Below are 141,681 nucleotides of genomic sequence, written 5' to 3' on the forward strand. Positions count from 1 at the left end.
GATGGATGGATTGTCAATTCGAGGGGAATCTGATTGATTCTCTTGTTTGGAAACTAGTAAAAAAAAATATACTGTGGATTTGAAAAAATTTAAAAAAATAAAAAATAAAATAGGTGTGATCCAGGCAAATTTTTGTGACAAAATCGCTTAGTTCTCCAAGTGACTCGCCCGTTTCTTTAGTTGCACCCGTAGTGTAGACCGTAATGAACTGTTACCATCCATTCTGAATTTCTGATCCAATGATGATTTCCGATCCGGACGAGCCAACTTTTAAGTATTTACAGCGATGAACGCGCCGCTATTTGCCAACCGCTTTTACGAATGGCAAGGTATAAAAGAACCACTTCGTTAGTAGTTTACATGGGATGGGGAAAAAACCTCATGTAGCGTTACAAAAATGTGAAGGGATGGGAAGAAACCTCATGCAGCGTTACAAAAATAGGAAAAGAGTGATTCATGCACGGATCTTAAAATTTTAGGTCAAATGCAAAATGTTTCGCTTATAGGCGAAAAGTACAAAAGAATGTCGATCAACACATTTTTATTTTTATTTTTTCTAAACTTGCCTTGAGATCAACTCAAATTTTGTTTTTTTTTATATTTTTTAGTTTTTTCATTAGTAGGGCAGTGCCGCAAGATTGAATGCACTACCCTACTAAAAAAAAACTAAAAACAAAAATCAAAATTCAGATTGATCGAGGAGCAATTTTGAAAAAACTAAAAAAAAAGAGAGTCGATATTTTTTTTTGTAATTTTCGCCTATAAATGGAGTATTTGATATTTTATCTAAAATTTTAAGGTCCTTACGTAAATCACTCAAAAGGAAAGAAACATGATGAGACATTTTATTTTATATTGTATTATTTAAAATGAGAAAGTAATGGGAAATCGAAGCCAATTAAACATGTGTAACACATTATTTGGACAATTTATTTTCAAGATTTTCACGTATTTATCGATCTACTTGATTTGAGCCATTTTTAAACTTTAAAATATTCTAATTAGAGATGAGAATAGATTAAGGGACCATCCTAAAAACCTTGGACACCAAAATTACATCTTATGACAAAGTTTGGAGGTGCACCTTACTTTGATTGTTTAGAGTTGCTGCAAACCTCACCCATGAGGAATAAATACACTGTACCGGGCCAGAGAAGAAGAGAGAGAAAGGATGATTGGAATTCTGCATGCATATATTCATCCACGTACAACGTACATGATTGATCCGAAGAGTATGCTCAGATCCATGCAATTAATCCATTTTCCCTCAGAAAAAAGACCCACATTTTATTATCAAGCATAAATTGCCTTAATCAGACAAGAACACCACAACACCTAAAATCATTTCTAAAAGAACCAACTCAAGGAACTAATACCATTTCTAAAAGAACCAACTCTAGGAACTAAAATCATTTCTAAAAGAACAAACTCTAGGAATTTATTTTACTGCATATCTTCCTAATCTCTCCTACATTTCCTGTGAGCACACCAATGTCCCCCATCTTCTTCATCGACTTCTTGAACTCAGTAAAGAAGTCATTCGAATTTTGCAATTCATTCACCAATTTTCGCGTTACTCTCGACGTCAAAAGTGCAGCATCGGATGTGAAGAGGCCCTTATTTTGCTTGAGGATTTTGAAGTAATCGTTGTCAAAGGAGAGAGAGCTCTTTGGGTCCATTTCAACCGTGATGTTTGGGTTGGGTGGCGATGGGCACTTCGTTTTGAGGAAGGCGACGTATGTGGAGTTCATTGAAGGGTCCGAGTCGCCCTTTCCTGTGAAGTTGTAGAGCCTGTTGTTGATGATGGCACAGTGTCCAACTCCTATAGTGTGGCCTCCTGTGTTTAATGATAAAGGGGATTTAAATTTAACAGATTATGTATGAGAATGAATAATTTAATATTTTATCTATGTTTTTACTTAATTTCAAATTATCCATTAAAAATACATGGTCTTGAGTTGGAATAGTTGCAAACGGGCAAAATGTTAAATGCTTAATCTCCAATTGTTGTTTGGATAAATTTCACAAAAGCAAGGGCTAAAAGTAGAATGTATAATGTACTCTCGTAGAATGTATAATGTACTCTCGTAGTAGTGCAACATACATTATTCCCTTTAAGTAGAGAAACAATAGCGTAATAATAATCAAAATTTAAAATATAAAATCAGTTTACCATTGGTACAAAGATGTCATAATTATCTTTGACCATCAAATGTAAAATTAGGGATCTAGGATTATGTTTCATCTCCAGATTTTTTTTTTTTTTTTTTAAGCTATGTGATATAACTCGGGGTATGTCCAATCTCTCATCTTTAGCTTGTTATAGGTGATTGCGACATTCATGTATCCAAACCAGTGTTCTAAATATAACCAATCTAGATCTGCAATTGATACTCCCTCGAGAACTAGGAGAGTTTGCCAAGGAACCAGGTGATCTTGATAAGCTAAATCGTCTGGTTCCCACCATTTCATTTTTTTATTAATTTTTTTTTATTTTTTAATTATTTCAAATATAGGATTTTATTTAAATTTTTTGTTCCAATTATCATATTAAAGAATGGCCCGACCTGGCTTGAATTTGCAATCCGGATCACTCTAACAGGTGATTGACCCACCCAATCCGGGTTTTAAAAAACTGATGAAGAATAAACAGTCCTATAATACAAATCACCATAAAACTTACCTGATAAGACAACGAGGTCCTTTTCTGTGAGTTTTTTGTTTGCAAAGTTTTGGCGAAGAACAGTTAAGTTTGAGGCTGGTGAAGGTATATTTGGACCCACTTCAGATGCTAGGGATACATTCCCATCCCTCCTTCCCGTCAAAACTTCCCACAGTGACTGCTTATACTGCATTTGCAATTCACACGACTCTGTGATCCAGTTATCCATTGAAGAAAAACAAATAAAGATAAAATGCAACATACACACACAATGTGTGCGCTATGTGATACACTAGTGGTCAGTCCACCACCAATTCTAGTGATGGATGGTGGAGATGAATCGCAGGTGTAGTGGGTGGGTTGTGAATTGCATTAGATCATGCATCTCATGTGCATGAACCTTGCTGTCCCATCATGTTTTGATTGGATAATTTTAAGGTGAAGACTACTCACTGTTATTACAATATATATCATGTTAGAGCTTGTTATATAGGCATGACCTATTTTCTAGTGATGCCTCGGCTGATCTCCACCGTTCATCTTGAAGATAGATGATGGACAAGCTTTCTAGGTATTTCATATGCTTATGCGTAGTGTATCCCCTATAAACATGTGTATCATACTCAAGGACAATAGTGATGTAGGGCAGTGTTTTGTTTAGATCGGTTCCGGATCCACTTAGATCTAGATCCAAAAAGTATACATAGTAACTAGATCTAGATTTGATTGAATCCATAATGTTTGGATCCGGATTCAATTAGTTCTAGCTTTGGTGTTAAACTATATACATTATATGAATAAATTAATAAATACATGACATATATGTATTTATATAACATAATATATTATTTTAATATTTGGGTCAAATCTAGATCGGATCCACCTGTACATAGATTTGATCTAAATTGCTATTCAAATCCAAATTTTAAATCCAAACCCGGTAAATTCTCAGCCCTACGGAGATGAACCACAAGTATGTTGTTAGAAAACAACCAAGATTCATTTGAAGTTCTGCTCTACTGTCCATCGTATGGATGCTATGGCTGGTGCACAATTGTGGATTGTACATGATGCATGTGTACCTGGAAGGAGACTGCATCACGGGCGGCCAGAGCGAGAATGTCGGCGCATGAGACTGTATTCAAGCATTGGGACTCGATGAGGGCCTTGAGTCGGTCCAAGATGTCAAACCCGGTCAGGCTTTGGTTGGGAACCGCGTCCTTCTCTGCTGTGCTATTGCTCGTCGAGTTCAACAAGATGGAGGCATCGCATCCCTGCAATAATTCGATGTTAGACGGCATCTTAAAAAAGGGTGCGGTTTGTATAGAGCCGAGGCTCTAAATAATCAAAGTAAAACGCACCTTCAAATAGTATCGAGAAATGTGGTTTCAATATTTGATCTTTGTGATAGCCTTAAAATATATTTTTATCTTTAATAATAAAATTTAAAGTTTAAAAAATAATATAGATCGAGTAGATCAATGACAGTTTGAAAATCTTGAAAATTACGGTCCAAAAATATATTACAAGATGCACTATTTGCAAACTTGAAATCCATTTTATTCTCATGTCCATGCATATTGATGTTGAAATGCTCAAATTGAGGATATTTGGGCATCAAAACGATATCTTCTAGTGAAATTTTTGAGGTCGGCTCTAATTTGATTGTTTAGAGCCTCAGCTCTATATAAGCCGCTCTTTTAAAAAATGGGTGCAAGTTACTTAAATTTTGGCAGCAACCAAAAAAAAGAAGAAAAAAAGAAAAAAAGAAAGAAAGAAAGATATACAATGAGATTTTTACTTTTGGTACAAGGTGGTCATGATTAATTTTGATCATTGGATGTGAAATTGGGTGGCTACATTTATTCCATTGACCAGGCTAAAAGTTCAAAAGAAATTTTCACAAACTTTAAGACATACCTAAGCTATCAGATTTCAAATTAGATGGTCCTTGTACCAAAGGTAAATGGTCTCATGGTATATAATCAAATTACTTTAAATTTGACATTGTGTTAAGTTTGAAATTCATGGGCCTCTATTATCCACTTCTCTATGTCTCTAGATTTTCTTTCCCTCATTTTCTTTGGAAGCCTTTTCTAAATTAACTTCAAGTACAAATAATAAGTTAGTAGGAGTTGTGTCACAAAGATAAAAGCATTTTTTTTGAGAATGTGAGCCCCGTTAAATACTTTTAGCCTTTTCAATTTACATCCAACAACTAGGATTGATTACAATCATAACGATTCGGAAGGAGGAATTAGTGAAATTATCCCAAATAGTATAACTTTAGTGATGGGTAGGAATTGGTAGAATACTTGAAACATATGCGATTATGTGTATAAGGAAAGTGTAATAAGTATATAAATTACTCAACAACTCGTAAACCCTTTTGAAATAGGAAAATTTTCTAGGAATGTGGAATAGACCCAACATCCACCATCCACTTTTTATCTAAAGGTGGTGGCTGATGGTTTTTTGTTACAAAGCGTTATATTTGGCATAAGCATGGTATTCATGTATGGGTGGGCTTGGCAATAAATATTTTTTACATATAATTTGATTTTAATTTTTAGAGAATGATCAGAAAAAATAAAAAAAATGTAAAAATCAGAAATAATATTTACATTAAAAAATATTTAGACCGTTGGTTACAATTGTTTTTAAAACAACCACCTATTTGCATCCATCTTTTATACCTCCATATTGTACAAATGCAATCCGGCCTGCATGAAACAATATTTCTCCATGTATTATTACCCCAAAGCCACCTTCCATGCATTCATGGGTGTTTTCTTGCTAAAATCCAGCGGTTATAGAAGTGGGGTATACCTCATCACCTAGAGTAGGATAAAATGAAAATTTACCTTTGGATCTGAAACACGAATTTCGGACCCTATCTGGATATGGGTTGAAATCCAACGCGTCGGATCCAGATCCAAAATTTTGATCCAAAAAATAATTTGGATCAGATTTGGGTACAATTGGATCTGATCCGGATCCGACCCAATTATTAAAAGGGTGTGAATCCCATTAAGGTGCACCTCCAAAATTTTATCATAACATGTAATTTGGTGTAAAAATACTTCGGATCATATGAAAGTTTACTTTCATATCTAATTATAAAAGTTCAAACTTCAAAAATGGTTAAAATCAAGTAGTGTTTTAAATGTATAAAAATCTTAAAAATGGACGGTCTAGATAATGTGTTGCATGATGCAATATTTCTGGGACTCCAAATATTTATTTTTTTCATATTCATACATCTCAATATCGAGATGATCAATTCGAAGGTTTTTCAACATTAAAACAACTTTTTCCGATGGATGTTTGAGGTGCATATGTAATTCTACATTTGAAGATTGCAACCATATATAAACGTATTCCTTATTAAAATACTATAAATTATTTTATAATTTACCTATATGTTATATAGTATTTTTTATTATGTATTATTTTATATTATTATTTAGATATAAAATGATATATAAAATAATTTTTTGGATCTGATTGGGTCTAAATCTAGATCCCATGTATACTTTTTGAATCTGAATCTGGACCTAAATAATCTGAATCCAAATGGATCTGGATCTCATGTATACTTTTCGAATCCAAATCCGAATCCCATGGATCCGGACACGAATCGACCCACTCTACGCTTTCAATAGGAACAGTTACTCAACTCCGTTTCCATAAGAACCTGAATACTATAAGGGCCCGTTTTGAATGCACTTGTTATCTAGCCAGTCTATACCCGGGCTCGTTTTATGAAACACTTTTATTTTATTCAAAGTAATTTGCTAAAGATTACATGGTTTTATCAATAAATATTAAAAAATAGCTGAAAATCATAAAAAATTAAATAGTTAAATAACATTTTATATAATGAAGAGTACATATTAAAGTCCTAATAAAATAATATTATGAGAAATACATTAATTTTTTATAAGATAGTCTATTCCAGAGAGAGAGAGGATTTCTTTGAGAGACTAAGGCTTGAGAAGCTAACTAGAAGAAAAGGTGCCTACCCTCACAAAGCAATCGTGAAAATGCATCCTGAGCAACTTTGCAGGCAATGCAGAGTTATTGCCATTAGAGAGCTGCTCCCATATGAAATTTCTCACCGTCTCCTCTGCCTTTGGACAAGTTTTCTTATAGAAATTCTTCCTCAAACTCCCTCCACTGCACACAGCAACCTCAAAAACAATCAGGCAAGAAAACAATAACACTACTACGTTCCTCATCTTGCTTCCTCTTTGGTGCAATTGCCTCTCCCCTGTCTCCTTTATATAGCTTTATGCATAAAGAGAGATAAATGCAAGATTACATGGAGGTTCATTAAATATATACGTGACATACAGGGGGAGGGGGAGGGGGAGAGAGATGATTGGTTACTAATATCACGGTTGATTGAATCTGTTATTTTTTTATGTGAGTCAGTGGTTAGAGAGTCGCTATCTTTAATAGGAATTGAACCTAGGACGTAGCGTTGTAAATCGTCAATGAACCCAAGCTCTTTGAATATTTTCCTAATCGAATATGTATTTGTCGGCTTCGCATATGGTGCCCGCCCTTCCTTTTGTATATTATATCACCACTTTCTTAGCACAATGACAGTAGATTAAGATAATTTGACCATTGCTAATTCATAATTGTTTCCTTGCATAATAATATTATAATAAGAGAGAGTTTTGTAGTGAGGCAGGCTTTTCCTTCATATGAACAAGGAATCTTCGAGTCCACTTAGCACATGTCTTAATCATGTGAAGAAGTATCTTAGAATCTAGTATTTAATGTTTCTCAATATAAAGTATGGGAAAAAAAACATCATTTTGGCTTTGTAGAGAACTCATGCTCTTGAAAACATATTCTTTGATCTTTAATAGGGACGGGGTTTAGTGAGCCCCCGGATTCACTTAGTGCGGTGCATCTACCATTTCACTACGATAATGAATTTGTGCATCCACCATTTCACTACGATAATGAATTCTCGAAAACAAATGCAATTGAATTTCAAGCTTTAAAAATGGGCTTGTTCAGTTTAATTCTTCAATGATCATCAGATTTAACACTATTTTTGGGGCTCCAAATTCATGGATTTGAGATGGAAATGGATTTGCACTGATTTGAAATTTAGGTCCTCAAATCCAATAGCATAATTTACTGAGAGTCACCGTGGCTTAACCGTTATTGTACCAGATGGATGGTTGATATAATCCTAAATTAATTAGCAAGGCAATTTTAGTATCATTCAAATCAAAACTAATTTAGGATCAAAACTAGGCTATGGTGAAGAACAATTTCAAGGTTTAAAGCCACTCCCAAGACTTATTTTACTTGCCTTCCTACCTGCCTCAGGGCATACCATAGAATTGGAAAGTAAAAAAATTAAAATATAAAAAATAAGGAAGAAAAACAACCACATTTCCTATATACTATTTATGGTTTAAATTTGAATCATGAAAATTTATAGGAAACTTGGATTATTTGGTGAATTAGAGAGATCAAGGTCGATTATTGATGTAGATCACATACATAGGAATGTGAACTTTACATAGGTAAAGTATAGAACGAGACTATGTATATTTGATACAAGAAAGTCATAATCACTGGTGACTATTGGATACAGAATCAGGCAATCTAAAAAAAAAAAAATCTGTTTTATGACTCCCCCACAAATTATCAAATTTTGCATTCAACCGCCAATAATGGTTATGACCTCTTTCGACTTGTATTATTGACCAATTAGTATGCAATCTTTTTATATATACATATATACAATTTGCAAACAACTTCATGTATGTTACTTTGACTTGTGAACTATTAATTTCTTCATATTGACATAGGTATCGATTGATATATACATGGCTATAGTTCCTATGAAATTGTTTAATAAAGTAGGACCATGTGGCTAGGGACCTTAATAAGAAAAAGCAAACAGGATAAAATTGATAAATAGGGGAGGTTGTCAACGCGCTGAAAATGATATATAAAGTTGATCTTCTCTTTGTTTAATTTGTATTGAAATATGTTTTAGTTTTTTTCACCTTCAAATGGTATTGAAATATGTTATTTTAGTTTTTTTTCTAGTAATAAAGCTGGTAACATTTGTCAAAAAAAGAAGAAAGACGTTGTTTTAGTAGTAAAAATCTTTACGATGATCCGAAAATTTATTTCCATCTCTAATTATAAAATTTAAAGCTTCAAAAGTAGTGTAGATCAAACATATCTATTATCACTTGGAAAACTTGAAAATTGACGGTCTAGATAATATATTACAAGATGTACTGTTTTCAAAACTTGAAGCCCATTTTTTTTTATGTCCATGTATCTCAAGGTTGAGATCATTGGATTTGAATGTTTTCTAACATCGAAACAACTCCTTCTAGTGAATTTTTGAGACGCGCTTTATTTTGATTGTTTAGGACCTCAATCTTATAGAAATGGTTTCCTATATACTCTCTCAAATATTGCATGACAATTATTTTTGGAATACCTATTAAATATCATGAAAGATGTCAACATGTCGCAAAATTACTGAGGGTCAAAAGATATCAAATAACATTAAAAGATTTATATTTTTGTTTTCATTTAGCTGTAGTACCTCCTAAAAATCATATCCTCAAACATGTTGAAAACTGACCTTATTTAGGGTTGGAGAGAGATTGTTGGAGAGATTTAAGGAGGTAAGAGAGAGATTGTTGGAGAGATTTAAGGAGGTAAAACCTTTGGCTTTGAAACTTTTGAAAAGAGGGACAATAGCTGAACTGTCGTTTAGAAAAAAAAAAAGGGAAAGGGAGACGTGTCCTAAAAATAGGGCGGGTTGCCGTCTTGCTTAATAAATAATAGATATATATTAGAAATATACATTAATAAAATAAATATAAATATATTATATTATATATTTTATTTTATATATATATATATATATATATATATATATATATATATATATATATATATATATATATTGAATATAATACATTTATACAATATTTATTTCATTATATTTATCTATTTTTGAGAGAAAAATAATTTCAAATGAAAATACTTTTTGGTTCCAAAAATATTGGAGTTCCCTTCATCTAGTGACCTCATTGCACCACCAACGGTTGCGACCTCATTGCACCACCAACGGTTGCGAGACGTATGTCATCATACCCCTTATGCCTTGGGCGACACACATGCTACAATGGCCTAGACAAAGGGTCGCGATCACGCGAGGGTGAGCTAACTTCAAAACTCGTCCTTAGTTCGGATGGCAAGCGACCAGGGCGACACACGTGCTACAATGGCCTGGACAAAGGGTCGCGATCTCGCGAGGGTAAGCTAACTTCAAAACCTGTCCTCAGTTTGGATTGTAGGCAGGAACTCGCCTGCATGAAGCCGAAATCGCTAGTAATCGCCGGTCAGCCATATGGCGGTGAATTCGTTCCCCGGCCTTGTACATACCACCCGTCACACTATGGGAGCTGGCCATGTCCGAAGTCGTTACCTTAACAGTAAGGAGCGAAGGCGGGGCTAGTGACCGGAGTGAAGTCGTAACAAGATAGCTGTACTGGAAGGTGCGGCTGGATCACCTCCTTTTCAAGAAAGTCAAAATCGCTAGTAATCGCCGATCAGCCATACGGCGGTGAATTCGTTCCCGGGCGTTGTACATACCGCCCGTCACACTATAGGAGCTGGCAAAATTACTTGTTTAAAAATTTGTTATGATAAATTAGAACATTTTGTAGAGATCATTGGCAATGTGCTGACAGCTCGAGATCCTTAAAATGAAAGATAAATATTTAAAGGAGGTCAAGCGAGAGGTGATCTTGAACAAGAGGGCCCATGAGGAGGAATCCTCATAGTTATTCATGCATATCTGTTAATATATGTATTGTTATCCATGTCTACAGGTATTATAGAACCTATATAAAGCTCAGGAAGACATTGACGCTGAGGACGAAGATGAGGGGTTTTGGATAGGAGGCTCAGAAAGATATTGATGCTGAGGACGAAGATGGGGGGGTTTTGGATCGGGAGGCATTTGATGCCGCTCTTTATTTGACAATATAGCCGAGCGGAGTGGTACCTTCCAGATCGGGTGCTAAGACAGTTTGGCTTAAGGCAGCCCATTTTAGCAAATCTTGATAGATGGGATAGAGCAAAGAGGTGGGGTAAAAATGAAGAAAATTATGAGCAACCGTTCGCACCCCAAATCAGAGCATGGTGCAACCGGCTTGACTACTGCCATATGGGCAAGCTATATTGTCATATGAGCAAGCCAGACGAGAGTCATGGTTTGCCTTCAAAGGAGTATGAAACATGGTACATGCAGGTTTCCATCCCTATAACTCAGATAACCCTTGGACGGATGGGTATACACCTCAAGGTTATGGCGATATCATGGTAACTTGATTTCAGTTCAAATTTGTAATCTATAATTTTCTTTTACCTTCTTTGTCATGTCAATACCCTGAGTATTGTAATTGCGGAGATACAGGGACCAAAGCAAACCATTTTGTAGAGATTATTGACAATGCGCTGGCGGCTCGAGACCTTAAAAGGAAAGATCGATATTTAAAGGAGTTCAAGCGAGAGGTGATCTTGTCTTGAGGAAGAACAAGAGGCATATGAGGAGCAATCCAGTGAAGAAGAGCTCGTATCAACTGCTGAGCGGCAGCTCTAGATGGACAGAGGACGAGTTCCAAGACGACGATCTGCACGGTATCAGGGTCCCAGTGCGCCACCCACCCACTGATGTCAAGAAGCATAGTAAAAGCATTGCCCGCAAAAGACGAACTTGATTTTTTGTTGCAAAACTTTTCATATGGTGAACTTTTGATGTAAATTTGAATCGTTTTGTAATTTTTTTTTCTTAGATTGGATTTTAGTCGGTTTTAGTTGTGGGTATTGTAGTTCCATTTCAAGATTTTGGCGTTTAGATTTTGTAGTGAAACTTTGCAGAATTTCGTGTGTTGACAACATTTTTGTGTAGGGTTTGAGCTTCTTGAGTTTTCGGTGAATAAAGTACTACGATGTTGGCTTATGTGACTTTGCACCAAATTATAAATGACATCATATTTTACAAGGTTGAGGTTTGTATAAGGTGCCACCTTATATTATGTAGGTAAGGTGCACCTCTAAATTTTGTTGAAAGATATAATTTTGGTGTCAAAAACCTCACAATGGCGTAAAAAACTATATTCACCCCCAATTATGAAATTTAAATTCCTCAAAAATAGTTTAGATTGGGTTGTTCTATAAAATATTGAAAATAGAAAGTTTGAGTAACTTATTAGGATATGTAATGGTTTTAAGATTTAAAATTCTTTTTCTTCTTTATATTTATACATCTCGAGGTTGAGATGATCAATTGAAAGGTTTTCAAACTTTAGAATACTCTTTTCTACTGGATTTTTGACATGCACCTTACTTCTATAATATAAACTTGCAGCCCTATATAAGCTTTTCCCCTTGTACAATCCGATTAGCAATTTCTTAGCATGATTAATGCAGAAACTAAAATCTCATATTATATACAATCTCAATAAGTACCAATTTCATTCACCGGTAATTCGAGAAGGATATCTCATATAGAGGTGGCAATTGGATGTGAAAATCCATTTGTGAAATGGAATGGGGCAAATTCATATAATATAAGCGATCAAATGAAATATGTCGATTAAGAAAACCCTGTAATTGATCATCTCAACCTTGAGATGCATGGATAATTTAAAAAAAAACAGATTTCAAATTCAAAGAAAAGAAATCTTTTAATGCATTATTTAGACCATCTAGTTTCAAAATTTTCAAGTATATATATATTTGCTTGATCGGGATCATTTCTGGAGCTTTAAATTTAACAATTAGGACTGGAAATATATTTATTGGCCATTTTACGATTTTTTGGGACTACAATTGCATCTTTCAACATGGTTGACACGTGTGACTTTGATTGTTTTCATGGTTTTACTACTTCACATGAGATTCCAATGTGATTATATAGAGAGAACTGTAACATGTAATGTTTTACTTACTGATATTAGGTCAACAGTTTTAGTGTGTGTAAGAGAGAGAGAATGCACGTATATTGAAAAGACTACGTTGTGGCACAAGCAAAATCAATTTTCCCTCCAAAAAATAAAGTAAAAAAAGGCCCATATTTTATTCCTACAAAGGTGACTTTTAAAACAAAAAAAAAACCAAAATAACAATTAAAATCATTTCCAAAAGAACCAACTCTATGAATTTGTTTTACTGCATATCTTCCTGATCTCTCCTGCCTTTCCTGCTAGCACACCAATGTCCCCCATCCTCTTCATTGAAGCTGCGAACTCTGTGAAAAAGTTCCGAGAATTCTGCATTTGATCGACAAAAAATCGCGAGTTTGCGTTGGTCAAGAGCGTGGCATCAGATATGAAGAAGCCTTTGTGTTCCTTGAGGATTTCGAAGTAATGGTTATCGAAGGACAGGGAGCTGTTGGGGTCCATTCCGACGGTGATGGTGAAGTTTGGTGGATTAGGGCACTTGGTTTTGAGGAACGCAACATAGGTTGAGTTTAGAGAAGGGTCGGAATCTCCCTTGCCTGTGAAGTTGTAGAGCCTGTTGGTTATGATGCCACAATGTCCCACTCCTATGGTATGAGCCCCTGGGTTTTGAGGAAAATCAACTAGGATCAGTTTGTATTCATCAGTCTTTCTCCTTGTCAGTGGTTCAGATGAGTTTGAGTTGGAGGTCAAATTTTTTAAAAAGGGGTTGTATATGTAAAATATCAAGGATCGTCACACTTACGAGGAGGTCGCAATTATTTACAACTACTATATGTAAAATATTATAGTTTAGATGTCCCACTGAGTTTGAGAAATTTTTTTTGAAATTTGAAGTTGATCAATGAAATAAATGCACCATCCAATTTCACATCCAGCAGTTAAGATTAATTGTGACGATCCTGTACCCAAGGTAAATAGTCTCATTGTATACTTTTTCTTTTTAAAATACTGGTTTTAGATTAAGAGCCTATAAAATGTTACTTAATAAAGCATTATTCAAATAAACAAGGAAAATTTAACAACGGTGAGGGCAAGTGAGACCATAGTTTTCAAGACTAAACCAAATCATCAAGTCTGATTGGTAGGACCTCTGCTAGTGCCTTAATCAGTTTGGTCCAAAACAAAAATCAAATTGGATTGAAAATCAGTTAAAATAATGTTTGATTAGGTAGACCAGTAAATTTTGAACGGTTCAACGTCAACGAATTATATAAAATTAAACAATTATGTCTGATTATTTTATATTTTTAAACAATCGTTTCTATTTTTTTTTCATTAGTTTGAATTTCAACCCAACCAATATGATCGATGGGCGCATTGGTGTTGACTGGACTTGACTCTTCATTGGTGCTAGACATGATCCATGACTAGTGCGGTGCCGAGGGCCAATCTTGATAACATTGGGTGAAATTATTCTTAATTATTGATAAATTACCTGACAAAACAACCAGGTCCTTGAGTGCGAGTCCTTTGTTGGCAAAGTTTTGGCGAAGAAGGGTCACATTTGAGGAAGGGGATGGTAAGTTTGGTCCCACCTCTGAAGCCAAGGACACATTCCCATCTCTCCTCCCCGTTAGCACTTCCCACAATGGCCTCTTATACTGCACATGCAATTCACACGTGTGAAATAAGATGCATGACAATTTTGGTGAGTCCGCTAGCCCACTAAAATATGTGCATCTCCTCATGCATCGGATGTCGAGAAGGGGAGTGGTTTCTCATAATTTTGTAAAAAAAAAAAAAACTCATACGATAATAAACATGCACAAAAGGTGTCCGAACATTTATTTTCTCAAAACCCTGAAACGATATGCAAGTGCTTCCATCGACTGTTCAACCATTTTCAAAAAGGGTGATGGAGGTGAACCATGGTTCGGCTTGGCAAACATTTAATTAAAATGAGCTTCATCTTTGCCGTACATTGCACTAGACAAATGGCCGAGGCCTGACTGTTGATCGTATAACTTACATACTGAAGCTACAGAAGAGTACCATAAAAACCGCACCTGGAAGGAGACGGCATCCCGTGCTGCCAAAGCCAGAATATCAGCACAAGAGACTTGACCCTGGCATTTTGACTCGAGGAGGGCCTTAAGTCGGTCCAAGATGTCGAATCCAGCTAGGGTTAGGTTAGGGACCGCGTCCTTCTCGGCAGTGCTGTTGCTCGTCGAGTTCAACAATATAGAGGCATCGCAACCCTGCAATATAGTTCATTACAAGATTACAACATGAAATTTGATCAAACTTTAGTGAAATTTTGTCTCATTGAAGAATCTCAAAACATCACGTTGTGTTGCCTACCACCCCAACCAATTGTACTGGTGTTTACAGACATCTTGGTCTTGTCGAAGATGAGAGAATGTGTGTTAATGTGTGAAAAAATTAGAATGAGTAAAAGGAACCCACCCTCACAAAGCAATCGTGAAAATGCAGCCTGAGCAGCTTTGCAGGCAATGCAGAGTTGTTGCCATTAGAGAGCTGCCCCCATATGAAATTTCTCACCGTCTCCTCTGCCTTTGGACAAGTTTTCTTATAGAAATTCTTCCTCAAACTCCCTCCACTGCACACACCAACCCCAAAAACAAGCATGCAAGAAAACAATAACACTACTACGTTCTTCATCTTGCTTCCTCTTTGGTGCACTTGCCTCTTCCCTGTCTCCTTTATATAGCTTCTTGGCACCGGATTATTAATGTTAAAAAGAACTGATTGGTTGTCGATTGACAGAGAGAGTGTGTGAGTGAGATACGCGTTTAACAACATGGGGTTCGATTAAATATGTACGAGTCATTTACATACAGACCCTAAAATATTTTCTAAAATATGAAGTGCTTTATATATAGGTAGAAATTTAGGCAACCCATTTTTTTCAAAATTGACCCTTTGTATGAGGACATCTTCAGACTGAATATTAATTTTCTTTTAAATTTTGATCATTAGGAGAGCACTGCCCTAAAGCTTGGGGCAGTTCCCTACTAATGAGAATCTAAAAAAAAAAAACTAAAAAAAATTGAAATTCAGATCGAGAAGTCCATCCTTAGACCTAAGGGCAATCGTGAAAAAAATAATAATACAGGTTGACCAACCTTTAAAAAGAGATGATTGGCTGTCGATTGAGAGAGAGAGTTGAATGTTTGATAACATGGGGGTTGATTAAATATGTATTTGAGACTTAGGCTTAACATACACCCTGTCGTTTCAATATTATATCAATATCATCTTAGCACGACATGAATAGATTAAGATAGTGTTTGACATTGATCATTGAATATTATATTAGAAGAGAGTTTATGCTATTCCTGCACAGCAGTCAGGAATCTACTCGCCCATCAACACATGCCTCCAATCCTAAAAGGTCAAGCTTTCTAAAGGTTATATCCCTGTGTGTCTCCAAGCTTCTAGCAAGAACTAAATAGCCTTTGGCCATCGCGGATTGCTCATGCTTTTAAATATTCTAATTTCGGTTTAAGAGAATTAGCTCTGACTTGGTGGCTTATATCTCTCTCTTACAATTAAATTGAGGGGACACACATATAATAAGTAGGAGATTGAGAGATTATGCTCTCTAGGAAGTCCACCCTAAAACGAGCCTCTTCGTGAGTCTCTAAAAGGCTAAATTTTTTTGTATTGTATTTTATTGTTCAACTTACGTATATATATATATATATATATATATATATATATATATATGTAAATAAAGCAAAATTATGTATGGAGCTAAAATATGAAATGATTTGATTATAGGTGAAAATTACAAGGAAGGTCAGTCAACTCACGTTTATTTACTTCTTCTTTTTTTCAAAATTGACCCTCTGTCCGAGGATGCCGTAAAAGAAAAGCATCGGCTCCACTGGGATTTTTCTTTCCATATCTATGCCCACACTACATCAGCATTAGTGAAAATAAAGAGGTCGGTTTTACCGAAGAAGAGGGGTAGGTCAGGTGCTTGAGGGCCCCCTTCTGCAACAAGTGCTTGTTGGACCCCCACCCATGTTTCCCAAGAGGGGGCCGACGTGTGTTTCCCCTGCGGCTGGCTAGTGGTGGTAGAAAACGACGTGGAATCCTCGAACCACATTTAATTTTATTTTTTTGGTTTTTTTCATTAAATGCCCCAAGCTTTAAGGGAAGTGCCCGGGTGGTCCGAGTTTAGAATCCTCGGACCGCCTAGTGAACACAACAAAACCCTAGTAGAGCAGTCTGAGGTCCTCATCCTCAAACCGCTATTTTCTCAAAAAATAAGAAATAAAGCGTGGTCCAAGGATGGGGATCTCAGACCGCCCTAGAATTGAGTTTTGTTATGTCCAGAGAGCGGTCCGAGGTCCCCATCCTCAGACCTCTATTTTTCTCAAAAAATTAGAAATAAAGAATTATCCATATAGAGATCTCAGACCACTGTTTTTCTCAAACAATAAGAAAGAAAGAGCAGTATGAGGATGGGCACCTTGGACCGCGTAGGAACTGAGGTCAGCTCAGTCCAAAGGGTGGACCGAGGATTCTAAACTCGGATTGTCTTGGCACTGCCCCTAAAGCTTGGGGCACTGCCCTACTAGTCAAAAAAAGTAAAAATAAAATAAAATTAAATGCGGTCTTAAGATGCCATCCTCAGACCGAGGAACAATTTTGAAAAAAATAAAAAAAGTGGGTTGACTGACTTTCCTTGTAATTTCAGCATATAATCGAATCATTTTGTATTTTAGGTAAAGTTTTCGAGTCCGTACGTAAATCACTCTAAAAAAAAATACCAAAATTCTGATTTGCTCCTAAGAACCTTAATCACAATTAAATCCTAGCCCTTTGTCTTTTTGAAAATAAAGTTCCAACTCTTTTACTTGATTCACTATAACAACAAAAAAGCATTCATATCTAAGATAATATGAAGAGAAAAAAGAAAGACAAAATAACCCTTATTTTCTATCTCAAAAAGAAATTAAAAAAATAATGTCATTCTCACGGGATCTAACAATTAAATCAAAGACTGTATCTTTTGGGAAAGGTTTCTATGCTTCTCTAATAACATAGAAAACATGTACTTCCTCTCCCATCAAGCTTTTCAATTTAGATCAAGTGAGCCACGGACCGTTTGATTTTAGATCCGATGCTTCAGAGTATTTTAGTTTTAGTTTTTTATACGAATTGTATGAATATAAAATTTGGTACGTACCATATTCTCATTGGGGGTGCACCTAAAAATATATTAAAAGAATTTCTCGATAAAATATAATGATGCTTTCAGGGGTATTTTAATCTTTTCATTTTATTGAGAAGATTTTTATTTTTATTTTTTACAAGTGCAAGTTTAAGAGGAGAGTGGATGCCCAAAATTCGCTGTCAAAATATTTTTTAAGAGGAGAGTGGACGCCCAAAATTAGGTGTCAAAATATTTTTTACATTGTGATTGGGTGATTGGGGCCAAAATTCGGTGTCAAATTTCGGTGATCGGGGCCATCTCAGCCGTCCATTCCAAATGAACGGTTAAATAGATGGAAGTATATAAGTTTTATGCAGTAGTATAAACATATAAAACTTGCCAATATCTTTTTGTCATCCTTCAAGTGTATTTCTAGATGCTCGTTTCTTTATCAAATCATCAGTTTCTCTAACCAAATGAGTTCTACCCTCTTCATGCGTTCATAAGCGTGGTATCCTATTTCACTCCACTTACAACATTGGAGGAAGCCACTTGATCTTGTTCCCTCTTGCCTTCACAAAATTTTAGGTGGTGGCAAGCCTTCATCTCTGTAAGGAGTCATTTACCAATGACCCACTATAACTTGGCCTGCGTGCTAGTGCAATTTGAAAAGCCACACTTGATGTCCATGGCTGGTGTTGAAAAACATTATCCCTAATGGCTGGTTGAAGCCCTAAAAGTCTATTAAAGTTCCATATATAATCCTCTACTCTCTTACAAATATGTCAACGATTTTTGAGGTCTTTGAGAAAAAGAAAAAGAAAATTTAATATGGAGCTTACTATGAAACTCAGGTAAATCCACTTTGATGTCGAGATCTCTCTACAAGCCATGATTCTTATCTCGAAATATGCTCAATCAATCAGTAGAGTAAGTTATGAGTTTGATTGATCTTTTAGTTGAGACTTGGTACCTGTAGGGATCTTGAGAACCCCTTAGCTTACGGAATCGGGAATCTCAAATACCGAGATCCCACCCAAAATCGTATACATGATTGGCTAGTAGGGTTCTCGGGAATCCCTAGGCTTGCGAAACCAGGAATCCCAATTTCCGAGATCCCACCCAAGATTGTGTATATGATTAGCTAAACACGAAGTAGATGAATACAACTATAAATCAAGTGCGAGAAATAAAGCAAACATAAAAAAACACACCACAACAACACATGATTTATGTGGTTCACCTTGTTGGGCTACATCTACGGCCTCGACAACTAAAAATCCATTATCACAATGAAGATTACAGTTTTGGGTTGCAATAGATAATACCTATATCGAAAGATTGTCAAAAGACCATCACCGATCTTTCCTTCTAAACCCGCTCTCCAGATTGAGCCACACCGTCGATCAATATCATCTTTCCCATCGCAATACCTTTACCGGAAAGATAACATCAAGTGCAACATAGGGATTTTCTCTCTCTAGAAGTGAAAGTTAACCAACTCATAACTTATGGGAATACCACCTCTCTTTCGGAGGTCATGTCTCTTTCTTGGAGACCCATCTCCATATTGGAGATCCATTCCCATAACCCCCAAAAGGGGTGACCCTCAAAGGATATAGGTATTATGTCCTCCTTAACCCTCTTATAAAGATATATAACTTTCTTGTTTCCTAAAAAAGTCAATTTTCTATTTCTTATAATACCCTAATCTTTAGAAGAAAATATAGGTATGGTGATTTAGCGATCACCAAACCCAACAATCTTCACCTTGATAGAAAAATCATCATAATTGCCTTGACAGCCTTCTTTGAATATATTTCTTGATTTCTTTATACTTGTCTTTATTGTGGAATTTTTACAAATACTTTATCGTCATATTTCTCCACCTCAAACCATGGATATTTCTTGATTTCTTTTTACTTGCCTCCATTGTGGAATTTTCACAAACACTTTACCTTTATCTTTTTCCACCTCAAACCATGTATCCATAAAACTTCGTTATTCCTCTTTTTCTTAATACAAACCTTAGCCCCGTACATACCGTGTGCTTTGATACATCTTTTTGCAGCACAGGTGAGAGAAAGAAACAAAAAAGAAAATAAATTAAGTGTTCAAGCTTTTTTCTTAAAGCTTGTGAAGGGATCCACCCCAAAACAATTTTTCACAAGCACAAAAAAAAAAGGGAAAAAATTTATATAAGGTTGCAACCTTAAAATGTAGAATTCAAGATGCACCTCAAAAATCTATCGCAAAAAGGTTGTTTTAATGTTGAAAAACCCTATAATTGATCATGTCGATATCGAGATATGTGAATATGAATATATATATATATATATTTTTTATTTTATTTTTATTTTTATTTTTTTTTAAATTTCTAGAAATAGTGCATATTAAAACACATTATCTAGCTTGTACATTTTCAAGATTTTCATATCTTTATAGATCTACTTGATTTTAACCATTTTTTAAGTTTAAAATTTTATAATTAGATGTGAATATAGATTTTCAGATAATCCTAAGAATTTTTACACTAGAATTACATGTTATGATAAAATTTGGAGGTACAGCTTAATTGAATTGTTTAAGGTTGCAACCTCAAAGAAGCCACACCCTAAAAAAAACAAAACATTACTCTATGTTCTTTTCCTTTCCAACACTTGGATATTCTTGTCCTTCATGCTTTAGTTCTAAAAACTTACTTGAGGTTTTTAGACCAAAATCTACATAAAAAATGTCAGAGGTTGAATGTGTCACCCCATCTAGAACCGGAAAAAGTCATTGGGGCAAAACTTCTCATGGGGAGTAATTTTTCCTTTTTTTTCCCTAGAATTTTGCCACAATATTGATGGCCTATGCGTACTGCAGGGCAAACATTGAGAAGAGGAGATAAATTCGTTTGTTTTGAATAGAATTTCATGAAAGGTGAAATCTGTTATTTGTGACACTGATTGAGGAAGAAGCATTTTAACTATGTATATGAAATATTACTCCAATCTATTTTGAAAAATTCTATTTGTTTAATGAGGAATAGCATGGAGATTTTTGTATTTGGAGATTGTGAAGTGATGTTTTACTTCTAGTTTCTAAACTTGAAGAAAATTCAGAGACCTTATGACTCTAAACTATATCTATATAACATGGACACACGATGTATGGTTTTTGGTGTGTGTGGCACTTAGATGGATACTGACACAATACTTGTGTTAGACACTTCTTGTTACCTTTATTTTGTTTAAATTTGATTATTTCAATTTCACTAATTCAGTTGTCTAAATGTTGTATGGATTGGTGTTTTAAGAAAGCGAATTCCATGGTTGATAATCCTATCTTGGGATCGATGATCCTCTCACTCGTGTCCGTGTCCAACACTGGATACTGGTGCTATATATATTAGATAGTAATCTAAGCCATCCAAATTGTAACCTAAAGATTAGAAGACAAAGATCAATATTCCATGAAGATTACAAGTATAAGATAGTCCTTAAGAAATCTTGTTCAAGTTTATACCATTCTATATCAACTATGATCAAAGAGACCCAGACACTCTCTAGGACAAGCTTTAGAGTTGGGATTATACACTACTTATGAGGGATAATGGCATTTATGGGAAAGCACCACAAATTGCAGGTGCATTTTTTGTCTCCAAGGTTTAGATACCAGCTACACCATTATAACTGCAGTTGGCCACTACACTATGACAAGTATGATATAAAGTTTCTAAAGCATGGTAGAGAGGCAAATAGAAATGAGATGATTATTTCATTGTATATTATAAAACTATTTGTTTTTGTTATAAGGAAGTTATGATTACTCCTATTCATCAAATGTCAAATTAGATGGTCTGAGGTGTGTGACAAAGTTAAAAAATAATAATAATAAATTGAACTTTGAGTCTAGTCAAAGATACGCTCATAACTACCTAACTTGTAATCTGATGGATAAAAGTGATTGTGATCTCCTTACACTAAAAGTAAATGGCCTCTTTATATACTTTTTCTATTTGAACATAGTTAGTGAGGGCTATTAAAGTGTATATCAATTGTGATAACCTTTCTTCAAAATTCGAAGTACTTCCTCTCTTTCTCCAAGCCTCGGAGACTCCGTGTATATCAATTAGTGAGCAATTTTAAAATACTCGGTACGCTATTAGAGCCCATCAAGGACTCCCCAAATTCCTGAATCCTGCTTGAGCTAAAAAAGAGTTGAAAACTAAAAAAAACAAAAAGAAACAAAAAGAAAAAAATGTTTAGAAATTAATTAAATATGTTTAGAAAAGTTATAAGCATCACTGAAATTCTAAAATCTATCTATCTTAAAATATTTTAAAAAAATCCAAAAAAAGAGAAAAAATATATAAAAACATATTTATAAATCAGTTATTAGTGACTTTGTAACAAATTATTTTGTTTTTAGGAATTTGACTAGAAAACTCACATTGAGCTGGGTACCAAGGCCGACTTATTCGGTGAAGTTCAAGTCAACTTGGCTGAGTTTTGAAGTGGCAACATATGTACTCTAGAGTCTAGATCATGTTTTATTCAAGCAATGAAATCATTAAAAGTTTGCCCTTAAATCTTAGGGTTCAATTTAATCCTCCAATAATTGTTTTTGAGTTTCTTCGGACCTTATTAGAACGAAGGTGGCTACAAAGTTGGTTATAAAATGGAAAGCCCAAGAGAGAAAAATCAAACCAAACGCACCCAATGTCCCTAAAAACTGCAGATTTACAGATTTAAGAACCTGAAAAATATGTAAATCTTTTTTGGTTTGTTGTTCATGATTACCAAAAAACAAGAATAAAACACTAGATGTAAACATACTTTCCATGATCCAACAATAAAAGAAAACGGCTTCTTGTTCTGACCTATGAAGGCGTAGACCGACCTTCACTTCTTTTCTCCTCCAAGCTTGATGGGAAGCTTCATTATGGAGAATGAAGCTTATATCCTTTATCCTAACTTATCGGTAGTTATCTTTAAGAGAGAGTAGGGGAGATGATTATCAATAATCTTTATCTTAATATTGGATGATCGACTCACTTAAACTGTAAATAATTTTATCCTTATATAATTATCGTTAGAGCATAAGTTGGGGATATTTTGTAACATTCTTCAACTTGGGCAGACAATAATTATAATAAACATACATCCTCAATTTAAGCAAATGTAAAATACTCTCACAAAATCAAGACTTTGACAAGTGAAACTACTAATACCAAATCATGAAGGCTAATTATATACTATAAGTGACACATTGTCATTCTATGGTTATAGTATTAGCACCAACACTCTCTATAATTCCTAACATTTAACATTTATGGTGGACAAAAACTTTATGATATGGTAAAATCCATATCACACCTAAAAATGATCCAAAACTTTATATCTTGATATCCTTATGAGTAATGATCCTATGAAACCCTCCCACACCCATGACCCCAAAGGATCACCATTAAATTTGATACAGATCTCTAGAAAAGTTATCACATAGGTGTGGGACTTGACTTTTTTAGAGATCTGTGTCAAATTTCATGGTGATCCTTTGAAGTCCTACACACATGGGTGTGAGAGGATCTCATAGGATCATTACTCTATCCTTATATATACACATAAAGTAGGAACTTTGATATATCCAATATGCATAAATCAAACTGAATATATGCTAGCAACATAACTCCCATTGACCAAATGCATCCCACATGTAAGTTAAATCCATAAAAGCAACATTTTCTACACACCATTTGAGACTCAAACCCTTGGTTAAGGTAACAACAATCATCAGTTTTGTATTGATGTGCTCAATGGACAAGTTCCCTTACCTTCTCCCTTACAACAAGATATTTAATTTCCATATGTTTAAATAAGTCCAAGCTCTTGTTGTTTTAAGAGAAGAAAACTGCAGTGGAATCATCATAGAAAAATTTGTGGCTTGGAAATAAAATCTACAACCCGAAGCCTCAAGATAAAATTCTGCAACTACAAAGCTTGCTTGGTAGCCTTATAACAAGCTGCAAATTTTGCTTTTGTAATCGACGAGTCTACATGGAACGGTTCCACCAGCCATCGTGAAGATATAACCTGGTGTCGACTTCCTATCTTGTTAGATGCCTCGATCTCATCCTCAGGGATGACCTAGTGGCATATGTCTCGGATTTCAATGAGAACCCATGACTTTAGATCGATCTCTCGGGAACCTTGTTAAGAAACAAGGGCTGGTACACCAACCGATGATAGAGGAATTTGATGTGAGGGGGGACACACCTCACCTGGGTCTGTGACTCACTCAGGCTAACTAGCACGAGCACCCTGTTAAATCACAGCAGAAAGCTCCCCAGTCCTACAACTGGTTGGAAATCACCTCCCTTGACTTGTACTCTCTTGTTTCTGTAATCACACACACACGGTTAATTTACCAGACAAGTGGGCCAAGGGACCCTACCTTGCCTTTGGGCAAATGCACACGAGCGTGCGCATTCAAAAGAAGAAGGAAAGAATAAGATGATAGAGAGTGGGGTGATTGAGAGAAAAAACAAAAGGAAGAAATAGAATGGGGAAGAGAAGAGAGATAAGTTTGATCGAATGGCTAGACTAACATAGTGGCTAGACCAGTACAGTGATTGATTTTGCGTGGTAGCAAGACGGACATGGTAACTCAGACCGGCACGACGGCTTAACTACTCAATGACATAACCAACACCGACCAGCCTGGCACGATGGCTAGTCTGACGTGGCAGCAAGACCGACATGATAACTCAGACCGGCACGACTGCTAAACTGCTCGATGACGAGACTACCATGACAGTGCTAGACTTAGCATATCCCTTGGTCAGACGAGAGAGGAAGAAGAAAGAAGAAAGAGAAAAAAAAGAGGGAGAAAAGAGAAGAGAGGAAGGAGTAAGAGAAGAATAGTGAGAGAGGAGAAGGAAGACAAGCAGAGAAAGAAGGAGAGAGTGGAGAAGAGAGATAGAAGAAGAGAGAAGGAGAAGAGAAGAGAGAGAGGAGAGAAAAGAAAGAAGAGGGAGAGTGGAGAAGACAAAAAGAGAGAAAAAGAAAAGAGATTAAGAGAAACGACTCAAGAGAGATTAAGAGAGAAAACAAAAGAGAGAGAAGAAGTAAAGAGGAGAGAGAGAAGACGAAGAGAAGAGAAGGGAGGAGAAGAAAAAGAAGAAGAGAAGAAGAGAAGAGAAGAGAATAGCGAAGAAGAAGAAGAGAAGAGAAGAGGAAAGTGATAAGAGAGGAGAGAAGAGAAGAGAAATGAGAGTGGAGATAAGAGAGGAGAGAAGAGGAGAAAAGAAGAGAAATGAGAGTGGAGATAAGAGAAGAGAGACGAGAAAGAAGATAAGAGAAGAAAAGAAAGAGAGAAGAAGAAGAGAAGAGAGGAGAGATAAAAGAGGAAAGATAGGAGAGAGGGGAGAGAACAGAAAGTATGAGAGATAAGGAGAAGAGCAGGGGGAGAGGAGAGAGAGATGAGGAAGAAAGAAGAAGATGAGAAGAGAAAGAAAAGAGAGAAGAAAATTAGGGGAGAGATGGGAGATATATCATGGACGGCGATGGTCATTGTCGTTCATGAAGGGAGGGAGAGAAAGAAGGTAACATGGACCGCAATAGGCTCTGTCGTCCATGGCATAAAGAGAAAGAGGAAAGGAAAGAAAAAATATGGAAGGCGATGGGTTCCACTCTCCATGGGAGGAGAGACGAAGAGGGAAGGGGAGAAGAAACATGGACGACGATGGACTTCGCCATCCATGGGAGGAGAGAGGAAGAGGGAAGGGAAGAATAAACATGGACGACGATGGGTTCCACCGTCCATGACAGGAGAGAGAGAATAAGAGCGAACATGAACGACGATGGGTTCCGCCATCCATGATAAAAGAGAAAGAGACAGAAGAGAGAAAAGAAGGGACACGCTCGGCTATAGGCATCGCCGTGCGTGTCAGAAGGGACTCAGACACAACCTGGCCTGCCACTTGGGAAAGGGCCCAACTCTGTGCCTTTGCCAAAGGATAAGAGAGGAAATGTCATGCGCAGCGATGAGCATCGCAGTACAGAACATGAGGAAGGAGGAACTTAGACAAAGGCCCGGCCCGCCACTCGGGTTAGGACCCAGCTCACTGAGTTCATTCCAGGAGGTCAGAAGAGAAAGAGAATGTCATGCTCGGTGATGGGTACCGCAGTGCATGACTGGGGAGAAGAGAGAAAAGAAAGAATAGAGAGAGAAAGAATAAGAGAGAGTGAAGAAAAAGGAAAGAAGGAAGAGAGAGGGAGAGAGACAGGAAGAAGGAAAGAGAAGGATTAGGAAAGAAGAGACAGATAGGAAGGAAGGATTAGGAAAGAGAGTAGAGAGAGAAAAAAGGAGAGAAGGAAAGAGGAAAAAGAAGAAAATAAAGTAGAGAGAGAAGTTTAAAAAAGAGAGAGAGAAGATTAGGAAAGGGAGAGAAGGAGACAAGAAAGAATAGGAGAGAGAAAAGGAAAGGAGAAGAGAAAAGATTAGGAAAGAGAGAAACATGCACGGTGGTACTTACTGTTGTACATGTTGAGAGAGAGAAAGAGAGAAGAAAAGACAGAGACAGAGGGGAAGAGAGCGAAAGAAAGAAGAAGAGAGAGAAAGAGAGGAAAAGAAGCATGCACGGTGCTTCTCACTGCCGTGCATGTTGAGAGAGGTATGATAGGGAAAAATGGCAGAAGAGAGAGATAGAGAGAAGAAGAAGAGGTGATAGAAAGAGATAAGAAAAGAAGAGAGAGAGAGAAGAAGAAGAGAAAGAGAGAAGAGAGAGAAAGAAAGGAGAGAGAAAGAAAGAGGAGAGAGAAAGAAAGAAGATGATAGAGTAGAGAGGAGGAGAGAGAAAATTACCTAGGGGTACCGAGCTTTCTTCTCTCTCCTCTCTCTCTCCAAGATGTGCCCACAATCTCAATGTAAAATCTAAATTTTATTCATCCAGTTGAATGTTTTTTTTACAATTAGACATAACATGTATTTATAGAGTTGGGCCCAAAACATGAGTGGATGCCTAAAACTTATTCAAATTACTAAAAAAATAAAATTTATTTGTATTAAAATAAAATCCAAAAATTGGTGCAAAATTTTAGTTTTGCCCCTGCCCAACAATACATGAAATTCCAAAATAGTCCTTGCTGCAATCATGGAACGTGTTCGATTTTGTTAGGATGATTTTTGCTCCGGCGCCCACATGACCAAAAGATTATTACTTTCTCATCGTGCTCGGTATGACGTTCAATTTGATACTACCTTTGAGCCACGGATCTTGTTTTCAGGCCACGATCATACGACTTGAAATTTATACGAAACTTGAAAAATTTCGATCGATAGTGCACTCGTTTCTTAATGTATTTCCTTGGTTTCTTTGTTGAATTTCACTGAGCATGCCGTTACAATCGATTTGCAATACATGCAGCTCAATTTCGTGCCCGAACGAAGACTTTACAATTTTAGGTTTTGGCCGAAATTTGAATTCCAGCAACCAGAATTTTGCAGCAACTTTAACATCGTTGTATGCTAAATCTAACTGTTCATCACCCATGGTGTTCAGATCAGACATAGCCTTGAACCTTACGCATGCAATACAACTGGTTTCGTATCAATCAGGTGTGCGAGCGTAGTGATATGGTCATTTGAGTGAGAAGCGCCACTGCGGATTTTTTGCAACTCTTGTTCTCGAATCGTCATTTTTTCTCTAGCTTTCCTCCCTGCTCGGACATCGTCACAGGACATGCCACATATTAAAACTCTTGTCTTGAAAAGACGAACATGCTCGTAAAATTTGAGCGTGACCCGACTCGTAACGAGGGAGATATGAGTCCCAAAAGTTATTGGTCGTGATTGTGAAAACCAATTCTCTTTAATAGAGACTGGTGCAGGGAGGGCGAACGGGAATAGCGTGCGGCGTGCCCCTCTTCAATCTTTCACTCATAACTTCGTTCTGGAGTGTTTGTTTAAGCTAAAACTTGACCCCTGGTGGTTTTTTACTGTGCCGAATCCAATAGCAATGGTTCCACAGCCATTTGATGTTCTAAAAATAGGGTTCCAGTTACAGGGTCAGTTTTAGGGTGCTAGAGGCTAATTTTTCTGAAACTGTTTCTTTGTCTGCACTGCTTTAGACAAGTCGGATTGCGACGAAACTTGGTAGGTGGCCTTTTGGAGTCCTTAGAAAGATCCTCACCCATTCTGGGGCAATTATGAGATTGTCGAAAATTCCACTGTAAATCAGGGTTTTATTGACTTCTCTTTTATTCAGCATCGAGGACCGAAGGTGCTGAAAAATATCTTTAAACACTATCATCTAGATAGTCCTATCATAAGATAGTCAAATCGAGATAGTCAAATGCCTTTAAACACTATCTTTAAACACTATCATAAGATTTTATAGCCCTTTAAACTTATTTCTGCAGAGCATTCCTATAGATGCAAATGTCTTAAACTAGGCTTCCTACTAGTCCATAACTTCAAAATAGCTTCTCTAGTATAGCATTTTTTTACTAAGAACATGATTCACTATATAAACAACAGTCTTCAAGGCTCCACATATATAAACATGCAAATTTGAGTTACAAACTATTCTCCTTACTTGGCTATTCTCTATGGCCTTTCTTTTGGGAAGTGTCTTAGCCTTCTATGCCACAACATAAAATATTCTCATTCACATTTTCATGTTTCACATTACACACATGAAGGGATAAAAGAGATTCAACAAAAATAAAATCCAAATTCAATTTATAGATACCATCACATAATTTTTCAGAACCCACGATACACTTATTATGAAATAAGAAGAAATTTTATAGCCAAAATTAGATTAAAATCATAAATATCTAATTTTCACACTAATATGAGATTAAGTCCAACAATTGGCACATAAAGAGTATCTTTCAAGTCAACTACAAAACTACCATCTAAAGTTAACCTAACTAGTCCTATTGCCTTTATTTCTTCTTCAACTCCATTTGCCATCACAAGCCTCCATTTTCCATCATTGAGTCTTTGATTGTTGATGGATACTTTTATGTTTCAACCACTTCTTTGAGGCAATCTTTCTTCAAATGCCCTTCTTCCTGCAAAAAAAGCACGTTATTTCTTTCCGGTTATTTTGTTTATGAATCTAATGAGTAGTCCCCTTTAATTGATAATTTGCATGGGTTCCATAATTTTTATTTTGTCATGCTTTAAAAGTTCATTTTTTGCTTGAGCTAGTCTTGACTAAATGGGCAACTTCTAGCTTAGTTTTTATTTAATTTTTCTTCATCTTGAACATACATAATTTGAACCTCTTTCAAATTCCACTTTTCTTTCTGAGTGTTATACTGCATAGGCAAAGAGTGGAGAATGAATTGCCCTAGAAAACCCTCTGAGATATCCATATCCATAGACTTCAACTGATTTGTAATAGCAAACATTGCATAATATGATCCCTAAGAGAGCTGTGATCATAATACCTCATGGTCAGTAACTGTCATAAGGATGTTTGCCAGGACTTTAATGGGACTTAAAAATTGTTCATGTACCTTGCTCATGAAACTCTCAATATTATTCTCATCAGGAATAGCACCACATTTAGTCTTAACTAGAGACCTCTTCATAATCATGCGGCTCATCTTGTTAAACCTTTCGTATTTCTCATATTTAGCTTTCTGTTCAGTAGTGCTCTCATTGTTAGGTCTGGAAGGTTCATCTTCAAGCAAGGCTAAATCAAGATCCAAAATTCCTAAAGTGATCTCAATGTTTAGCTTTCAATTCGAGAAGTTAGATCCGTTCGGAGTTTCAATTCATGCTAAGTATCAAATAAATGCAGAGGGATTTAGAGCTTCCGTGATTTAGAACAATTAAGCTCACAAAACTGTATTTACCCATAAAACTGAGTAATTAACATTTCATTAATTTAAAATTTAGTACCTTTAGTAAACCGATGCATCGTCACAACCCCTCCTTTGGAACGATATTATAACACACAAACAGTCTATTGTTAGTGAACAATCAATCCTTATGTCCATCATATGGCTTGATCACAAACATTATAGATAACGAAGGCGTTACTCTTTTGGGTTTAATGTCATCTAAGTCTACAGTGCTCATACCAACTACCCTATTCTGCCAAGTCGTACATATAAAAAATCACCTTCGGGTTTGATTTTTATATGTAACTGCTCAACGCCAATTTCTGGGCTCCCTGATCATGCAATCCTTTTTTATTATCAAAATAAATCAAAACAAAAATTATTATTGAGAATCATCAAATATTTTAATACCATCCAAGTTCTCGTGACTGCACCATTTTAGCGGTTACACAATCATTCCAACTTGTTTGGTTTAAAATAAGGATCACCCACTCTTAATTGACTAAACCAATTTAACCTTTCTTTCTATTATTTATTTATTTACTATAGGCAAATTTTAGTATGCTAAAAGATAAGAGATTGCACAGTAAACAATAACATAAATAAATTTGCAATCCGTTTTAAAATGAAAATTCACGCTTTTCTAAATATTAAGACACCGCATAAGGCACCTTATATCATTGCCATCCAAATACTAATTGATATCTTATAACTGAGGAAACCATTAAAGAAAAACATATTTTACACATGAATCCTTTAAAAGTCCAAATACTAATTGATATCTTATAACTGAGGAAACCATTAAAGAAAAACATATTTTACACATGAATCCTTTAAAAGGAAAAACCCAAGATAGAGTTAAAAGAGACCAAAAGGCTAATACCGAAAAGAAATATTAACACTTCAACACAATTGCTAGAAGCATAAACCAACCTATTTCAAGAGGAGATGCTATCATCGCATGTTCTCAACCAAGTGCTACTGATTTCGCAGCAACAATGCAATACCATAACTAAGGTGCACAACCAAATATTTATGCTCATAACAAGCACTACGTGCGCAATTGGAAACACACGAATAAAACATGTACAAACCAAATATCAACGCACATATGCACAACAAATCTAAAGAGAGAAACTTTCTTTTTAATAAAAAAAATAGCAGTATATAAAAAAAACTTATTATAAATCCGCAGTTAGGCTCGATGGATTTATGATTTCAGTTCAATCCCCATCTTCTAGCCACTCAATGACAAGGTCAACTTCCATGTATAAGTTACGGATATCATCTCGATAACAATAAAACAAAATTTGATTTCGATGAACTTTCTTTCAAAATTACCTGCTCTCATAATCCATAACGCAACATAGTAAACATCAGGAGACCATTTGCTAATCTTTATTGCTGCGAAATCAATATGGCGATTGAATGGAAAACCAAGTTATAAGAGAGAGGGATACGATTGCTAATCCATATGGTAGTGCAAAGCCACATGGTGGTGCAAATCAAAGCAAGTCCCATACACTGGCAAAATATATATATATATATATATATATAAACGTCAAGAGCAGATTTCAATATGTTTAAACCGCATAAGAAGTGAACTCATCCTAAATTATAGGAGCAGAAACTAGAAAACGAACGAGCATTCCAGGGATCGGACTTTTTCACACTCGTACATATTCCACAGATGTATTCTCTCGAATAAGCATCACAACTGGATGCTACTAATGAAAACTTAATGTTTTCGGTATTCATGAACAAGCAAACCATAGCTCTGATAACACATATAAAAATAAACTACAGATTTACATATTTAAGAACCTAAAAAACATGTAAATCTTTTTTGGATCGTTGTTCATGATTACTAAAAAACAAAAATAAATAGTAGATGTAAACAAACCTTCCATGATCCAATAATAAAATAAAACCGCTTATTGTTCTGATCTTTGAAGGGGTGGATCGGCCCTCACCTCTTTTCCCCTCCAAAATTAATGAGAAGCTTATGTATGGAGAATGAGCAAGAACTTAGACCGTCACCTTATATCCTTTCTTTATTATGTTTTTTTTCTTTATCCTAATCCATCATAGGTAGTTAAGAGTAGGGGAGTCACTTAAATTGTAGATAATTTTTCTTTTATATAATTATCGTTAGATCATAAATTGAAGGTATTTTCTACCATTAGGGCCATTAGGTGAAGATGAATTTCAAGGCTCAAAACTACTTTGAAGATTTAGATTGCCTCGTTATTTGAAAACCAGCATTGGGTATTAACTCTGGATTGGTTCGGGAGTCTCGCTCGGAGTCTGCTCGTTGATTCCAGGCAATTTCCCCTATATGAAGAAAAAAAAGGCCCCAAAAAATCTGAAAGGTCTTTTATGGATGTAAAAAATCATGGAATTAGCTGTGGGGCTCGAATTCGGGGATGAAGCAACCTAGAATGAGAACTGAATTTAAAGAAATCTGGTTCAAATTAACAAAATTCCCCAAAAAAGGGAAAAGTATCAGACAATCCTAGGACTTGCCCAAGTTCGGCAACGTAACAACGAAAAAGTTTATATAAGAATGCAACCTTTTTTTTTTTTTTTACCAATGTTCAAAATTTTATTGATAAACTAAAAGGAAATTACATCAGGAGCTATAGAGAGAGAAATAAGCCCAATCCCCCTTTGCCAAAGCATTAGCAACCCCATTAGCCTCTCTATAAACATGAGAGAAAGTAACAGTCAAGGTTGTTGTAATATCCATAATCTGCAACCATAAAGATCGAAGTTCCCATGAAATAGACTACTCTTTTTTACACCATCTAATAACGTTTAAAGAATTGCCTTCAAGTAAGCAGGTTGTCCCCAAGTTATGGTCTATAAAAATGAGCACACCTCTAAGAACAACACTCATCTCATCGAAATTTACAGTAGCAACACCAATCGGTCCTGTATAGGATAGCACAATATTCCCATAGCAATTACGGATTACACCCCCAATACCCGCCAGACCTACCATCAAAATTAATCTTAAGGCAGCCTAAGGGTGGAGCTAACCACAAAGCCTCTGGTCGATGCCTCCTAACCCCAAGAGAAAATAGATTGGAAAGATTGACCATCACATCCATTTTTGTGATGCCCCAGTCCTCCTTGGTCACATAAATACAGAACCATATCGACTGCTTAATTAAACGTATCACTTTTTGTTGGGCAAAGTCACACCTTCAAAGGTTCTTCTATTCCTCTCCTTCCACACTTCCCACATCACCATACTTATGGCTATCTTCCAAATTATTCTCCCAGTTTTGGGCAAAAAAAGAAGAACAAACTGAGTAGTTGTCCCTGAAACCCTCTACGGCAAAACCAAAAAAATCCCAACCAATCTGAAAAGCCAATGCCAAATCCCTAAAGTAAAATGACAATGCATCAAGAGTTGTGTTTACAAAGTAAACAAATATTAGGCAAAATTTTTCCCCTCTTCATAAGATTGTCTATGGTTAAGATCTTATGTTGTGCCGCCAACCAAATAAAGATTTGTACTATATAAGGATGCAACCTTATGATGTAGAACTACGGATGTACCTCAAATGTCCCTTGAAAAAGGTAGTTTTAATGTTGAAAAACCCTTTGATTGATCATCTCGACATCGAGATGTATGACCATGAAAAATAAAAAGATTTTAAGTGTCAGAAATAGTGCATTTTACAACATATTATATTCACCGTCTATTTTCAAGATTTTCATATGTTTATAGATCTACTTGATTTTAATCATTTAATTTTATAATTAGATATAAAAATAGATTTGAGAGAATCCTAAGAACATTTTACATCAAAATTACATACCATCATAAAATTTGAAGGTGCACCATACCTCTACAGTTACGGATGCATACGTATGGCGTCTGCATCCATGTAACAAACCTCATACGAGAACTCGCCAGTTCACGCGTCCGTCTCGGGTCAGGTCTGGGTCCATTGCCAACCTAACAATTAGGTACTTCTATAGGAAGACAAAAAGTATTCACTAATTTGCAAAAATTGTTGGAATTTTTATTTATTTTTAAAGTACGCATCGCTAAATATCAGTTGCCAACCACTCAATCTGGGTAATTTCTTAGTAATCATCTCAATCCCCGAAATACCTGTTGGTTCATCTAATTTCCAAGGTAAAAAAAAAAAGTGTACACATGTTGTGTATAGTTCATAGTACGTAGGTCCACCACACGAACTATGACTAACGTTGGCCATCGTTGATTGATGTCCAGTAGTGTACCATTAGCATACACCTGTGGTGCACGTCACCCTTCCCCATGTCTACATGTGTGCAGTTCATGAACAACCTCCATGGGTGTTATTTATTTATTATTTATTTGGGTTTCTATGCAATTCTTTAATTAACAAGATCACGTGGTCATGCACGTCAGGAAGAATAAGAGACAACCAGATACTTTTGAATTAGGGCCCCTTTCAAATGACGAGCTGTTTCTTCCTTTTTGCTGTTCTTCTTTTTGATAAAAAAAATCAAAAAATAAATAAATAAATAATGTTAGAAGATTGAATCGTGTCGGTTTAACTTCTCTAAATTTTTCATTTATTTTATGTGAATGTTTCCTCGATTTCCAAATTATTATTATTTTATTATTAATCTTTTGGCCTAGAGCCCATGTTCATGTACCCTGATTTTGGGGGTCAAAGTATACTATAATCTTCATGACTATTAGCTCCTGCTATCGACATATAAATTTCCCTAGTAGTGAGGATTTTATTCTACTCTCCCTTCATCTGCATGGTTCATCAAGTGACATTGTATTGTATATAGTAACACATTGTCTGGATCACCTATTTTCAACTATTCAAAAATTTGTGAGATCAATCAGTTTTGGAGCTTCAAATTCATGTTCAGAAATAAAACTAGAATTTTAAGCTATCATATGGGTATTCGACATTAGACATAGACTTTCCAGTGGGATTTTGAAGAGTAGCTTGAATTTTTACAATAAAATCCAGGTTTACACCAACCTCAACCTAAATATGTTCATTGGAACTATGTCAAAATACAACTAAATATTAATAATTAACATTTTACTTTTTGATTTTATTTTAAAATTCTCATCAAAATACACTCGATTTTGAGTTAGAATAGTAAAGAAAAAGTAAAATATTAATAGTTGAAAAATGAGGCGTATCTCGATAAATTTCTCTACATTCATTTTATATGAGCCAGACAAATGTTTTTCCTTGAGAAGGAATGTCATGGGAAACTACATTCTTCCTTCCACGGGAACGTGTGTTGGCATGTTGTGTGTTGAAAAAAATAAGACCACCACCACGTGAAATCAAGAAATTAAATCTCTAATCTCTTTTATTGAACGTAATTAAATCTCTAATCTCAATAATAATATTGGTATGTATATGAGTGATCCAAAAAGATGCAGTCTGGATGTAGACCAGGAGAACCGGTCTGACTCTGGCCAAGTATTAAAACCGGTCTCCAGGTCCCCCCTCTAAACCCCCTCTTATTTTTAAAATTTTTAATACTCTTTTTTAGTTTTTTAGCTGTATTATAGTTTCTAAAGCTGCTATAACATTCATTTTGTTTAATATTTTATTTTAAATATTTCTCTCACTTGTTGATATAGCCGATCAAGACCAGGATCAATGGGAGGCTGTCAAGGCCACCAATCTGATTTTTCAGCCAATATTACAAAGTTACGCCCTTACAACATTTTTACCAAACAATATGGTAAATGCTACACGAATCCTAGTAATTTTAGGGTGTATTATATTTATGAGAAATTATCAAAAAAATATACCTTAATTTTTGGATTAATGCAAATAAACCTCAAACTTTCCAAAACCACTCCATACCTCTTTTTTTCACTTTTTGTAATCTTTTGACCAAAATAGCTTTTACGGTAATCTTAGGACCATGAAGACATTACAGTAGACTCACTATCGTGATGGTCATGGACAGTTTAATGTTTTGAAGCATCATGTCACTTAAACCATCATTAAAAGGCATCACGACACTTAAAAAACCATGATTGTAATCCATGATTGAATTTTTTGAAAATTTGTGATTTTTTTTTGTAATCCATGATAGAATTTTTTGAAAAATTGTGATTTTTTCTTTTTAATCCATGATCAATTTTTTTTTTGTAATCCATGATAGAATTTTTTGAAAATTTGTGATTTTTTTTTTTTAATCCATTATCGATTTTTGTGAAAATTTGTTTTTTTTTTTTTTTAATCCATATTATTCAAAGAGAAAATAAGAGAGATGATGATTCTGAGGCCACCCTTTCCCGGCCATATTATTCACATATCGAGTCCCAACAGCAACAGTGTAGGGATGAGCACGTGAGCATGAAAGATGGACAATCTTCGGGGATTTTAGATTGGGAACACAACAAAACACTAACACTCATAGATTTGGGAATAGTCAGACGCCTGCTAATATCGATGATTCGTTTTTAGATCGAGTCAATGAATTGTTAAACAAATTCAATCAATGGCACCAGCGTGACCAAGAAGAACAATAACGTCGTCTATCATTTTATTTTTAGATCATATGTTACTAATTTTATGCTTTATTGTAGTCCATGTATGTTGATATACTTATTCCATGATAATTCTATGTTTGTCCTTTTGTGTGATGTAAATTAAATGCTGAATGGCGGTTCATGCAGGGAAAGAACATATCAATATTCGCATATTTATTCAAAAACATGAAAATTCTTAATGGAGTACCCTCATTTCTTATTGAATTCCTAAAAAACAATATATATAATGAATTTTAATAATTTTTTCGGATTTTTTTTAAGCTTTATTCTGACCGATTCACCCGATTCTCGATTTGGATCGACGATCCGGATCGGTTTTTTGGAAGCCTGATCCGGGTCACCGATCCGTTTTTTAAACCATTGGTTTCAACATAATAAATCATTGGAATAATAAGATTGGAATAACATGTTTTTATTGTGATAAACCTTATTTTTATTTATTTTTTATAGAAGTCTTTCAAATGTCTATCTATATAATTTCAAACAAACAATAAATTTATGATACCAAATTAAAAATGTTGGGAAGAAGTTTGATTAGTAAACTAGAAGGTTTGTTAATTGGAGTAAAAAAAATTTGAGGTATTGGAGGAAACATATCTTATTTCAATTGAGCTTTTTATCAGGATTATGTTGGATGAAATTTTTTATTATAATTGTGTTGTATAATATATGTTAAGGAGAATGGATAGGCTAAGGAGAGAGGGAGAAGAAAAAGTGTGGCTTAAAATAATAAAAAAAAAAAAAAAAAGAAAGACAAAATCTAGAGAAAAGGGCTAAAAAAAAGAAAAAAAAAGTACATATAAGAATAATGTACTTAAAGGGAGAGAGCAGGGTTCAAGAGATAGGGGACGGGTTTAAAGAGGGAGGAAGCACCTATACAAAACAAGTAGCGGGTTGGCATTTTATTAAGTTGGGATAGGGCAGAGAGACGCGCATGAAAGATTTTTAAAGATTACCGTCAAGTGCGTAATAGATTTTTCACCTTTCACCACTAGCGTAATAGATTTTTCACTTTCACTACTAGCGCAATAGATTTTTCACTTTCACCATGCTATTGTATTTGATGATTTTTGAGAAAATATCAGATAATCTCTTTCTATTTTTTTATTATAAGGTGTACCTAAACAATGAAAATGTCATATTTCTTTGTAATTGATTATCATGTAATAGATTTCTAGGTACCCAAAGAGAGCTAAAGGTGTGTAGATATAGGTGAAGAGGGACATTCACCCATTTATGATTAATCTATACGGTCCATTTTCTAATGGTGGATCCCTCTCTGTGTATGATGTATGATATGATAGTGTACGCTTTCCTCACCTTAACAAGGAAACATAGAAAACGGAAATCATCAAATTCTGAAAGAGGAGCATTAATTTGTTATATTTATTGGCACTTGAGGACACAGATGAAGCAAGGAAAAAGATTTTCTGGACTCACGGGTCCAAATTGTTTTATTGTATCCAGGTCAAACACCTAGTTGGAGAAGTTGATGGACCACGAAAGAAATAACATTTGTTTCGCTGTGACATCAATTTATAAAAATAATCTGGGGATCTATAAATGCCTCGAATCAAAATCTCTTCGAAGATTGAATTGGACCAGTCATTTATTTTGGAGTTTTGTGCTCATAAATATTTTTTATGAAAATTTTATTTTATTCTTGGAATCATTTATTTAGGAGTTTTGTGCTCATAAATGTTTTTTATGAAAATTTAATTTTATTCTTGGAGTTTATGTTTCGTAAAAACTTGATAGAATTTGAAAAGTTTCAAATGCCGGAAAAATTTTACACAGATTTTATTTGTAGAAGTAAGGTTGCAGTTCTTTTGATGTCCATTTTAGTTGGATAGTACACATTTATAAATTTTGATATTACTTTTAAAACATGCCAAATTTATACTATCTAATTGTAATAAATGGTGCAGAATACTACAACTTTACTTCTACAAAGAAAGTAAATTGTACCCCAATACCTAAAACCCCATAAGATTTGGGGCCTCCCGAATGTCTAATTGGGACTTGCAATTACAACACTATGAGTAAACTGAATTTTACAATTAACCCAGTTATAGTAATCGAATCAATTTGATAAATGCTTAGAGGTCCCATTTTAAGAAGTTGGTGGAGAGCTCTGACTTCTAGTCATGTCAATAAGTGTTTTAAAACCCGAACCGTCCTGGTCGATTGGTGTTGGGAAATGCAAAATTGATGATCCAAACAAAAAATTTCAAAATAAAAAAAATATAACATGGAAAAAATAAGAAAAAATTTGCATGAACCCATGGGGAATATGTTTGATTATTTGAAAATTAAATCATCGAAAAAACATGTTAAGCATGAGGATTTGTGCTAAATAGAGAGCTTCGGGATTCTTGATTTCTAGAGGGAATCAGTCCGATCACTCTCTGATCCGGATCTAAATCCGTGATTCTTGATTCAGATAGGTGATTTTAAACATTGGTGTCTCTAAAATGACCTTACTTGATATGATCTCTACCACCTTCAAAGAGGTAAGCAAAGCAAGAAGAGTAGACGGCTTCTTAATTAAAAAGGGGAGATGGAATTTCACATAATACTAAGCATGTTATTGTGAAATTTCTTGACAAATATTAAAAAGTGTGTGTTACACAATTTACGATCCAACTCTCATAATGTTATCATTGACAAGAAATGGCAAATTAGGAAGGACGGTAGAGTCTAGAGAAACCAATTATAGGCTTTTTAATTGGTATTTGAGGATTTTTTAGTTACACTTATTATCATTAATAATTTATTGTTTCAATAAAATTAATTCTGATAATATACAATCTATTGTTTAGTAATGCCATCATAAAATTCTCTGAGGTAAACTTTTACTTAGTTTTATATTTAAATTTAAAAAAAGTATACAAGGAGATCATTTACTTTTATACATGAAAATTACAATCACTCTTATTATTAGATATAAATCGGGTGGTTGTAAGCATGTCATTGACTGGTCTCAAAGTTAAAAAGAATAAAAATAAATTACATTTCGTGAAACACCAAACCATCCAATTTGAAATCTAATGGCTATGACTGATTGTGACCTTTTGTGCAATAATGATAAATGGTCTTATAGTATACAATCCCTTAAATTTATCTTCTTCTTTTTTTAAGTTGTTTTTACTTACTCATAGTAATAGCCAAAATTGCTAAAATTACTAAAAAGCTATAAATTAAATAACATTATATATAAAATTCCATTAGTTGGGCAAAATAATTTGTACATTAACCTATGCTAGATTGCTTATGATTATATTTGAAGATATATAGGGGTAAGTTGCATTTGTGAAAACCATTGTTTTCTTACCCAAAAAATGAAAAAGGAAAATTGTCAGCGCAGTCCCATCAAAATAAGTAAAGCCTCATCTCAAAACTCACTAAAAATTATTATTGTAGCATTGGAAAACCTTCAAATCGATCATCTCGGCCTTGACCATTATGGTTGTGAAAAGAAATTAGGATTTCGAATCTTAAAAATAGTATACATTGTAGGATGCTATCTAGGCCGTCTATTTTATTTTAAAAATAAGTTTTCATGGATCCACAAGATGTGTTTATTTTTTAGAATTCAAATTTAATTGATTTTAGAGCCATGATTGAGATTTTTTTTGGCCCAAAGTTCTTTCCAAACAAATATTTGATGTGAAGTTTTACTTTGTTTTCATAAAGCCTAAGCATTATAGAAACTACGTAGAAAGAGAAACCATCGTTTGAAATAGTATCCTAAAAGTTCACGTCTTCGAATTCCCCTCAAGAATTCCAAAAAGCCAAAGTCACAAATGCTTTTGTTACAAGCATCACTTCGCTGCTCATTAGAAAGTGCTCAAAAGAAAAAAAAACACCACAAAAAAACAACATTTTTGATGTACTATAAAAGTAGATGAAGTGAGTGATTTAAAATCCCTATTTCGAAAATGCAAATATCGATCTGAACTAGAAATCAGCCGGCAACAACCCGATTCTTGTCAAAACTAGGAATTGAATAGACAATCCAATTCCTCGTCCAACTCGAATAGATTTTCCTAGGTCCATTAAGGAACGGGGTGAGTCTATCAGGAACCATGCAATCTGGTTCCCACCTATTATATATATTTAGAATTTTTAATTTTTCAATTTTTTTATCTTAATGGATAGATTCTCGAAAATTGGTCTAATTTGCCGATCTGAACCAAGTCAGGTTCACCCGGGCAGCACGTTGTTTCAAATAGTAACTAAAACTATTTATAGCCGACAAACTATTTATAATTTGAGAAATGATCCTATAGACCCTTCCCACCCATATGTGTAAGACTTCAAAGGATCACCTTTAAACTTGGTACGGATCTCTAAAAAACTCAAGTTCTACACCCATATGATAACTTTTCTAAGGATCCATACCAAATTTAATGGTGATCCTTTAGGGTCCTACACACAGGTGGAGGAGGGTCCTATAGGATCATTATTCTTATAATTTATAGTTATCAATAGTATTTTTGTGTAGGACACAGTTTCTGGTTTCTATGTGGCCAGCACGGATATTGTAGAAATACGGGCTTGGCAATAAATATAATTTGATCCTAAATTTTAGAGAAAATATAATCTTTAACATGGGGATCATGAATATAATAATAATAATAATTGAAAACTATAAATAATAATTATATTAAAAAACATTTAAATTATTAGTTACAATTGTTTTTAAATGGACTACCTATTTGCATCCATCTTTTATATGGATGCTTTATACCTTTGGACCACAAAGTGTAGAAATGTGGTCTAGCCCGCATAAAACAATTTTCCTTTTATGTATGAGTAAATATATATAGAAAATTGTTTCATGTGGGCTAGATCGCATTTCTACATATGCGGTTTAGAAAGTATAAGGCATCCATCTTAAAGATGCAAGCAGGTGATCCATCTAAAACAATGGAAATTAACCGTCCAAATGTTTTATTACTAGAATTATTATTTTTAGTTTTTGAAATTTATTTATTTTTTCATATTCATGAGCTCCATGTTAAATATTAAATGTCCTTAAAAATTAAGCCTTATAATCCGTCCCAAAAATAGATTTATTAAGAGGCCCGCATTTCTACATATGTGAGCTTGGCTGCATAGAAATCGAGTCCAATACATATGGAAAATTGTTTCATGCGGGGCTGGACCGCATTTCTGCAATATGTGATCTAGAGGTATAAATCATTTATCTTAAAGATCGATGCAAAAAGGTGGTCCACTTAAAACTGCAATATGTGATCTAGAGGTATAAATCATTTATCTTAAAGATAGATGAAAAAAGGTGGTCCATTTAAAAACAAGTGTAACTAACGCTCCAAATGTTTTTTTAATAGAATTATTTTTTCAAAATTTCAAATTTTTTTTTTCATATTCATGAATTCCATGTTAAAGATTATATATTGTCTAAAACCTAAAATCAAATTATACTTAAAAATATATTTATTGCCAAGCAAACATTTCTACAATATGTGGGCTTGCCGCATATCCCATATATATTGTATTAACTACTAACAAAAGGATAATTTATATAAGAAGAGCTAAGTAAGAATAGAAAACATAAAGTGAAAAAGAGTGGGAATCCAAAGCTAACCGTCATGCACAAATGATAAAAAGTAAAAAAAAGGGCAAAAATAAGGAGGAAGACTGTTTGAAATTCAAATGGCGTGAGAGAGAGAGAAAGTGAATAGTGTGGGCCTGCATTGTCTCCTCAGGGAAAGAGTGAATTACATGAGTGGTGCTCTTCGCACTCATCGAGGTAGCACTGTTCCACACAGACGGGGGTAGAGAGAGAGAGAGAGTAGCTTGGGGTAGACAGAGAGAGAAAGTTGCAGGCAACGAGAGAGCTGTCTCCTAGCCCGCTCTTGTTTTAAACCACGACACACTATTTAAATTCCCATTAAAAGTGATGAATGATTCTCTCTCTCTCTCTCTCAATTTTTATTTTTTTAAGAAAAAAATGGATAAGCCTTTCCTCTTCTTTCTGCATGCCCAAGATCTTCCATCAATGTCACTTCAATCAAAGCACCCTTCCTTTTTTTTTCTGGCAAATTGCCTTTCACTCTTCCACTAAATACTACAGAAATATACGACAACAAGAAAAAGGAAATGATCAAAACAACACAAGAGATCAATTTGTTGAAAATTTTGGTATATTTTGATAAATTTCCCAGTAAAAATTGACATAAACAGTTCATAATGGCCATAAAAATCATCTTATGAAATAGGCGATTTAGTTTTATTCAAGCACAATGATAGTAAACTGGGAAAGGGGGTTAGGTCGTGGTGGCAACACCCCTACACCTTAGTCGTCATATTGTGGTTTCCATTCTCAAAATACACTACTTCACTAGTGTCTTAAAAAAAACCAACTTCTAAACTATTTGAAACAAAACGATAAATTACCCCAAAAAAAAAAAAAATGGTAAACCTTGCAACCATAAAATGCATATGCAAACGTGTGAATTTCAAAGTCTTTTCTAGCTTTTTGGAATTCAAATAAAGTGATAATTTTATTAAGGAAAAAGTTTATATAAATACGAGGCTCTAAACAATCTAATTAACGCGCACCTTAATAATTTCACTAGAAGAGGTTGTTTTGATGCCCAAAAATCCTCGAATTGATCATCTTGACCTCAAGATATATGGACAGGAGGAAATAATAGATTTCAAGTTTTGAAAATAGTGCATCTTATAGCACGTTTTTGGACCGTCAATTTTCAGAGTTTTCATAGATCGGCTCGATCTTCACTATTTTTGAAGCTTTAAATTTTATAATTAGAGATAAAAATAAATTTTAAAGCTATCACAAAAAAATTTAGCATTAAAACCACATTTTTTGATACTATTTGAAGGTGCGAGCCACGGCTCAGTACAAACCGCACCCTTTTATTAAACCCAAGGCCTTTTTATGTAAAACTAGAAAATGTAAGCCGCACCCTTGAAATGGACAAAAATTTGTATAATTCAAAAATAAGAGTACAAGGGTAAAATGGTCATATACTCCATTATTGTTCTCACGGATACTATCCCAGGTGAGCTGCACAGGAGTTTATTAACTATAAAAGACCAAAACTTGCGTAATAACTTTTTCGAACTTGACAGTTGAACGCCTCTCGATCTTTTTCTCTCTCTAAAATTCAAATCTTGTACCGTCTCTGGTTCCCACTCATCCCATATCTCTAAACCTGTTTTTTCCTTCGGATTTTGGGTACTTTCTCGCTCATTCAAATCTCTCTCTCTCATCCCTAGCTTCCGGTTATTGCCCCACCATGATTCCAGCCAACCCCTGCTTTTCCTCATAAGATTTCATCTCTCTATCTAAGTCTACTGGATCCTGCTCTCCCAAAAGGTCTCTCTCTCTCTCTCTCTCTCTCTCTCTAGTTCAAAACTCGAAGACCTTTTTCCTGTATATTTCTACTCTACTCCACCCATCATTTTCTTCTTGTACTTTCGAAACTCCACCATTTTCTCCCCTGGTTTTCACCCTGCCTACTTTCTCCACAGCTTTCGATTGCTTCCCCACCTACTATTTCTTCAAAATAACTGGGTATTTCTCTCTCTAGGATCTCATAACAACTGGGTTTTTCCCTCTCTGTGCTATATAAGCTGGAATGGCTCAGGTAGTCATGGTGTCCAAGCTATGTCCAGGCAGAGGAAACAGTGGGGAAGTTGGAAAAGAGAGAGGGGATCAGAGAGAGGATGAGAGTGCACAAATCTCTCTGCTTGCTCTTCTCTTGGACACTTTTAGGAGGTCTTTGGTGTCCTGCAGAGTGAGAGAAGAGGGGGAAAAGCCACAGAGACAGATGGAGATCGGCTGGCCGACGAATGTGCGGCATGTCGCGCATGTTACCTTCGATCGCTTCAATGGTTTCCTCGGCCTTCCAGTTGAGTTTGAGACCGAAGTACCTCGGAAGGTCCCAAGTGCTAGGTTGGTCTCTCTCTCTAGAACTTAAGAACCCTCTTTCTCTCACTGATAAATATGGGTTTTAGCACTCTTCTCTGCTCAACTACTCTTCTAAGTATGACCTTGGGATTGCAAAGTAGGATGTAGTCCTGTAGTGCTAGTAAATTGATCTCAAAGATCAACACTTTGTCACTAGTACTAAATAAAAGTAACAAAATAATTTGAGGCTACTTGGTTTTTCTTTTTTCTTTTTTGGCTCTTTTCCTATTTTCTCCCCTTATTGTTTATTCTGTTCTTTCCCTGGATTTTTTTTCCCTAATTTCTTCTCCTCGAAATGATTGAGGCTAGTTTGGTTTTTTTTTTCTATTGCTTTTCCCTGTTTTCTTCTTTTGCTGAAATATTCTTTTCTTTCTCTGTAACCTCTTTTAAGTGCATTTTTTGTGGGCTTGTGAGGCAAACGATATATATTACTGGAGAAGTAGCAAATATCAAAGACTAGAAAGGGATTCTTTATGTCCTTCAATTTATTATAAAAACGCAATGGGTGAATTTATTGCTGCAATTCTCTTACAGGAAAGAAGAAATTTTCACAAAATATATAAACTAGGATGTTCACACAAAATTCATACCAAATATATGCTTCTTTTTAAAAAAAATTTCTCTTGTTTAATTTGATCTGTTGGCAATGGAAAAGATGTAGCAATAGTTCATGAATAACGATTTGTCCATCTGACTACACAGAGGCTCTTTTCTATCAAATTCCAATAGAATCAATATTTTTTATATTTCCTTTTCCCTTCTTTTTAAATTTTCAATTGACTTACCTTATTGGGTTCAATAAAATATGCAGTGCCAGTGTGTTTGGGGTCTCAGCTGAATCAATGCAGTGCTCTTATGATTCAAAAGGAAATAGTGTGCCCACCATTCTCTTACTCCTTCAAGAACGCTTATATGCACAGGGAGCCCTCAAGGTGAATCCCTTTAGATTATTGCAACTAATAATTCTCGTCTGTTTTTCTTTTCCTGTTATCTGATAATTGAATATGGTTTTTGGCCTCACAGGCAGAGGGAATTTTTCGAATAAACCCTGAAAACGGTCAGGAAGAGCATCTGAGGGACCAGTTGAACAAGGGAATTGTTCCTCATGACACAGATGTTCACTGTTTAGCAGGTTTGATAAAGGTATGACCAATGCCTCTGGTTTAGTAAAAATTAGCTAATTTCTTAATTGGTTTTCTGGTTGGTAGCCTTGTTGTTGTCTATCAGTTTCCCTTTTAATGTCCTTTGTTGATTATCAGTTTAGATTGAGACACCAATCCGAGCGAGAAACCCATTTACCATTGATGGGTTCAGAGAGAGTAACATCTTCCCATAATTGGTTTGGAGTTAGAAACCCATATACCAGTATCATTTTTTTAGTGAAAAACATGTTTCCATTTTTAAGGCTTGAGTAAGACTATGAAATCACTAATTCCAACATCTTAATTGCAGGCTTGGTTTCGTGAGCTTCCCTCTGGTGTGCTTGATGGTCTCTCTCCCGAACAAGTTCTTCAATGCAACACAGAGGAGGAGTGTCTGGAATTGGTGAAGCTTCTCCTTCCCACACAGGCTGCGCTGCTGAATTGGGCAGTTAACCTCATGACTGATGTTGTTGAAGAAGAGGAATTCAATAAGATGAATGCAAGGAATATTGCCATGGTCTTTGCACCTAATATGACTCAGGTCTCTCTCTCTCTCTCTCTCTCTCTCTCTCTCTCTCTCTCTCTCTCTGACATGAGTGGGCAGGCTAGGTTCTGAACCTTGGATGCAAGTGCTCTTATCCTCATGTCCCCCCTCTCTCTCTCTCTCTCCTAATTTGATCTTTTAAATGTCTCAGATGGCTGACCCATTGACAGCATTGATGCATGCTGTTCAAGTCATGAACTTGCTCAAGACCTTGATTTTGAGATCTCTCAGAGCACGCCAAGAAACTGAAACAGGAGGTTACTCGCCATTTTTCTCTTCGCCAGATCAACATGCTCATGACGAAGATGAAAATGATGATGCTGATTTTGATGACGATTATGATGGGTTCGACAGTCAGCAAGAGTCAGTGGGCATGAGCTGTGAATTGAGGGCAAGCGATTATGATGAAGAGGAGGGGCACGACAGTCCTGAGTGTAGAGATGGGGGTGAAGATATTGAATGCTTCTTAAGGAGCCTCAATGAAAAGGAAGCCCATTTGAATGAACCTGACTTGTTGGGAAGAAAAATTGGAAGTGACTGTTCTATCAGTCCTAGCAGTGGATCAAGCAGCCGAGCATCAATGAGAATTGAAAAACCTTTAAAGTTGAGTGAAGTCAATCTCAATGTCGAGTCTAAAACATCAATTCCTGAAAGCAAGAATGAAAGCTCAATCACAAGTGTGGAAGAGAGTGAAGAATCATCAGAAGAAATTTATAGTGCATCCAAGAAGAAGTGCTCTATGGAGATCTGTAGATAGTACCATTGCGAAAGAAATGGTTGGGGTTTGCATGGAGCATGTTAATGTTCCTTTTGTTGCTATTGTGCCAGGGTCTGGGTAACTAACATCGGTTTCTTTGAGGTTGGTGAGGTTATTAGAAAAAGATTTTGGTTTTCTGAAATATCCATGGCTCTTTACGCCTGTAAATCGCTTTATCTTGATTGGTTTTGTCGAGTGGGGTTTGAAAATTGAGAGTAGTTGTGGAATGTGACTGACCAATTCAGCTTCAAGCTGAGAGTTACTTGCTACGAATGTGTTGATTCCCTGTTTCCTTTTTGAAACTTGGATCAGTATCATCACTGTGTGTCCTATTATTATGTATTTTCTTTACCAAAAGTGTGTATTATGTAGTAACAGAATGAGCTGCTCATGCTCACTATCTAGGTCAATCTCTCGACCATTCATAGTTGAGAAAAGGTCGATGGATGCCACAGCTGTTTATCATATATCTGACACAGGCTGTGCATGGTATGCTATTATATTAAAGTGCCTAGAGTCATCAGTTTACATTACAGGGATTTCACGAACTTGGGGTGTCCTATAATGCTTAGTGAAAATGAAAACCTTATCTTAGATCCAGCCAATATGAACACTACATATGAATCAAAATATCTTAATGATGTTAACAAATGAATGATGAAAAAGACAAATGGGTCTCTTACATAAGTTATAGTAGTGGTTGTTTGCTTCTACAGTTTACATTCTATCTGTTCTTTGCTCTCATATTTGTCTCTGGATTTGATATTCATCAGCAGTTGCCAAGGTGTTACGGATGTCCCTGATCACAATGGCATAGGAGACTGAAATTTTTTAGAAGCTTTGTTTAGGGAGAGGGTGGGGGGCTGGATGGGGTTGAGTAGCTACTATTAGGCTACTCCTACCAGTAATCCTTACAAGAGCATGTGCCATAATTAAAGTGGTGAAACCTGATTCGGTCCCTCACCACTATCTCCCGACCATAGATCAATGATATCAATTTCGTTACAGAGTGGCAATCGCTACAAACCCGAAGATTCTTCACAATCCTTAGGGTAGAGCCTGGTGGTGTGCTTATAAGCCCCAACCCAATGGCCAACTTCTCACTGTGATGCCCAAGAGCCTCTTCTTTCTCTTCCTCTTCAATGTCATACAACACCATACCTGTTTCTGCCAAATATCCTTCTTTTTTCAACTTCCTCTTTAACTCATCCAACTTTTCATAAATTTCACCATATCTCGGGTGGGTTTTGTCACCCGAGACAAATTCATGAATCACATTGCCAAATTCTATTGAGCTCCAACCAGGAACCTTCTTAATTCCACTCTCTTGCATCATTTTTCTCACTCTACTTACGTCCACCCATCTACCAGCCGAAGCATATATGTTAGATAGCAAAACATAGTCCCCACTACTATGAGCTTCCATATGTGCTATGACTCTCTCTCCTATCTGTACATTCTTGTATAGCCTGCAACCACCAAGCAAAGCTCTCCAAACAACAATATCAGGTTTTATCACCATGTTTCTTATCACCTCCTCTGCTTCATCAAGAAAGCCAGACCTACCAAGAAGGTCAACCATACAAGCATAATGCTCGACAATTGGTTTCACTCCATAAATTTTCATGGTATTATAAAAGTGGGCTCGACCCTGGTCTATGAACCCACCATGGCTACACGCCGAGAGCACCCCAATAAAGGTGATCTGGTCTGGTTTCTCAATCCCCTCTTTCCTCAATTGCTTGAAGAATTCTAAAGCTTGTGCTGCTCGACCATGAATGGCTAACCCGTTAATCATGGCATTCCAAGCGCACAAATTCTTTCTTTGCTTCAATCCGGTGAAAACTTGCAAACCTAATTCGACCTCTCCACATTTTGAGTACATATCAACCAGTGCAGAGCCTAAAAAAGCATCCAATTTCATGCCCTTGCGCTCAATGTAAGCATGGGTCCATTTTCCTGTATCTAAAGCTCCCAAACCGGCACAAGCTGAGAGTATAGTGGCCATGGTTGTCGCATTGGGTTTTAAATTCTGAACCTTCTGCATCTCTCTAAAAAAAAATATGGCTTCCGCATATAACCCATTTTGGGTGTAGCCAGATACCATGGCGTTCCAAGCCACCACATCTTTTTCTGGCATTTCATCGAAAAACTTTCGAGCTGAACCTAAATCTCCATTATCAGAGTACCCCACCAAAATTGCAGTCCAAGCAGAGGGACTACCAAGCTCAGGCATGTCTTTGAAGAGGTCTAGAGCTGAACCCAATTCACCAGACTTAACATAGCCATTGATCATGGAGCTATAAGAAACTTCATCTCTCTGACCCATTTCATTGAACAGTTGCCTAGCAATGAAGACATGCCCACAGAGGGAGTATAGATGGATTAACCCATTGTTGAAAAATGTATAAGAGACCATGCCAAGCTTATAGGCAAAAGAATGGAGCTGAAATCCTACAGATAGGGAGAGAGAAAGTGATGAGGAGAGAGAGAGGGCCTTGAGGAGGAATTGGAAGGTGTAGTGATTGGGACGATGGGTATGCATGTGAGAAGTGAAGAATGTGATGGCATTACATGGTGATGGTGAATGGGCCATGGCTCTGATGATGGAGTTGAGATGGTAGATGGATGGGTTGTATAGGTGATTGAAGAGGAGCTTAGCATAGTGTATGCTGGTGGTGGGAAGGTGGAGTAGGCCTGTGAGTATGGTGGTGATGATAGCATGGTATGATGATGATGGTGGTGATGGGGATGTGATAATGGCATGGGCATGGATCTGTTGGAGATGGTTTATGCATGTGCATGCGCGGATGAGAGAGAGGATATGTTTTTTTAGTTTGTGAGGGTGGTGGGTGTGAAGCGCCATTCATGAGATGGGGCAATGGTGGTAATGGAGGGCGGCCAAATTCAAATTCAAATTCAAATATATTGTTTGGTTATTTGATGCAAGGGCGAGAGATTGTGCGGGTTGATATGCTGTACACTCGCTTGCAAGGTGGATATATATATATATATATATAGAGTGAACTTTTTATTTATTTTTATTGATTTTTGGTAAAATGCATCCAAATTTATGATGTACGGTATGGTCTTTGGTATAGGATAATGGCGAACCAAAATTTGTATTAGCGGACCCTAATCAATAGATCCCGATTAATTGAAAGAAGACCATGATGATGCATTGGATCTGGTTTTTCGGTTGGTTAATTTAGAGGGGAAAGGATCCCCTACAGAAGAGCAGTTCAGGAGTATACAAACTGGTGATTCTCCAACCCTAGGTTGGATAGACTGATTCCAGTTTTGACTGTGGGATTTTTCAATCTGAGATTCTAAACGTGGTCGTAGCTGGTTGGTTCTATGGCACATTATCATTTCGGACATTTAAAAATTTGAATATAAACACAAGCTATGTTTGCTAGGATCGTGATCCTCTGGAGTGCCCAGATTCTCAACAGTCATTAAAATTAAAATTAAGTTTACAAAAAAATTCCATTTTACTTTTAGATTTTCAAAATAGACACCCATGTTCATATTTTATAATCTTGTCTTCTCAAAATATTTTATACTCTTGTACTACTTTTTGAGAGGCTACAGTGTATTTGAACTTTATTTGTTTATGTACATATGATTGATCTCAAATTTGGGAAATACATATTACCATCACATGCTTGTAAAAACTATAAAGAAATAAAAAAAATTAAAAAAAGAACAACATAATTTAACAATAAAGGACTTCAAAGGCCCCACTTTTTCTGTTGATCTAAATGACTTACCTCTCTCTCTCTCTCTCTCACTACTATGACCGCCACCATACCACTGTTGCCAAAATACTATGGATCACAACTGACGCAATTAAAAGGTGTGGTTTGTATAGAGCCGAGGCTCTAAACAATCAAAGTAAAGCACACCTTCAAATAGTGCCGAGAAATATGATTTCAATACCAAAAATCTTTGTGATAGCCTTCAAATAAATTTTCATCTTTAATTATAAAAGTTCAAGCTTCAAAAATAGTGTAGATCCAACATATTTATGAAAATTTGAAAATCATAAAAATTGATCATCCAAAAATGCATTACAAGATGCACTATATCCAAAACTTGAAATCTATTTTTTTCTCATGATCAAGATGATCAATTTGAGGATATTTGAGCATCAAAATAACCTCTTCTAGTGAAATTTTTGAGGTGGGCTCTTATTTGATTGTTTAGAGCCTGGGCTCTATATAAACTTTTTCCAACCTTATATTATTCATTTATTTCAAGTTCATAAAATATATCATCATATTTGAGAACTTTAAGCAAAAGGCTGAAGTCCTTATACTTGAGATTGTAGAAATTCTAAGTTGCTACTGTCCCAATCTATAACAACAATCCTATCAAAAGCCGTAGAAAGCATTAAGCTGAGAAAAGATACAAGAAAGATGAGTACTAGAAAAAAGGTCTTATCCAAGAATAGTAAGTGTGAATAAATTGGATGTAATGCTGGTGAAAATTCATCAAAAGAAGTTCCTGGTAATCGTTCGAGCATGTGACTAAATCAGCTGCAAAATCTGGAAGACATTGTGTGCTCAAGACTGCAATACCGATGACATGAAAATAGACATTTATTTATTATTGGATTTCTAGATAGGATACAAAAGAGAACAATGTCAAGATCAAACCATTACAATTTAAAAGGAGAAAAAAAAAAAAAGCAACAGACAAATCTCCAAGTGCCTTTTCAGTCTAGTCAAATTTCCAACTCAAAAAGAATCCTAAGCTCCGAATTATTTAAGCAAATCCTTCATTATTAAACAACAAAAAAGGATGGGGGATTCAAATTGTGCCTTCTACCCTTCCAGTTTCTTCCAGTCATGTTCAGTATGCAGATGAAATGTTGAAAGAGCATACCGCAAGTATTTTGTTGGTATGCTCTCACAGATTTATTTGGAATCAGAGGTTCCTGATAGGATTCTCCAAGTTTCATGTCATGATCAAAGATTTACTCTCTTTGATCACGTGAGCAAAACCTCTAATTTCCATTCCCTGCTGATCAGTCTTATTTGGAACTTTAAATATTTTTAGTCTGTCAATTCACAAGTCCTGTCAACACTATTGTCACTTTACAGAGAGCAACGACAATTTGTGAACGTCATTTGTAACTTAAGGTTGGCAATAACAGAAACGAAGATGCGAAAGGCGCAGTATGCTATATAGTCCAATTGATAATTGGAATCATAGCCCACTGGGGCCAAGACCATATTCTATGAGATGATAGATAATGAGGAAGGGAGTGGGAACCACCAGAACATGAAATTACCCAATATAATGGTCCTACTTTATCTCCATGACAATCCATCATTTCATTAGAAGGTCACAAACGTGCATTGGGTTAGAGTATGATTTCCCAGTGAGAAAACCTCATAACCACAGCTTGCCTTCAAAGTTCAAAATGTAGGCATCTTCACTGAAGGAAAATGGGCCACTACCAACCTGAACACATCCCTTCGAAATACCACCTACACCGTTTGAAGTAACTGAGTCAAACACTGTACGCTACGCAACTCCAGCACCTCCTAGAGAAGCATATGATTTTGAAGTGTGCGGCCTTCTTTTCTGAAAGAAATGGGTAGCTTTTCATTGGCATGTCTCAAACAAATGGAAGGCCAAAAACACCAGAATATGACTTTTTTTTTTGAGAGAAGACAACTTGTATTAAGAGTAAGGAAAGAGTATACAGACAGTACCCTAATACAGGGTCCAATGGGTACATGAAAGGAAATTAGATACAAAATTCTGTGCAAGATTCTTTGCATTCTCGATCTGAGAACAGTGTAAAAAAAGGTCTTAGATGCCAAGCTGAATGGGAGCTGCTGCTCCGTCTTTGGCAAGGGTATCAGCCAGTGAATTAGCTTCACGCCAGATATGAGTCCAGGAAACTACAATTGGGCTGATAATGTCACCGATTTCATCAAAGATGCGAGCTAGTCTCCAAGGAGGAACGGCTGACAACGATGGATTTGGAGTCACCTTCAATGGTAATGTGATTGCCCACTCAGGTCTCTACAACCTCATGCATTCAAGCAATGCAGTAGCCTCTGCTGTTGTGCTGTCGTTGAAACCAATGTGTTTGGAGAGGGAGCAAAAGGTGTGGCCAGACCGGTCCCTGAATAGGCCTCCAACCCTGACAGGTCCTGGATTTCCTAGGGAACATCCATCGACGTTAAGTTTAATCCATCCAGGTTGGGGGCCGCCAAATCGAGGGCCAGGCCACCCTCAGGGTGGTTAGGTGGCACAACTGGAGCCATTTAGGCCAGAAGTCTGAGGTGGAGAAACCTCTAAACTGCTTGAGGTTCTTGGTCCAGAAAATGACCAAAGAGAACACTTTCTCCTTGAGGCTGGCTGCTGAGCTACTTTCACCTCTGAAGATTCTATGGTTTCTTTCAATCCAAGTGGATCATAAAGTGGCAGAGACCATGGCCTTCCAAAGAATGGTTCCAGCTTTGGGCCAAGGGACGGATTGAGAGAGGTTGAAGAGGCCAGGGACAGACTGAGGGGTGATCCAAACCCAGCCAAAAAGTTGAAGGATTTGCCCCCAAAGGTATTCGGCTACTGGGTAAGGGAGGAACAGGTGGGCGTTAGTTTCTTCGGCATTTTGGTACATGGCAGAGCGGTTGGGAAGAGGGATTCCTCTCATTTGAATTTGATCCACGGTAAGCACCCTTTGGTAGCTAGAGAGCCAATTGAAGATTTGAAGCACAAATCAGCCCTTAATCCGAACGCTCTGTTCTAGAGTGTGACCAACACCAACTACTGCAATTTCAAACCAGAAGATATCAAGTGAGAGAAGGGTTCACCATATAATCACAGGCAAAAGTAGTACAACTCCCAATGGAGAAGACAATCTATAGATAATGAGGTTTACAAATTACAGAAATACCGCCTTGGATTCATGCATCACCTGGAGGATCATACCGAATCTCGAGACAGGACACATAGGACAACTGGAACACAAAACCACACAAACAAGAATAACAACAAGCTAACAACGGACACAAAAGATACACAAACAGTACCTGAAGTCCCACTGCACATCGAAACAGGTGTCTTCGACAGAAATAACATCATGAACAAAGCAGTTCACATACGTTTTGACTTTGGAAACAGCCATTTTAAGGACATTCACTGCTTTGGTAGGAGGAACACCTGTAGCTACTGAACATCTCAAACAACTTCACAGGAAACAACAAAGGGACAAAACAAAGACATACATCACGGGTAACAGGGAACAACATTGACAAAGCATACACAGTAAACTCACAACAAAATCACAGAAACACAGAGAACAAAACAGACCTCAAATTTGAAAGGATTCAACATTGAAGCCCTAAATTGGATTGAGTCTCCAATTAATTTTGAAAAACAGATGAAGAAGAGTAAAGTGCATATTAAGGGCACATTATGATAGAAGTGGAAGCCCAATAACCCAAAGATTTTGTTCCACACTCGTACGAAATTTTAAATTTCATCTCTAAATAAGCCTCCAAGGTTTCAAAAATTACAAATAATTAACATCAGTACATAGATATGTTTGCACATAATGATGCATTTTAACTATTTCCATCCTTTTGAGCAGCAACCAGTTCCCACCTTTAATCAATGATGGGCAGGAGTAATATATAGGACCATTAATTATCCTTCACCTGCTCCACATAATAGCTGATAAGATAATCAAAAGCCCAACAATGCATGAGCTTATCTCGGATGCAGTGCCAAATCAGCACAATACAAAAAATGTTGTTCATATATCTCCATGCTGTAACTTGAGGTATTAATAGGGTTTACTTTGTTTGTTGTCTCTCTTAAGCTGAACCTTCAACTTCTTACCACTTAATTGACAACCATTCATCACATTGATTGCAGCCTGGGCTGCAGCAGGTGAGTCATAACTAACAAAACCTGCAAACAATAGCTGTAAAGTTAGTAATGCAAACGACAACCTGCATTAGCTTTAGATTTTGCCAAAGCCAAAAGTGAATCTCACCAAAGCATTTGCTAACACCAGTTGCTTTGTCAACAAATACTTTAGCGCTCAACACCCGACCAAATGCTTGGAACGCATTTGAAAGTTCCTGATCACCAAAGTCTTGTGGAATATGATATATAAATAGATTGGCACCAGGAGGACCTGTTACTGAGAACACTAGTCAAACATATGCAATGATCTTTGATTCACCCAAACGGTGATTAAAAAAAAAAGTTAAAATACACAATGAGAGTTTTACCACCTTCAACCTGTGATCCAGAGCTTGTACTGACATTGGAAGATGTGGAATTGGTCTTGGGGATAGAAGCAGGGTTTGAACCAGGGGTAGCAGCCAAAGGCCTAGGGCTCATCATACCACCTGGATATGCCATAGGATACTGAAGGCCAGGCACACCAGGATATCCAGAACCTAGATAACCCGCAGTTTGCATTGTACCAAAATTTCTTGGTGCCATACCAGAAGCAAGATCAGGTGCCATGTTGCGCAAAGCAGTTCCTTGATTGACAGGTGGAACCATGTTATGTAGACCTGGTTGATTTTGCAATGATGGCAGGGGGTATTGCATAAGCCCATAAGTTCCAGGTGCCTATAAACCAAAATAAACAAATAAATAGGAAAACAAATAGAGCTACTTACTTTAAAAAGAAATATGCCATGATGAAGAATTTAGGCTTAGGGGTATGGGGTGGTTACTTATGATTTGAGTAAAGCTGACAAGAATCAATTGGAACTCACAATTTCTGCATAGCCGGATGCTAGTGCTGTTTCTAGTCAGGCTTAAGACATTAATGGGTTGCTTATTTGTGAAAGGCTGTTTTACCAATGTCATTTGTGGGGCAATGGGGGATACCCTATTCCACAATGACACGAAAATGTGACCAAGGAGATAAATTCTATAGAGAAATCCTTGAAGCATGTTCACAAAAAAGAGGTATTCTTCCTGAATAATCATGAAAAGTGGATCTCAGACATTATTGGGTTACTTATTTGTGAAAGGCTGTTTACCAATGTCATTTGTGGGGCAATGGCGAATACCCTATTCCACAATGACATGAAAATGTAACCAAGGAGATAAATTCTATAGAGAAATCCTTTAAGCATGTTCACAAAAAAGTGGTATTCTTCCTGAATAATCATGAAAAAGCTAGCTGGAGTGGGTCTCTAGATTTGGGTAATTATGAAGCTGTTTTTGTTTCCGTAACCAAGGTCTGAAGTTGTTTCTTTTCTGATATGTGACTCAACCATGCAAAATGAAGCAGCCTGAATGAACAAACATACTCTTCATACCAAATCTTAGAGTGAAAATAATTGCACCCACAAACATTAACCATGGACTTTTGAATCATTACATGTGAAGCTTACACATTATTATAAGTTTCATGAGCAGTTTAACAACGCCAGATAAACACCTCACACAATAAGACAACATGTTTTTCCTTAGTAAATGCCATGAATGTGATAAAAGAGCCAAACCTGATAGCCAAAACTATTAAAAGGTGGCATGTATCCCATTGGCATGGCCCCAAAAAGTGAAGGTTGCTGTGAATCAATGCTTGGGACATTTGGAGGTTGAGATTGAGCCTTTTGGGCTCGTCGAGCTTGTCTTTCTTTTTCTGTATCCGCCCACTTAACAACTAAAGGTACACTAGAGCCCTGGAAATACAAAATAGAGTTGGTTGGCAAGAATTAAATTTTCCTTCTACAAGTACCTATTTTTTCCAAAAGTAGCAATACAAGTTTAAAAGTCTTTAACCATTGACCCATAAGAAAAGCCTTATGTCAGATTTACTACCACAACTCTTCAGATCCAAACACTAATATAGGACTGATGCTTCTATGACTCCACATATCCACTATATTGGCAACAAGATCAGAATTACTACAGTTCCTTAGCCCCTAATACAAATGACAATGATATTGATTTTCTTTTATTTAAGAGAAACCTACTTCAGGTAGCATTATACCTCCTAGAGTTACCACGAAATGCTCGACCTTTTGACTTGTTCACCAAACTAAGACCAGACCTGTAATCCTCTTTTCCTAGAGGAGAAATTACACAGATCTATAGAACAAATTCGAGCGACTGCCTCAACACATTATGTTCGTTTGTATATGCTTGGAATCTAATTCGCTAACCGGTTGAGACAAGGGCACAAACTTTATCTAGAACCGTTATCTATTAAATTCTAAAAATCATAAGGTCCTTTGGTGTTACTATACCTCATTTCAGAATATTTTGAAGGAACTTTTAGAAAGAAAAAAGGAAAGTGGAAACAGACCTCCATCTTATACTTCCCATTGATGCCCTCTAAAGCTGCAACAGCTTGCTCTCTTGTCTCAAACTTTAAAAAGGCACAACCTGCTATAACAAATGAAGAGAAAAACAAAAAAATGGAGAGAGAGAAAGAGAGAGAAGAAGAAGATCATATGAGATTTTCTTTTAAGCCAAAAATTCTAGAAAGCTACAGATGAGTGTGACCAACAGAACCCAAGACAGTAAGCCATAGTAAAAGAGAAAAAAAAAGGGCGAAGGGCATACCTTTGCTTGTTTGTTGGGAACCTCTTAAGATTTGCAAATCTTTAATATTTCCATATTTGGAAAATATAGCAGATACCTCTGAATCCAAAACATTCTTTGGCAGCATGCCAATGAAAAGCTTATGTTCTGGAAATATCCAGAAGAAAAAACGAAAGACATGATTTATGAATTAATCATGAATCACAAATTTATATAATGAAGTTGGCATGTAAAGAAGACAATAAACAAGTACATCAAATAAAAAACAACATATACTCAAGAACCCACTTTTTTTTGGAGTGGTGACAACATGCTCAAGAACCTTCACATTAACAAAAGGAGGAGGAAAAGGAGGAAAAAATTTCTCAAAAAAAAAAAAGGTACAAAATTCAACAACAGAACATTACAGCTAAAGTGGGGAATGGGATTAAGAGTATTAATAAGTGCATAATGCCGCACCTAGTCTTTCCAACTCCCCATCCGCGTACTTTACTTGCAATGGACTGGAAGCCTGAAAAGGAAAATGCAAGTTGTTCCAAAATTACTATTTTGCTCATTCACTAAGACACAAGTCAACCAATCAAATTAATGCGGATGAAATTAGGGTACCTCTAGTGCATTAGTTGTGTTAATGCCAAGAATTATCATAAGAAAATAGTATTTATAGCAGAGACAAAGTAAAGACAAAATTTATTCGATAAAAGTCATAAACAAAAAGGTAACGGCAGAAAAATATTACAAAAGATCATATATGACTCTTCCTGAAGAGAGTGTTCATGTATGCATGAGCAGCATGCAGGAGTACCAGTGCATAATCGACCGTTAACTAAGGGAATTGAACAATCAGACTTCAGGTTAAGATAAAGGTCAGTCTTGAATAAGAAAACTCGATATTGGAGTTCTAGGTATCTGGTAAACTAATTAATAAGCTTATTGTCACCAACAAAACCTAGGCCTTGCCCATTCAATCCATTTTCTTCAAATCCTAAACGGTTCTTCCATAAGCAAACTCAATTGAGAAGGCTCATCCATCCAAAACGACTCTTGCATAAGCAAACTTGCTGTTGGAGTTCTAGTGGGATCTAGTAACATAATTGAGAAACTCATTTTCGACAACATGCCTAGTTCATTCAATCCATTTTCTCCCAAATTCCATCTCACCAAACATATAGACAGACCCCGATCCAAACAGAGCCTTGGATAATGCCACTTTGTCACAAAAATGCATTTCCTTTATTGTCTTAAGGAACTTCGAAAGTTAGATTCACAAAAATGCATTTCCTTTATTGTCTTAAGTAACTTCAAAAGTTAGATTCAAAGGATATGTTAATGATTGATTAAGAAATCATTTGTAATGAAAATTTCACTCAAAGGAAAATTCTTTTAGTTATATTTTAATTGCCTTTATAGTTATAATCAGTCAATTAACAGCATGGTACTCAATGAGATAATATAGGAGATCTGAAAGCATACCCCTGGAAGTGTACGCTTATTATGACATGCATTAACTGCCTTGTCAGCTTCCTGTCTGGATGGACAAATGAGAAAGCAGCATCCTAAAAAAAAAGCAGCATAGTTAACAAAAATTAGGACAGAATAGGAAAGAAAACCAAATTCACGACTTACACATTCCCCAACAATACTCCTTATATAACTTATGAAACCACCACTGATTGTAAGTTTCTTAAGAATGGAAAAAGGTTTGTACAAACTTTTCAAAAATACACTAAGGTGCATAGGTCAGAAAGTAATTTCCCAAGTTCCTGTGCTTAAGCAGAATTCACCAAAATGTGGTTTAGTACATAGTGTGTTTGCAACGCTTTTTCTTATTCTTTGGTGTCAGTAAGCATGAATATATTTGTAAATAGGTCATGTCAGTGGTAACTTACAAGATATATTTTGCTGATTAAAGAGATAACTGCCAGCAATATTAGTAAACAAAAGACATAATGACATAATACTTTTTCTTACTTTTTCTTATAATTCATCATCATTATCCAAGCGTCTCAACTAATCGGGGTCACCTTCATGAAACAGATGTGAAAAAAGCTGTATGATGGCTGCTAACCTAACACAACCCTTCTCCTTTCTCCAGGCTTGGGGGGGCCGGCCATGATAGAGAATACTTTTTCTTATCATTAACAGAAAAAATCTATCGTTAAATAGAACGACAAAGAATCAACCAGAAAAAAAAAGAAAAGAAACGAGATGCCGAGAAAACATCTCAGGATTCCAACATTGAAATTGTATCGACATAATTCTCCAAGAACCCTTTAATTGACAAGGGTATCAGCCTCTTGTTAGCTCCCCTAAGAATGTGCATAAAAATCACATTCTAGTGTCCCAAATAACAAATATCTCACCAAAATCATAGCCAACCTCCACGGAATAGAGGATTCTTTAGAGGCCCATATTATGACGTTGAGACAATCCGCTTCTACAACTGATTTCCTCAATGAAAAGGACAGAACTGTGTAATGTTATATTTCCTATTAATTTGAAGAATTCCAGCTATGCTCCAACTCAACCATAAGCATTCAAATTCCCGAAACATAGATTTTATAAACATCCAATTCCATGTTTTAGCACTGACATTGATTATTGCCTTGACAGAACCATTTCTGGACCTCATTGACCACACAAAATTCCCTAAAACACAATTCAAAAAAATAGGACAAGAAAAACCTACAAAATGTTAGGAGAAAATAACATGAAGTAATTTCCATCATAATTAATCGCAAATAATTTCAATAATAATTTTTCAAGTAGATAATTAAAAATGGAAAAGAGGGAAAAAGGTTCAAGATATTAAGCTAATAGGTACAAAACCACAGAAATTTAAGCAAAAGTCAGTTTTCCATGTAGTTTTGAGGGACAAAACCGGAAAGGAAAAACCTAATTGAGACAATCCAAACCCACATTGACTTAACCCTAGTTTCCTGTAACAAACCCATCTCTATATAAAAAATCATCAAGAAAGCAACAATATAAAGTAATGGCTCATTTCCTTAAATAATCACACTACTGAACGAAAAAAAAAAAAATTGCATAAAATGGGCGAACTAATGCCATCAATCGAATCAGATATCTAGAGAGATCAAAAGGGAATAAACATGCAGATTAAAAACACGAAAGGGAAGAGATCTAGGGTTTATTCACCTCTTGAAGCTTTTGTGACCTTGTCTTTGATTATGTTGACCTCATCTACCAAGGCCACCTCCTTAAACATAGAAAGAAGCTGAGCTTCTGACATATGCTTCGGCACTTGCCCTACAAAGAGCTTCACGCTCTCTGATGACGATTTTGCCTCGCCTTCTTCCGCCATTAATGGTGATTTCGAAGCTTTTTTCTGGTTCTTGCTCCTCTCTGGTTTGCCCCGGTAATCGCACAGAATTAGGGGTACTTGTTAATTTACGCCTTGTTTTTCAGAGAAAATTTTCATTTTTTAAATAAATGAAATTTATTTTGGTCCTTGTGTATCGCTTTTGGGCCCCACGATCCAGACTGTTCTAGCCAATCAGAGACAGCTCTCTCCAGCTCACTTACGTGGGCCCACTTCACACGTCGATAAACTTTTACACGTCTGGAGATAGCATGGTGTTGTGTGGGGTTTTCAGATAATAATTAATTCACAATGTACATTACTCCCGCGGCTACACCCAGGTCAACAAATATTTTGACGGCATGAAAACTTTTGATTATAAACTTATAAAATTAAAATTAAGGAAATTTTATCAAAGAGATGGTTTACCATGAGACCATCTATCACATTGTTACAAGGAGGCGGAATCACCCCAAGCCATTAGATGTGCCTCGAGGTGTATCATAAAGTTCGAGATTTTGAATGCCTCGAGGTGTATCGTAAAGTTTGAGATTTTGTTTGAGGCTCTTTTTTTTTTTTTTTTTTTTATGTTTTTTTAACTTTAAATCTAGTCAATGACGTATTTACAATCACTTTATTTATATTTTGACGTAGACAATTGCCCATGATACTAAAAGTAAATGGGTTCTTTGTACAACTTTTTCCCTACCTTTATCCAGAAGCATATAATTGATGAAGTATTTGATATTTTTAGTTAAGTTTGTATTTAATTTCAAAAAGTCCATCAAAATACACATGTTCATGAGGTGGTTTAGTTTAAAGATAGTAAAACATTAAATAGTTGATAAGTTAGAGTAAAATATTAAATAGTGGATAAGTTATATGCATTTTGATAAGTTTATTAGTAAAAGACCATAAGTTTATAATGTTGAGCAATGTTCTGCTTCCATTTGATCTGAAAAATGACTAAATTGGGTGCTTCGGTCGATTCGAGAGAAGGTAATTTTTTTATATTTTAAAATAAACAAAGACATATTTTAATATCATAAAAAATTAATAATATATCAAATAAATAAAATGGTTGGAATATTGTTTTGATAGTATTTTTTAATGCCTTTGGAGTTAAGAGCATGATAATAGTTCTTTCAATACTTTTTTTACTGACTGACTTTTTAGGCGTGTCATAGTTAGTAAGGTGAAGTGGGCTTATTGTGCTTCTCTTTTTATGTGTCAAAGTAGGTTCAGGTGATATTTTCCCTTTGTATTTCTTTGTATACGTGGCATTCATATTGCTTACTTATATAAAGTTTTAGTAGTAACAAACCAAGAATGCTCTTGAACTTCGATTCGCTTCGCTTCGTTTCGTTTCGTTGGTGAAACAAAACTCGAAGACTTGAGGTGCTTCACCTCAAGCGACATTGATGCTGATATTATTGACAACCCACCATCTGCGAGCACACAAGGATCGGTTAAACAAGCAGATGGTATTATACACACTGAAATCACCAAAATGGTATAGGATGAAGGTCAAAATTGAAGGATCCTTTTGATATATGAAAATGGACCTCCCGAGCAAAAACTATGAGTTTAGGACGTTGTCATAACATTGACCTATTACACAAATAACCAATAAGGAAAAATAGCCAAAGTTGACCATCATCAAAATATTTTTCTAACTAATTGGGATCAGCTATATGAGTTCAAAATCACCAAAGTTTAATATGAAAAGGTCCAAGACACTTCCAAAAATAAAAGGTATCCTGATACCAGTTGCTCAAGATATGGGTTTCTAAAGTTGAATGTCACTTACATTGCATAGAGCCCAAAAAGCGAGTTGACATGGGGCATAGCATTTTGGCATAACTCTAACATGTATCTCAATCGGTGATTAAAAAATCATTGATTCGACTAGGAACCGCTCGAGTTGAATTGAGACTAGCAACCACTTGGTCTTAGTCCGTACCTAAATCAGATCTCGAACCTAAGGGTGTATAAATAAAGATCTCGAACCTTAGGGTGCACAAATAATATTAAAAAATTGCTTCCTTATTATAAAACCAGTGTTTTTAGGATGATATGAAGTTCCTAATCTTCTTTGAACATTTTAAAGCTTTTAAATGTTGTTTAATTATTTTGCTTTTTTTAAAAAAAAAATATGCCCAAGTGGAGGCCAATTTGACTCAAACTTGGTGAGTGATCGGTTCAACTTACTTTGTTCAAATTTTTAAACATTTATCTCAATAAATAAAGTTCATATTTGTCCAATTCTATTACATGCGATTGTAATTTACTTTTGTACAAAAAGGTCACAAATGACCTGGCCATTAGATATGAACTTGGACAACTTAAAATGTGTCCCATCGTTAGGGAAATTATAGTTTGGCATTTATACCCAGCCAACGATACACCAGCTAACCAATTTTACATCGAATGACCAATAATAATTGTGATTCCCTTGTACAAAATAAATGATCTTATTGTATACATTTATTTTTTATATATATATCGAAACTTTACGAATGGTTTGTAAAAAAAAAAGTGGTTTGGTGTGGCCGCACATCACTTGGCTATTTTCCAATGAGTGGGACCCAAAAAGCTTTGAAATAATTCTCTTGGGAAGGAGTAGTTTTTGGAATCCAAAACTACTCCCTTAACATCCTAAAAATTTGATCATTTGACTGTCAATCGAATTTAAAGCACGAGCACCAAATCAAGAGGAATTCATATATATATCCTACATTGTCCTCAAGTAAAAGGTTCCCTTTCAAAGTTTAATATCATGTTCGTTCTTTTGATTTCTTTATTTTTTCCAAATTCCCCTTCATTCGATAAAGTCCAAAGTTTACAACTTCGGACTTTCAAAATCAAAAGTTATTTTTTTCACCATTAGACCTTCAAGGTCCAAATGAGACTTTAAAAGTCCTAAGTTGCCCTTATTTCAAACCTTGAAGGTCCGAAATTTTAGAACCTCTAACCTTCAGAATTTGAAAGATTTTTTCGCCCCCCCCTCAATAGGAGACATTCAAGGAAAAGCTCATGACCTTGGGGTTTTCGAGGTTTGAAATAGGTTTGTATTGGGGAAAAAAACCTTCTTAAAGGTCCTAGGAAGGCAATTGGAGGAAAAACACCCCAAAAATTAGTTATACTTGCAACATTAGAGGGATTTTTTAAGGAGAATAAATGCATAAATTTTTCAATTTTTTTGAATAAGTATAGAATATCTTTGATACAAGTTTATAATTGTTCTATCCAAAATGAGATAGTTAGGAATGTGCTATTGACCAAGTTCAAGTTCAAAAGAATTTTAATCTTTACAACTTATCTATGCCCCTGGTAAAAACCCACAACTATGCAACCCCTCTCCTCGCTTCACCTCATTCTCCCAATCTACCCATGGAAAAAACCCACAACCATGAAATCCCAATCCTTCTCTCCCTCTGCCCTGCTCTCTCGAACCACGAAATCCCAATCCCTCTCTCCCTCTTCCCTGCTCTCTCTCTCGAACATTAACGGTTAGTAGTGCATTAGCAATTTTTGAAACCATTAGAAGCTTTCGAAAGGGATTAGCATTAGTAGAAATGAGAACCGAGGTCGGTAACCAAGTCACAGGTCGTGCTACCACCTCGACTTCAACTCTCTCTCTCTGCGCACGCACAATGGGGCCCTTTACTGATGCCCAGTCAATTTCTGCGTAGAATGGGCCCCTTAGGGATGGCCTCTTGGAGAAAATACTGGCAAGCAAAACATGGATGGACCATCTATTAACCAATAAGTCTATTCACTCCACACTCCATTCAGAAGTGCATTAGCAAATAGCTTGGTCCACTCCATTATTCAAGGATACAAGCCTTCTTATCCTGCTTACAGGCCAGCAAAATGCTCATAACTCCATGAACAAAATCTTTTAATCCACATATTTTGGAATGGATCCATTCTTGTTGGGTCATCCATTCTTTAATGGAGTTGTGTTTTACAATTTGAATAAAAATTGAAAACCTTAACCATGACCTCCTTTTTTCCGGCCTGTATATTCGGAATAGGATATACTGATCAAATTGCCTTCATTCCAGCCAGTTCTCTCAGCTTCTCATACACAAGAAAAGTGATGGTGGTTTGCGGACCAAGCCTTGCAAAGGTGGTGAAACCCCTGGTCATAAAAGTTATGAAGTCATAAAACAATGTCATGTGGACATATAAAAGAACCCTCACTCAAGCAAGCATGATGCAATTTCAACCTTACCATAACAAATAAATTAAAATGGGGATGCACAGCACCACAACATATTTGAAGAAAAATCGAAAGCCCCCATTACTCCCGAAAAAAGGGCACTTTATAATATCAAATGATTTTATATTTTAACACAACAGATAATTTTCTCATTTGAATAAGTTTCTTTTAGAAAAGGTCCAGTTACTAGTAGTGGCTGAAATGGATACAGACTAGCTAGGTTACAAGGCCAGTGAGCAAGTTAGTAGGAGCATCAGAGAGAGAGAGAGAGAGTTCCTTGTTGATTCATATTTAGATTTGGAAAGAAAGAAGAAGAAAACTTGTTCCCGGATAAAAGGCGGCAATTCCTCTCTGACTCCTATTCAAATTTGAAGTCTCCCCACTTCCAGTGACCACCTACTTTTCACGCCCCGAGGAGTCCATTTGTGCACCAAATTATGTGTGTTTGATAACACAAAGGAGTCCATTCGTGCACCCAATTATGTGTGTGTTGACCACCTAGTTTTCAAGGCCCGAGAAGACCATTCGCGCACCAAATTATGCGTGTGTTGATAACACAGGGACATCAGAACTTGATTCTATCTATGTTTCTTCATGGAGGATAATCTTACAAATCTAGGAGGCACATTTAACATCGATCAACAAAGGTCATATGAAAAGTCAATCAGATCTACACACACACATAGATGCACAATAGTATGAACATATGAACCTGCACAACGCATCTACAAACACCTGAAATGAACGCTATTACCACCAAACTAACATTTGATCAATGCACAATATTTCTTTGCACGAAAATCAAGTGCACAAATAATTTATGATATTCTTTGTAACTGCAGGACTCAAGAATATTCTTTTGTAATAGTAAAAATCATTTTATTAATTCTTGCAATAACCAAAGTTGGTTAAATCACCTTAAATTGAAAATTAAGTATCAAACCCTATCGATAAAAGTAAATCCTGGTAAAAGGAAAATACCTATATTACAATTAATACTGGAATCGGGCTTGGGTTGAGCAGTAGCAGCTGATGTTTAGCAGTGCTACATCTCAAGTTCGATTCCTACCACGGAATTACCCAAAAAAATAGTACAATTAATACTACATAAAAGAAATAACATGGCCATGATGTTCGAAGGCATTACGTCTAATATGAACAAATGCAAGAATTGGAAATGAATGATAATCTCATTGGAGTGAAAGGAGAGATTAATTTCCTTATTTACGAGAAAATGCACAATAAAACTTCAGTTCAACCTTATGCATCATAATACAGCCAAACCACATAAAATGGAGATGTAGCTCACCAGCATGACTCTAAGGCACTACATCTAAAATACAAATTACCCATGAAAAATCTTATGGAATTTAATTCATATTTCATGCTATTAAGGAAATCTTTGAAGCCATCTCTACGTGATTGCTTCTCCAGAGATTCCTCAATTGACCTTTCCCCATGGTATTCTTTGTTTGCTAACAATCCCACCTCCATCACCTATTTATAATATGTAAAAATATTTGTGCATCAAGACAAGAATGTAAATCTCTGCCAAGGGAAGAGATACTCACCCCTTGTATAGAGCTCGGGGGCCTTCAGTTACCACCACCTAACACCAGAAATGAAAAATTAATATGAAAAATCCGTGGTAAAGTCCTTTGATGTTTGGTAAGTAAGGCCACAAATAAATAACTAATCTGTAGTTTTCTTTTTAAAAAATTGGGTAGCTATTCAATAGTTAATGCAGTCATAAGAAAATCAACGGTAAGGTCTTTTTCCCCTTTCTGATTGAATAACAAGTCGTCAGTAACGAAAAGTACCTTCATCTAGAGCATGAATAAACATGAGGAATTATTCTAACAGAAATGTGAACAATGATGAGGTGCTTTTAACTTTTATTTTTCTGCAAGAAATCCAAGTAATAATGAAGGAAGATAAGAGCGAAACGGTGCACCTTCAAGAAGTAATGAAAAGGGAGAAAAATAATAATAATAATAATAATAAGAGGCTCTACATGTAAGAAGCTTAAAAAAGGAAACTCCTACGAGCCTCTAATGGTGTAAGAAGAAATGATTGATATTTTAGTATAGAAGGCTTGGGTGCCTAGTTTAGCAAGAAGCAAAAGAAAATAATGGAAATAAATTTTTAAAATAGTCCCCAAATAGTACAAAGTACAAGAACCCACATTAGCTAACACCAATTACCTGATAAGCACAGTGAAATCCATTTCTATAATTCCCGAGTTTCTTAGATTCTCTTTGCATCATGAGACGAGTTTTAACCATATCCATGGGTGCAGTTACCAGGGTCCCCATTGTACCTGCTATGGCACTTGAACTTCATTTACATGGGTATGCATCAAAGTTAGTAATTCAGAAAGAAAATACAATTCAAATCATTTGGCAGATTAAGCAGCTTATAAGTAATTATTTAGTAAGAGAGCCACACAAGAAAGATCAAGTGCTTTACTCAGAAATGTCCATTATACATGAGATGTAGATTAAATCCTTCTTTCAAAGATGTCCAATGCATCAAAGCCTGTATAACAGAGAGAAAATGTACCAGAACTTCGAATTCAAGTATTCTGTAACTAAGAAATTTCAGTATCCAAAGCTACAAGCATTAGCACTTTATATGGATTCCCAATAAACAAACATGCATGAGTATACTATACTCCAAGGAGCTATAGCTTATCATAGTCCATGGGGTTCTCACTGAGAAATGACATGATGAACAGGTAGGGGGCTATCAGAGCAGGACATGACTCCAAATGTGGTTCACACTCACTCTCCATCATTTCATGAAGCAGTGATGACCCTAATGGACACTGGAGGATATAATCCATTAAATTATAGTATAATTCCCTAAACTAAATTGAGGATAATGCAAGGCGTAAGATACATCATAGTCAGAGAACCTGCTTGGACTCATCATATGTTGCTAATTGTGATGCAGTCAAGGCAGCAGCCCTGGCCATTGCAGGGCCCACACCCTTCCATAGTGCTATAATTCCCTCATCTGACATGATCTTTTGCATTTCTCTTAATACTTTTGTCTTTCCCAAATTTGAGTTCATTTGTAAACGCACCTATTGGAATCAACCATTTTGAGTTAAAGTCTAAGAATTAAGAATAGCTGAGGCACTACCTCAAAATCCAAGCACAACATAACAACAATTTCCTTTTATTTGATTAATAAACAAGATGCAAGTGAATCTATTATCTACTATGCTAACATACCAATCTAACAAACCTTCAAAACTTCTGTTGGATTCGTTAATGCACTTGCAATAGCACCAGAGAATGCTCCCGATGCAATTTTCACCAAAATATTAGTGGATCCAAGAGTTAAGTTGCAGAAATACTTGCAAGGCTCATACAAACCTACACGAAGGCCTCCATACAAAAGAGATCTAGTAAGTGCAGGGGTAAGTCCCAAATATAGAGCTTGAGGTCCTTCGATTTTCACTATCTGGGCGAAAATCTTTCCCTGCGAAATGCATTAATTTAAAATTACTTCCATTGGGTAACTAGCAAGTTCAAACTAAAGCAACCATATAACATAATGACACCAGCAAAAGCAACAAGAAAATACCATTCCAGTCAAGGGACCTTTCTGACCAACTAGCTGCATTTGTAGTCTGACTTTGATGACATCTGCAGCCAAAGCATTGTAACGATAAAATTTGAAACTATTCATGGAATAATAGGATTCACAAGAGACATTTATAAAATTTCCATAAAATTTGAGACAAACAGCTTCCAGAGAAGCTTCTGATGACCAAATATAAACATTCTTTAACCTAAACAAATAGCAAACACAGGTACAGATATCTCTTGAACTGAATAGATGCAATAGGATACTGCGCAAGTACTAAAATAAAGCATCTGGGTACCTATCACTCCAAAATCTAGAAGCAAGCAGATGTATAAGAAAATAAAAAAAATAAAATTTCGTGTCCTAATTGCTCGGATGCCAATGTTAAAAATAAGGTTGGAAGGGAAACTCATGAAAGAAGCTCGAGTTGATGGTTGTACTCATTTAGTGCAATCCATGCCACCAAACACAAACTAATAGGGTAAAATTACTTGAAGCCATCTCTTGAGATCCAAGAGGATTAAATATAACGAGGAAATCAGAATTTGAAGTTGTGAAAATTTTCCTCTAATTTCGGAAAAGGCCCAGTTTCAGGGTTCAATTGCTCACAAAACTTCAACCCCAAATAATGCAACATATCACTCACTAATTCTCACAATCTCCTAGTTAATTTCAAATAATTAGGATTCATAGAGGACCCATCCAAGTGCCTATGTAAACACCAATAGTGAACAATGACATTGCACAGCCAAATCTTGAAAGAAAAAGGCACAACCCAAAAACTGAAGAGTAAATGGGTGCTCAATGAAAGATTCTATTACACTTACAAAGAACCAGAAAGCCCGCCTCAAATTCAAATTCCCCATAACCCCAAAAGCAAAAATGATGGTCTATCAAGAGAAAAAGTGACGAACCCAAAGGGTGTGTAACCCCAGTAGCAGCGGTGACCGATATTCCACTAGTCGAGAAGTGATTGAAAATATGTCTTAATGAAACAGAATGGCTCCCCTTTCCATTGTCATCCTTGCAGGGAGGCCCTATAAACAAAAGCAATCACAAGTAATTTTCACCATTGTGCAGTAAAAATCCATCCTCAAAAGGCATGATTTATTACGTTAATATAGGCTCTCAAGCTGAGGCAGAAGGTGAATATCAAAGAGCGGTATCTCTAATAATAATTGAACTTTAGATTCATAAAGGAAGTTCAGAAAGTCGTATCTCTCTCTGAAAATTTCATGTCTGATAAAATATAGCTACGTAGAAGGCTTGATTCTTAGCTCCTAAGCATAAAAAAAAAAAACAAATTTTGATATCAAATTTAATTTTATGCAGTGGGAATCTTTAATCAAAAGATGTTCACTGTGGGTTTCTGAGATTTCGTCTATAATGGGCCTCATTCTCATGATACAAGCTAAAATCATCAATTATTCAAATTTGGTTGCAATGAAAAGGAAAAGCTACTCACATGAAAGTTATATGAATAGAGAGAGACATGAAAGTAAGAGAGTGAGAGTGAGAGAGAGAGACAGAGAGAGATGGGTTATTGAATGGTACCCGAGGTTGGAGCTGGTTGAGAGAGGTTGGCCATCCCATATCGTTCCTCCCTCCTCTCACTATTTGTAACTGCGCTACGCTCCATCCCTAGTCTATTTTTGAAGCTATGGTCCAGCGGGGATAAACTGTGTACTTACTCCTGCGGATAAACTTGGCCGAAATGTCAATGGGAAATCTTGGTTATTCTTTCAAAAAATTAATTTGAAAATTAATCATGAGCATTGTTGGGATACTTTGGATATTCTATTTGTTTTTGTTATTATTTTTTTCTTTTTGCATGTACAGGATGGTAAAAAGCATGAGGATGAAGATTTGAGCTTCTATCAAGTATATAAAAAATAAAATACAATATACGCTCTCAATAAGTAGGACTTGTACATAAAATACAAAAAATTAGCCATTTTTAAATGAAAAAGATTTCTATACTTCCTCTACTACTCCATCCAGCCATCCAATTTAGATCAAATAAGTCATTGATCGTTTGATTTAGATATGATGTTTGAGAGTATTTTATTTTTAGTTTTTATTCTACAAGTTATATGAATATAATCTAGATCGGATGCCTTAGAGTATTTTATTTTTAGTTTTTATTCTACAAAATCTATGAATATAAAATTTGATATGTGCCACCATCTTAATAGGCAAACCTAGATAAATATTTCTAATAAAATAAAATAACGAAAAACAACCCTAAAACTTTTAAAGGTATTTTGATCATTTTATTTTATCAAAATCTTTGTGCCCAAAATTTGGTGTCACAATATTTTGTAGAAAAAAACTTAAAATAAAAGAGTGTAGAAGAGTGACATTGTAATTGAATCTATCTCTTCATTCAGATCTAGGGGATGTATAGAAAACTTGCCTTATAAGTTGTTTTTTGGAATTGATTTGTTAAAAGTTCTTTAAAAAATTCCTTAAAAATTCCCCAAAAAAGAAAAAACTCATTTTATAGTGGGAATTTAAAAAAGGGTGTGGTTTCTATAAGATTGCAACCTTAAACAATCCAATTAAGGTGCACCATAAAATTTTATCATAACATATAATTTTGCTGTAAAAAATTCTTAGTATTATCTTAAAATCTATTTTTATACCTAATTAGATAATTTTAAATTCCAAAAATGGTAAAAATCAAGTAGATCTATAAATATATGAAAATCTTGAAAATTGACAGTCTAGATAATGTGTTACTATTTTCAAGATTCAAAAACTTAATTCTTTTCATCTTCATAGATCTTGAAGTCTAGATGATTCATTAGAGGGCTTTTTCAACATTAAAACGACATTTCTAATAGATTTTGAGGTACATATGTGATTCTACATTCTAAGGTTGCAACCTTATATAAGCTTTTCAGTTTAAAAAAAAAACAAGCTTTCTATACTTCCCCAGTAGCTATGTACTTCCCCTTATCAAAGAAATTCCTCAAAAATTCGAACATTATAGTAGTCTCCATAGGTAGTAAAAGATATCGACATCTATGGCTATGAGGCCTTACTTGTCTTAGCCTAGGAAATTCCATATATCCAACGGTCATATCCATATAAACGTAACTCTTCAGGAACCCGTTGGAGATCAAGGAACCCTTTCGCTTTCTCAAAAACCCACTGGATAAATACAATGGTTACCCTTTTTTGATATCGGGTTTGATCTTATACGAACTTCATAAATTTTTACCAACAACAATGATATCAACCTAGAATATCAGATCCGTTGTTATATGGTAGAGTTCATTTGCGAGAAATAAGATTTGGTGGTGCCCAACCTAGAAGAGCTGAAAGAATGGTCATCACAATTAGAGAACCAAGGCATCCGGCCAAGACTAGCCTTCTCGGATGACGCATTGCCCAAGATAGCTGCTGTAAAAAACGTCTTGTCCCCGATCTTAGAGAGCACTATCTTGAGAATTTTCCGGTCAATTTTCTGTTCACGAACGGGGGTGTACAGCCTTGTCTTGTACGGCTCCAACGAGTTTTATGGAGGGCTCTCTGTCTCTGCTCTTCCTCCCCTGTGTGACCAATAAAAAGCGACGTTTGTCTCTCATTAAAGAGTCAGTAGATATTCCAATTCTTATAGAATAGATCCTCTCCAATATAATTGAAGATACCGTATAAGGAACAGCAGATGACCCTACCAAAAATAGGCGGTATTTTTTATATAGATTAAAACAATCTTCAAGATATATAAACTTAATATTTTATGATGCCATCCTATAGATGGGATATGAAGTAAATAGATTGGATCATTGTGTGTACATCAGTAAATTCACAATATTTTTATTATATGCATATGATATCTTAATAGCTGGAAATGACTTAGAAATGATTAATAAGACTAAGTTATGGCTTTCTTCTTGATTTGAACGGAAGGATATGGCAGAAGCATCTTATATCCTAAGCATAAAAATAACTAGAGCTAAAAAATAAAAAAATATTGTACTTGAGCCAAAAGAGATATCTTGATTTTTTTCTCAAAAGATTTAAAATATAAATTTGTATGCCATTGTTTACTTCCATTGAAAATGAAGTAAAGCTGTTTAGGAAGGATTGTCCAACAGAATGATAAAAAAAACCTAACGTTCCCTATGCACAAGCTATTGATAGCTTGGTATATATACTAAAAAACCTAACGTTCTTTATGTACAAGCTATTGATAGATTGGTATATACACTATGATGTATAAGGCCAAATTTGAATTATGTCGTAGGACTTATAAGGCCAAATTTATACACGCTTCATAAATTTATACCAACAAAAGAATCAGGAACATTATGGTTTTCCCTGGACATATTACCTGGTGGTCCCCTGATGGTGTAGCTTCTAGTTGAAGGAGCACAAGGAATTCATGGAATTAGTGCCTCTTCCTCTAACTACTACTAAAGCTCTTCTTGATGCGCTTGACCATTGCTGTAGAATTACCTTAAATGTCAAGAGCATTGCAGTCAAAGTCGGAAGATAACTTGATACCAGCCAATGCGCCAAGAGCTTCAACAGAGGCAGCCACAAAGTTGATGTCGTGGTCTCGGATTAGCAGACACAGCCAATCTCTCTCCTAATTCAGCTCGTAGACTGTAAGCTTCCTTAGCAGACACAGTCAATCTCTCTCCTAATTCAGCTCGTAGTGTGTAGGCTTCCAAATGGCAGGAAGTCCGAAAGGATCATCGGCGTGTTACGATGCAACGATCCCTTGTATCTTCCACAGAACCACAGAGATGGAGGCAACATTACAATTCAACCAATCAACTTCTAGATTTCTACAAAAGAGCTGAACACCAGACATGGATGTCCAGGCAAAAGGAGGCTTCAAGTCCACATCCCATGTGGATCATAGCACCTTTCTTTGGGGCATATTTGGATGTATTCACTATCACTGGTAATTCACTGTTTCGATAAAATTAATTTTAAAATGTTCATTATAAAGTTATCTGAAATAAACTTTTAGACAGTTTTACGTTACGTTTATCTTTTTGTAAAACTGCTTTTACTCCAATCAAAGTACTTTCCTGAAAATCACAAGTTTTTAGCTGAAAATAACTGAAAATCACCAAAAGAAATTAATCCCCTTGCTATTCCCCTTCCAGTCCAAAGCCAACCACTGTGAGAATGCGTAGCTAAGAATGAGGTGCCAATTGATGTATGCAGCTTCTGCGGATTGCGACGTACCACAGGGAACACTTGATAATGAAGAATCTGCCAACCTAATTTGGCTAACCCACCACCTTACTATAAGCGAGTCTTCTCAGATTGAGCCATCCTTCACCCAAAGGCTTACACACTTTGTTGACAGGGAATGAACTTGCAGAAGGAGCAAAACTCTTCATAGTAATACTAAATTTGTATAGAATACGTCTTATTATGTAAAAATGGAATGATTTCGGTTAAAGAGACCTTTCTCTTAGAATCTATTCGATGGGACTTGCTGCATAAAAATGAAATGATTTATGTTAAAAGTGTCCTTTCTCGTAAGATCAATTTATGTAAAATGCATATGGTTGTTTACAATGAAAAGGCCTATATCATTTAGTAAGTTCACATGTTCATTAAACCCAATTTCTGTGAAAATTCGGTGGAGTCACTTTATTCCGTCGCTCTCCGTTTAATTTTGAGATTTTTCAGGCACAAAAGGCAGGCTTGCATTCTTGAAAACGAGAATAACACCTTTGATCAAAAAAAATGAAATATTGACATAATTCATATTATTAATTACATATCTCTGAGATCATGATGAATAATTGTATGAAAGCCATATGTTCGACAAGAAAAAGTTTTGAACTGCTCATAAAGAGTTGTTTTCATTGAATCCCCTGATGTAGCATAAATGATGGCGTTCATACGCCTCTTTTTTCCTAGAAAAGTAACAAGTGAGTCGGCCCACATGCATCCTCCCTGGTTTTCAAGGGATTTCGGATTTTAAACCCATACCGAGTTGACGCAGACTCATTTTGGACTCAAGTCCACGAATTTTCAGCTCCAAAGACAGTGTATCCAATGATCTTTGAATAATTATACAGTCCAAGAAATTTTTCCAAATTATTTTGCTTTTGAGGCCCAAAATTAATTAACTTTTTCTTTTTAAGATTCATAATCATGTTGGTTTAGATGATAGACCTTCAAATTTTGGATCCAAAATCCATCTTGGATCAATTTCGAAGATGAATACGTAACACATTTGCCTCAAAAATAAAGAAAACCTTGATAACATTGCGGCTAGCACATATCTGGTTATAAAGTTCAGAAATCGCAGAACCTGAAAAATAACCAAAACGGCCAAGTGCAAAAAATTGGTACCTATTAAAAATGATTTACAAGTGATAAAATTACTCCAATACCATCCCAAAGTAAGGCGCCATTACATGCCCCTATTTGGATGGCATGAACTCCATTTAAGGGAGTTGTTTATAAAAATGTGAATGCCAAACAATTTTTAGGGAAATTTATGAAAAAAATCGCATTTTATTTTCAAATTAGTCTAATATATTTTATATTTTACATTCAAGTCTCTTTGAGAGTTTATATAGTATTTTAATTTTATTTCCTTTTCTATACATTGAATTGAGTTCAAATTTGGAGACTTGATAACTCTCACCATCTCACATTTGGCAAAAGAATATATAAAGAAAACTCTATTAAAATGACCAAAGTAAACCTAAACTTTGACATTTATGGAGATATTTTGATCATTTTTATTAGCTTTCTGTTTTTTTAAAGATTTCATACAAATGCATTAGAATTAGATATGGAAGCCCAACATTTGAGCTTAATCAGATATATAGAAAGGAAAATAAAATTAGAGTATACTATTGACTACAAAAGGACTTTAGTGTAAAACACAAAATATACATGACTATTTTTTAATTTCAAAAATAAAAATTTCTATCAATTTCCATTTTATTTTTGCATATTACTTTATGGACATTTTGGCTGCATTTCATTAACAAACAAGGTGTGGTTTGCATGAGGTTGCCATGTTAAACAATCAAAGTAAGGTACACCTTTAAATTTTATCATAAGAGGTAAGTTAAAAATTCCTAGGATGGCCTGAAAATCCATTTCCATCTCTAATTATAAAATTTTAAACTCCAAAAATAATTCAAATCAAATAGATCTATAAGCATATCAAAATCTTGAAAATGAATGGTACAAATAATGTATTGCATGATGCACTATTTTAGAACTCAAAATCTTCTTCTTTTTTTTTCATATTTATATATCTCAATGACAAAATGGTCAATTACAAGGTTTTCCAACATCAAAACAACCTTTTTCAATAGATTTTTGAAGTCCACCTTAAATTCTACATTTTAAGGTTGCAACCTTATATAAATTTTTTCCTTACTAGAAAGGACTTCTCCTGACTAACTTATGCGTTCTTCAATACGAAATGGACGAAAAAACAGGACCATCATTATTAATGGTCCCCAAATAGGGGCTTGGGTTCTAAATAAGAGTCTTACAATTAATAGAGGACCTGCTCTTTTAAGTCAATATTAAAGCAAAATCAAATGCTTACAAAATTGAGAGAGAGTCAATCTTGATGCCTAAGACACTGAACAGCAGAATCCAATCCTATTTCCAGAAGACAAACTTCATAGCAAGTGTTCTCATTGTAGACATCCCAGTCAATAACATAAACCTGTTAAGGCGTGCTCTCTCTCTCTCTCTCTCTCTCTCACACACACACAGGCACAAATTGATAGCAATCACCAACTTCATGTACTCACAATCCGTAAAATCAATCATCACATTTACAAATCCAATGGCTGTACAGCGAGCGCTCAAAAGGGCCATTCTCCTTTCTCAAAAGAGCATTCACACAAAGTAACAAAACCTTTTAACTCAAAAACAGGAAGCTTGGTTGTCAATTAACTGGAAGAAATGGCCCCGAATGAGCTGAGCACAGCTAACAGACCCAAGCAACTTGTATATCAGCCTGATGATTCAAGCTCAATGTCAGTGGTGTGGGCTTCAGCTCTCTCTCAAAATCAAGGAGGGGGTGGAGCACCACCTTGAGCACCTGGCGGGTGGGGCAAGATATTCCGACTCCTCATGAAGTTTACAAATTGCGCAGGCAGCTCCTCCAAGAGAGACTGAACAACTGAGATCTGCTGGCCTGGAGCTTTGAAAACCAGGTTGCACAAGAGTGAGCCAGAATATATAGAACATACAAAAGCACATGCACACCAACATATGGGCCTTTTCTATGTTTTGACTATTGCTTTTATCCAAATTCAGGGAGGAACCCTTCTTCTAAAATCATCAGGTGCGAGATATAAACCAATATATAAAGGAAAGCATACAAAGAGTCTATTTACTTTTAGTACAAGAGATCAAAATCAATCTTGTTTGTCAAATTTTAAATTAGACGTTTGTAAGTATGTCATTGACTAACTCAAGTTCAAAAAAAAAATTTCATACTTCGTGACACACCCCAAGCCATCTAAATTTGACAAGTAAGGGCTAAGAATGATTGTGACCTCCTTGTAAAATAGTAAATAGTCTCATAGTAGAGAGAGAGAGAGATAGAGAGAGAATTTACTTCTTGATAAACAACCCTCAAACAATTCAGCCTAAGTGGTGACCTGTTTTGATGAAATTATCCCCAACGATGGGAAAAGAGAAATCTAAATGCCTTTACATTCTCAAAAGAGGTCTGGCAGGTAGGTGGTCAGAGATCCAAAGGTGCAATGATAATTTTTGAATGAGATATGGGAAAATACATCATAAATAATCCATATATGGAGATGTATACATCATAAGGACGTCAATTGACTGATTTGTTGCCCGCTGATAGGCTACCAGTTTGATTCGATCTCATTACTATCGCATCCTGATTAATCCAATTGAACAGCTGATAACTAGGAAGTCTTATAATTTTGCCTACAAGACTTGTGAATAGTGTAATTCCCCTGGGATATCGTGCCACCCCACAATCCATGAGAAATTGATTAATTTTGTGTTAGGACTGGAGCACGGCAGTTTTAGGTGTTTTTTACATTCCCTTTAATATAATGTTCTTATCAGAGAGTTAAAGAAGTGGGATTCAAAAACAACTTACCATGCACTTCTCGGAATGGAACAAACTGTACAATATCACGAGTAGCTATTCTCCCCGTGGTACTCTGTAGTAATTCTCCTTTATCCGCATCTAAGATCTGTTCCAGAAATATCACCATATCACATCCAAATTCTAAAATTTCCCAGTTAAGAATAATTCCACAAATTGGATATAATCATATAATCAAAACAAAGACCTTTGATCTTCTTTAACTAAAGGAACAGTGAGTTGTTTATGGTAAATGGCAAACTACAGTCGCATCGAGCGTTCATTCATGATGATGGATATTTGTGTGGATTTTGTTAATCTCCAATATTCATCATTGGAAATGGACCGTGGATACCCCAAACTGTCCCATATAATATGCATAGGTGGTGTACTGCATACTTTCCAATAAAAATCCCTGTACATCTGATTCTAGGATGACAATGTGCTTTACAAGATCAAAGCAAAACTTGACAGGATGTTATCAACTCTGAAACTGCACTTGAGTCATTAACGGCAGTAGGTATTGATAACACAACATAAACACAAAGTCACATGGTAAACGAGTTAGGAAATGGTGACCCTTAGTTAACACGCAGTGCTTCTAAGCATCACAGATGCTTCACTTGTAACACTCTAGCCAACAGAACAGAAAACTTAATATCTATCCTAAGGATTATCACAAAGCAATCCATATTTTACAATATCATACACCTATTCAACCATGCATGATCAATAAAGGGACAGTAGAGGGCAAAGTGTACCTCCATTTCCTTGAAATCAGTCCCTCCAACTCCAACTATTATAATTGACAAAGGCAAGTCAGATGCCCTCACAATGGCATCCTTAGTCTCTTGGAGATCAGTAATAACCCCATCCTGAAGAAAAACTCACTATTATTTTGTTTAAAAGGAAAAATCTTACATTATTATATCAAGAAAGAAGCCTCAAGGAAATTCACTAATGACATATCAGGCACTTTACCGTAATTATAAGCAGGACAAAGTACTTCCTTTGATTAGAAAACAGTGACTGGTTAGCTCTTTCTGCTGCCTTATTGATCACATGCCCAAATAAAGTTGGTCCAGCAAGGGATACATTATGCAGAGCACTTGTGTAGGCTGTCATGATGCCATGTATCTCTTGAACCTGTAATGAGATTGTGAATGAGATAGAGAGAGAGAGAGAGAGAGAGAGAGAGAGAGAGAGAATACTCCATTGGAAATGAACAATGTTTTCTTTTTCTTTTGGGTGGGGGGTCAAAATATGTTTTTAGTTACAATACGTATGCAGTATAATACTGATGCATCGAATACTTAAGCTTGAAAAATCATAATCTTGCATTCTCATGACTTGATTGAAAGGTCCATTATGTGACAGACAAGAAGCAGCCAACGCTTAGTGAGGATTAATTCTTTGCATTACATACAGGACCAAAAGAAAGCGATAACCAGTATTTTAAAACTCGCCAAGCCCGTTTTGGCACTCAGGCGAGGCTTCTCAGACCAGGCACCTTGCTGGGTCCTAGTGAAAAACCTTGGGAACCAGCTGAGTCTCACTGGTTCCCAGTGTTTCTTTTTTGAATTTGTTAAGACAGCCAAATCTGACTTCGACATGGCTGTGTAGACCCCTCCAAGCAAAGCATTTCTCTTTGAAAGAAAGCATGCTTCAACAGTTCATACACACCATATTCCATCAGAACATATAACTACAGGGGCCTATTGGCAGCCAGTAAACAACCCAGCCATGCCACCTCTCAGGATGGGTCACCAAACTCAAAAAGGAAATGAAAGATATCCAATTAGTTGTTATTGTATTATTTATAGATGTCCCTAAGAGACTATGGACTCATGAAATCTACTCCACAAATACATCAGAAATGCAGCACAGACAGGGAATTCCCATGGAAACAACAAGGTATCCAACACAGCAGCCAGTAGAACCTTGGCTACATGTTTATGCATATCAACAGGAGTACGGGTGCATGCGTGTGTATACATACCTGTGTGTATGACCATGAAATCTAACTACTTTTGGGTAAGAAACATTAATTATTCACTCTCAGCTGCAATTTTTCTCTTTCTCATTTCTTTAATACAAATTTAATATTCTCAAAAAAACGTTAATTATTCACTCTTTCCTAACCATTTGCATCTTTGTTAGATGTCCGCATAAACTGAATAAATACAAATGAATAATAACCTCTAACAAGCTTAAAAAGAATGAAAGAATAAAAGATATAAAGGAAGTGAGGATAGAATACACTGAGCTACCGTTATGGTACATTTGACAGAAGCTTAACAATAACCATGACCATGCCAGCACCCTCAAGGCAATTGAGATGCAAATAGATTGACAGAAGTTCAAATATTCTAAATGAGAAGAAACAGAAGGATATAAAATGATACAATAAATAACAAGCAAATTAAAATCAAGACATGATCATATGTGCACACTCAAATTTACAAGAATGGAGCACGAAAACTGAGTGGAAACTCACCTCGGACTTAACCGTACTACCATTCAAGTTAAAGCAATGAGAAACAGGCCCATCAATTGGCCTCCCTCCAAAACCCCAGGCAGCGAAGCTTTTATCAGAATCATAGAATTGAATGACCTCCCCAATTTCTATTATGGCCTGCAACAAAAAACCAAATAAGAAACACCAGCAACCATGTGGATCAAGCATGTCAAAGATGATTATGTCTAGAAGAAAAGCAAGGAAAAAGGGTCATCAAGAATGAGCATTCTTTTTCAATATCAGCCACAAAAGAGGGATAACCTCACCTGCTGGTAAGCATTCAGTCTACCTGAAGGATCGATGTAATGCAATGAATCAGCGAGCCGAGGATTTCCATTTGAAGCTGATTAACAGAGAAAAGTATGAGAATTAGCTCAGAAACTTAGCTAAACCATGAACATTTAATAATTAGAAAGTAGGGAATACCTGTGAAATCAATAGCAACCAAGAAGCAGAGCTCAAAACCCACAGAAATATAATCCAAGAAACTATAATGCTGCTTCTCAACAAAGTTATCCACAAATAGCTGACTCTTCAAAACCTGAGAAGAAATAATAGGAAGACTCATGACTAAGTAGTGAATATTCAGTAAAATTGATTACACCTCTCATGAGAACATATTCAAAGTTTGTAAAATACCTGCTTATGGGCATCCCCTGCGACAGGCACAGGCACCTCTAAATAAAGATTTATTCCACCATGGTCCTTGTGAAGACTTTCCAGGTCTAACATTGATTTTTGAACTTTTCTGTTAAAGGAATTAATAAATGAGAGCCTAGCTTGTAAGTTCCAAGCATGAAAAAGACAAGAGAGGACATATGAGAAGCATACCCAATAAGTTCATGTCTTCCATTGCTATTGAAGTCATAACATTCAATAATCAACGGGTTCTCCTGCATGAAATTGAATAACCATCATAATAAAGAAAAACATAAGTTCTATGTGGAACTAAATTTTTAAAATGAAGTGTTTCCCAGGCACTTAATTGAAATAATATAATAGAGAAGGAAAGATCCTTACCTTGCATCCAAATTGCTGCATGGTAAGGACTAGGGGCCTCCATGTAGGATTAGAACTGTTCTTTATCACTTCTGTCTTACAAATTGGAATTGGAGTGCCATTCTCCACAATTTTATATATTATCAAGAAAGGGTCCTGCATGAAGAATACTCCAAAGTCAGGTACCCAGCTAGCTTTGAGCACTCTGCCCCAATTCCTGTGATGCAATAATTCCTAGGCAAACACATACACTTTTAGAGAACAGATCCTTCTTTTCGAGATCAGAACAACGTATTTTCATCTCTATAACTGTCTTTGATGCCATGGCTTCTTCGGCATGGAGAGTCAGCATTCCCAGGTTCTTTGCCCCCATTGCATTTCTTCCTTGAAGAGTAAGTGTCAAAGTTCTATCCCTCTTTGTGACTATCTGGAAAATTAGGGAGAATAAATCCAGTCAGAATTTCTGCAGTGCACTTCATTTACATATAGATGCATCCATGTCCATGCACACCCCATGCCTCTAAAGAACTTGCAAGGTCGATGGTACTTTAATATTTCACTCACAAAGAGAGCCTCAAACAAATGGGAATCATAAAAAAAAAAGTTCAAAGGCCATTTCCCAAAAAGAAAAGAAAGAATTGTTATCAGAAATGTCCATATGAAGGACTGCCAATGGCCAGGCCAGCCATGACCCAGGTGCGGCACGGACCAGGCCGAGGGGGCCTGTAGCCCAAGCCTGGCTCCTTACACCATATTTTGTGGCTAGGCCCTAGTTTGGAGGATGGGCCCACCAGGCTGGGCCTCCGGGCTCATTGCTAGCCCTAGCCTATGATTCCTCTTCTTTCTAAGTTCGAATCATATAACATCATCCTTGTTTTCTGCATCCAAAGGTGCTTTATCATCCTTTTATTTTCCAAGTATTAATAGAACATCATCGCTCTTTTTCTGCATCTAATGGTGTCATATTCAATCTCTGAGGGGCCTTGACTGCCTTAAAAACCTGGATACATGCACGTTTACCTACATACATATATATGTAAAAACACATGTCTGCATTTGTATGCACCATCCATTATACACATAATATAGGCATAGATCAGCAATCACAAGAATATTATATACAAAAGAAACATGGGAAAGCATGAATACAAGCATATGAATCTTGCCATGGTTATCTGCCAGCAGATGGAAGCACATACTTGCAGCCATGCATATCAGCTATCAAGGATGCATATGTATCTCTTTTATCTGCCATAAATGATTTGACTGAAGTACATATCAGATATTAAAGACACTTATCGTTGTTAAAACCTATGCCATGGTTGACTTATTACTATAGGTTAATCAATACATCGGTAGATTATAAAAGGTGGAGCAAATACCCTTAAGCCTACTACATAATTCTAGGCTAGCAGATGAGAATGTGCACTGGCCGCCCTATGTAAGTGATGGAATGAAATATCAAATAAAATGTCCAGAAAAGTGCAAATCACGACATTCAGATGCACTTGCATACTTCTGATTGACCATGCTAGCTGGAATTCAAACAAATGTAGAAAATGGTGGGCATGGGCAAGTGAAAGCAGTCAGCTGTGTATTTTTCATTACGTGACATTAACTACATGTGCATGACTCATGGCTCATTTCCACCCCATAAAACAAAATGCGATCACAAGGCGATGTCATACCTCTGCTAAAGTGCAACTAGCTTCACCAAGAAATTGTTGTTCATCCAGATGAATTGTCTACAAGAGTTTTCAACCTTTCATGAGTTTCAATATTCAAACTCAAACTACACAAAACAGGTACAAAAGAAACATACATGAAGATAACCAGATAACATCATTTGCCACTAATTTATCTCAATTGTAGACAGAAAACAATAAATATTTCAGACAGAACAATAAATATGTTTGGATAATTGATGGTAACTCTAAAGGTTATTGTCCAACAGAATGTCATCAAACTTCTTAGTCTATAGCATGATGAGTCTCATAAAGAAACAAATTAATATCATGCAAAACAGATAAAACAAATTATCAAAGCATACCAGTTTTTCAAGACAGCAAGAGATCTGACCCAATAATGGCCCAAATCAGACTCCCATGCCCAAGTCAATCATAGACCAGCGTGCAAATCAAAGGTCCTCAATAGTTTCTGCCAGTACTCGGTAGAAAAAGGGCAAATGTCGGATATTTATCAAGATCATAATAAATGCCTCAACTGGCATACTACCATTTGTGAAACCCAACTGTCACAAACTTGGTCAAATTAGTATGATTTTTCAGAATTCCAACCCCCCCAATGGAGTTTCTTGCCAAAGTTGTGGACCTATCCTGTCGCGCTCGTGTGTGGTGTGTGAGGCTTTGGGACTTGTGACTCTGAAATATTTTATGGATAAAGCAAAACTAAATCACACACACAATCAAGCATCACAAACTTTCATTTTCTGAAGTACTTTAAAAATAAAAAACATAAATAAATAAATAAACCTTTCATTTTGTGAAGTAAAAGAGTACCAAATGCACAAGAACAATTACCTCACACTTTTAAATGGTGGATCGTCCTGGGTCATATTGGGACCCTCTTAGACCTCACGGTTTTCTCTCACTGATGGAAGCACTGCAGTCTCCTAGACTCTTATCGATTGATTACCTTTGGGATGGTTTCTGATTTCTAGAGAAAGGGAGGCAATTTGGTGCCAGACCCCTACTAGCTCCTGAGTTACTTGTTCTCAAGTGGGTAGGGGTACCCTAGCATCCTAGGCTCATGAAGGATTTTGGAGGGTGGATGATTTTGCACTCTATTTGCTTGTTAAGGGTAGTTTGGATATTTTTCTTGACTAGGGTTAGGGCCTGCTTGAGTATAAACAATTATCCTTAGGGGAACCTAGGGTTAGGGTTTAGTTGGGGTTTCAAAGTAGGGTGGACTATTAACTTTTTGGGGGAAAGGTGGGTGGATAATTAGTTTTGGGTCCATCCAAACTCAAAAAGGACAAAATTTGGAGTTCACAATGTATAAAATTCCACTCTAGTCCCTTACAAGAGGTTCCCCATCACCTGCCTATGGTATGGTCTTATTTCTTTATTTTTGGCGCTAAAACGGGCGACTGGTCCCCAAACAATTGTAGATTGGGCTTCTACTGTCATTTTGCAACAAATTTCGTCCGAAAATTCCAAGAATCAAGGAAGTTCCATGCATGTGTTCTTGAATCCAAAATTCAGTAAAACCCATTTTCCATACACTTATTTTTTCATTTTCCGGTGGGTTTCTGCCAGTTTCTTGACGATCCACGACCAGGGAAATGTTGAGCCTACATCCTATGAACATTTTGGCTTATCGCTTGAAAACTCCCCTTATCAGATGAGGTATGAGCCTTTTATTGCATCTAAAGTGCAAAATCATCCATGTCTTCACTTTTTGACACAAATTCGCTTGAAATTGACCTTCAATCCATGCCTTGTAATTTTCAGGACACCATAGAAAGCATGTCGAGCTCCATTTCTAATGCCACAAACCCCATTACTGGCTCAAGAGAGATCGTCTGAAAACTGGTGAAAGGTTCATGAGATTTGCAAAACATAAGAAATGGCCGAATTCTCTCCAGACTTTTACCCACCTCTGGCAAGAGATACCCCTTGATATGGACTTCAATGGAAAAGCTTACGAGGCCTAGAATGACATATCCGAACCCCTGGTCGACCAACCTTAGGGTGTGAAAGAAGTCGAGGCTCGAAAAATTGCTAAAAATTATTGTTTATGCAGCCTTATACCCCTAATTTTGGTGTATTACCAGAATTAACTTTTCTACATTATGCTTTACTAGTGGACCCAAATGACCTCGAAAGGGCATGGAAATTTGGAGTTGGAGTTTTCAGGATCTCTAACGTCATCTGTGATGATCATGAACCTATCGGAGGCTGATTTCCGGGGGCTCTTTTGTAATTTTGGCCTCTTTATCATGGTCCACAGCACGGTAATAGTACTCCATACATTGTTTAGACTTTTGACTATATCTTCTCTGTTCGGCATCTTTTTGAGCCCAAAATCAGGGGGGGGTATCCTTGCGGTAGTGGGGGCTATCTTGAAGTTCAATTTAAGGCTGATTTGCATCCGCATTCGCCATCTTTAATCACGGCCCTTTATTATGCACTCCATAGCGGATCAGGGGCATAATTGACTCCGAGACCCGTAGATGTTATTTGGGAGACCCTCCATCATGCAAAATGAAGCTCTTCAAAGGAATACATCTATCGGGGGGCCCTTTCATGATTCTCCATGTAGCCGCCCTTTGGTTTCAGATGGGCCTTCCAGTGTGCGTAGACCGCGTGCAGAAAAAAGTGTGTTGGGTGAAACACATAAACCTTGTGTCATTGTCATATGCTTTTGTTTTTGCTATATTTCTCATACTCATTTTTTGTCGTATTTGCATGTTATGCATCAAGCAGACTATGTAAATATCATGGGTGGGATCCAGATATTTTGGGGTTCCTTGTTCCACAAGCGAGGGGTTTCCGAGAACCCTGTAGCGTGGTTTTGAGCCTTCATTACCCCTCTATAATTCAAAGCTGGTACATGTAAACAAGAGTCATGAGCTTAGAAATAATATAAAAAGGAGACCAGAGTCCTAAACAGCATACATTACCAATTATTTTGCTTGTTAGAAAGTAGAACCACCATATAAAAAAAGGCCGACCATTTTTTGCAGCTAGGTCCGGTTGATTTCTAGAGAGCTGTTCAAATCCAAGACCTCTCTCAATGCAAACCAGGTCTCCAACCATTAAACTAAAGGCTGAATTGATCTAAGTACCTAACAATAATTGTAGCATCCAAGTAATTGTTTATGATTCTAAAATATTTTGGCACATCGAAACTTGAATCCACCATAAGCATAGAAATAGACATAGATACTTCAAATAAAAACAGAAATTCATCTTGCAGATAATCCCAGTCTAAAATTTAAAAAGAAACTGAACATATAGATTATAGGCTACCTTAACAGGCACATTATGAAACTTGGTGTCAACATCATAAACTTTGAACCTGTAATGAAAGATATACCAGCAGCCTGTAAGGATGAAGCTCAGAGGAAAGAATTAAGGATATAAATAGAAGTATCAAACTTGATAATGATTTCAAACATATCAAAACAACATTTTTCACATTTAATGGGCATATACATAAAAAGAAATGAATTTTGTGAACCTTCAGAAGCTTACACCAATGGCTGAACCATCTCAAACTGATAAATGATACAAAGCTTTGTAATCCAGACAGGATTCAATGTATTCAATAAAACTTCTGTACGTCCAACCTCTTCAAAAGTACCATCTTTTCTCTTTGAAAATATTACAGCCATGGGATCACTCTTCAAACAAAAGATATTATTCAAGTAAGTAAAAGAAACTGCAGGAGAATAATGCATTCAAGCATGGGCAATAAACAAATATAGATATTTCATGTTCACAATTTATGATGATAAACAGTGAGAATCCAATTCACAGATAACTAAAATATCAGAAATAACAAAACAAGTAACCAAATAATATATCACAGGAATGCAACAAAAAAACTCTCACCCAGAACAAGTTATGCAAAAGCCTAGATGGAATACAAATCAAAGAACTCCATTAAAACCACAAGACAATCTCATATAAGAAGCGCAGCAGGAGACAATGAATAAAAAAAAGGTGCATTTTGTGGAGTTCAAATAAGATTTGTTGAGTCCGAGTATAGCAGTCAACTTATAGAAATGCTTGAATTTAGATCATATATAAATCCACCGTATATAAGCTTCCAGTATAATTTGCAAAAGCTATATGACACTATTGGAACTATAGATTCTATGCAACTTTTGTGGAAGCAGCCACCATGATGATACGAGAATTCTAGCCAATAAACAGTCAGTAAAATAATTGCTACGTGGCCCATGGCTCATCACCTTAATCATACTCATCATCTTGCACACCCTTCTGCAACACCTATCATTCTCAGAAGTATGGCATACTACTTCCAAGGACTAGAACGCTGAAAAAGGGATGCCTGTGCCACGTACACCTTGGTCAACAAATATGATAGACAGCACAACTCAAAGAAAAGTACTTGTAAACAAGTTTTTCCATTCTTTTTACTGATAAAGAAGGATACAAGTCAAAGTGGGCCCGACTATATTTATTGAAACCTGTAGCTAACATGCAACCAATGGACCTCCTCAAATATAAACTTCTTCTATATTTAGAATTGTTACCAACTTGGCCCGCTCAAATGTGTCCAGTATATGAATTGTATTAGAAGTAACCAAGTATGATCAATAAGACAGTCAAAATGACGAGGATAGCTGCAGTTGTGCTTCAGCCACAAACCATCTGCAGTGCAACCCTTGGAATCATAAACAAACTAAAAAGGTGATACAAAATAGATACACATCCCTATCTAAAACTACCACACAATATACCTCCACTTAACCAGGTACCCGGCCAAAGCATCAAAGAGAACCAGGAACTCCCCTATCAACGCAACTGGACTACAAATAACAACGACAATCAAAGGATAAAACAACATGGAATAGTTCGTTTGCTCTCTCAGCAGCGGTTTTTTGGCCTCTTCAGAGACCATGAAGGAAATAAACCGCTCTCTTGATTGGGATTTATTGGTCATACTGACTGTACAACAGCTGAGGCCATCGCCTACTCAAGGGCATCAAGGGAGATTCTGAGAAGAATGTCATCTCTTGGGCGTCAAGAGGCTAAACCTGACCTTGGTGACTACAACAGGCCTTTGACCACATTTTCATTTATGCAGGGGATCTTTGATGACATTTTCAATTTATGCAGACCTATTCACACCTCCTTTCGATATACGTGACACGAAGCCAACAAGAAGCTGATACCCTTCTAAGAATGGAACTAACGCAGGATACAGTCAAGGACTATTTTGGCATCTTTTTGAGGTGCAGTCCCTGGATCTTTTTGCTTTTCTATCACTGTAAAGGGTTCATTTTTGGTTGTATAGAGAGTATTAAAATACATCATTTTCTGCAATGTGTAGAATGCCCAACTTGTGGAACTTTCATGTAACTTCACTCCGCTTTCCCAAAATGTGGGACACCATCCTTCATTCATGTAACTTCATACTTCTTTATAAATATGATCGTCAATGCTTATTCAGAAAAAAGGACATGGGAGAGATGGCAGGAGGAAGGCTGCATCAAATGGAAATTGAATAAAAGAATAAACATTCAAGTGGGTTATAAATGTTGCAGAATGTAGAAAAACTCAAAAGAGATACTACATACAACAGAAAAGTATGCGAATAGGTCAAAGGAGAATGCAGTTAGCTCTTGAGTGGTTTTCTCCAGCCAAATCAAGAAGACAATACAAGAACATGCCTAAGAAATGGTTCAGATCTTTATAGATCAGAACTTTACGAAATGATCAAGCTGTTCCAAAAAATTCAGACCTTTATGTGGATTCCTAAATTCCAAAGATTAAAGGAAAGTTTATATAAGGTTGAGGCCCCTAAACAATCAAATTAAGACACACCTCAAAAATTTGCTAGAAGATGTTGTTTCGATGCCCAAAAATTCTCAAATCGATCATCTCAACCTCAAGATGTATGGACATAAGAAAAAATGGATTACAAGTCTTGGAAATAGCGTATCTTGTGATGCATATTTTTGACCGTCAATATTCACGATTTTCAAGTGTTCATAGATCTGCTCAATCTAACACTATTTTTTAAGAGTTAAATCTTAAGGCCTTCATAAAGATTTTTAGTACTGAAACAACATCTTTCGACGCTATTTGAAGGTGCACCTTACTTTCATTGTTTAGGGCCTCAGCCTTATACACACCACACCCAAGATTAAAATGCCTGCCAGTGAACCAGATGAGGATTGTGATTCCCAAAAGTGCACATTTTCATCAATTGTCAAGGGGTTCCACTTCCCCTCAATAAATGTTCCCAATAGCTTTTTGAATTTACATTGCCATAAAATAGCAGCTTTAATGAAATCTCTTTTCCCACATGGACAGTGAGAGGATCCAAAACTAAGAAATCTCACTCCAGAAGTATATAGAAACAGACTCCATCTCTCAAACTTGGGGCAAAAGAAATTTCTTGCCCTTTCTCCTTACCCTCTTTCTCCCTCCTATCTCGCTCTTTTTATGTTAACCCAATCTATCATTGTCTAAAAAAAGAGAGACAATAAAAATAAAATAAAAGAGAGGAAAAAAAGGGCTCATGTTTCATCCAGTGACATGATTGGGGAAATTACATTCTAATCATTGATGCAGGAAAGGATATTCCTGAACCCATAAATGCTATGTACCTCATAATGTATTATGCATAAAGCAGTTAACACAATTGGGTGTTTATAATCTAAGGGAGGAGTGTCATGCAAAAACGTGATGAACCTGCCTAGTTGTTTTAAATTTTCACATTTTCACTACTAAATTGAATTTTAAAATTTTAAACAAATAATAAAAGTTCAAAAAGATATTTCAAAAATCCATAATTGAAATCCTTGGCTGAAGCATCATTATTAAAGAATGGAAAGTATGGACTCCATATTTCATTGCATCCATCCGTTGCTTACTTGTTACCAAAAGGATACAAACCAAGGGAATGATTTGAAACCGGGGCATAATTCTCTTAGGCTTGACTTAACATCCTTTCCCTTGCACTAGCCTCCATGGACGTCATGCCTTAAGTTTATATACTTAAGAGCGTCCATTTGCACCTACATATGCCCCGAAGAACTAGGAAACATTTGAAGGGATCCTAACACTTTTGAACTGATGACCATAACTTGCCCAGGGAGACGATAGTTGATACTAACCTTTTAAGTGCAATGTTACATCGAGCTGGTGGTTGCCAGACATTTCTATAGCCTTGTGGTCAAACAATTTGATTGGTTCCTCTCGAAGATGAAAGATCCACTATTTGTCCAATGTAAGAACTCAAACATCCAAGATTTTCAGGCCAACAAATTAAATTTCTGAAGGCCATTGGAGAATTCAAGCATTGAAAGATAACCCATAGAAAGAAGAGAGGAAAAAAAACAAAGAGCACAACATGGGCCCATCTGTTGTCAATAATGATCAAATGGCCCTAATCCAATAGAGAAAAGAAACATTGGGGGAAAATAAATGGTTGAAAGCCTTTAGTAAATGACAAATATAGATAAGTCTTGATAGTACAAGCATCAAAAAGAGAGCTGACGCCAGACCACAAACTCCAAATTATTCTTGCAACAATTCTAGGAAATTGTCTCCATATCCTGGGGTAGTATTTAAAATGCTTTTCAATGGTCTCAAACCTCTATGTGACTAAGACTAACCAGGTTCTACACATGCACCATGCCCAGTCCACCTATAAATTGGTTGTGTGATTACCACACACTTACCCCCAAGCTTTCGTTATTTCTGAGTAACTGGGATATTTGCGGCCTTGCTCTAAATCATTGTCATTTGGTATGGCTATTTTGAGGTGTCATATAAATCAATGGCTACTTCACTCCATAGTTGTTGGAAACAGGAGCAATTAGGAATCAGAAGCGGGGAAGAGGCAAAAAGCTTCATATAATCGGAAGCGCCATCAGTATTATTACGCATATATCAGGAATCAAGATTCCCACCATTTGGGAATTGCACTCCCAACCACTTGAAAAAGCGCAAGAAGTTATTAAGGAACAAGTTCCATAGCGCCAAAGGCTCAAGGTTATAGAGTATCCTAGCCAAGGTTATTATTGGAGTCAATGTATTGAGTACACTTAGCAAGGGTTCCCCTTGTATTAATATCAACATCCCCAAGTGCCCTAAGTAAGGGTTCCCCTGGTATTGGAATCAACATATTGAGTGCCCTTAATCACAGTTCCCAATAAATATTAGAATTAAGGTCGAGTGCTCTTAGCTAGAGTTCCCTATGTACTAGAGTTGAGGTTTAATGGAATTTCCAAATTGAATATAGAAAGTAAAATTATTTGATTTATTAATAATGAACTTAAAAAAAAAACAAGACATTTATTTTGGATGCCTGGAATATAGGAATGACGTTAAGTAGAGTTTCTAGACACCCATTTGGATGTTAGATAGAGTTTCTAGACGCCCATCTTGATGTTCTATAGCGTTTCTTGACACCCATCCTCGTCGAATAAAGATAAATGAGGACCATGTGGATTTAATGGTGTGGAATTTGGATTCCAAATAACTCAGATTGATATTCCTAAAAACTGGAAGATACCATGTTCATCGAGTCACCATTTGTTGTAACTGTGAATCCAGGTTTTGATGTTGTGATGGATTCCAAATAAATGAAATCGAGATTCTTAGAAGGTGGAAGCGAGATCCATAAATTGAAAGAACCCGATTCTATGATGATTAAGACTCATTGATCGAAGCACCAAAGCAAGATTCCGAAGAGGAATCACTACCTGAGGTGGAAGACTCTAGTAACTATGGTTTCATTCACAAATCAGCATAAGAAACAAATCCAGTAGAACAACTCATATTTCGATATTTGTTTCCTCCTTTAACTAGCAAGTGCAACAACTTTTGGCAAAATGATCTATATGCCAAAAATCAACCTGCTGAGGGAAATCAAGAAGAGCTAATAATCATTAAAAATTTAGTTTTGATGTAAACAATATGGGCGCTATACCCATAGTCTAATGGTTTTGAAGTTCTAATGTCTTGCAACTAGACGACATGCCCAAATCCCATGCTAAATAAAAATCTAAATTGGCATTCAGATGAACCACTCTCAAGCAATGAATACAAAAAATCCATAAACCAGAAGTGGAAAACAAGCAAGCATCCATTCTGGGACATAATTGTGTTCAATGAAAAAAATCCAACAAAACTTTCACTGTTCTTTCTCGTTAATTGATATAATGGGACTTTCAATGATGCAGGTTGATGTGTACACATACGAGGAGTGTGGGTTCGGGATTTTCCAGGTAACTATAGCCCCAATTCTGGTTTTTGTTTTACTTTATATATATATATATATATATATATAAACAGTCTGAATTGGTCTTAGAAGGGAGAGGACCTTAAACTTTCCCTTAAAGTGTCCCAAGCTCGGATAAAGGAGATGGTTTGTGTTAGGTAGGCAGCCAACATAAAATTTTGTCAAACTTATCATGAATCCTGAACTGGACCAGGATTTGTGTAGCTAACCCCAATTAGTTGGGAAAAGGATCTGATGATGATGATTATGACGAATTAATTTTCAGCATACAAAATTTCAGCAAATTTGAGGAATCCATACCTTTGAAAAAACATCCAGATCAAGCAAATTTGAGGCAGACAGTGATATCTGTGTTACAAATGTTCATCAATAAATGACTAATTAGATAGTGTTCATCCAAATAAGAAGATCGAAAGGTACACATACAAGTTATATCACTGTGTTCATATTACAATGTTATATTGGTAATTGGTGAAATGGCACAGCACATGAAGTAACTTGTACACTTTTTGTGCTCCAATCTATAACTTAAAGAGTGTCATATTTAGAAATATGACAAAAGATCTCTAAACCAAAGACATGAAAATTGAACATATCATGACATGGTATGGCGAACAACTGAAGCCTAATTGACTGAGAATAGTATCGATCCAAGAAACAGACAAATTAGAAAAGAGGCAGATAGAAATGTTTTAAAAATATATAACAGCGCATCTCATAGAAAAACTAACAGGTAAAGCCGACAATAGTCACAAAATTTATGAAAATATAAGAAGACATTGATGCTAAAGGTGTAATTATTACCTGTGGGATAAATTTGAATAAGTAGTTTTCATGAAGATAGGTCAGGGCAAGAAACACAGGTTGGAGAGAGGGAGAGAGGGAGAGAGAGATAGAGATAGAGAGAGAGAGAGATGGGAAACAAGTATCGCCACTCAATATTTTAAAAGCAGAATAAATGGGAACAGAAACAATTATATCTGATTTGGACAAATAGAGAGAGGAAAGGGAAACATAAAAGGCACAAAGATAGATCAAGCAGAGATAGAGGGAGGAAAACCAGACAAATTCACATACAGATAAATAATAAATATGCAGTTGAGAGGGAGAGAAAGGGCATGCAAGACCATGAAGAAACTCAAATTGTAGGATTTAAGGTCTCCAAGCCAATGTAAGAGAAGGAGACAGATAAAAGTAAGATAGAGATGGACAATAGATGACAAAAGGAATCAAAAGAATACACAAATAATAATTCAACTAAAGACACATTACCCCTCCAATTGACTGTCAAAGAGAGGGTGGATTGTCTATGCAAATTAAAGAGTGAAAGAGAGAGAGAGAGAGAGAGAGAGAGAGAGAGAGAGGAGAGATCAAACAACAAAGTCATAGTTGATCAGAAAAATCATGCATGGAGAGAGACGACATAAAGCACGAACGCATGGATAATCAATCAGAAAACGAGGTTTAGAGAGAGAGAGGAGATAAAAACCAAGGCGTTCAATGTTTCATGGTTCATAGATTTAGTCATAGATAGAAAGAGAAGAACATCAGTGCATGCAAAACCAGTCAACGTAATACGTTTAGAGAGAGAAAGATACCTCCAATTGAGAGTAGAGGCCATAGTGACCTTTATTTCTCAAGAAGAGATCGACTGTGTCGTTGGCTTCAGCATTAGGTTCAGAGGTTTTATCAGCAGTTCCCACGGCTTGCTGGCCCCCCCTTGTGTCTGAGAAACACCCTCCCATAGCTCTGAAACACCATGAGGAAACGCAAACCCCCACAAAAACCGAAAAAAAAAAAAAGTATATTCATTAGCAAAAAACCATATGAAGAATCAGTTTCTGAACAATTTTGTACGAAATTAACGCCCCGTAAATTTAATGGAAGGTTTGAATTTTGAATAAATGCCCATTATATCAAGGCAGATGAAGCGGCTAATAGCAAATGTAAGAACCTGGTTTCTCTGGATCAATGGCGGTCTCTGGAGTTGAAAAGAGAATAAAATTAGGGTTAGGGGAAAGAAGAGACAGAATGAGCATCTCACTGGTGCCTGAGTTTGAGAGAAGAGGGTCTCCTTTGTGGTAGACCGCTATAATGGGTGTGCTTATTTTTAGTGGGATGGCTTCATTTGGAACGCAAAGAGCAGGTGGGAAATTTTAAGATGGAGAAAATCGAAATGCCAAATTGGTTTGTATAAGGCTGACGCCATAAACAATCAAATTAAGGCGCACTTTTTAAACAGTTTCGGACGATGTTCGGTACCCAAAATCTTTATAATAACTTAAAATTTTATTTTTATCTCTAATTACAAATTTCAACCTTAAAAAAGGTCCCGGTTTCTATACAGCCGCATATGTAGGAATATGGGCTTATTAATAAATATATTTTTGAGATGGATTGTTTGGCTTAATTTTTAAAGACATGTAATCTCTACTATGCTGATCATGAATATGAAAATAAATAAATTTTAAAAACTATAAATAATAATTATAATAAAAAAACATTTGAACCATTAGTTTGTATTGTTTTTAGATCGATCACCTACTTGCATTGATCTTTAAGACGGATGCTTTATACGTTTTGGAACCCATATATAGTCAGAGCGATCCAGTCTACATGAAACAAAATTTCTTTAAAAAATTGTGTGGATCAAGCAGTCTATGAATACTTGAAAATCTTTAAAATTGACGGTCAGGATAATGCATTATAGGATGTACTATTTAAAGTTTTTTTTTTTCTTTTTTTTTTAATCCATATATATCAATGTCGAGATGATCAGATTTGAGAGTTTTTCAGCACCAAAACAACTTTTTCTACTAAATTTTTTAGGTGCGCCAATTTGGTTGCTTAATGTCTTAACCTTAAACAACCAAATTCGAGAATTTAAGAGGGAAAAAAAATAGAAAATTGAAATTAATTTGAATTTAAGAGAAAAAATAGAAAATTGCATAATGGTTCAATAGGTAAAGCTGCGGGTTCTGGACGTCTTGGTGCGGGCCACGACAGACCACAGGACACTAATTCGTAATTTGGGTCTCATGTGCACGGTCGTCCAATCAGACGTCAAAGCTAGCGCAATAGAAACATAAGGCCTGGAGACACGATACCATCTTCATATATACATAAAAGACGCTGTTGTTATGGGTCCTAGGACTTCTATGTAGATATGTGTCCCCCCTTTGTGATTTACTTTTTAGGTGGATTTTGGTCCTAATTTATTAGGTATATATATAATTTCTAATATGGATGTCATTGTTCACTAATATGTAAAAGATAGATGATAAAAACTAAAAATGATAATTTTTTGAAAAAAAATTGACCTTTGGATTTTGCTTTTCTTTTTCTTTTTTTTTGTTAAGAGACCATTGCTTTACATCCATCTTTAAAATGGATATTTTATGCCATCAAAATGCCATCCAAAAATGATGACATGTGGTTACAATCACTTGTAATGGAGCCTAAAAATCTATTTTAAACTGAATAATTTGAAGCTCTAAAATAGTGCAAGGTGGATGAGTGAACAATTGAGGTCCACAAAAAAATATTAATTTAGAGTTTTAAGTCTTTTTTTCTACATGTATAATTGATGAGGTCCAAAAATCTAATTTGAAGGTGTTCCGAAGTTGATAATAGTTTGTAACATTCAGTGCAATTATTATCTATTTCTATCCACCCAACAAAAAAAGGACAATGGTTGGATAGGGCTACAGGCCTATCCCAAGAAATAAATCCTCACATCACAACTTATTGAAAATTGCAATTCAAGCATTGAAAAACCTTTACATAACATTACCATTGTGGAAAAAAATTTGATTTTGAGCTCTAAATATAGTGTATATCATAACTAATTATCTAAACAGCTCATTTCGCGCCAAAAGCAAGTGCACATAGATCTGCAAGATCTCTACCATTTTTTGAGTTTTGAATTTCATTGTCAGTATTGGAAATTGATTTTTGAGCCATCATAGAGATTTCCATTGCCGAAAGTGCTTTCTGAATGAGGCTTTAAAGTGAGGCTTTATTTTGTTTTCATAAAGCATGGGCCTTATAAAAACCTCATCCGAAAACATATATATCTATTTCTAATGTTTATTATGAAATTCCATTTTTGTCTCAATATTTGGGAGAGAGATAGAGCGGGGAAGAGATTGATACAGATGTAAACAATACAAAAAGAAAAATAAATGCAAGGATCTATTTATGATTTGCAGAGATTGATAAAGATGTAAAAAAACAAAAAGAAGAATAAATACAAGGATGAAATTATGATTTGTATTTATATTATTTCATTGTGTACCATCAAATAAATGTATATATAACTATTGGATTCTAATTTGATGGTAGAGAATGAGAAAGCTATCTAATGCATAGAAGGTGAAGTAGGTAATGGAGTTGTTTACTTTCCAGTTTCCAAAAACACGGACCTTCAAACAATTGGGCATTTGGTAAGAAGCGGTTGTTAAAGACTTCTTTAGGAATTAACTATGAAAATGCCTCATGCTGCAAACTAAAATATACACAAGCCAAATAATTTTTATACTCTTGCGGGAATATAATGTCCATTTACTCCCGTATGTAAATCAATATAGGAGTAATTTTATGACTCTAAATTTTGGAGATGTAACATCTTGAACCCATAGACTTACCTTGATGATAATAAATAAATTGAATTAAACTCTCCACGTACTAGAAAAATAATAATGTCTCAGAGAACAAACATTGTATAATTTTTTAAAGTGGGATCTAAGTGTCGAAAAACTCGAAATTCAGTTTTTTTTAAAAAAATAGTCATCTCTTGATTCCTAAGTGATTCCAAAAATTGAAAAAAATCCTCCCAAATATCAACTAGAGACACCCTATACTCAAAAAAAGGTTTCTTGTCAGTGCCAGTATTCTTTCATTTTGGTCCATCGGGTAAAATATAATTTAGTAGAATTTATAAGGCCCAGACTTTGGGGTTACAAGAGCAAATCTCATAAGAACAAAAAGAAAAATGAAATAAATCAAATGGACTATGTAAGTGCTTTAAAATATAAAGTGACAAAATGTTGAACAACAACTATCCAAATTTTTTACGGTGAACTTAAAACTGCGTGTTTTTTTTTTTTTTTCTTCTTTTGAAATAATCACAAGGTGAGTTTATGCGTATAATAAAGAATTAAATTGAAAAAGATCCTCTTAAGTAGCTTGACCTGAGGGACTAAATAAATAATATGATTCCAGGAAGACATGCGCTCCTTCATAGCATGTGAGCTCATATATAGAATGCCTCTCATTTGTAGGGCTGGCAATGTGAAGGCCTGGGCCACACGAATCGAATCCAAATTTCATTTTAAGCACTAATCAATGTAAGCCCTCCTTACGTGGGGCTTACGTTGATTTTAAAAGGCCTCTTGTATGTAGGGCTTAAATTGATTTTACAATCCTCTTGTATGTAGGCTTGGCAATGTGAAGGCGTGCTTAAACGGTTTAAGCACTAAGTAATGTAAGCACTTTACAATGCACCCAAGCCAATGTTAACAATTAATAGGGGTGGCAATGGGTCAGGTTGGGTCGGCCCAAAAAATTAAGGGGACCTACACCTGAATCAATTTTTTTAAAAAAATATTTAAAAATATGTAAATATTATATTAAATTCGTAATGAATTTATTCAAGAGAATTTAGACGTGACACCAATAGGCGATAAAATGAGAGAGAGAGAGTGGACTTAAGTAGGCTGCCTATGTGTGGTGCCGACCAAGTACAACATCTGCTAGGAAGTACGAATTAGTTCAAGTATAATGACTGAAAAGGGTAAGTAGGCTCAAAAAGATGTGGTTAAAAATAATTCGAAAATATAAGAGAACTTATGGCCTCACAGAGAATATGGCCTTTAATAAAGCAGAATGGATAACCATGATTTATGTGGCCAACCTCAATTATTTAAAAAAATGCTAAAATGCTGATGATGATGATTAAATATATATATTAAATATTGTAACAAAAAATATATAGGTATATTTATTTAAATATTAATTAAATAATATTTAAATATTATATATTAAATATTATTTAAATAATTATACTATTCGGATCGGGTCCGAGTCCACCTGGACCCGGACCCGAGTAGTGTTCGGGTCCAATACTTGGACCGGACCCGGCCTGACCCGACAGGTTGGGTCCAATTTGTTGAGCCATACCCGAACCCGACCGTCGGGTCCAGGTCCATTGCCACCCCTATTAACAAAACCCTTGGGTGGTATCCATTCCTACCACTAACACCCCCAATTAACACCTTCAAAATGTAACTCCCTAATCTATTGAAAAAATAGGTAGGGCCTATCTTTCCCATTGAATTACCCAAATAAAATAAAATTGAAAGCCTTACATCTTAAGCATAGTTCTAAAACACCACCTCAGAGGACCATAATTAGAGACTCAAATGAAGATGGCCATTTAAGAGCCAAATCTGAAGTCCCAATTAAAGACCTGATCGAGTTTCAATTCAAATTTCTTATAACTAATAAAGGTACAACAGATGTGAACAGGGTAAGATTGCGGACTAAATTAATTTGTTCAATTATATGAAATTAAAGCTTTCTGGCTTGTTTAGAAGTTTAATCGATATTCCTGAAAAAATCAATCTTGATAATAAATTATTTGATGTTCGGCAGATGTCCAACACACTGTTATACGATACGAACTTATAAACAACTTTACTATTGAGTGTATATATTTTTTTCCAAGATGTTTTTACTCCAAGTAATTTGTTGAAAATCTTTTTTTTTCTTTCTTTTTTTTTTTTTTACTAGAAATAGCTATAAATAGCTGGAAATTACTGAAAATTTTAAATAATTAAATAATATTATACATAATATGAGACATGAATCAACATCCAATACAACAGTGTTATCCAAGAGTATCAATTTTAGATAGGATAGTGTATTTCACATAAAACTATGTCATCCACACATGCCCTTATGATTCAATTTCAAACTTATAATATAGCAATGTGAATTTTGAGAAATTGCAATTTGTGTAAATTAATTATGCTATTAAATATACAATAAAATGAAATATAATATGTAGCTAAACTCAAAATATAAGTTTTGAGTTTAAACTAATTTAAAGACCCTATAGACTAGAAATATTAATGAATTTATTAATATATAGTGATTACCTTTTCTTTGTAGATTGTAATAAGAAATAATTACAATTTCATAAATAAAGTCAACTAAATGTGGAATAAAAACACATTTTGAGAAGGAAAGACTGGACTTGTCTTTGTAAATGAAATTCTCCAGATGTATCTGAGTTTTTGTTTTATATAATATTATTTATTAATTTCATAAACAACCGAGTTCTTTTAATATGGTACCATGGCAGATTGACCAGGGTGTCGAGTTGGGTTCGGATTCAATTTCCATCATAAGAAAATAAGCAAAAATCTTCATGCAATTTTTTAAAAAAACTACCAGAGCTCTTATGAGTTACATTTTTTAGTAAATAAATAATCCCAAAAAACAACATAAACTTCGTCGATTTTAACGGTTATATATCAAAATTAGACAAAATATTTTTTTATAAAATCGGGTACCTCAGAGACAGAACTGAAAGTTAGACTTATGTGATTTTTTTGCCGGGGAATACAATTTATTTTAATGATAATAATCACCCTTTTTGTATTTTGGCAAAAGGATCACTTACAGATAGTCTTTTTACAATCAATAAATATTTCAAAATAAAGTATGACAATAATAAAATAAAACTCAACCACTTGATGTCATATTTACAACTTAACATTATGCTTAAGAATATAAAATAAAATAGCAAAATAAGTAAAAGAGAAGATGCTGGAGATTACCTCAACCGGGCTTGTTACACCCCACACCGAGTCATCACATCCACTGGTGTGGGATCAGCGGTTTAGCTTCAATCTCGAACTGGGAAGCTAATTTCGGCCAAACTAGGTAACCACCCTTAAATCTCTACAAAACCCTAACTCTAAAATAATTAGGCTCAAACCCTAATTTTCCCAACCCTTATATTATATTAGGTCATACAAAACCCTAACTCTAAAATAATTAAACTCAAACCCTAATTTTTCCAACCTTTATATTATATTAGGTCATGAGAGATTGAGAGTCTTTAGGGTTTGAGCGTGTCCCCCTAAGGTTTTTAGGAGAGAGAGCTAGAGAGAGAGTCAGCGAGGAGAGAGAGGAGCGTGATCCCTAAGGAGGAGAGAGAGAGAGTTTATGGGAGAGAGAGTTGTGTTGAGATGGGGGAAGAGCACCCCTATTTGTAGTGAATTTTAGGTCTAAGGTTTCTCATAGTTTGTTTCTTTCTTGAGATTGAATATGGACTGTTGATCAAGGTGACTTGTGGGGTGAGATCTGAATCATCCATTTCATAAATGTGTGGGGTGAGAGATCTGAGTCATCCATTTCATAGATGGGCCATCAACATTATAGAAGGTGCATGAACCATTATCCCTATTTTCTTAAACCATTTTTCCCATCAATATATTTAAATAAGTTAAATCTATTAAAATATCATGCATTCCATAAAATTGCATAACTCATCTCATATATTCCATAAGAATATATCAAATAATATCAAGTTTATATATACCTTCAATAATCAAGATAAGATATGGTCAATATTTCCTAATCAGTATTTGACCATATGCTACAAGATATAGTTACCATATTTAATAAACTTAAACACAAAGCAACAAGAGAAGGTATCCAAGGGTGGGACGTGCTATCCATGTATGGTATGAGGGGCCCCACTTAATTCCCAAATGGTGGGCCCATGTGCACTATAGGCCCCCATGTATTTTTTAATAAATATTTTAAAATTAAACAAAATGAATTTTAAAACATTAAAATTTTGTAAATTAATAACTTCATTTTTATAAGCTCAAAAATATTAAATAAAACATCAAATGACTTAAAAAAATTCCAATAATAAATCTAAAATAATTTAATAATAAAATGAACACAATCAAATCAATATGATAGGAAGTTGATCCATATGATTCAAGAATTCTATCAACGATCACAAGGTACTTCACCTTCAATTGTGGACTACTGACCACACTTGCTTTATCAAACCGACCCAGTGTTTCTCATGGCCCATAGTCTAAGCAGGGGCTCATTAGCGGGTTACCAAAGTATGCCCGATAAGCCAAGGGAACGCAATCCCAATTTGTGGATTACAGGTCATCCCCTAGAGACGAGTCAAAGTCACCACGACCTAGTGCGCTTACAGCTCTATGGTGCATAGAGGTATCTCTCTCGCACATGCATACACTTCACCCAAAGGTGGATAACTGGCTTTCTCGAATGATCTATCGATATGCATACCATGTGATGAAACATGGATGAGGTTTTGGCCCCCGTCTCTGTAGGCTACCATCACACACAAGGGTTACACAATCCCTCGACTCAGTCATCCAGGCATAAGCTCCAACTTCATCAAGGGCTAACCCAAAACCCTTATTCGTTTATTCTTTATGCCCAGGTACCTTGGGTTTTTCTACCGACTGGCCTAAATCGTCAAACACAGTCCAGTATCAGCAAACATCATTTGCTTTATGATCCTCAAGGGACCACACTCCCACTGAGTTTATGTTCCACTGTAATAAATATTTTTCATTACACACTCATAAGGCCTTTAAAGGCCACATAAACCCAACATCTCCCACTTGGCCTTTGAAGGCCTTACATTATATTTTCCTCACTTTGTCTCATCCCCATCTCTCTCATATGTCTTACAAAAATATTAGGGACAATTCCCTTAGTCATAGGGTCTGCAATCATCAAATATGTAGGTATATAGCTGATCTCAATCTTTTTCAAACTCATTTCATTTCTTAAGCGATACAAGTATGGCTTGATATTCTTGGAATTCTTGTGAAACTGATGCTCATTAGAGACACTAATAGCCCCCGTGTTGTCGCAGAAAATTCACACTGCCTCACAATGTACATGATATAAATTAAATTGATTCAGAAACTTCTTAATTCACACGGCGTCCTTGGCTGCTAGACAGCATGCCACATACTCGGATTATATGGTGGGCAAAGCCATAATATCTTGTTTCTTTGACTTCCAAGAAACTACACCTCCTCCAAGTATAAACACATACCCAAATGTAGATTTCGCATCATCTAGATCCTCGAGATAGCTTGAATTTGAATATCCCTTTATTGCTATTTCAGTTTCCCTTTTATATGTGAGCGCATAGTTCATGATCCCTTTTAAATATATGATAATTCTTTTAACTGCTTTCCAATGCTCATCTCCTAGATTGCTTTGGAAATAGGTCGCTAGACTTTTGATGAATGACAAGTCAGGCCTTGTTCCCGTTATGGAGTACATAAGGGACCCAACTGCGCTCATGTACGACACTTTCTCTATGACTCTTATATCTATGTTTTCGATAGGGCATATTTTATTACTAAGCTTCGTCTTTTTGTCTATTGGGGTAGATATAGGCTTACACATACTCATATCAAACGTTTTCAGTATCTTCTTACAGTAAGTTACTTGGAAAAGTTGGATAGTTTCTTATTATATTGATGCCCAAAACATATGAAGTTACTCCAAAATCCTTCATATCGAAGCATTGTGCAAGGAAATTTTTTGTCTCTACTACTAAGGCAATTGAGTTGTTAACAATTAGCACATCATCCACATATAACGATATAAAAATCGCATCACTCCTACTGACCTTTTGATATATGTAACAATCCTTACTATTTGTAGATAACCCTGCAAGAGCAAAGGTCTCTTGGAACTTTATGTACCACTGTCGCAATGCTTGTTGTAGGCCATAAATGGATTTATTAAATTTGCACACTAGGTTCTCTTTCCCTTTCCGCTCAAATCATTTAGGTGTGGTCATGTAAATTTCTTTTTCTAAATCTTCATTTAGAAATGTTGTTTTGACATCCATTTGATGAACCTCAAAGTCAAAATGGGCTGCTATAACTATAAGGATTCGGATGGATGGAAATTTGACAACAGGGGAAAATGTTTCCTCATAATCTATCCCTTCTTTTTGAGTGAAACCCTTTGCAACCAACCTAGATTTGTATTTTCTATTTTCCGTTCATAGTTTAACTTTTTCTTGAAAATTCACTTACAACCAATGGCCTTATGCTTTTGAGGTAGAGGTTCTAATTCTCATACATAGTTTTAGTTAATGGAAGCATACTCATCTTTCATGGCTTCTACCCAGTATTCCCTTTCAGGACAAGCCAAGGCTTCACGGTAAGTTTTAGGTTTTGAATCTGAATCTTCCCCAACCATATCAAAATGTTCTCCAATGTAGACAAATTGTTCTAGATATAGAAGTGGTCTACTAACTCGGTTGCTTCGTCTTTGTTAAGGTAAATATTCACTTTCTTTAAGGAGTTCAGGTTCAGGTTGAGTTGGTTTAGAAGTTTCAGGTTCATGATATTGAATTACATCCTTGTTTTTGGCCTCCTCACAAAGTCAGTTTATTTTCTACTGACCCTTGCTTCAAGGAACTCTTCCTCGAAGAAGTGAGCATCTCGGCTTTCATTAGCTGCTTCGGTTTCAAGGTTGTAGGATCGATACCCCTTACCATGAACTGGGTAATCAATGAAAATGATTTTGATAGTTTTAGATTGCAATTTGGTTTTATTTTGATGTGGGATAAGGACATGGGCTGAGCAACCCCAAACTCTTAGGTGTCCAAAGAAGGGAGTACGACCTGTGAAAATTTCATGAGGAGTAAGTGAGATAGCTTTTGTGGGGGTCCGATTAAGGATGTAGCATGCCGTTAACACTGCTTCTCCCAAAACATCTAAGAAGAGGATTACATGCCCCATCATACTCCTTACTATTTCAACTAAAGTCATATTTCGTATCTCAACTACACTATTTTGTTAGGGAGTATAAGGCATATTGTATTGATGATAATTCTATTTTCAACGTAGAGTTATTTGAAAAAGTCAGATGAATATTCCCTCCCTCTAGCGGTTCTAAGAACTTTGATTTTCAGGTTGGTTTGATTCTCTACCTCGGCTTTATATTTTTTGCTTTCGATTTTGTTTGAATAAGGTATACATGGCCAAATCGCGAGTGGTCATCTATAAAAGAGATAAAATATCTTTTTTTACTTTTTGTGGTTACATTCATAAGTCTACATATGTCACTATGAATTATTTTCAATACGTTAGTAGCTCTTATTGCCCTAGAGGTATTTTTCCTTGCACATAAGACTCGCACACTTTTGATAAATTTCCCTTATAATTTTGAAGAATCCCATCCTTTTTCAATATTTTCATTCATTTGATATTAATGTGTCTTAACCTCATATGTTATAGGGTAGTATCTAATTTATTAGGGGATGAGACGTAAGCAACAGTCTCTTTTATTTCAATAGTAAATAGCCCATCTACAAGTTGTCCAGCCATGATCACATCTTTCCCCTTATTGAGCACCATTTTCTCCTCAATGAAAGTGGTAATGAATCCAGCTATAGACATCTTATGAACCGAAACCAAGCACTTTCTCATATCAGGAGCATAAAGTGCTTGCTTTCGGATCTCTTCAGTTTCAGCTCGAAATCTCCAACTCCAAGTACATCAGTCTTCTGATTTCCTCCCATGTAAGTATGTTTTTGTCATAGCCCCATGGGAGTGAAAGAACATAAACCATCATTAGTGTTTGTGACATGGGCCGTAGCTCTCGAATTAAGACACCAAGAAGCTCCCTTGGGGTAAGCCAGCATAGACTCAAAGACCACACATGTCAATTCCTTGTTGGTCCCTCCAGATTTGTTGAGCCAACAACTATTGGTTATGTAACCCACCTTCTTGTAAATAAACCAAGTTCGAGTCTCTTTCATTGCTCTCTTATTTCTAAAATCTCTCATTTTAAAATTTCTTTTCTTTCCAAAATTATTTATTCCCTTTCTTTTTTTAAATTTAAAAGAAGGTGGAGATTTTACCATATGCACGGCTTCCCTTGGAGTTGTTGTCAATAGTTGCCTTGAATTTTTCCTCTCCTCTTCTGCTTTGATTGTAGTGATGAACTCCTACAGTTTTGGTGCTTTCTTTTTGGTTGAGATGGAAGATTTGAAGGTCTCCCATGAATTATGAAGTGAATTCATGAAATGAATCACTTGCATAGATTCATTAGGCTTCATGCCTGTGTCTTCCAGCTCTCTGACTAGTGCACGAAATATGTGCACATGATATGCAAACTTGGTACCATCTGTCATCTTTAACTAATTATACCTCCTCATAGCCATGGTTTGTTTCATAATAGAGGGTTCAACATACTCTCTCTCAAGTTTATTATAAATTTCACTTGCAATATAAATCGACTCATATTCAAGACAATATAAGTCAGTCATGGCAAATAAAAGAATGCGCTTACATCTCAGGTTCCTCCTCTTCCAATTGGCATGTTCATCTTTGATTTCTTGAGATGATTCGTCACTTGGACGACGAGGTCGGTTCTCAAAGAGTACCTCATGCAAGTTTTTCTCATAAAGCACAAATTTGATATTACGTTTCCATAAAGCAAAGTTGGTCCAAACAAAATTTTCGGCTTTCAAGATCTTTGAGATGACAGTACGAGCAGTTATATCTTTATATTCTTAAGCAAAGAAAAAATAAGAAACGACTTCTAATGGCAATCAAGTAAAACCAACTTTGATACCAATGAAAGTTATACCTATGTGATCTTTTTGCTGGGAAATACAATTTTTTTTAATGATAATAATCACATTTTTTGTATTTTGGCAAAAGGATCACTTACAGATGGTCTTTTTACAAACAATAAATATTTTAAAATGAAGTATGACAACAATAAAGTAAAACTCAACCACTTGATGTTATTTTTACAACTTAACACTATGCTTGAGAATATAAAATAAAATAGCAAAGTAAGTACAAGAAAATACGTCAGAGATTACCTCAACTGGGCTTATTACACCCCACACCAAGTCACCACATCCAATGGTACGGGATCAGCGGTCTAGCTTCAATCTCGAGCTGAGAAAGCTAATTTTGGCCAAAATAGGTAACCACCATTAAATCTCTACAAAACCCTAACTCCAGAATAATTAGGCTCAAACCCTAATTTTTCCAACCATTATATTCTATTAGATCATGAGAGAGAGGGAGAGTCTCTAGGGTTGGGGTGTGCCCCCTAGGGTTTTTAAGAAAGAGAGCTAGAGAGAGAAAGTCGGAGAGGATAGAGAGGGGCGTGACCCTTAGGGAGGAGAGAGAGGTGTATTGAGATAGGGGGAAGAGCACCCCTATTGATAATGAATTTTAGGTCTAGAGTTTCTTTAGAGTTTCTCATAGTTTGTCTCTTTCTTGATATTGAATATGGATCGTTGATCAATGCGACTTGTATGGTGAGAGATCTGAGTCATCCATTCCATAAATGGGTCATCAACATTATGGAAGATGCATGAACCATTATCCCCCTTTCCTTGAACCATTTTTCCCATCAATATATTTAAATAAATTAAATATATTTAAATATCATGTATTTCCATAAAATTGCATAATCCATCTCATATATTCCATAAGAATATATCAAATAATATCAAGTTTATATATATCTTCAATAATCAAGATAAGATATGGTCAATATTTCCTAATCAATATTTGACCATATGCTACAAGATATAGTTACCATAGTTAATAAACTTAAACACAAAGCAACAAGAGAAGGTATCCAAGGGTGGGACGTGCCATCCATGTATGGTATGAGAGGCCCCACCTAATACCCACATGGTGGGCCCATGTGCATTATGGGGCCTCATGTATTTTTTTAATAAATATTTTAAAATTAAACAAAATAAATTTTAAAACATTATAACTTTGTAAATTAAGAACTTCATTTTTAGAAGCCTAAAAATAATAAATAAAATATCAAATGACTTATAAAAATTCCAATAATAAATCTAAAAGAATTTAATAATAAAATGAACACCATTAAATTAATATGATGGGAAGTGGATCCATATAGTTCAGGAATTCTATCAACGATCACGGGGTACTCCACCTTCAACTGTGGACTACAAACCACACTTTATCAAACCGACCGAGTGTTTTCTATGACCCACAGTCCAAGCAGGGGCTCATTAGCGGATTAGCAAAGTCTGACCGATAAGACAAGGGGTCGCAATCCCAATTTATGGATTACAGATCCTCCCCTAGGAACAAATCAGTCAATGTCACCACGTCTTGATGCGCTCACAGCTCTAAGGTGCAGAGGGTATCTCTATCGCATATGCATACGCTTCACCCAAAGGTGAATAACTAGTTTTCCCGAATGATCTATCGATATGCATGTCGTGTGATGGAACATAGATGAGGATTTGGCTCCCGTCTCTGTAGGCCTACCATCACACATAAGGGTTACACTCCATCGGCTCACTCAACCAGGCTTAAGCTCCAACCTCATTAAGGGCTAACCCAAAACCCTTATTGGTTTATTCTTTATGCCCAGGTACTTTGGGTTTTCCAACTGACTGGCCTAGATGGTTAAGCACCGTCCGGTATAAATGCTACTGGTTTATTTTATATTCTCTTCGAAGCATTTGGAAACATCCTAGACTAATAAACAAAGACCTAGCTTAAGCCCTATAGAATTCAATCATAATTTGGAAGTCTTCTTATATCGTAGATTTATACTTTTTTAAAAAGCGCCGGTTTTTTTTTTAAGAGTCGTGTTTTTAACTGCGAGTTGGTAACTATGATCTGAACCATGGTGAAAAACTGAAAACTATGAACCAAACAGATGGCATTTAACTAGAGTAATATGAAAAATATGACAGCTATGATGAGTTAGATTAACAATAAAACTTTCAAGCACTTGTGACAACAGGAAAAAAAACCTTAGAGAGCTGAGGACTAAGCACATAGCTTAAGAAAATAACTTGAGGTTTCAAACTCTAGCACATTTGTTTTGTCGAAAAATATCTTCCGCGAAGGATATTTCTGAGAAAATAGCTTCTTTCTCATGTTTGTTTGATGGGAAAGTGGCGCTATGAAATTTCAGAGGAATGTGCACAACAAAGCACTACAACGCATTTCCATGGCGTTCTTTGGAAAATCATTTTCATACCAATAGAGGTATGAAACTGATTTCCGATTGGCGGAAAATCTATCTCCATCAAAACGCTTTCTGGAAATATATTTGAAAATAAACAAGCCCTTGAATTTATGGAATTCATGAAAACAAAAGGTTATGAATATATAAATACCTCTTTTGATGATGGAATGAGTAGCCTCAAGAAACAATATGCTTAAATCGAATGATGAGCAATCCCTCTTCTGGCCTATAACACAGATTGAAGGGAGTTGTGAGTTCTTGAAATGGTTTTATAGGGAATAGAGAGAAAGAACGTGGAAACCCACGACTCCTAACTACCCTCGTTCCTTGGTAGTTAGTTGCACTTTTGCTACTTTATGTCTTTTAGGAAAGTTAGTCATCCACTAACATTAAAACAAAGAAAGTTGTTAATGTATTTAGTAAAAGATAAATTTCTAAGGAAATAACTTTGGTCCCAAATCTCAATTTATCTGAAAAATCAAACCGGCCAAGGGCTTGATCCGAGTAGCCAATCGATTCAACCAGCTAACTGGGTAGGTCCTCGCTAGCCCAAAAAGTATTAAAAAAAATAAAAAAATATAACAAAAAAGGAAAAAAGAAAAAAATATTTGTAAAGTGTGATTAAATCGGGCACATCCAAGTAAAGTTGAAAAGTCGAGAAAAAATAGATTTTAAAAAATTGATTTGTGCCAAGAAGTATTTCCAAAATTTTCCAAAAAAGATGGAAAAATGTAAACTAAGTATCCATGACCAAAACACTTACAAACTTTTCCAAAATGATAAAAAGCACTCAAAAAACCAATACAAATAAATCTATTATTTTTTGTGATTATTATATATATATATATATATATATATATATATATATATTAAATTACCCAACCAGACTATCAAAATCAGTCGAAACCGGATCAGCTAGTGCCCTATTCCGGTTTAATTGGCGAGTTCCGAGTTGGACCGGCCGAGTTTGGGAACATCGGTCCCAATAGTTACTAAAAACATACAATGAAAAAAAAAAAAAAAAGAAGAAGGAATTGAAGGATTGTGAAGCGTGAGGGATTTGGTCTTTGACATCCGATGTTTCGATGATGACACGCGGTCCAACATTTAGGAGATTATCCATTGAATTAATAGAGTTAGGAGAGAGAAAAAATTATCCTAATTTTCTATGTGATGTGGGCCGCTGACATAGTTACTTTGACTAGTAATTCATGGATCATGCATATAAGAAGGAAAAGTATGCAATAAAATCATTTAATATGGCTTATAATGACAAATAATAGGCTAAATTCTGTCATTGATGAAGCTCAAGGTGAAAAAAATAAATATTTGGAATTTGTGATATGATCTTTCAACTTTTAAATTTAAAAAATCGGACAAGTGGGCTAAGCCGATTACCCACTAATTCATAGTTGAATAAATTTAGGACCTTAAATCATTTTGAAAACAATGACTTTATAACAAAAATAGGTTTTAATACAAATATTAGTCGTATTTGGCCAAGATCATGGTCGGGAATCAAATCAGGCCAAGATTATTCGGGTCTGATCTTATGCAGTTCTGAGGCAAACCGTTATCCGAAACACTTTTGGGAATTAATCAATGAAACCAAACAAGAACTAAGATAAAATGAGTCAACGCGAGACGTTGGAAAATAATAAAACAGACTTAAAAAAAATGGCAATTGTAACAGGGCAAAGCAAGAGAAGGGAGAGGTCATGGTATTTTCCATGTGGAATGCAAATTGGAAATTTCAGAAGAGGTCTTTCAACGAAGAACTAGTGGATTTTCCCGTAAAAACGGTATATTCTTTAATAAGGCGATCTAACATTTGGAGTGCCATTATCACAGAGAACTTGGTAGGTAATTCAAGTACCAAGCCAATAATATCGGTTTCGATCTTCAACTACCGAACCATGACTGTTTCCCAAAGTTTTTGATGTAAAATATTGCGTCAAATGCACATACATTCATTTTTATTATTAAAAATATGACATTTAAGTAACTTTTTCTTTAAAATTTTAAATAGGGAAATTAACATTAAAATACCATTTTAAGTTTAAAATTTAAAATAGGCCATATTTTCATATTTTATGCTCAAGTCCCGTTTATTTACCAACATCTTTTACCCAAAATACACTCCCCTTGGTGTAGCACTTGCAATTGAAGTATTGAGTTTTTATTTATTTATATTTTTTATTGGTATTTCGAGTGCTGAATCCCTTATTTCAAGTGGGTTTCAACCCTTGAAGTGCCAAAAATACATATCTTTCAATTAAATTTCTTTTTTTTCAAAAAATAGGCATTGTATAGAAGTCTCCCACCCACATGAGGCTTATCTTTTCAAAGGTTACAAAGATATACTATGCTCTCATGGACCATATTGTCCGCTTACTCCTTTGGATAAAAATGCTTTTAGGAAAATGATCTTAGGAAGATATTCAGATCTAAAATTTGGAATCTATTTAAAATTCACCAAATGATCATTAAAAAAAAATAAATTAATTTTGAGTTTTTTTAACACTTAGATATGGTTGTCTGAAGATTGGATAGTATGTATTCAACTTCAGGAGGTTTTTTTTCCAGCCTCACAATGAATGCATTGTTTTTTTATTTTTAAAATAGGTTGTTTGAGTCTAGGTTGGGTTATGCTTGAGGGAGCAAAAGTGTAGTTTGAAAAAAATATCTTGTCGGGGGATAATTTTTTTCTTATTTTTCTTTTTTTCACCTCTTTTTATTTTTGTTATCTTTTCTTTTGATAAATATCACTTACAAGTAGTCTTATTACAATAACTCTTAGATTCAAAAAAATTAAAACTAGTAAATCTAATATCTTAAAAACCTCGATGCTACTAAACCAATTTTCTTTAAACAAAAAAAATAACTATATGCTCGTGAATATAAAGACAATATAATTAAATATGGCAATAAACAAAATTAAATATGATAAAAAACAAAAATAAAGTACCGGATATTATCTCAATTGGGCTTATTACGCCCCACACCAAGTCATCACCATCCGATTGTGTGGGATCAACGATCAACCTTCAATCTTAACCGGGAAAGCAAGTTTAGGTCAAACCCTATGATGGGACAATGAACTCTTCTATTACAAATCCTAAACCATTGGGTGGCAACCTAGTTTGAGATATATGCTTTTCTTTTTCTACCACAACCCTATAATTTAAAACCACAATGAGCGATGAGAGATCATGAGAGAGATATCAAAGATGAGAGAGTGGGGTGTGCCCATTTTGGGTCTCTTAAGAGAGAGAGAGATAAACTTTTTTAATAGAAATAAATATTCTAAGTGGGGCATTCCCCCTTTGCGGGATGTGAGAGGGAGATATGGAAATTAGGTGTAAAAGATAACGTAGATATTTGGGTAGTGATTAATCTTTTTTTTATAGTGTTTGAACAAAATTATGATTTTTTAGGGTTTTCCTTTGCTTGAGATCGAATATGAATCATTGATATTAGGTGACTTGTGGGATGAAAGGTTTAAGCTCTCCATTCCATAGATGGACATCAACATCATGGAAGGTGCTGGAACCTTTATCCCCATTTCCTAAACTATTTTGATATCAATAGAAATTAAATAAAATAATTTCATTCATAATAATATATTTACCAAAATTATGCATAAGCCTTCTCATGCTTTCTAAAAATCCATTCAAAGCTTCTGCAAGACAAAAGCTTTCCAAAACATCACAAACCTTTTTTTCTTCAAGCCAAAGCTTGATCCAACAAAATTGGAAAGCTCCTTAGAGGGCATGCTACCTTAGGTGGCACTCATAGGCTCCACCCACATTGCAATGGTGGGCCCATATGTTTATTGACATTCAATGCACAAATAAATAAATGAAAAATTATATGATTTTTTGAAATTCATAAAATCCAATATGAACAATTAAATTAATCTAAAATCAATATCTATATTTTTATAAATCCAAATTTGATAAAAAAATATCCAGATATTTAAAAAAATTCAAATAGTAATTCTAAAAATTATGTATCATTAAAACAAACATAATCAAATTCATTATATGATAAAATGATCCTGATAGTATATGAATTAAATAAATAAGCACTGGAGCACTCCATCTTCAACTGTGGACTATGGTACTCACTTGCTTTATCAAACCGACCCAGTGTCTTTCATGACCCACAGTCCACGTAAGGGCTTATTAATGGGTCACCAAAGTTTGATCGATGAGCCAAGAGGTCGTAATCCTAGTTTGTGAATTTCAGTTCTCCCCTGTAAACATACGAGGGTCACCTATAACCTGATGCAACCACAACTATTATGACGCATAAGGGGTATCTCTCGCATATGCATAAGTTTTATCTTGAAAGGTGCTTTGCTTTTTCAAACGACTATCATATATGCATGTTGTGTGATGACTTGCGGATGAGGCATTGGCCCATCGTCTCTAAAGCTACCATCATACATACGGGTCAGATAGTCTCTCGGCTCACTCATCCGAACATACTCCAACCTTATCAAGGGATGATCTATTAGAACCCTTATCGGATAGTTTTCTATGCACAGGTAACATAATTTTTTCCCAACTGAGTGGCATAGCTCGTCAAGCTCAGTTTAGTATCAGCAAATATTGTTTGCTTAATATGGTCCACACATGACTACACTCCCATTTTCATGTTCTATCATATCAAAATGTTTATTACAAGCACTCATAACTCATAACACCTTTAATGGCCATACTCACCTAACATAGTTTGCTCTCTCTCGACAGCAAAAAATTGTCTCAATTGTAAAAAAAAAAAAAGTGTAAAGTAGGTTCAACACTATTTATTTTTTTTGTTGAAAAAGTTAATGTCAAATCCATTATAATACTTTTATTTTTTAGTGAAAAACGAGTTTTGCACTTCACGTTAAATAATGATTTCAAAATTCGAAGGTGTCGGATCGATGGTTGACTTGGAAAAGAAAATTTGAGTTTGAACACTAATGAGAGTATTTTAGAGAAGGTAAAGTATAGAATAAGACCATTTACCTTTTGTACAAGGTGATCACACTAATCTTGACCATTGGATGTAAAGTTGGGTGGCTGCAATTGTTCTATTGACCAATTTCAAACTTAAAATAAATAATCTCTGTATACTTTTCCACATAAAAAAGGCGCACCTCCAAATCTTATCATAAACATAGTTTTTGTGTCAAAAACTCATAGGATAACTTGAGAATCTATGTTCATCTCTAATTATAAAATCTCAAACTCCAAAAATAGTTTAAATCAAATAGATCTATAAACAATTGAAAATATTGAAAATGGACGGTCCAAATAACGTGTTATACAATATATTGTTTTTATGACTTGGAAATCTTTTTCTCTTTTTGTAATCATGCATCTCGATGTTGAGATCATCAGTTTGAGGGTTTTCCAACATCAAAACAATATTTTGTAATGGATTTTTGAGATACATCTTAATTCTACATTTTTAAGGTTGCAACCTTATATAAACTTTTTCATTTTTTAATTTCAAAATAAACAATTCATTTCTTAAGTAACTTCCTTTGAGTTTTGAGATTGTACACAAAGAGATTGTTACCTCTGGATCTGCCCACAAATACCGCAATGCTCATAAGCCTCGCAAAAATTTCCATAGTACACAGCCTCAGCCACTCTAATTCATATCTGATGGCTTGGGAAGATTGTGAACCTTTTGTAAGAAGATAAACGGCCGTAACATTCACCACGATAGCTATTGGATCACCGTACATTATTTTTTCTATTCCATGCATTTGCTTTCCCAGAAAATATCGCTATTACCCTTCCGTTTGTTTGGAAGGACGAACGAGAACTCTCTCCAAAATATCGGTTTTTCTCTCGCTCTCTCTTGACACGTCCCCTATTTGGTAAAAGCCCTATTTTTCAGTGCACTGCTCTCTCTCTCTCTCTCTCTCTCTCAACTTTAAATCCTTGCTCCATTTTTCTCTCTGAATCAAAACATCGGGCGAAATCACCACTTTTAAGAGTCAGTTACTGAAACTCTCCGGGTATTTTCCATGATCTTGTTATTTCATGATCGTTATAATACTTATTTCGTTTTGCAAAAGTTGTAGCGATTTTTATTTTCTTTTGCCAATGACATATGTGTGTTGCTTTTTTTTGCACAAAGAAAAATCTCCATTTATCCATATGTAGGGAGTTGTTTGAGAATTTTTGTGTCGATTATTGGAGTTCTCGAGAACTAGGGTTTTCATGGTTTATTGGCGTTGCTTCTTTATGGTCTAGTGATAGAGAGTTTGTGAAATATTGTTTATAATGGATGCTTTTGTTTTATATGGAGGTCTTTTTTGGGTAATAAATGCTTTTGTTTTCTTTGGAGTTCTCTGTACTTTTTTTTCTTTTGAGGCCCTTTAACCAGTTATCTTGTGACCTTATTTGGTTAAAGAATCAGACTAATGATTAAAAGAAGTTGAAGAAATGGAAGAAGATATCATGATTTATTCATTCATAGATGTTGTGCGCTAATTTTAATGGCACTTTGCATTTTCTTATCTTCTTTAAGCTGTTATTGTTATATGATTGATGGAATGGATTTGTCACTTAGGTTGGTCGTCAGGATTGCCTAGCACCGACGATTCTGTACATTTTAATCCTCAGCTCATAGTTATTTGGTCAATTGAAGTGCTTTGACTCATTATAGGCAACATGCCAAGGTGTGTTTTACTTCTTTGTTTCTTTACTGTCCTTCAATTTAGTTGAATTGTTGTCTAGTTTGCTGGAAATTTTTTTTTTATTTTCACTTGGCTAACAATCATGCGCTCTTCAATGCAGGTACTATTGCGACTATTGCGATACTTACTTAACTCATGATTCGGTGAGTTCACATCGATCCATCAAATTTTCCTGAAAATACAGTCTACTGGACCTATGCTTCTAATATTAAGACTTCTCTAAGTTATATATCTTATGGAGTCATTTTTGTGTGATTATGTGGTGATCTAGATGGACTTTAGAAACACATGATAATTTGTCCAATAACACATGGATCACTTGACTTAAGCCCACTAGTGTGTGCAGACTTAGTTGTACTTTTATCTGAAAATGTTTGATTCATGCAGTAGTGACATTTAATGATGATATGATATGCTGTTAAACATATCATGACAAGTTATATTTACATGTTGTAGTTTATTTGAAATGTGTAAAATTTTAATATTCCCATCTTTGTCTAAGTATATTTCCAAAATTTCAAAGTAGGGGCCAATACAACTGTCACATGCCTTTCGGGAAATAAGCTGAAGAAACTGTAGGCTGATTAGAGTTACATATTAGAGGAAGGGATGGATGGATTGAGGGAGAGGGCACTCATGAATAGTGATTTCTGATTATGACATGAATGAAGTCATTTCTTGCTTCTATGAGTGACTTTCTTGTGATAACTCTATGGGGAACTCGTAAAGTTTATCTTTTTTTTTTTTTGGGGGAAGTGTTTAATATTTGTTTATTTTTTTTAACTTACAATAAAATTTATGGAATACTTAAAGCAAGCGAAAAACTAGGGTGGTTTGCCCATTTGATACAAGGAACTTGAGTGACCTGAATGGATGCATATTTTAGATATAAATATGTTCATTCCTTGCTTTGTAAAAAAAAAATATGTTCGTTCGTTGGATAATTACTCCTCTGAAATCGATTTCCGTGAGTGATGCATTCATTGTATCATTTAGTTACTTTGTTCATCTAATTATAGGCCCTGTCGAGCAAATGATTAATCAATGCTCTTATTAATGCGGCGGAGGTGTATATTGTGTCTGTAGCAGAATCCAGTTAATTGGTGAGACATGGACACCTTGATAAGTTTGGGTTGAGGTAAACTGCAGGGGTTTATCTAACTGCTTAAGGTGATGGTAAAAAATAAAGAAAATGAAATTCTAACTCCCTGCATATCCCTCTCTCTCTCTCTCTCTCTCTCTCTCTCTCTCTCTCTCTCTCTCTCTCTCTCTCTCTCTCTTCCCCAGCACTTTGTCTATACATCTCATGGGCCACTGGCTAGCTCTTATTCAAGGACTTAGTTATGTTTGTGGCCTCTCTCTTGAGCATCCAGATGCTTGTGAATTCATATGGTATGGCTGTTATCATTCTGGTTGAAGAGATTCCGGAGCATCCTTGATGGCGCTATAGAGTCATTTCTTGGACACTCAATTTCCAAGTTAGTCATGCTGGGAATTTGTAGCTTGCTTGTTATATGATGGACATGGCTTAACTGCATTAACAAATTGGGTGCAAAATCAAAGTTCTAGAGTTTTGTAGCAAGGTCCTTCATGTAGAGCTCATAGAATCACATTATCAGTGAGAAGTGAGAGGTCTATCTCAATGTAAACAAATTAGTTTCTAGCTCAATCGAACTTTTATATGTTCACTGTTCTACATATTGTTTTTCTATTATACCATATAAAAATCACCTGTTATTTTGAACAACTATTCACTTGTTTTATAAATCATATGCATTTGTGGTTTTATGTAAGTAAACAGGATATAATATTTACTTTCATGTGAAATTCATGCTTTTAAGCATTTCATAAGCAAGGTATACACACAATCCGTATTTCTAATTTCTATTTCTTTTGTTATCAGCCATCTGTAAGGAAACAGCACAATGCAGGATATAAGCACAAGGTATTTATCTTCCAAGATACTTGTGACATAATTTAGATTATGAAATATTTGAAACTATGCTGTAATTCTATAAACTCTTAAAAAATGTTGTCCATTGTGTCATTACCATTCATTGAAATGATGACGGCAGTGGAGAGAAGTGGACCCAGTACACTGTCATGACCCCAATATTGGATCCCACTCTCTGTCTGGTGTCCATTTTAATGGACATTGTTGACCAAATGGATTATGTTTTGGATTATGGGTGTGTTCCCCTGAATTTTATGCAATCCCTTTTCTAATGCTGACTCCTGAAATCATTTTCAGGCCAATGTACGTTCCTATTATCAGCAATTTGAGGAGCAACAAACTCAAAGTTTGATCGATCAGAAAGTTAAAGAACATCTTGGCCAGACTGCAGCATTCCAACAGCAAGTTGGTGTGGCCTTCAATCAGCATCTTATGTCACTCCAATCGAACCCTCAGAGGCCTCGGATTCCTGTTCTTCCTCCTGTTTTACCAATTCCATCAACTTCTCAAGCACCCATCAATCCATCAATGATGCCAATGCTCAGGCCCCCTCTTCTGCCACCACCAACTTCTGGTGCTCCAGGTATGAAAATGTTTTTACAGCCCGCACCACTTTAATGATGACCTTTCTTTCTTGTTACAGTTATTACCTTTATTCTTTTGTTCTATTTTTTTTTTTGAGGGGCAAAGATGTGTCATGAATATCAGAATATTTGTTATGAGCAATAAACATACAATAATCCACTGGAATATGGCAAATGCAACAGCTAATTGGACCAGCATCCTCCAATGAAATTATAGACAGGGATGGAGGGTGAGCTGGATCTACCATAGGGGAATTGTTTAGTTCTGGTGGGTCCCATGCCTTCTATCATTTCATTGGAAGGTGATGGCCAATGTTCTGTGGTTTTTGTGTATTCCAATGGGCTTATTTCATGGAAAGTGTTCATTTGGACACACTGACACACCCAGACTTGAGGGTACATTTTTGTACAATAGTGAACTCTGTTGTGACTGCCATATGAGCAGAGAATACAATCTATTGTATTCGCCTATACTTCATTTTCCCTGTCCATCTACTGAAAGTGACTTGTATGTGTGCACCTAGTGATACATGCGCTAACCATGATTTCTAAAAAGCTATGTAACTGATACATAGGCACTCTTGTTGCTATCTGATCCACATAGGCGTTCTTGTTGCTGTCTGATCTAGTTCTATATTCGAATGTTCCCTCCTAAGGATATTGTGCATGATATTAAATCTTATTTAGGTATCATTGATTGATATGTAGTCAATTGGAACACAATTACTAAGAACACGGTATAATTCTCTTCTAAGCAGATTGTACAATTAAACAGATTTTTTTTCTTTGAAAAGAATGTTTGCTTGATAAAATGGATTTGTCAGTTTTGTAAAATCATGATTATTGTCTATCAAAGAGGCCAAGCATTCTTCTGACAGCTCATCTGTTCTTTTGATTTATTTATGATTTTTGGGTGTCTTGCTGATTTGGATTCAAAGCATCATCATCAGAGCCTTCTCCCAAACTATTTGGGACCGGCTACACGAATCCTGGTCTGCCATTCTACTCTATCAATGGCTATGTCCTTAGTGAGGCCATAAGTCCCCGTATCTTTTTTCACTACTTCCAACCATGTCCTTTTGGGCCTACCCCTTACTGTTCTTGAGCCTTCTACTTGAACTAACTAGCATCTCTTAACATGTGTTGTACTGGGTTTGCGCTACACATGGGCGAGCCCATCTAAGTCTACTTTCTTTCATCTTGTTGCCTATTGGTGCCACGCCTAAGTTCTTCCAAATATATTCATTTTTAATCTATCCCATCTTGGTTTGAATTCAGATGTGATGCAAAATTAAATGGCTAAAACAAAAAAGGTAAGCTCACATTCATTAAATTTTGATGTTTGGTTTTTCATGGCTGTTGATTCTTTTATTCTTCATTTCAATTATTTTTTGATAAACATTTGATAGAGACTTAATTTCTTTTCGACATTCCTTTTGTTCCTCTACATGATTTCTCTTCTTGAATCTTATATTTTGGTCAGTGATTGAACTCCTTATGTACTAGCACACAACTAGGGGCCTATAAAGAATCATGATTCCTAGGGATAAGAGTGTGAAACCTGTCTTAGTCTTCTTGCTTTTTCGCCATTCAGGACCTGGGTCCTTTTTGTTCCTTGAATCTTTTGGAATAAGTTTTCCCTTAATTTGGAACTGTTTTAGATTGTAAAAACCTGTAGCTATCCAGCAAAGGAGATAAGACACAAATTTAGCAATCCAAAATAATTGTTAACAAATGGCAACAAATCTAGGTGTCTAAGGTTGTTATGGCATGTTTCTCTCTTTTTTTTTTTCTTCTGTGCATAAAGATAAAAGGCAGTTGTGAGCCTGTAGTTTGTTGGAAGGAATAAATTCCCCATGTATGTGACAGTGTTATGTATAACTGTATTTGTCAATTTAAGGTTATCAGGTCCATGAAGATTTAGAGAGCATATCTCTGTGATTATTAATTAGTATGAGTCATGCATGTACTATGAGTGTTCTGTGGAAACCCTGTGAGGTACCATTCACATTTCAGAACGACAGTTCAATTTTTTGATATTTACACAAAGCTTTCAATGAATGAGCTATTTGATATTGTGCATGAATATATGTATCCACCTACATTAACTGTGCCCCAATCATTTTTTGTAAATATTTGGTATAACCCACATTAAGTGGGCCCAAATCATATTTTGCAAATATTTGGTATAGTAATACAAATACATTGTCAATGTTAAAAAAAAGAAAGAAAAAAGAAAAAGACGAAGATAATGTGCGTGAATCTATGCCCCCTGGCTATTTAGGGTGCACTTTTATTTGCCTACTTTGCATTTGAATGTAGGATGAACTTTTATCATGTTCATGCAAGCAGAAGACTATTGCTGATACACGAGAAAGCATGCTTGGCCAAGCACTCAGAGATTAGAGGATTAAGCTGTACATTTGATTTCATTGGTATTTTGGTCAATAACCATTTGAAGGTATTTGGTGCGAGATTATTGTTGGTTTGGTGATGAAAATGTTAGTCAATGCACTTTTAAGTTCAAATCCTCTATAAATAATTGCACTCTTATGTCTCAGGCAGTTCTCTTGGGCCTACTTTTTCTTAGAACCAGAAGTGATTTTTTGTTCAATAACTAGTTGAGTGAATTAAACTTGTATTTTTTTTTTTTTTGAAACTGTCAACTGTTGTGTATTAAAAAAGGAAAGGAGTAGGAGGGATAGACCACGAGGCCCACAACCCGGGCCCCTCGGCAAAAAATAGGCTAACCCTATACAAAAAATGATCAGGGCTTATAGCAATCGCCCACTACAGAGATGTACAAAATACCAGAGAGTGGTAGGGTCCTAGAGAGGGGACCAAAACCACCCCTGTGGTGCAAGAAAAGGCCGAGTCTTCGAAAGATCTGTCCCATGCCCTCAAAGGTGTGTGGCCTGTGCGAGTGCTCCATCTCTAGCCAGTTGGTCTCCGAGGGTGTTTGATTCCCTCCAAGTATGCATCCAAGAGACGGGAATATCCCTGCAGATATGATAAACCTCATAAAAGATCTAAGCAAGGTACGAAGGTGGTGGGGCGCGACGAGCAGCCCAAGAAACCTCATCAAACTTGTAGTTTTAATTTGCAATGGGGATATATCATACGCGTAATATTCTTACACAAAAATAAGAGAAGGGTAATCTTTACTCTCTCATGCATTTAAACATTGTTAAATAGCAAATGTAGATATATCCTTTGAGAAGTCTTCTCATTTAAAAACAAGAGCAGGGTGATCTCAACCATCTATCAACAGTTTTAGAATTTGCTGTAACCAAAGTTGCCTTCACCTTACCATCTATCAACTGTTTTAGAATTTGCTGTTGCCAAAGTTGCCTTGACCTTAGTGAAGCTTGAATCACGGTTGATGGATGATCGGGATCAGATTTCTCATGATTTTAATATGAGGGGGAGTTCGTTCTACATACAAAATGTCCTCATTTCTCTTTGAACATGGGGTGCAGATCAGGTGGTGCACTTCTTTAATGGTGCAAATGTAACCTGTCCACACCAGCACATTACTTAATTTTATTTCATTGGCACCAGTTCCCCTTTGAAAAATAATTACGAAATTGCCTCCATTTTCTTAACTGTTCTACTTGAATGCATTTCTGTCCCATTTCCACATTTCTATTAATTTCTTTCACACAATCTTATCATATACAAATATGTGTAGATTAGAGTTATGTGCTTCCCTTCTATTTTGTTCACCGAGAATGGAATGCAAAATTGCTTACTCTTAAACTGCATTTTCAGGGTACAGTGCAGCTCCAGGTATGACTCCACTCTCAGGACCACCAGGAACCGCACCACCAATGCCCCTTAACCCTTTGCCGAGGCCTCTCAATATGCCCAACACAGGGGCTCCAGCTTCTAATGGAGGTGCGTTTCCTAACATGAACGTGCCAACATATCAACAACCAAACTCAGCAGGAACAGCAAGTGGGAGTGGGTTTGAGGGTTTTAACATGCTACCAACAAGCAGTGGCACCCTCCCATCATCTGTAACCTCATCCGCACCATCCCAGGATGGCTATGCTTTTCCCCAGTAGGGCAATCACTCCTACCCATCTCATTAGAAACTCGTTTCTTTTTGCTCCTCTTTTTCAGCATATTTTTGCTTTTGAAGAGGAATTGAAATGTAATACACAAAAATGGGTCTGGATCCCCACTAAGATGCGAATTTAAATCACCTTGAATTGTGAGTTCAGAGTGGTAGCAAGTTTTGGGTCTCGATTTGTAAGAAACAGGAATCGATCTGGTTGTGACTGAGGAACATAAAAGTGGTTTTCATGTATGCTTTTAAGTGATTCATGTTGTTATGGGAAGGGATTTAACATTTCCGAAGTGAACCTCTGTTGTATAAAAACGGCATTGCCCCTGTTAATTAGTACCATGGTTACATAAGTTTACGTTGAAGCATGTGTCGGTTATAATTCTGTTATTGTTACAGTTTTTTTTCTCTCCATAGGAGCTACTGTCACGTTCGTTCAAGGCAAGGTTTAAGAAATCAGATTGGCTACCCGGATCGCCCATCTAGAAAACCGGTTTGAATCGGCGATCTAGATGAGTGAACTAGCCAATAAAATAAGTAAACTAAAAACGAAATAATAAAGAGTAAAAAGAAATATAATAAAAGGGGGGTATTTTAAGGATGAAGTTTCTATAGGGGTTTAAGCTTTATGAAAATAAAATAAAGCCTCAACTCAAATCTTAGAAAGGATTTTCAACAATGGTAATCTATGTAATGAATCTAAAATCAATTTTCAATATCGATAATAAAATTTGAAACATAAAAAAAAAACACAAATCTACATGATCTTTGAACACTTAATTTTAGGGCAAAATGGACGGTTTAGATAATTTGTTACAATATATGCAATTTTTAGAGCTTAAAATCCTTATTTTTTTAACAACTAATACGCTCAAGTTGAGATGATTGATGTAAAGTTTTTCCGATGCTTAGAATTGTAATTTTGGTTGAATTAAGAGGTGAGGCTACAACCCTATCTAACCATTTTCTTTATTTTAATGGGTCAATTCATGGGTATCGAGATGCAGTCTACACCAAGTGTTAGAAAGAAACCGGACGAGCGAAAGTGTTAAAAAGAAAACAGGAGAGGAAACCGGGAGAGTCGGACGATTTTGACGACACGAAATGGCCTATGAAGGCACAACAGTGGCGAGTCGAGCGTGTACAAGTGTCGCCAACACGGGCGAGTCAGGTTTGTACAAGTGTCGTCATGTGTGATAGGTATGTACAAGCATCGCCACGTGTGACGGACCAACCTTTTTATGCACACAATAGATTTTGTTACCAAGGAGTATTTTATGGATGTCAAACTTCTTTAGGTTTTTCGATGTGGGATTTTAGTAAGATATGTAGGCGTAATATAATATATCTCTTTATTATACAAGATAAGACAACTATTGGTGTGTGCTGCAGTCGGTTATCACTTATGTTTCCCTTTCAAGAGGTTTACTTAACAAAAAAGTAAAAGTTATGACAAAAAAATTAAAAATTATCTTGACAAAAAAATAAATTTTTGTCAAAAAATAAAATAAAAGTTACCTTGACAAAAAAAATAAAAGTTATGACAAAAAAAATAAAAATTACATTGAATAAAAAGTAAATTTTTGTGAAAATAAAAATAAAAGTTACCTGGACAAAAAAAAGTTACATCGACAAAAAAAAATAAAAGTTACGACGAAAAAATAAAAGTTTCCTTGACAAAAAAATAAAAATTACTTAGGCAGCATCGTCTTTTTATTTTTCTTGTCAAAAATAAAATAAAAGGTAATACAAGTATTTATTGTCAAAAAATAAATAAAAATTAATACAACTAGTATCATGCTTTTCAAGCATGCACTTGAGCAGCGATTATTTTAGAAACTTTAAAAAACTTGATTTTTTAAAAATTAAAGCATTATTTCGAAAGTTGATATGCATTCTAATAATTTCTATATTGATAACTAAATCTTATATTTTATTTATGAATTTATTTGCATTATAAAATATGTAATTTACTATTTTTTCTTACAATTGTCAATAATACATGTTAAATTAGATGATATTATAAAATATTTTTTATTTGTTATTATTTGTAGGGTGCAGTTGGCATACATATGCATCCGTAGATGTAGAGGTAAGGTGCACCTTCAAATTTTATCACGGTATATAATTTTGATGTAAAATGTCTTAAGATTATCTCAACATCTATTTTTATATCTAATTATAAAGTTTTAAATTTAAAAAATGGTTAAAATCAAGTAGATCTATAAACTTATCTATTTTTTTGTCAAAAAAAATAAAATAAAAGTTACATTGAAAAAAAAAAAAAAAATTATGACAAAAAAAAAAATTATCTTGACAAAAAAATAAATTTTTTTCAATAAAATAAAATAAAAGTTATCTTGACAAAACAATAAAAGTTATGACAAAACAATAAAAGTTATGACAAAAAAATAAAAGTTACCTTGACAAAAAAGTAAATTTTTGTGAAAAAAAAAAAAAAAATTACCTTGACAAAAAAATGAAAGTTACCTGAGCAGCACCGTCTTTTTATTTTTCTTGTAAAAAATAAAATAAAAGATAATACAAGTATTTATTGTTAATAAATAAATAAATAATAATACAAGTATTATGCTTTTCAAGCATGCATTTGAACATCGATTATTCTAAAAACCTTAAAAAACTAGATTTTTGAAACCTAAAAAATTAGATTTTTGAAAAATTAAAATGTTATTTCGAAAATTGATACGCATTCTAATAATTTCTACATTGATAACCAAATCTTATATTTTATTTATTAATTTATTTGCATTATAGATTATGTAATTTACTATATTTTTTTTACAGTTGTTAATAATATATTTTAAATTAGATGATATTATAAGATATTTTTTATTTGTTATTATTTGTAAGGTGCAATTGTCCATAACAGTAGAGGTAAGATGCACCATCAAATTTTTTCATGGTATATAATTTTGATGTAAAATATTCTTAGGATTATCTCAAAATCTATTTTTATATCTAATTATAAAATTTTAAATTTAAAAAATGGTTAAAATCAAGTAGATCTATAAACATATGAAAATCTTGAAAATGAACGGTATAAATAATATGTTGTAAAATGCATTATTTTTGAGACTTGAAATCTTTTTATTTTTCATGATCATACATCTCGATGTCAAGATGATCAATCAAAGGGTTTTTCTACATTAAAACTACCTTTTCCGATGGAGTTTTGAGATGCATCCATAGTTCTACATTATAAAATTGCATCCTTAAATAAACTTTTTCCTTATTTATATCGTAAAATAATTATAAAATGTAAACCATCATTTTCAATTTCAATATATAATATTATAGTGAGTTAAGTTGTTATAATCTTTGATTAATGTTCGTTAAGTTGTAATAATTTGGATTTTTTTTAGTGGATTAGAGTTTTCCACCGATTCAAGATTTTGATGGGCATTTTTACATCGATTTAATATATTCTTTATTGTAGTCCAGATATGATTATATACTTCACCCATGATAATTTTATGATTTTTTTTTGTATAATGTAAATTTACTAATTAATATAAATTTATACAAAGAAAGAACATCTCAATACATATTGATGAAAAAAATAAAAATTAATAATGTAGTACCTCCATTTTTATTGGATTCCTAAAAACAATATTTGTAATAAATTTTAACAAGCTTTTCAGATTTTTTAAAAAGTTTAATCTGACCGATTCAATCAATTTTCGATCCAAATCGCCGATTTACCAATCCGAATGGGTTTTTTGAATGCCCGATCCGGGGCACCAATCCGTTTTTTAAACCATTGATCTACACTTTTAGACTGACAATTTGTTCAGTCTTATCATCATAGCTAATGAACATGATGGACACTTAGGTCATGCAAAGGATTCATCTCCACCATCCATCTTAAGAATGGATGGTGGATGTTCTAGCTGTATATTGTATAGCACAGGTGTCATGCTTATTTTCGAATTTTGTCAAAATATGAAAAACTGAATTTTTATACCAGTAGAATCCATCGCTTCAGCAAAAATTCAATTAAATAAAACAGAAATATAGACAGAACAACTGAAGGAGGCATAAAATCCCATAGCCCCTTTTAGCGTTCCTAGCTGATGCTATATCCAAATTCTTCTGTCTTTGCAGAACTCCCTAAAAATAAGAAAAATAACAGAAAAGTCTTAAATCATTTCTGAATGAATAAGAGACACTCATCAAGCATGATGTAATTGCAAGAGAGTACAATTGTCAAAATACAACATCAGATTAAAGATGATACGGAGAAGGCACAAAAACCGACATCATGGATCTTCTTGCAGAGGCAGCAGCTTAAGAGCACCCCAACCAAAGGGGCTGACAGAGTTCAGGAAAGAGCACAGGTAATTAACAAGAGCGAATGTCGCAAAGCAAGAGCCAATTACCACCAATTGCCCTGCTTGCTTCTTCTTTTGAGACAGAGCCACAATACCACCATGGTTCCGATTATTGCTTCGTTACTTCTACAAAGTAAAATTTCTTTTTTGGTCATACACGAGCTGAGCTGATCCCCAAAGCTTCACAAATATGGTGGACCTGGAAATGTATAACGAAAGGAAACTGGCATGGCTCCACTATCCGACCTCGAAAGCTGCTGATTCCCATACTTTGAACCACGATATGGGTCAGCCAAACCTGACGAAACTTGGCGGGGGAAATTTCTTCTAGACAAAGCTGCACTTGTTTCTAGAGTAGAGTTGACATAGGAGTGGTCTGCTGTAGTAGACCCAACAACATAGGAGTGATACGGATTCCTATTATAGAGATCCATACCAGTAGCAGCAGTGGAAGCCACTGGATAAGCCCTGTCGCTACTGTAGGGATCCATACCAGTAGCGGCAGTGGAAGCCACCGGGTAAGCCCCTTCCCTACCATAGGGATCCATGTCAATGGCAGAAGTTGAAGTCCCTTGGTGAGGCCTTTCCCGACTATAGGGATCCATACTAGTAGTAGAAGTGGTAGCCACTGGATGTGGCCTTGACACTAACCCATATGTTCTGTACTCTTTTTCAGTAAGAAAAAGTGGGTCAAGACGATGTCCCTCTTTTGGTCCATTAGTAAGCCTATGTGGCTCCATTTCAGAGCCAGATGGATAGTATTGCCTAACACCCTTGAGATAATGAGGATCTCTAGGTGCAGGCAAGGCTTCTCTCCTGGTTCCCACAGGCTCTAATGGTACAGTGGTTCTTGGAGTGGGCTCAATTGGGTTTCCAGAAGGAGGCGCAAACATGGGTCGCTCGATCACTGTAGCAGGGTGGAAGAGTGCACTAAGCTTATGGACCTGCACATGGAGAATGATAAAAAAAAAAGGGAGATTAACGAAAAAGTAGATAGACATAAACCAATGTGAAGTATGCCATGGTCCTATGGATTATAGAAAGATATAGTCTGTAGAGATCCTGACAATCCAATGACATGAGGTTAATGTAGTGGGAAGAGAGTGACCCAATAAAAAACAAGTGATGGTAGATTCTGCTCTCTCTCCATAACCGCCATCATTTTGTTGGATGATGATGACATTGATGGACTATCTGTTTTCAACAGTGGATGGACTACAGAAGGCATCATCATTCACCTGACTAGAAGTGAGCTCGCACTTGAACTTGTTTGATTTGTCGTAGTTGTCTTTGATAGCTCTCTTGAATACACTCTCGGGAAGGGGCTGGCAATCCTTGTGAATTTTAAATCGCATCTATAGGCCTCAACATGCAAATGATTAAATAAGAATAGGAAACAAAAAAAAGAGAACCGTCCAGCAGAAGATGAAACATGAAGCTGATGATTAAACAAGAAGAAGAAATAAAACATAATAAATAAAAAATTTAATAGAGGCAACCTGTGCAGGGAATTCGCCATTGAATGCATTAGGCTCTAGTTTCATCCCACCTGGGGAAGCTGCCTTATAGATACCATACAAGAGCTTGAGGTCAAAGTCGTAGAGGAAGAGCGTAAGACCAGGCTTGATGCTCATCACAAGCTCCTTTCTTCCACTACGAACACCCATGACCTGGTACCGAAAGCAATCAGGCTTGGTCTTACCATTGCACATAAATATCAAACCAGCCATTTTCCGATCCCCATTCTTCTTTCTCTCATCCTGTACCTTAGTTCCATCATCACTCCTCTCTTTGTTATTATCATCCTGTGTCTTAGTCTTATTGTCGTTTGCATTGATAGCGTCAACTTTTGAGTTTTCGGGCTGAGCCTCATGGCCCACTTCTACCACTTTGAGCAAGCTCTTCTTTGGAGTGGTATTCTGTTTGCCATTGTTCTTCTCAATCTTTGGTTCTGGCTTCAATACTTTTGTATCTTGTTTGGCATACCCCACTGCCTTCTTTAGTTTAATCTTGCCCATAGATTGCTCTGTCAGCTACACGTACACTAAAATTTGGCCCTACATGCAGAGGAAATACTTCAGTTATGAGTGCGTATTCCATGGCCATAGGCATAGAAAGCATCAATCAGTATGTAGCTCCTTCCATCTTTCAAGTTTGTCTACCAACATAGGCATCAGCTACTAAAAGAAGCATTACGATATGATTCTTGGGTTGGGATTGCTTTTCATTGTCAACTCTCCAGGAATGTTAGGAGGCAGGAGAGTATAATCTATGTCTCAGAGAAGCTTTTGCACTGCTAAGATTAAACTATTTTTTTCTTTTTTCCTTTTATGAATTTTCTTTATATGAACTGGTTTACCAAATGTCAACACTCTTTTCAAGAATCCTTTTTTTTGTTGAGTTGTCTCTATCTACACCAAGTACAGGAAGAATAATCGTTTACAATCACCTTGTCTCCCTCTCTCTTAATAAATGATTGATGGTACCCTATTACCCAAAATTCCCCACTTGACCAATTATCGTTCTGTGACTTCAAACAATGACAAACCTAATCTGATACTCTTTTTTTTCTGTCGAATTAGCACATTCAACTAATTTGGTATGGCAAAATTGCAAGTATATAGATAGAATTGTTAGTAAGAGGTTTGTACAAGAGTTAGGTATCCAAAAATCCTTCCTTAGGGGGTGCCCTGAGCAAATTGAGATTCAATCTAGAAGCTCCTTTTTTCACATGGGTATCTGCAACAGGCAACTGCCATTCTCCACAAATGCCTGAAAGTGACTTGTAGAGACTAGCATAATTGGAGGATTTCGTTGAAGGTGGAACCCGATCTCCATGGGCAAGGGGATGATTTCTTTGCTCGTTAACAATGTTTTGGGGATCCCCTCCTACCAGGAGGAGGATCCCCAATTTGTGTCAGACATCTTCATACCCATTAGCAGTCCTTGCGCTTCAGAATGTATAGCGTCTGCTGTTACTGGTGTTCAGGGTATGTTAGCAAAGATTCAGCTAAGTTTTCACTGAAAATGGCCCCATAACCTGCCAGGCCAGGATTGCAGAATGAGTTGCCATCAAAATCAACCTTGTCACTACAGCCTTGGGTGGAAATCAATGAGAGGATCTTGTGAGGTTGACCAGGTTATTTCTTACCCATCTAGGGCTCTACCAAGGTTTATGATTTAAAATCTTTGAAATTTTTTGTCCCAAAAATGATGGTAAGTTTGATTCTTTTAGTGAGGGATTTGATGTCGCTCTCGTTGCTATCAAGAATACATTTGTTTCTCTATAACCAAATGACCCAAATGCAGGGAAGAAGTGGGACCCAGCTTAGAAATAAACCAGAGGATGGGGAAGAAGGGGAAAATTCTATTGGAAGAATTTAAAGACAGAAGCTAGCATGACCCATCAAAACGGATTTAGGATGATGCATCAGATGTGAGATGCCATTTTGTAATGGAGGAATTGGAGGTCGATGCTTTCCTCCTGCTCTTTGCACATCGGGCATTTGTTAAATAGGGGAGTACTGTCAAAGCTCTAAGTGAAATCACTAGCCAGCTGAAAGCCTGCACCTTGGGTGGTAGAAGGCTGAACCAGGCCGTAGATGCCATGGAAGGGTGGGGATGGAATGGATATGGCTTTTGCGATACCAAGAATTTACTTGAAGTATAGGGGTTTCATACCACTTTGTCTATCCCTGAGTGTGGTATGAAGTGCCAATCTAAGATCTAGAGCAAAGGCACTAGTTCAGTGACTTTGGGGTGGTCTAAGTTGCACCTAAAAGTCGGCAACCATACTGTTTGTCCCCCTAGAGTCTCATTGCAGTCAGATAGCATTGATTGCTAGTTGGCTGTAATGATGAAGATCTAGGACATTGTAGCTCCAAATACTGTGATCTGGGCCACACAACCTTCCACAACTACACATAATTTCCAGTTTTGACTGCAAAAAGAGCGCAGCCAAAGAAAGCCAGGAAGATGCTCGCAATTGCTTTCCAGGTGCCTGAGGCTCATGAGTTTGCTGCCTCTCTAGATAGCCAATCAGATGCATTGGTTCCATATTTTCTTTTCATCACCTGCTGCCATAAGTGATCTCGGCGGCTTACTTACACCACCACTTGCCCAGAATGGCATGGTAGCAATGTCTCAAAATGGTTACAGAGAGCAATCGGGAACCTCTCTCGGCCTGGGGCTTTGTCGTGGCCCTGGTAAGCATTAGCTTAAACTTCAGACTTTGTAAATAGTTGTTGCAACAATGTCCCCAATTCCTCCTATACGGTTCTGAAGTTAACATTGTTTCTTCTAGGCCTGCGTTAAACTATCGGCTTTGAACAATCTCTTAAAGAGGTTGCCAATTACTTCTCTTACTGGCTGGGGTTATCGTAGGTGTGTTCACCTTCTTGGATTAGGATTATGGTACTGCTTCTCCTCCAGCAGTTGGCTGTCTTGTGAAAGAAAGCCATGTTAAGACCCCCTTCCTTAAGCCATTTAATTCTTGATCTATGGAACCCGAATAATCCTCTTATTTGAAGATCATTTGGAAATCCGATTTTGCAGTTCGTTTCCTTGCTCACTCATCATCGATCAGGTCTTAGGTCTCTATTAACCGGTTCAAGGTTGCTTCTGTGATTTCAGCTAGTAGTAGGTCCTTCTTCGAGGACAGATGACCAAACTGCTCTCAATTATAGGTTTTTTGCCAGAGACTGCACAAATTGGAGGATTTAGGAATCGGGCTTGGTTTCAGAGATAACAAGAATATTAGGGATGTTTTTGACGGCATATTTTGAATGCAGTCCAGGCTAGTATTTTCTAGCAGTGAGAAGGCCTCATTCAGGTCTTCGGGCCTGCAAGGGTGGAATGAGGTTTCTCTGAACTGGGTTCAGGTCTTCTATTCTATCGTTCTTAACCCTATAAATGAGAGTTTTGAGTGCTCTGCATCCTTTGGCACCGAGTTTGGATGTTTTGATGGCATTCCAAGGGCGTTGACGATGTCAGCACCCATCAGTATGGCCATCATAGGTGAAACCTGTGATTCCAAGCATCAAATCTATATCTCCTTATGGCCTTTCTATTCACATAATTTCTTCAGAATCCACTGAAAAGAAAGATTCTTTATCAGAATGGGTGTAACCTAGGAGATGATTTCTCAAGGCTTTGAGGACCAAGGTTGAGAGCTAAGGGGTAGACGTTTGGTTTTATTCATTGGCGGATTTGTTGGGGTGAAGACAAGGAGGAGGGGAGTTGAGGAATTCACCTTTTCAAGATAGCAACATGGGAACATGTGCGATTAACCCACAGGTCCCAATAAAAATCCGCAATTTATTTCATAATGTCTAGGTTGAAGAAGATAGTGATTTTAGTGCAGGATTCATCTAAAACCTACTTCAAAACTCAGAGGATGAGTTTTCTCTAACCTGGCCTGTAGAGGAATTAGAAGTGAAGTTGACCATTATTTTTCTTCGAATCCCAGTTTCCCGGTTTCATTGGAGGTCTAGAAGTTTGACTTGTAAGCTTCCACTTATTTCAATCAATTCATTAGATCTTTGATGTCTTTTGTTCATGTATTTTTTCCCCACAAAGGCTGGATAGAGGTTCCACAAAAACCTTTCTTAACCTATGAAGAGGTTTAGTTGATCAGGTCTCTCGTTTGGGGGTTGGGTTGGTTGTGGTAGCCAAGGTCTAAGGTGAAAGAAGACAATGGAAATCGTCGAGTTGTGAGGGGGCCATTGATTTGTATTCCAAGTGGGTAAGGGGGTGTTGATGTTCAAGAATGGGTGTTCAAGAGGGTTGGATTGGGAATTATTCTTTGAAAGGGGTATAGAGGTGGAGGATGAATTCCCATAGATGTTTGGAGTGGGCTGGAGAGGAGTTTTGTTGAAGTTATTAAATTTGCAGAGATTGTTGAAATGGGGACAGACAAGGGGGTATAGACGGGGTAGGTTGTTAATAGGGGAAGAGAAGGGAGACTAGAAGAGAGAGGAAGCATGTGGTTTGTGGAGGGAGGGAGAGGAGGAGGTCGGGTCTGTTTGAATTGTACAATCAAGACATTGATGGGACCATGTGTGCAGATCGGATACACTTTGGTTGGGTGCCATTAACAGGGGGCAGCATGGCTTCTTGAGGACCCCCAAGAACTTGAATTGTTGCTTGGACAGTTGGGTATGACTGCGGTGAAATTGTACCCATCCAGATGGGCAACTTGATGGGCCTTCTTTAGTGATAGTGGAGGGAATAGATGAGTTGGTGGCTGGTGAGTTTTGGGTAGAGATGTGTGTGCAAATAGGTTGTCCACATTAGGCAACAATGAGACATTGAGACCGTTGAATTGGGGGGGTATTGATTGCATTCTTGAAGAAATGAGGGAAGATATTTTGGAAGTTTGGTGTGGACGTATGTGGGTCTGGTTTGTGGTAGGGTTGGTAGCGGGATCTAAGATGTGGATGGGGTTGGGAGAAGTTGATGATCCTCATAATGAATTTGCGTGAAAAAGGATTTGAATTTGGGGATCGAGGGTCACACAGACTGGTCTCCATACAGGGATCTAGGGGCTGAATATGGAACGATGGATGGTCAAGATGAAGGGTAGGCCTACATATTTGTATTCGAATTCAAAATATGAATTTGAATGTTCACTTGTGTTTAGGTGAAATTTGAATTTGGAATAAATACAGCCAGGGTAAGTCAGTGAAGTTGATCCTAGAGATATTTCCAATCTAATGTACGCTTAAGGTCCACATGTGATCCATTGGAGACTTTTGACATATTGATGGGTGTCCATTTCTCAGCTTCATCAGCATCCTTCCTCATTCTGTGTTTCTGATTTTTTGGGGACCTCTCATATTACAGCAGTTTTTCCTCAGAAACACAATTTGCCAACCTTCTTTATCATGCTCACCAGATTCCCCGTGGTCATGAGCAGATGTACTTGGCATGGATTTGTGTTGGGCTCTTGCTTTATACAGATTCCAAACAGTTTTGGTGCTCCGAATGATACTCAATCTTTACCTGAATCTTAATAAGGCTATGAAGAGACTATTCGATTTTAGGACTGCAACAGTTCAATGGTCTTAACAAGAATTTGGGCAGAGCCTATTGGAAAAACTCCAATACCGTTCCAGTCTACTTTGATGAAAACCCCAAAAATATTACGTATTTTCAAAACAGAAAACCCCACAAATGTTACCTATTTCCTCTATATTTCATGATGCCATGCAAGGAATACCCTCTACTTTCACTCCAAATTCTATGTAGTTTTCAGGCACCAAGCAAGGGAAACAGGGGCTTAATTCTCATTGCTACTTCTAAATTTCCATATGCAACCAAGAGTTTCAAAGAACAAATTCCCCCTTCACATATATAATGAGTTCAGACCATTACAAATTTACAATGCACATGATTTAGAATATCAAGCTCTATGTAAAAGAGAAGCCTAATATTAGGTTGTTTCAGTCACCTAGTCTCTGGGTATTTGTTGCTAGTACTTTGGGTATGAACGGGCCCATAGAAAGAGGAAAAGATTCAGAAAGCACTTAACATATTCCTAGACAAAGTGCAAATGCAAGCTGGACCAAAACTTGGGTGAAATAGGAAGTGATGGTGATGAAAATGGTGACACACACTACATGATGACCGAAAGGTTAAAAAACCATACGCCAATCATGAGCTTTGTCACTCGCCTATCCGTTTCTGCTGATGATGGGGGACGAATGGAATTAACACAAAGTCTTCAAAGAGATAGAATAGTTTTTAGGATAAACAAAGGACATCGATGTGTTATAGACAAAATTGGTTTTGGCAATTAACTTTTAGTATTTAGATTCAAGTTAAATCTTGTTCCACAAGTGTGGATTAAACTATGAAAATATCATATGAACCCCAAAGTTTCAAATGATCTTGCTTTCAGTGAAACCTATAACCTATTGGGATTAAATGAGAGCAAAATACATCTATTTAGCCCTCCAATAATGTCTGGATTAAAGGTACTCACACTATGGACTATCAGTCCAAATTAAGATGGTTCCTATCATAATGGTGACTTCTCAAGGGGATCACATTAAAACTACGAAGAGAATAAAAAGAAAATACAGAAATAACGACCATTTAAAGAGAGAAAAATATAATACACGTTCAATAAAGACACCCTTACAGCCACAATCATGCACATCATCCATAAAAAGGAAACTTAAAAACCCATTCGCATACCTTGAAAATATTTAATCTCCCAATACTTCCACTCGTTAAAGATAGAAAAATTTCAACTGCAACCCTAAATTTCTCCCAAACAAATACTAAGAAAATACTGGAGTTAAATTAATTAAGCAGCTTATACCAAGAGCTATAGAAGAAAATAATTCACCCACTTACGATAAATCTAAGTTAAAAGTTTAAAATGCATCAAGTTCCCGCAATATACAATAAGTTGAAGAATTCAGAGTTAGTCGAGCTTTGATTACTGCAAATGCTCACAATTCAATCTCAATAAAGAACTGGAAACCGAAAGATTCTGCACCAGAAATCCTAAATGAAAACCCCAGCTCCAATTCTAATTTCAATAAAAAATGCTCACCCCGAAATGGGGAAAGATTGCTGATGCCCTAGAAAACATAAGAGAATTGAAGCCAAAGCAAAAAGCTGGAATCAATTTACCTGTATGTCGGTGTAAGTGGGGTGATGAAGCCCTAGAAATGGGGAAGAGCGAATACGCGGGTAAATAATTCTCCACCAAAAAGTAAGACGAAAGTACGCCTACTTATATTTACAAAAAAAAGCCAAAACGCATGAAGAGTCCTGATCAAATGAACGGTTAGATTCTCTCACATGTTTATACACAGTAGATCTGATGGCGTGATCTTCCGCGCCTTTCCTTGTGGGGCCGTTTTAAAAGTCAGATGATGTCGTATAGATATCTTTTGTCCAGGGAAAATTATAAAATATCCTCAAAAATATACCTTTTATGCATCCAACCCATCTAATTTTTGCTCTTAATTTTTTTTTAAAAAATAAACTTTTTAGGCAAATAATCCCAAGAGAAGAAGTTCATGTTTTAAAAACGAAAATGCGCTTTATGTAACACACTGTCGGAGCGCACTTAAACACTGTCAGAGACTCATAGTGCTCCACAGTCGGAGCACACATACACAGTACCAGAACACTGTATTTATATTACCGAAACGCGTGCTTACACAGTGTCGGAGCGTATATCACATTGTCGGAGCACACTTAAACAGTGCTAGAGCCCTGTGACTTAGAATGCTCTACTGTTGGAGTGCACTTATGTAGTGTCGGAGCGCTAATGTTACACTGTCGGAGTGCACTTACGCACTGTCGGAGCGCTGTGTTACACTGTCGGAGCGCTATGTTACACTGTCAGAGTGTACTTACGCACTGTCGGAGCGCTGTGTTACACTGTCGGAGCGCACTTACACATTGCCGGAGCGCGGTGTTACACTGTCGGAACGCTATTACACAACATCGAAGTCCGACACTGTTTAAGGGTGCTGCGACAACGTGCTACGAGAAAGACATTTTTCGTCTAGAAAAATGAACTTTTTCCCTTGGGGGGTATTTGCATAAAAAGTATGTTTTTTGAAAAAAAATTGGGAGCAAAAGTTAACTGGGGTAAGTCGCATAAAAAGTAAAATTTGGGGGTTCTTTTATCATTTACCCTTTTGTCTAACTAAAGGGTGTGGTTTGCGTAAGGTTGTGACCTTAAACAGTAGGTTGTGACCTTAAACAATCCAATTAAGAAACACCTCTAAATTTTATCATAAATGTAATTTTAATATAAATTTTTTTAAAATGGCTTTAGAATCTATTTCCATCTCTAATTATAAAATTTTAAACTCTAAAAATAGTTCAAAGTATATCTAGAAACACATGAAAATTTTGAAAATGACGGTCCAAATAACGTGTTACAGGATACACTATTTTGTAGGCCCAAAATCTTTTTTTTTTTTTTTCATATCCATACATCTCTATGTCAAGATGATCAGGGTTTTCCAATATCCAAACAATCTTTTATGACAGATTTTGAGGTGCACCTTTGATTCTACATTTTAAGGTTGCAACCTTATATGAACTTTTTCCCTAACTAAAAAGACAAGCTTTCTATGCTTCCCCTGCAGTATAGAAATTCTATTCTCCCCCTTATCCAACCGTCCATTCTAAATAGAGTGCTAAGATTGCCCCAATCACAATGTCACGTCTCTACACTATTTCATTTTTAATTAATTTTTTATAAATTAGTTTGATACCAAATTTTGGACGTCCATTCTTCTATTAAACTCGCACTAGCGAAAAATATAAAAAAAATATTTTCAATACAATAAAATGACCAAAATACCCCTAAAAATTTCAAGGGGTATTTTGGTTATTATATTTATCAAATAATTATTTTTAATATTTTTATAGGTGCCCCCCAATGAGAAGATGGCACGTAACAAATTTCATATTCATACAATTTGTATAAATAAAAAAAACTAAAAATAAAATACTTTGAGACGTCGGATCTAAGATTAAACAGTGAGTGGCTCTCTTGATCAAAATTAGACGATTGGATGATAGGGGAAGCATAGATCTTCTATGTTGTACGAGAAGCATAGAAACCTTTCCCTAACTAAAATAGACAGTATAAGTTACTTCATGTCGCTTTACAAATACAGTTATGGGAAAGGTTTCAATGCTTCTCTTACATCATAGAAGATTTATGCTTCCCCTATCATCCAATCGTCCAAATTTGATCAAATGAGCCACTCACCATTTGATCTTAGATCCGACGTCTCAGAGTATTTTATTTGTAATTTTTTTATACAATTTTTATGAATATAAAATTTGGTACGTGCCATCTTCTCATTGGGTTGTACCTATAAAAAAAACATTAAAAACATTTTTTCAATAAAATATTATGACCAAAATACCCCTTGAAACTTTTAAGGGTATTTTGGTCATTTTATTTTATTGAGAATATTTTTTTAATATTTTTACAAGTGTGTGTTTGATAGAGGATTGGACACTCAAAATTTGGTGTAAAAAAATTTTATATAAAGAAAATTAAAAAATAAAGCAGACGTGATTGTGATTGGAGCAATCTTGACCCTCCATTTTAATTGCACGTTAGGATAAAGGGAAGCACATACGTTTTATGTTGTAGGAGAAGCATTGAAAGCTTGCCTAAAGTTATTGCCTCGTATGAGCTGGTTATTTGGAAAGCATAACCTAAAATAGTTGCATAAAAAAAAAAACCTTAAATAGTCACAAGCTGCCATGGACAAACTTACAGAAATTCTCGATGTACTCCTGCGGGAACAAAATATATACATGCTCTTTTAGGTGTAATCCCCAGCTACGAGTAATTTTAGAGTCCAAACTTTCTAGAGGTGAGCTCGCAAAAATTAATATATAGATTTTGGGGATTGGTTTAAGAAGGGTGGGGATTTAAACTTTTTCTTAACCTATCACAAGCTCGAGTAAATTAGGTGGGTTGTGCTAAGTAGGTAATCAATATTTTTTTTTTTAAAATCTTAAATAGCCGAACCCAAATAATTAAAAAACGACTGTGATGATGATGATTTTGGAAATGTGGCCTACACAATGGCAACCAATTTTGAGACTGCCAAATCTAAGTGTATAAATGCTTAAAATCGATTGTTTTATAATTTTATTTTTGAAAAAAATCATCAGATCTCTGAAAATCCCACATCAACAAAATCCTAGTGAACGCAAAATTTATTCTCAAAAAAGCCCAATGCACACCCAAATAACAAAATGCGCATTTCCAAAAATAATTCAAATGATTTTGAGTTCCTAAAGAGTTTCCAATGGCAATCCATTTTCCTTTTTGATGACCCTGACAAAAGAAATTGGAAAATTTGAGAAGTCATATCTTAAAAAATTGGAGGTCCTATATATACTCTTGACGAGGGTTCAAAGCTTTGAGGTCCTAAAATTTTTTGTAGGCTCCATGCCATTTCTCATGTAATCTCTTTCACACTCTCTCTCTTAGGAAGTTGATTGGTAAGAATCCGTGTTTACAAAAGCGGATTGGTGACGCAAATCTTCCATCCTGGATCCCGGTCTGGATTGGCAATTCAAATCGTGAATCATCTAAATCGATGATATGAAAAATAAATAAAAATTAAAATAGAGATTTATTGGGTGAGGATTTAAGGTAGACCACAGACCATACTAGATAACCTTAAATAAAAGAAAAATAAAATAAAAATGAGGGTTTTAAAGGAGAATCAGACCCGAACCCATAGCATTCCAAAACCGGATGAATCCCAGCTGATTCTGCATTTGAGATCGGAAATCGTTGAGTTTTAAAACACCGGTCCTAGCCTAGCCCAATTCCTCTTCCCCTCTCTCTCTCTCTCCCTCACTCTATCTCCCGGAGGTATAATCCATGTGACCTTGGAAAATTGTAGATGTACTGTGATAGAGACAAAACTAGACCCATCAAAATAAGATATCACCCAAGTGCTAGCCCCATTCTCCACCACCGTTAATCCACTGATTAGACGGTGATAGACATCTATTATGGTTTATATGGATCACAGCATACTTTCCCTTTGTCTTTAGCGGTCCTTTGCTGGATGATTGTTTGCTTGCTTTTTCTTGTTAGATTGCGTTCCATACTATTCTCACTTCATATCTCTTTAAGATTTTTCTTCAATAGTGAGTTTCACCCTTAATTACTGTTTTTCCATAATCCAGATTTGCCTTAATGGATATCTGTCCATCCAAATCCATAGAAAATATACAACAGTTAGCTTAAAGAAACGTATAGAAATGAATGCAGGAAGTACCTTGAGGTAATCCATTGGGCACAACTGCACAACGTCACCATCAAAACCAGCATATAAAATTTACTCCGGTTATTCTGTGATTTTTACCTCCACCATGAAGTTCTCACAAGTTAATAGTAACAAGCTTTTTGCATGCCCATTGCTTGGCCAAATTTAAATAAACATTTTCACTTCCGCATAAAAATGTAAAATCTACAATATGATTCCCACCCTCCATGATCCCATCAAAAGGAAATGCGCATATTAAAAAGATTCCAATGCTATGAGCCCCTCTGTGCGCCATTATCATGCTTTCTCCACGGATTAAGGCCCTCTTTTGCAGCTTGAGCCTCAGGTGAGGCTTCCCAAGCCCGCTTCTCAGCCTCTAGGACAGTGACCTTATCATCTGAAATTATAAAAGAAAACTCAGAAATAAGAAAAGAAGGAAGAGCCTTCGGCTTAGTTCATCAACCAAATGATATTCGCTTATACACACTAACTTGCATCTTTGTATCCCATAATAGAACGGGAAACAGAGCACGGAATCCATCTCAGAAAGTTCTTGAAGTTGTGGAGTGTCCTTACAACTCTTTTCTTTTTCAATAGATATATCTTTACAATCAATTATATGCATATTTATGAATGTCCTTACCATTGTATACATCTCTCTGAGTGTCTGAGAAGTTTGAAACTATATCACAGTTTTTTATCATAATGTATCACAATATATTGCTAAACTATAACAGTATCACCAATGTATACGACTGACAATAAAACTTAAATCTGGGATCTATAGACACAAACACAGGAACATCACATAGATGTAGGACATGTGCCATGGACTAATATCTCAGGCATTATATCCTTGGCGTTCACATTTTACAATTATTGATACTACACAATGTACTCAGAACTAAGATTAACTATAAATATGCATTGGTAGGGATTGTCCACAAAGAGACCATTTATCTTTATTACAAGGAGGTTACAACTATACCCACTCATTAGATGTCAAATTGGAAGGCTTGGGGTTAGTCACAAAGTCCGAGAATTTTTTAGAACTGTGTCCATTCAATGACAGTTTTACAACTACCTATTTTGAAATTTAATAGAAGAGTAATTGTGACCTCCTTGTACAAAGGTAAATGGTCTCTTTATATACATTTGCTGCATTGGTAATACTAGAAATTAACTCAATGCGGTACGAACCACAAAATTGTAGAGCACCCATGTTTCTCTCTCTACGACCATACATAGACACATTGCAATATATGTTAGCAGTCATCAATGTATCTTATGATCAACAAATAGAAAATTCCTCTTGCAGTGCTTTGGTGATCATGAAACCAACAAGGATTTGAATTCTCAAAAATTCATAGAATCAAGAATACGATTTGAGTTATGAATGGGTGGACATATGTACTCTATTTTGCTGATAACCTTGACAACATTTTCACCTCCACCAAACCAAATTTGGAGCATTGAGTTGTTGACTCATACAGCAGGTAAGTCAATTATCAGCCCCACTTGCCCAAAAGGAGATGTCAAAATCGTGGATCATCTAACAAGATTGAGGTGAATATGGGAGTTCTGGGGCTTGGGATTTCATACCAACTGAGAAGCTGGAATCTTCCTTCGTAATTTGCCTTTAATCAACATTATTGTTGATTGGGAAAGAAATAAGGAAATAAAAGATTAAGAATAATGTGAAGCTTCAAATAAAAGCCCAAATGTTTCAGCATGCACCCAAAGACTCATAAAAGAGGAACACTTCTTAAACTACACAAGCTTTTATAATCACATTAGACTGAGATCCATTTGAGTTATAATAGAACTCTAAGCAGTTTAGCCCTTCTTCATTGTAAAAGATAAACACATAACAAAGATAAACCCTCAAATACTTCTAGCCTAGCACAGAGTATGTCAAGAAATTTTTTCAAACAATCTCAAAAAAATTGATCAGCTTCTTCACAGGCTCCGTGTTTTATCAATTCGTTACAATCCTTGGCAGTCTCTCTTCTCCTTCCACACTTATGATACATCTGTCTGTATTGCTGGTACAACTTGATGTATTCATTTCCACAGATGAATAAATGAATGAATGATAGTTAACTATCAAAATAACTTTGAGGTGTGTAATTATCTCGATTAACAAGTTCTGGGATCAAACTAAAAATGCTTAAAAGAAGAATTACATAAATAAATGACAACAAATAAGCAAGCTAATCAGAAAATCCCCAATGAGAAATCAATAAACAAAGTCTGATGGATCAGTTGCTCTGCCACAAATAGGAATAGAGCCCAAGTACAATTCCATGGACTTTCCTTTTTGAAGTGTAGGTCGAAACCGAGAACTCATTTGCATAAGCTTTTCTGCGCAAATGTCTGTTTTCATGGAATTCAAAGTATTTTCCCTTTTGACTCAGATGCATCAGCTCTAGGTTTTCACCTTTTTTTTTTTAATGGAAGGATAGGGTTTTGCCTTTCTTTATGGATGTTTTTTCTGCCTTTGGATTCCTTCCTTGACAATTTAACATTGTCTATACACCTTGTAGCTGAGATCCACGCGCATTGGCATGGTCGATTACCCACCATTCTCGGATGTTATAGGTCTTAAGATTGTGAATGTGACAGTATTCAAAAACCATGATTTTCAACATGAAATTCCCTTCCACCCACAATAGTCACCTTTAACTACTGCTTTCTAACATGTTAATTTGGGTTCTCTAACCACACTAACCATGGCAACTCAAAGGACGTGATGCAACATTAAACCCATATTAGAGAATCTTCATTTAAAACAATCATTTAAAATTTCATGCAGTTTTATGTGATTGCCGCATACCAATGAAACTGAAGGGGAAGTTCTATAGGACGGTTGTATGACCAGCCATGTTTTATGGGACGGAATGTTGGGCGATCAAGAAACAACATATCCATAGGATGAGCGTAGCTGAGATGAAGATGTTGAGATGGATGAGTAGTAAGACAAGAAATGATAGAATTTGGAATGAATACATACGAGGGAACTTAGGTGAGGCTTCAATAGATGATAAGATGGGGGAAAGTAGACTCACATAGGCCGGCCATGTGCAGCGTAGACCTATTACAACACCAGTTAGGAGGTGAGATTTGGTTCAAATAGAAGGCTTCAAAGTGGCAAGGGGAAGGCCCAAGAGGACATGGATGACGTAGTGAGAAAAGATATGGTGATTTTTGGTCTTACTGAGGGTATGGCC

At 35.9% G+C, this 141,681-nt stretch overlaps 8 protein-coding genes and 1 pseudogene across 46 annotated transcripts in view; 2 read left to right on the forward strand and 7 right to left on the reverse strand.

Moving 5' to 3' along the window:
• Nucleotides 1-1,271: 1,271 nt before the first annotated feature.
• LOC18445172 (uncharacterized) lies at nt 1,272-15,323 on the reverse strand. Its single transcript, XM_088859872.1, has 8 exons — nt 15,103-15,323; nt 14,703-14,894; nt 14,132-14,297; nt 12,899-13,295; nt 6,688-6,952; nt 3,745-3,936; nt 2,684-2,849; nt 1,272-1,837 (listed from the first exon to the last, which is right to left on the reverse strand). Exons 1-8 carry the CDS (start codon nt 15,316-15,318, stop codon nt 1,431-1,433), a joined length of 2,001 nt encoding a protein of 666 aa, XP_088715998.1. The 5' UTR covers nt 15,319-15,323; the 3' UTR covers nt 1,272-1,430.
• A 28,384-nt stretch (nt 15,324-43,707) lies between these two features.
• LOC18445173 (Rho GTPase activating protein with PAK-box/P21-Rho-binding domain-containing protein) lies at nt 43,708-46,989 on the forward strand. The gene is made up of 5 exons (XM_006855316.4): nt 43,708-44,174; nt 45,001-45,121; nt 45,213-45,332; nt 45,642-45,872; nt 46,027-46,989. Exons 1-5 carry the CDS (start codon nt 43,858-43,860, stop codon nt 46,630-46,632), a joined length of 1,395 nt encoding a protein of 464 aa, XP_006855378.1. The 5' UTR covers nt 43,708-43,857; the 3' UTR covers nt 46,633-46,989.
• Nucleotides 46,990-47,252: 263 nt separating this feature from the next.
• Nucleotides 47,253-49,672, reverse strand: LOC105421521 (pentatricopeptide repeat-containing protein At5g06540 pseudogene; annotated as a pseudogene). The gene has a single exon (XR_016049896.1). The product of XR_016049896.1 is annotated as a pentatricopeptide repeat-containing protein At5g06540 pseudogene (transcript).
• A 1,546-nt stretch (nt 49,673-51,218) lies between these two features.
• RBP-DR1 (RNA-binding protein-defense related 1) lies at nt 51,219-60,558 on the reverse strand. Of its 19 annotated transcripts, none has more exons than XR_016049900.1 (11): nt 60,337-60,558; nt 58,651-58,733; nt 57,637-57,688; nt 57,199-57,324; nt 56,939-57,018; nt 56,133-56,312; nt 54,900-55,245; nt 54,656-54,799; nt 54,262-54,570; nt 52,359-53,424; nt 51,219-52,227 (listed from the first exon to the last, which is right to left on the reverse strand). XR_016049900.1 is itself a non-coding variant. In XM_006855318.4 (9 exons), the coding sequence occupies exons 1-9, from the start codon at nt 60,500-60,502 to the stop codon at nt 54,443-54,445; spliced, it is 1,305 nt and encodes a 434-aa protein (XP_006855380.1). In that variant the 5' UTR covers nt 60,503-60,558; the 3' UTR covers nt 54,105-54,442. The 19 variants fall into 19 exon arrangements, 7 of the variants coding, with proteins under 7 accessions (XP_006855380.1, XP_020529757.1, XP_020529756.1 ...); XR_016049899.1 differs by having other exon boundaries at nt 54,897-55,245; XR_016049898.1 differs by having other exon boundaries at nt 56,939-57,021.
• Nucleotides 60,559-64,231: 3,673 nt separating this feature from the next.
• On the reverse strand, nt 64,232-69,985 carry LOC18445176 (Mitochondrial substrate carrier family protein). Of its 11 annotated transcripts, XR_002282861.2 has the most exons (10): nt 69,879-69,985; nt 69,239-69,361; nt 68,322-68,383; nt 67,980-68,216; nt 67,645-67,815; nt 67,216-67,265; nt 66,932-67,064; nt 66,548-66,630; nt 66,299-66,336; nt 64,232-64,646 (listed from the first exon to the last, which is right to left on the reverse strand). XR_002282861.2 is itself a non-coding variant. In XM_006855319.4 (9 exons), the coding sequence occupies exons 1-9, from the start codon at nt 69,961-69,963 to the stop codon at nt 64,550-64,552; spliced, it is 996 nt and encodes a 331-aa protein (XP_006855381.3). In that variant the 5' UTR covers nt 69,964-69,985; the 3' UTR covers nt 64,232-64,549. The 11 variants fall into 11 exon arrangements, 4 of the variants coding, with proteins under 4 accessions (XP_006855381.3, XP_088715249.1, XP_088715251.1 ...); XR_016049912.1 differs by lacking the exon at nt 67,216-67,265; XR_016049910.1 differs by lacking the exon at nt 66,548-66,630 and having other exon boundaries at nt 66,932-67,047; nt 67,197-67,265.
• A 5,918-nt stretch (nt 69,986-75,903) lies between these two features.
• Nucleotides 75,904-93,986, reverse strand: LOC18445177 (protein BONZAI 1). Of its 6 annotated transcripts, none has more exons than XM_011629086.3 (17): nt 93,858-93,986; nt 93,502-93,652; nt 92,204-92,251; nt 86,152-86,300; nt 85,927-85,975; nt 82,621-82,677; nt 81,183-81,359; nt 80,954-81,088; nt 80,765-80,826; nt 80,573-80,681; nt 80,360-80,474; nt 80,200-80,276; nt 79,913-80,050; nt 78,397-78,561; nt 78,177-78,290; nt 77,428-77,524; nt 75,904-76,482 (listed from the first exon to the last, which is right to left on the reverse strand). In XM_011629086.3, exons 2-17 carry the CDS (start codon nt 93,646-93,648, stop codon nt 76,355-76,357), a joined length of 1,767 nt encoding a protein of 588 aa, XP_011627388.1. In that variant the 5' UTR covers nt 93,649-93,652; nt 93,858-93,986; the 3' UTR covers nt 75,904-76,354. The 6 variants fall into 6 exon arrangements, with proteins under 6 accessions (XP_011627388.1, XP_011627387.1, XP_088715256.1 ...); XM_011629085.3 differs by having other exon boundaries at nt 75,904-76,488; XM_088859130.1 differs by having other exon boundaries at nt 86,138-86,300.
• Nucleotides 93,987-113,634: 19,648 nt separating this feature from the next.
• On the forward strand, nt 113,635-121,676 carry LOC18445178 (C2H2 and C2HC zinc fingers superfamily protein). Of its 2 annotated transcripts, none has more exons than XM_006855321.4 (6): nt 113,635-114,020; nt 114,578-114,686; nt 114,805-114,847; nt 116,608-116,649; nt 116,956-117,241; nt 121,014-121,676. In XM_006855321.4, the coding sequence occupies exons 2-6, from the start codon at nt 114,679-114,681 to the stop codon at nt 121,307-121,309; spliced, it is 675 nt and encodes a 224-aa protein (XP_006855383.1). In that variant the 5' UTR covers nt 113,635-114,020; nt 114,578-114,678; the 3' UTR covers nt 121,310-121,676. The 2 variants fall into 2 exon arrangements, with proteins under 2 accessions (XP_006855383.1, XP_011627389.1); XM_011629087.3 differs by having other exon boundaries at nt 113,816-113,998.
• A 3,636-nt stretch (nt 121,677-125,312) lies between these two features.
• LOC18445179 (uncharacterized) lies at nt 125,313-134,383 on the reverse strand. Of its 4 annotated transcripts, none has more exons than XM_006855322.4 (4): nt 134,307-134,383; nt 127,163-127,720; nt 126,902-127,018; nt 125,313-126,607 (listed from the first exon to the last, which is right to left on the reverse strand). In XM_006855322.4, the coding sequence occupies exons 2-4, from the start codon at nt 127,679-127,681 to the stop codon at nt 125,846-125,848; spliced, it is 1,398 nt and encodes a 465-aa protein (XP_006855384.1). In that variant the 5' UTR covers nt 127,682-127,720; nt 134,307-134,383; the 3' UTR covers nt 125,313-125,845. The 4 variants fall into 4 exon arrangements, with proteins under 4 accessions (XP_006855384.1, XP_088715257.1, XP_020529841.1 ...); XM_088859131.1 differs by having other exon boundaries at nt 126,772-127,018; XM_020674182.2 differs by having other exon boundaries at nt 134,227-134,383.
• A 4,134-nt stretch (nt 134,384-138,517) lies between these two features.
• Nucleotides 138,518-141,681, reverse strand: part of LOC105421513 (DNA mismatch repair protein) — a 6,475-nt gene continuing 3,311 nt past the window's right edge. Inside the window, exon 2 of the mRNA XM_020674055.2 lies at nt 138,518-138,848. Within this exon, the coding sequence (XP_020529714.1) occupies nt 138,724-138,848 (125 nt within the window). The 3' untranslated portion in view covers nt 138,518-138,723. The remainder of the gene's footprint in view (nt 138,849-141,681) is intronic.

This window comes from Amborella trichopoda, chromosome 2 (genome assembly GCF_054954075.1).
Source record: "Amborella trichopoda isolate Santa Cruz 75 chromosome 2, AtrichopodaSantaCruz75HAP2 v2.0, whole genome shotgun sequence".
NCBI classification, from domain to species: Eukaryota; Viridiplantae; Streptophyta; class Magnoliopsida; order Amborellales; family Amborellaceae; genus Amborella; species Amborella trichopoda.

Coding starts and splice junctions, on each gene's coding strand:
- LOC18445172 (XM_088859872.1), bottom strand. CDS start 15,318: ATGAAGAACGTAGTAGTGTTATTGTTTTCTTGCATGCTTGTTTTTGGG. Junction 14,298..14,702: donor GGGATGCCGTCTCCTTCCAG/GTGCGGTTTTTA, acceptor TTGCATGTGCAG/TATAAGAGGCCATTGTGGGA. Junction 2,850..3,744: donor GTGATGCAGTCTCCTTCCAG/GTACACATGCAT, acceptor TTGCAAATGCAG/TATAAGCAGTCACTGTGGGA.
- LOC18445173 (XM_006855316.4), top strand. CDS start 43,858: ATGGCTCAGGTAGTCATGGTGTCCAAGCTATGTCCAGGCAGAGGAAAC. Junction 44,175..45,000: donor CGGAAGGTCCCAAGTGCTAG/GTTGGTCTCTCT, acceptor TAAAATATGCAG/TGCCAGTGTGTTTGGGGTCT. Junction 45,333..45,641: donor GTTTAGCAGGTTTGATAAAG/GTATGACCAATG, acceptor TCTTAATTGCAG/GCTTGGTTTCGTGAGCTTCC.
- RBP-DR1 (XM_020674096.2), bottom strand. CDS start 60,502: ATGGCGGAAGAAGGCGAGGCAAAATCGTCATCAGAGAGCGTGAAGCTC. Junction 55,246..56,132: donor TTAATAGTTTTGGCTATCAG/GTTTGGCTCTTT, acceptor TTTGGTTTATAG/GCACCTGGAACTTATGGGCT. Junction 54,800..54,896: donor TGGATCACAGGTTGAAGGTG/GTAAAACTCTCA, acceptor TCTCAGTAACAG/GTCCTCCTGGTGCCAATCTA.
- LOC18445176 (XM_006855319.4), bottom strand. CDS start 69,963: ATGGAGCGTAGCGCAGTTACAAATAGTGAGAGGAGGGAGGAACGATAT. Junction 68,384..69,238: donor TGGGGTTACACACCCTTTGG/GTTCGTCACTTT, acceptor CTTTGGCTGCAG/ATGTCATCAAAGTCAGACTA. Junction 67,266..67,644: donor CATATGATGAGTCCAAGCAG/GTTCTCTGACTA, acceptor TCTGTTATACAG/GCTTTGATGCATTGGACATC.
- LOC18445177 (XM_011629085.3), bottom strand. CDS start 93,648: ATGGGAGGGTGTTTCTCAGACACAAGGGGGGGCCAGCAAGCCGTGGGA. Junction 81,089..81,182: donor AGGATCTGTTCTCTAAAAGT/GTATGTGTTTGC, acceptor TTCTTCATGCAG/GACCCTTTCTTGATAATATA. Junction 77,525..78,176: donor CTGATTTCAAGGAAATGGAG/GTACACTTTGCC, acceptor TTTCTGGAACAG/ATCTTAGATGCGGATAAAGG.
- LOC18445178 (XM_006855321.4), top strand. Junction 114,848..116,607: donor CTTACTTAACTCATGATTCG/GTGAGTTCACAT, acceptor TTTTGTTATCAG/CCATCTGTAAGGAAACAGCA. Junction 117,242..121,013: donor ACCAACTTCTGGTGCTCCAG/GTATGAAAATGT, acceptor CTGCATTTTCAG/GGTACAGTGCAGCTCCAGGT.
- LOC18445179 (XM_006855322.4), bottom strand. CDS start 127,681: ATGGGCAAGATTAAACTAAAGAAGGCAGTGGGGTATGCCAAACAAGAT. Junction 127,019..127,162: donor ATGGCGAATTCCCTGCACAG/GTTGCCTCTATT, acceptor TGAGGCCTATAG/ATGCGATTTAAAATTCACAA. Junction 126,608..126,901: donor GCGAGCTCACTTCTAGTCAG/GTGAATGATGAT, acceptor CTCCATGTGCAG/GTCCATAAGCTTAGTGCACT.